Below are 112,191 nucleotides of genomic sequence, written 5' to 3'. Positions count from 1 at the left end.
TATGTATCTGAATTGCCGATATAAATGAGTCAAATTAAATAAATTATTAGAAGAATTTTTTTACTAAGCAACAACATTTTTGTTTATATTAATAGTATTTTGTATTTTGACAACGGCACCCGATTTGGGCGTCGAAACGTTAATAAAAATCATTTTTTAATAATATTGTGGCTTATTTCCCATTCTAAATAGTTAAGACAACTTACTGGAGGCACATTGAAAAACAGACAGAGTAACGTCTACACAAAAAGAAGAAGATAAATCTTATATTGTTGAAAATTTGTAAGTTGTCTGGACCGACTTTATTCCTAATTAAATCATTCTGGAAATTTTGAAGGTTTTATATTCTAAAAATTTGAAAATTCTGAAAATTTGGTATACTACCTTATTACTAGGTAATAATAAATTACTAGGTAATAGTAATAAGGTAATGAATAATTTTGGGGTTTTCAGGGAATTGTTTATGGTTTAATCTGTAAATTTACCTGTTGTATATGGCAAAATTAAATGTACAATAATACAAAATAAAAAATTTAAAACAATGTAGGTACACTAATACGTCCTACAGCTCCCAGAGCGAACCATGGCCGGTGAGAGAAACTCTGTCTGTGTAGAGATTAAGTGGGTGTACGACAGACGACAGCATTTGTCACCGGCCATGGTTCGTTCCTTGAGCTGTACCTACATACATGAAAAACGACCATTTGGAAAATAGACTTTGAGTGAACAAAGCCCGTAGAATTATGATAACGATAACACAGAATAAGCTCCTGTTGAATCTGCCGTTAAAAATTGTCATTTTAGAGGCTGTTCCCATTCAAGGGCAAGAATCAGAAAGACGCCAAAGAACCCATTTGTTATTTAATACAAAAGAAATAGTTTTTTCGCTGTAACCGATAGGCATATGAGCAAAACTGCAGCTATAGAAGAAACAAATTTCAACCGTTTAAAAAATGATTAATAATACCATACAATACTTGAGGAGATGGGGGAAAATCCCTAAAATACCAGTTTTTCAGATTTTTTTAAGATGGCGCACCTTACGAAAAATTAAAAAAAAAATTAGAAATATATTTTTTGATAGAATACAAAAAAAAATTAAACCTGCAGCCATCTCCAAAAAAAGTTATAGGTACGATCTTTTCCAAAAAAATTCATTTTTATGTTGTGTACACTCAACCTACACGGGCCTATAAAAAATAAACAGGTTTTGTAAAAGCTTCAACTAAGGGTGTGGATTTCTTGAAAGTTTTAAATATATTGCATCCTACCTAAAAAAAATAAAAATAAAAAATAACGTTTTTGGTGGTAGGGGGAGAGGGTAGGGTGGAGGAGAGTTAAAATTGCGCATAGTTTTATTTTTAATTACATAGAACGTAAAAAAAATGAACTTGAACTATTTTAACGTCTATAAAATGGGATAAATCCCCGAAATTTCAAGAAAAACAGTTTTCCGATTTTTGAAGGTTTTAGAAAAATCTGAAAAAAATTAGAAATATAGTTTTTGATAAAGTACACACAATAAAAATAATAAACGTTAGCCAGCAGCCATATCAAAAAAAATTCATACTTTTTATCTTAAAAAAAAATAAAAATCCATTGAAGTTATGTACACTCAACATACGGGCCTAAAAAAACAATGTGTGTGTACCTACTTTGTATGTTACGTACGTTAGAAGTTATACTTCTATTATATGATGTCAAGGAAATAAACATATTTCAAACAAAAAGACTAAAAGACTAAGTTTTTCAATCTAATAAAAATATTTGTAAAATAAAATATTTTTAAAAGATTTTTAATTGAAGAACTTATTAGCCCATTTCCCTGGTGACACCTCCAAGGCTTCTACAATATGCAAGCCAAATGGATGCTGCAATGAACATAAAAGGGAAGGAATTCTACACTATGCAATTCACAACCCCCGTCTGCAGCTTGGTAAAGTTCCAACGGAAAATGGACCTAGTTACTCTATAGGAGTAATACTAATATAAAAATAAAAATGTATACCATTTTTATTTAGTTGCAATGCGAAGCCAAAACCGTCTTAATTTTTACTTAGATTAGAGAGTGCAGCCAGCACTCTTATCGACGATTTCACCTCTTTTTAGAGGCTCTTCAGAGAATGCATAGGCTGCTTTCTCTAATCCTGGTAAAAATTTTTCGACATATTAGTCCCCCACTGCAACTGACGTGAAGGTAGTAGGTGCGTAGCGGCATCTGCTAAATGAAAGACTAAGTTTTTCAACCTAATAAAAATATTTGTAAAATAAAATATTTTTAAAAGATATTTAATTGAAAAACTTATTAGCCCATTTCCCTGGTGACACCTCCAAGGCTTGTACAATATGCAAGCCATATTTCAAACAGTTTATTTGTATCTGATTTTAATTTTTACTACTTTCCAAAAAAATTTAATAAAACAATACGAAAAATTAAAAAAAAATCGTTATTTGAATTAAATCTTTATTCATCTTAAACTAAAAAATTTAGCAACTGCCTTGATACTGTCGGTGTGTGCGTACTTCATACTGTCATTTTTATAAAAATTCACTCTCAACATTTTTCCCTATCGCGCCTAAAGAAGTATTTTTTGTAAATGCCTCAAGCATGCGTGTGAATTTTTTGAAAATTTGAAACTGATTGCATCTTACCTAACAAAAAATAAAAAGAAAAAAATTATGTTTTCTGTGGACTGGGGGAGTGGGAAAAGGGGGTGGAGGGTTAAAATTGAGCTGTCTTATTTTTAATCACATAGAACATATAAAATGAAAAAAAATTGAATTCTGTGAGTGAGGGCGGTGGGTTGCTACTCTTTTGGAGGGGTATTTCCAGTATAACTAGGTCACACCGTATTTATGAACGTACGCAAGAAAATCTAGATTAGCACACGATTAGCATGTTAATGGAAACATTTGATACCAAATAATAATCCAAATCCAACTGATACCCACACTACTATTATATTCCACTTTAAAAGAAATTGAAAGATTAATCCAGTAATTAAATCACCATATTCCCTAACGTTTTAACATTTAACTGCAATTGTCAGGAACTATTAGTGAAAAATTAGTTTTTAATCTATTATGGGCTAATAATAATGTCTAAACTTCGTAAGCTACAAGGTCACAAAAATATATTTAGTCAGCAAGTTGTACGTTTATTTTCATAATATAAGAGACTTTTATTTATTTTATTTATTTATTTATAGTACTATACAAATGGCCTGGCCGCTTGTAACAAATCCAGGTCGTTTCCTGATGGGATTACAGTAGTTTACCTTTACATAATTATTACTTTAACAATTTTCTATTTGACTAATTAATAATAGCCCTAATCTATTACTAATTCTGAAAACTACAAATTATAAACAATTCTAATAAACAAAATATAATTATGAAATTTTTTATTTTAAATTTTAATTTTTTTTGCGAAAATATTTTTATCAAAGGACTCCCAGTTCTCATTCTCATATGAGAAATGCCAGCACTATTCATCTAAGAATAGTCAAGAATAATTATTTTAAGTGCAGGTCTAATTGACTTGTATGATATTCCTAATGGTATTTCGGAGAGCCTCAGACCCTTAGCCGAAAATATCCACTGAGTTTTAAAATTTCAGGTTTTTAGTTATATAAATATGTTTCTTTGTTTGATTAATAATATTTGATTTTTGATTTATTTTATTTTTTTTTTATATTTGATATTAATTTTTAATTTTTTATTATATAAATATTTATTTACTTATTCCAATATTTTATTCTATATTTTTTTTAACGCTTTTATTTAGTTCAATCGTTTGCGTTAAATCTTTAGACGTTAATTTGACTGCCTTTTCTTCAATGCAAATGAATGAAATTTTGCAAACATATGCATTCGCGGGAACAATACATGAATAGTCAATCAAAAATTTTTTTTGTGTTTTTGAATTGTTTAAATAAAAAAAAACGATTTTAATGGAAAAAGCTTAAATTCTCTTGTTTTTTACAATGCCGAAACTTAAAACTTTTACAGATTGTAGCTAATTATATGAACTATACAAAATTTCACTTTTTACGTTAATTGTTTATGTTAGGCTTCATACATAAACAATAAAGTTTCAAATTTATCCAGTTTCTGTCCGATATCTATCCAGTTTTCAGCGAAAAACAGTTATGGCACCGCAGAGAGACCAATGCTGCCCTTAGTATTGTCGTAGGCTTCGACTGTCCATAAAACGCAAGGTTCGACTGATGACTACGCTGTCGTGAACTTGGGCCCGAAAGTGTTTGCATAAGGACAGGCTTAAAAGCCTGCATTGAGCCTGCAAAGCTTACGTTGCATTGAGCCGAGTGCGATCATTAAGGTACGTATCCATACAAGGGTGAACATCGCTCGGTGTAGCTGCTCAAATGGATACGGCATGCGCTCCCCTACATATAAACCGAAAACCGGTTGACTCGAAGAGGGTAAGTGCCGAGCGGCGATCACCTACGTATCCACTATGTGGAGCTACTACACCGAGCGAGGTTTAACCTTGTATGGATACGTACCTTTAGACGGCTTGCGCATCGAAGAACTACATTGCGAGAAATTAACAGGGTCTACACCGTGCAATAGTAGATTATTAGAAGAGATGGAAAGACTGCGAAAACTGTAATAGGTGTAAATGATGATTTTAATGTTGTTCTGAAGCTATTTTCTTGCGGCATTTTTATAATCAATTACTTTTAATGGGTAGTATTTTGACAACGAAACCCGATTTGGGCTTCGAAACGTTAATAAAATCATTTTTTTGTAAAATTGTGGCTTATTTCCCCCATTTAAAGTAATTGATGATTTTAATTCAAGAAATGTATGAAGAAATTACAGAAAATGTACAATGTATGTATCAAAAGTTGAAATAAATGCAAAAAGTGTATCATCTGTCATATACTTACATCCTTTTCTAAACATGACGATATATTTTAATGTTTGAAAAGTGTAATACCAAAAAGTAAAAAATAAAAAAATATGAAATTTTTTTTAAGAAACGCTTTTCTTTAGTTATGAGTGACTAAAATTTAAAATACAAAAAAAAATTAACTAAAAAGCAAAAAATAAAAAAATCAATCTCGAAGGATTATTCGAAAAAAACGTTCGATAAAAAAAAATGAAAAAATCTAACACATTCGTTAAAGAAAAGCGTGGGGCGCATCTTGATCGAATAAACGGTTTAAGGATAGCGCCCCACGCTTTTCTTTAACGAATGTGTTAAAATTTTTTCATTTTTTTAACGACAACCCACTCCCGGAAAAAACACACTTTTACGAAACCTGAACATTTGCCTCGGAATACAGGACGGAACTTTCGGAAACGACTCAAGCTACGAAACATGGACTATACATTTGGAAACTGGAATGTGAGGACGCTAAATAAACCAGGAGCTCAAACCGCACTTTAGCAAGAACTAGAAAGATATAAGCTCATGATTACTACTCTTTAGGAGACAAGATGGCTGTGGAAAGGTGTCAGGGACACTAAAATGCACACAATTCTATACAGTAGGAAGGAACAAGGAAGCAAATAATGTGGAGTTGCATTTGTGGTGGATAATGATTTTAAGTCAAAAATCCTAGAGTTCCAGGCAGTCAGTGAAAGGATATGCAAGTTAAGAATTTGCACCCACTTCTTCAACATAACAATAATAAACATTCACAGCCCAACAGAAGAACAAGAACAACATACAAAGGAAATCTTCTACCAACAGCTGGAGATAGTATATGACAATGCGCCAAAAAATGACATCAAGATTATAATGGGTGATATGAATGCTAAAATAGGCAAGGGGCCGCAGTTCTGTGGCACAACAGGAAAACACTCACTGTACAATGAAACAAGCGAGAATGGGGAGTTTTTGATAAATTTTGCCACCGGTTATAAGTTCCACATGCTTCCCACATAAAGACATACACAAAATGACATGGATTTCACCAGATGGAACCACAACCAATCAAATCGACCATGTGCTAATAGACAAAAGGGCAGCCAGTAGTATCTCTGATGTGAGAACATGACGAGGAGCATGCTGTGGCTCAGACCATCTTTTACTACAAACCAAATTTAGATGCAGAGTTAACAGAGAAAGAAACGATAGACAACATAGAACAAACAAACTGGACCTGGAAAAACTGAAGATTCAGGAATGTAAAGAGAAGTTCGAACAAGAAGTCGCAAATGAGTTAAGGCCGCTAGAACTGCACTCCATAGAGGGCAAATGGAGTAATATCAAAACAGCAGTTTTGACAGCAGCAGGTCCATCCAGGGAAACAAGAAAAAGGAGAGAAGAGGAGCATGGTTTGATGATGAGTGCAGACAAGTAATAGAGGAAAGAAATGAAGCACACAAAATGTACATAACAAGAAGGACACTGGAAAGTCGAACATCATTTGAAGTCGCAAGACGGAAAGCAGACAAGATATTTAGAAATAAAAAGAGAGCCTATGAAAATGGACAAATAGAAAAATGAAAGAAAATTTTAAAAACAAAGAAATTAGAGGGGCTTACGAATACCTAAAAAAGATAAAAAGTGGGTATAAACCTCAAACCAGTCTATGCAAAGTTGAAAGTGGGTAAATAATCAGTGACCAACAGAAAGTCACATAAACCTGGAAGCATTATTTTGAGACTCTACTTGAAACACAAGTAGACATGGAAGATGAAATGGGTACAGAGAATGAAGTAGAACCTCCAAAAATAGAGGAAGTTCTCGAAGCTATTGAGGCCCAGAAAAACAATAAAGCCCCGGGAGTTGACGAAATACCAGCAGAACTATATAAGGTAGGTGGCGAGGTAGGTGACCACCCAGCAAGTCACATCCACGCGCTCACCAAAGACTTATGGCAAGAAGAGAAAATACCCGACGACGACGACGACGACCTTATTGGGACACCCGGTACATTTAGTTTAAAAATGAAAATTGTAAAGTTGGTCGCCTATTTTTACTAATTGACGGAAGAAAGTTTCCGCCTTTGATAGCAAACTCCCCGAAGTCCCCTCGTAGCTCCGATCAAATTAGCTATTTGGAAAATACACAATGACGAACAATGACCTTCAGATGATAATATTCTTGAAGTTGCAGAACCGCTTCAATATAATATACTGTTACCACAAATAAACGCAAAAGGAATGAATACCCAGAAATCACGAATTGGCTTGGGTTCTCCGACTTGTTTTAGCCGATAGTGGAAGATACGAGATGAGTGTCAAAACTAAAATCAAGAAAGGTTAGGGTTATCGAGACTTCTAAGTTTTTACAGCGCAGTGATAGTTTGTTGTGGTGATGTGATAGCCAATAATTATGGTAAGTATAAAATATTTTGGTAATATTTTGTTTTGTTATAGTAGGTATAGTAGTATAGTGTATGAAAGAGGTTGAGCCTCGCAAACTGGACACAAGTCCGGTTTTATTTTTGTTTCTGGTATATCAAGGGGTGTTTATTATGAGCCTAACTTTTTCTTAAACAATTTTGCCTCGGTACTCCCATTTTCATTCCTTTAAAGGGGGTAATTTGGGGTTTTGCCTTCCTGTACGTTTTGCAAAAAATTTCCTTAATAGAAATATGAAGAGGACTATATTTTCTATTACAGTAGAACCCCGCAAATCCGAACTAATTGGGGGGACAGCCTGTTCGGATTCCGAAAAGTTCGGATTATCCGAAAGTTAGCCTTAACTAGTAGTTCAAAGCTTTCATTGTGATTTTGAGTAGCCAAACGTTCTCGCAAGAGTGTGGACAATATTTTTGGACTCAAGTTGACTACGAGAGAACCAAAGTAAGTTTGTGTTTAACCTTTATAAACACTTTATAAACCTATATATTAAAGTATAATATTTAGTTTTAAGAAATTTTAAATGTCAAAGTCCTAGTTATCCTACATTGTCCAATTTTCTGGCTTTACTCTGTATAATAAACATGTTTTTTAAGTTTTTGTCTTGAATTTTTAAATTTTTTTCACTTTCCGTTAGTTCGGATTTGCCGAAAGTTCGGATTCGCGGGGTTCGGATTTACGGGGTTCTACTGTATTTGTTTCCCAGTAGCATATGTCTTTCGTCCACCGTTTAGCGGGGATGGCGCCCCAAAGTTGACAAGTTTTTAAAAAAGATGTTTTAAAAAAAAATTATTTTTTCCTAACTGTCATGGGAATCAAGAAAAAACCCTGTGGCAATTAATCACAAATACGTGGCTGATTTTTTGGTATAGGTTTCATTTAAGGGCAATTGGGTATTTTTAAATTACAGGGTGTTACATTAAAAAAAAACTATTTTTATACTATCTGAACCGCTTATGCTAGAGTAAAACAACTTGCAGCCATCACCCATGTACTAGTGTTATTTACAAATTTGTATAATGCACCCCCATTTTTCCCCAGAACCACCCCAAAAAAGAAGATAATAAAGAAAGTGATTTTCTTGGAATCCTTCACACACCATGGCCTTTATTAAAATGCTTCATATATCATTTTGTGCACGTTCTTATTAGCCATGCATGGACACCAAAAGCGATATCTTGGTGCAACCGCTGTAGCAAAAAAAAATAAAACGGGGGGTTGAAAACAATTTTTTTTTTGCTTTTTGACTCAATATATATGGTTATTGCAACAGTTCTGCGGAAACTACCCCTATCCCTGAAAATATAAAGTTTGACGAGCATGTTTTTACGATTTTCTCATTACCTATGCATTTTTTTGAAACAAGACTTATAGAGAATTTAAGACCACTATTTGCTCTACAAATAAGGTTCTATGCGTTTTTTTCGTACAAGCAACCGTTATGGCACAGTAGCGCCGTAAACCTCAGAAATGCTTTGGCGGGCTCCAGTTTTTGTTTTTTTTTTCGTCACCTGTTCATTTTATTAATAAAACTTACGGCAAATAAAATAACACGATATCAGCTACAAATTATGACCTATGCACAGTGCCGGATTAACCATTAGGCAAAGTAGGCAGTTGCCTAGGGGCCTCAGCCCCAAAGGGGGCCTCGCGGGGACCAAAACGAAAAAATCTTGAAAGACTCAAATATCGCGCAATACCATAAAAGTTATGGTGGACGTATAAAGCTATAACACAATGCATACTTTTGTTTACATATAAAGTATAATATGCTGTGGGAATACATCGCTAATGAATGCCCTTTGGTAGAAGGACCAGTACTGCAGATGGAATGATGGAAACAAGAATCGAAAGTGAGCAAAAAAGCACAAGAAAAATCAAGAGAAAGAAAAGACCTTTAATCAAAGTCCAAAACAGAAGCAAAACTTATTTAAACTCAGTTTCACACGGAAATCCATAGCTAGTGAAACAGCAACCAATGAAAATGCACGTGATGGAATAGAAATAACTGAGGGAAACATAGCTTCCCTAACTGAAGAAGATGAAAAAACATGTAACGACAGTTCTATTACAGTTCAACAAGTTAAAGAACCAGAAACCGAAACTAAGTTAAAAATTGAAGTTAAAGATAAATTAGATCCTAAATTCGGAAACGGCATAGGAAAGAAGTAAGGATATTTTGGATTGGGAAAGGTCTTCAGAATGTAAAAATCTTGATGGAAGTGTTTTAGCGTCAAAAAGAAATTTTGAAGGCATACAATCTATGGTTTTTCGAAAACAAATCAGTGGGACAAAAATTAAAAGAGATTGGCTGACGTATTTTCCCTCAAATAGAATATCGTATTTTGGGTTTGTTCAGTCTGTGTACAACTTTTTTTCATCCTCTACCCACCACCGTTGGGAAGTTATGATCAAATGCTTAAATGAAACTCCACTAAGCGATCTCATTCGCCACGATCTAGTCCTTATAAGAACAAGCTGCACATACCATAAGAAATTTGCCTAAAGGTTAAAACGCTTTCAAATCTGCTCTTCATACTCTTGCTGAAGACACTAATCAGCGGGCTGAAACAGTTCATGAGTATTTGTTGAAAGAATTGTCAAAAAAGAAACATTCATAATAAATGAGTTTTGGGTAACAATTTTAGAACGCATCAACGCTGTCAGTAAATAATTGCAGAGAGAAGAGGTTGAACTTCAAACTGCAGTTCAGCTTCTAAATTCACTTTTGGAGTTCTTAAAATTCCAAAAAGATAATTTTGCTTATTACGAGCAGAGGGCCTGCGACCTACAATACTCTAAATATTCTCTACTGTATTCTAATTACTGAGCTGAGTCGTCGGTTGATAGTATACGGGTCAATGAACTCAGTATTTGGTCTTTTGTGTTTTTCCAAAATTGAGTGATACTTAAATAAAGGAGTGTGCTTCAAAACTACATGAAAACTATCCTGATGATATTGAATCTGAACTTGAAAATGAACTAAAACAGTTCAAATATTTTATAGCCCAGCTTCAAACTTGCAGGGAAAACAATTTATTCCTGCTTCACAGTCATTTTGGGTTATACTGCAACAGGCGAACGGACATTTTCAAAAATAAAAATGATTAAAAACGGAGAAACCTAGGTTTTTTAAGGGGCCTCATAGCTTGAGTTGCCTAGGGGCATCAGGATTCTTAATCCGGCACTGCATGCAGATTTTTCCTTTCCTTGCACCCTAAACATACAGTGGTGGCCCAAAATCAATTTTTGCATATTTTCTTTATTAATTCTCCTTTTTTTTGGGGTGGTTCCGGGGAAAATATGGGGGTGCATTATACAAATTTGTAAATAACATCAGTACATAGATAATCGCTGAAAGTTTTTTTACTCTAGCATAGGCAGTTCAGATGGTATAAAAATGGGTTTTTTAAAATGTAACACCCTGTAATTAAAAAATGAGCAATTGCCCTTAAATAAAACCTATACCAAAAAATCAGCCACTTATTCGTGATTAATTGCCGCAGGGTTTGTTCTTGATTCCTATTACAGTTAGGGGAAAATATTTTTTTAAACATCTTTTTTAAAAACTTGTCAACTTTGGGGCGTCACCCCCGCTAAACGGTGGGAGATAGACATATGCTATCGGAAATAAACAGTAGAAAATATAGTCCTCTTCATATTTCTATTAAGGAAGTTTTTTGCAAAACTTACAGGAAGAGCTACGTTTCGCAAAAACCCCAAATTAGCCCCTTTAAAGGGATCAAAATAGGGGTTTCGGGGCGAAATTTTTTAATAAAAGGTTAGTCTCATAATAAGCACCCCTTGATATACCAGGGAAAAAAATAAAACCGGACTTGTGTCCAGTTTGCGAGGTTCAACCTCTGTTTCCAACACTAGTAGAGGATCCGATATAAAGTCGAACTGCACCGATCTGTTTAATGGATAAAAATTAATTGATTATCGATATAAAATTTAGTATGTTAACAATTATAAAAAGGGGTGCCCGATATAATGTTATTCTGACTATAATTAATTAATAATTAAAAAATGACTTTTTTATAACTTAAAAAAAATCGGCCCGGGCAGATATTACTCTAGATTTTTTGGATCATTCTAAACAAAAAAGGTCTTTTGTAATTTTTCTCTAAGTAGATCATTTTCGAGTTTTAAACAATTTAAAACTAAAAAAAAACGAAAAATGACGATTTTAAAGACTTAAAACACATGGATTAAGGCTTCAAAACATTTGGATATCCGATACCAATTTGTAAAAACATTAATTTGTTCCATATTGATATACGGAGTGGAAACATGGACTCTCGGAATTACAAGTATGAGTCGTATAGAAGCCTTTGAGATGTGAGTTTTTCGAAGAATGCTGAAGATCTCTTGGGCAGAGCACGCGACTAACAACGAGGTGCTGAGAAGGATGGGAACTTAGAGAGAATTCCTAAATATTGTAAAAAACTGAAAAACGGATTATCTAGGGCATATTTACAGAGGAGAAAGATAAAACTTTTTACGACTCATAATGGAAGGGAAAGTGGAAGGAAGAAAAGGTCCAGGAAGAAAAAAATGCTCCTGGCTGAAGAACGTAAGAGATTGGACAGGCATGGGCACACGTTCGTTACTAAGAACAGCTCAAAATAGAGAAAAATTTGCTGTAGTTATGGCCAACCTTCAGTAATGGAGAAGGCACATTTTTGTTATCATCAAGTACCTAAATTTAAGTTCAAACCTTCTTCTATCAGATCAGAAGGTTCCTTATGGGAAGGTGATCGATCGGACTGTATTAACAACTAAAAACAATGTTTTAAAATGAAATAAGTCCAAAATACATATCAATAGGTCTGGATCCCGCGTATGAAAAAAAACATGATTAATAGCACTATGAAAATTTGTTAATAGCTTAAGGGTGTCTAGTCGGATAAACTTTGATATATGGGAACACTGGAACAGGGGCAGTTTTATTTGTGGAACAGGTTAAAAATTTGGAACGGTCAGACCACGAAAACGGCACATTTATTTTGTCCGACAGAACAGACTAAGGGCCGGTTGTTCGAATGCTAATCAACAATGATCATTATTAAATATTTAATTACTGTCACCAAAACTGTCAATGTCAACTTTGTTTGGGTTGCTGAAAACATAATTAATTATAATTATAAGATTTATTATTAATTATGTTAATAATTATTGTTATATTAATTGATTATAGTCTCAGAATTGTAATTAATTATGTTTTGACAACCCAAACAAAGTTGACATTGACAGTAATTAATTATTTGATAATGATCATTGTTGATTAGCGTTCGAACAACCGGCCTTAGACTCTCCGAACAGAGATTAAACTCTCATGCAAAAATCAGACTGTTATTTATCACCTGTCATAATTCCTGTCATTTGACATACATGTTCTACTCATTAAAACGCCCATTTGGTAATAAATACCAGTCTGATTTTTGCATGAGGGTTTAATCTCTGTTCGGAGAGTTTAAGTCTGTTCTGTCGGACAAAATAAATGTGCCGTTTTCGTGGTCTGACCGTTCCAAATTTTTAAGCTGTTCCACAATTAAAAGTGCCCTTGTTCAAGTGTTCCCATATATCAAAGTTTGCCCGACTAGACACCCTTAAGCTATTAACAAATTTTCAGCTTGCTATTAATCAACTTTTTTTTCATACGCGGGATCCAGACCTACAAGAACTGATAGAATAAACGTTTGAACTTGAATATAGGTAGGTACTTGTAATTTCAAAAAAGCTGTTTTTTACTAATATTTTTGAGCATTAAAAATCGTAATTTTTCGATTTTTTTAGTTTTATTTGTTTATAACTCGAAAACTATCAAACTTAAGAACGTAGTGTATTTCTCGCTACGCCCAAGCGCTCTGGGCAAAGCGTGTCGAAGGTAGGTGTATTCAACATGCTGTATTACCGGTACTTTTGCTCCGATCAATCTGAAATTTGATCAATCTGAGCATAGTGAGAAACGGTCAACAGCTGTTCCCATTCTCTATTAGTTAGTTCTCTAGAGCAAGTTACTCCGTGATTCAAAAAAATATTCCGGTGTGCATCACCTTTTGATTTGGCAGATAAAAAATAAATTGAAAATAACAGTTGACAAAACTTTAAACGGGTTTTTCTCTAAACTGCTTTTTTCAAAGGCGGTGGACATTGTAACTCAAAAACTACTTGAACGATCTACCTGAAATTTTGTATATATTTTGTTTAGACATTTCGTGAGGTAACGCTGCCTTTTTTGTTTTATGCTTATATTTTGTTCAATAATAATAAATATGTTGATGTTCACCCTTTTTGTGAAACACATTTCATTGTTTTGACTTCTGAGTGATACCAAAAAATCAAAAATCGTTAAAACTAAAAAAACTTGACAGCTTTACCTCGAAAAACTCATAAGCTAACAAAATCTACTTGATTTGTTTTTTGTTTCACATGATCCAATGATGAGTTCTGATGTCCACCGCAAAATCCCTTTTTTTGGGTTGTTTTTAAAAATTTGCCAAGTTGGCCCTTTTTTTCAATATTTTTCCTTGATTTTTTTTTAATATTCTTTGAATTATACTGAATATGCTTATTTAATTTCAAAAATAAAATAATTCTACCATACTTTCAAAAAAAAATCACAAAAATGTGCTTGAAATGTTGATAATATTTTATATTTTCTTTCTCTTTGTGGAGTGCATCTTGGCTGAGACTTTTTATTTGCACGTTTCAAGCTAATGCAGTTAAAGTAATACTCTCAAAAGAGATAAAACATTGAGTGGAATTTGTACCGACTAAATAGGGAAAAACTCGGTTTTTATATGAATACCGTAAGAAAAGTATTTTTTTTTAATCTACAACACGTAAAATCCACAGATAATAAAGTAAAATCCATCGCAGGACCCGTATATTAAAATAATTTTGAATTGTGACGTATAAATATCTTAGAACAACTAATACTTTGTAATCAACATACTAACACCAATCATCTAAATATAATTTGCATATCTTAATTTAAACATGTTTTTAAAATATTATCAACAAAAATTTAAATCAGAAATTTGTTTATTCATATTTATTGACAATAAATACAACTTTATTATACCTACTGTGTTTATAAAACTGTTCATGGATCTTGTTAAAGATTTCATCTAATGTTTCATTTTAATTTAAATATTCTGTACTGTTTTGTTATAATTGATTATTTTATTTTTGATATTACAGAAAATGTCATGTTGGTAAAAAACAGATATAATAGAAAGCTCTTGTCATTTAGAATTTTAAACTACGATCTTCGTCTAATTTACTTACCGTTGCACGTCATCCGCGTACTAGCCTGTGACGTCACATGATACCAACACGAAATATTTAGGCGGTAGGAGTGTTCTTTTTTAGAATCATTTTGCCTAGTACACTGGAATTACAGCCACCAGACATATTTTATTATATACGCGTAGAAATAATATTTGAAGATTTCTGTTAATGTTAAAATAAAGAAAGATACAATCTGTTTTATTAAACCAATATGGACATATGGTGTACAACTATGGGGTACGGCTGCAAACTCAAACATAGAGATATTGGAACGCTTCCAGTCGAAGGTACTACGGACCATAACAAATGCACCTTGGTTTGTGCCAAACAGAGAAATCCTAGACGATCTCCAAGTAGCCAAAGTTAAGGAGATAGTGAGTGAATACAGCAGCCGCTATTTGGTAAAATTAGAAAACCACCCAAATAATCTTGCACTGAGCCTGCTAGATAACAGTGAGCAGACTCGGAGACTGAAGAGGCACAAACCATTCGAGCTACCATATAGGTTCTAAGCAGCAGTGAAGTGAAGTGTAGTGCAGTGCAGTGAAGTACTTACCCGTACAGGGCACAGTTCAATAATTTAAGAGACTAGTGGAGCCTTTGTTATCACTGGATAACAAATCCAAATTTATACATACACCCCTTTGAACAAACAACAAACATGCTTATAATTTTTATGTATTTATTGCATGTAGTAAATATCCTATAATAAAAAATAAAAAATAATGTTTCATTTAATTTGTATAAATGGATTATAAAGCGTTTTTATGAAGCACATTTGCTCGGAACACACTGTAACTGTAATAGAACGAATTTGACAGTTGCCGTGATGACACTTCATATTTATTTATATTCTTTACTGTAAGTATTTGTTTTATTATATTTACTGTTTTTATTATTTACTTTAACGTAAGATTATAAATTCATTCTTGTTTTCTATTTCTAAAGTTTTGATTTATTTACATTGAATATTAATTTGTTTTGTTGTATAATCCATGTTTACAATAATTATGTGATTTAAAATGGATTCAGGATTTTTTATACTTTGGCAACTATGTGAACTTAGATCTCTGACGTAGATAATGACGTGCAACGGTAAGTAAATTAGACGGACTGTATGTTAGTGCCAGCATCCGAACCCACTTCCACGGGAAGCATTTCGCTAATACGAGTCGACCGCCTGTCCCGCTTGGCTGTCTTATCCAGTAGCTCGTAAAAAACAGAATATTAAAAAAGTGCATTCTTCCCATCCTTACATAAGCATTTTTAAAGGATATTCACAATGTAGGCTCACAAATCAACCAAAGTAACTGAAGAAATGAACAGGTGGTTATGTTAACGGCCAAACACGATTTCAGGACAAACTAGTTTGGTCTAGGCCAAACTAGTTTGTCCTAAACACGATAGGATAAACTAGTTTGGCCTAGGTCTAAGCCAAACTAGTTTATCCTGATATTAATGCGGACACTAAGTTAGTAAACCCTTTATAATATATCTACAATATCAAAATAAATAGATAAACTGAATTAAATACTTTGAAATTAGAAAATAATCATTTTTAGTAAAAGATAATGACTAGTCGTTAAAATTAATGGACAATATTATTGATAATACAAACATTCGTATTATAAAAAATAATTAGTGTTTTTTATAAAATCAATAATAATTATACCTCAATTATAAACATTATTTATTTTTCCATTGAAGTGTTTTGGTGACACTTACAGAAATGCGGATTACCATTGCCTTCTTGCTCTTCCATCTGTTTGTGGAACAGTTTTTGTTGCAACTACATTTGACAAAATCTTGTCCTGATCCAACCGAACCTCTCGCAACTGCAACCATTAACCATATTTCAGTGTCTTAGTTTATAGTTACTACTTCTAAAAAAGTTTGATGGCAAATGCCAAATTCTGATCTGAAAACATTTAAAAACCTTTTAGAGACATTAATACCCCAAAGAGTTAGATAACTTATCTCAACAATATCACTAAAGCGCTGGTTTCCTCGAAAGCGGCAGCGACAAACTGCGACCGTAGCACTGCGATGAATTACGTCAGATTACGGTGAAAAATTCAAGGTTCTTCACTGCGGCAATGGAATGTGCAAACTCAGCAAGCGGTGGCTTCCAACGCATCCTTGGAAACCGCCGCTATTATTTTACATGGTACAGTTTTTTATGACGTCATTCATCGCAGTGTTACGGTCGCAGTTTGTCGGCACCGCTTTCGAGGAAACCAGCGCTTAAGGGTTGCAGCTACGAGAGATTCAGATGAATCTGACAAGGTTTTGTCAAATGCAGCTGGAAGAAACCTGTTGCACAAAGAGATGAAAGTGCAAAAAGGCAATTATACTCCGCAATGCTAAGTGTCACCAAAATATTTCATGCAAAGATAAATAATTATTTTTATAATTGAGGTATAATTATTGCTTTTATAAAAAAAACACTTATTATTTTTTATAATATGATTGTTTGTATTACCAATTGTCCATTAGGTTTAGCGACCATTCATTATCGTTTTAATAAAAATGATTATTTTCCAATAATTACAGAGTATTTTATTTAGTTTATCTATTTATTTGGGCTTTGTAGGTAAATACACTAAGCATAAAAATTAACGCACCACCTTAAAAATGGGACATTTTTGATGTCTCATATTTCCTAAACCTGTTGTCTGATTTGAGTACTTTTTTAGTATATTATAGCTTTATTCTTCAAGAATATCGATGTAATAATATTATTGCTAAAGAGGTAAGTATACCGGGTGTAACAATGATAGTGTGTTTTTTCCTCAAAGTTTAGAATACCCTGTGGAATATTTTAGAGTATATAAAATATTAAAATTAAAACTTAACTGTAGCCTTAGGCTTTCTTAACATTTTGCTTTTCGATTCATTCGCTTATGTTGGACAATAAAAAAATTAGGTACTTTAACAACTAGCCATGTTATTCATCAATACAGTGCGTTTCTAAATAAATGCGACAAACTTTAAGGGATAATTCTGCATGAAAAGATAATGACCGTTTGCTTTATAGACATACGTCCGCAAATGCTTTGTTTCCGAGATACGGAATGTTGAATTTTCTCTTACAAACTGACGATTTAAAATTCCATCTTAGACGTGGGATAGAACTAATTAAAGGGATTTGCGTCCCTACTTCTATTATTACTGGTCGATGTTGGCTGTGTGGGAAATTAGTTAGAACTCTTCGTGAAGCCCCTAGAGGTAAGTCTTTGTTGTCGGTCGAAACGAAGCATAGGTCGAGGTTGTATTCCCGCTTCCATGCCGCGGATCTGAAGGTTTTCTGAAGAGTTTTATAATATATTTAGATTTTAAACAAGATCTAGCATTAATTCTTAAATCAATCACTTTCTCTATGTGTAAATCAACAAGCTATGTTTATGGTGACTTAATTACATGAAACATAAAATAATGTTTGTTGTTGTTTATTTCTAGAGGCTGACCTATGTTGTTTTTATCCTATTGGCCGTAGCTCAAAAAATAAAAGGGGCAATAGAATCCCCCTGTCCAAAAGTGTTTGTTTTTGAACCAGACAAATCAATTGACGACAGATGGTATGGACTGATTTCGTTAACCACCCAAAGGAGTATAAAAGGTATTACTTTAGAATTGGAATTTGACAAATCGATTATACAGTTACGGGTAAGTAGATCAAATATACATTTATAATCAACACTTAGTGCCTATGACAAACAGGACGTAAATGATTCACAAACTCTAGACGTTTAGTCTGAAAATAACTGAGTCGTCTGGATTATTTCAATTTGGTTTAGATATAGCAATATAGGCATTCTCTGATGAAAAACTAACGAGTTTTCAAACCGTTCGGTCAGAGAGCTTGTTGCGCTCTCTAAACGAACTTAAATATAAGACGGCTTTGGCTTCGTATTGCAACGAAAAAAAATGGTTATTCATTTTTATTTCTATTAGAATTACTCCTATCTGAGTAACGTACGGTCCCTTTTTCGTTGGAATTTTTCCGCGCTGGACAGATGGGATGTGAATTGCAAATCACAGAATTCACTTCATCTTCTTTTGCTCCTGCATCCGCTTGGCTTGCATTTTTAGAAGCCACGGAGGTGTAACCAGAAAAATGGTCCTGTGTGCGTGGAGAGAAAGAGATGACATTAGACAATGAATCTTTTTGCCACAGAATTTTGTTATAAAGATGTTTAAATGTTTATCTTAGAATCGTTTATAAACTTGATTAAGATATTGTATATAGATTTGTCAGAATAAGATAAATGATGGCTGATGTTAACTGGAAGGCTAACGTTGAGGTCAATTAAACCCAAATATAAGTTTCAAGTCTGATCCCTATGATTAAAACAATCAAAGAATACATGGTTCAGATCCCCGATGTACTCATTATTACACGAACAGAAGGGAGTTTCATAGATTCCAATCCTATGTAAATGCTCTGGAAAAAGGACATGGTTAAGTTTTACCCGGGTTATTAATGATGAATGTACTTTGTCATAATTGTAGTTAAAATGAGGAATATTTTTAGGTAATAATGGATGAATAGAAAAGTAATGATTTCTTAATAAATTACTTTTAAAGGGAAATAAGCCACAATTTTACCAAAAAAATGATTTTATTAACGTTTCGAAGCCCAAATCGGGTTTCGTTGTCAAAATACAAAATAATACTTACTAAAATAAACAAAAATGTTGTTGCTAAGTAAAAAAATTTCTTCTAATAATTTATTTAATCTGACTCATTTATATTGGCAATTCAGACGTATATTATACATTTTAAAGCAGAAGACTTTAAAATGATATCGCCAATATTTATGAGTTGCGTTCCTGGGACGACTTTACTAAAAGATAGTTCATTCGATTACATGAAATTAATCATAACTCAAGAATATCCGTCACAAAAAAATCATAGCATGTGATCTGTCTTTAAAAAGACAACCAAATGCAACGATGACAGTAAAATTCTCGCGTTAGAGATTCCATAGTAAATCACGAGGGAAAACCAGGAAAAAACCTCGCGATGCTATCCCGGCATCGTAAGTAGTTGGTCTTACATTTAATTTACTTTTCATAAAACTAATACCAATAATTCTGACTTTAATATATTTAAATTATAAATAATATTAATAATACATAGATATACAATAAGTAATACTCTTCTTCTTCTTCTTCTTCTTCTTCTTCTTCTTCTTCTTCTTCTTCTTCTTCTTCTTCTTCTTCTTCTTTTTCTTCTTCTTCTTTTTCTTCTTCTTCTTCTTCTTCTCTTCTTCTTCTTCTTCTTCTTCTCTTCTTCTTCTTCTTCTTCTTCTTCTTCTTCTTTTTCTTCTTCTTCCTTTTCTTCTTTTTCTTCTTCTTCTTCTTCTTCCTTTTCTTCTTTTTCTTCTTCTTCTTCTTCTTCTTTTTCTTCTTCTTCTTCTTCTTCTTCTTCTTCCTTTTCTTCTTCTTCTTCTTCTTCTTCGTTTTCTTCTTCTTCTTCTTCTTCTTCTTCTTCTTCTTTTTATATAGACATTACTCTGTTTTTCAATGTGCCTCCAGTAAGTTGTCATTCCATCTTTTTCGTGGTCTTCCCACTGATCGTCTTCCTATTGGGGAACCGTCTCTCGCCGTCCTTACTACTCTATTTGTTGTCATTCGGCTTATGTGGTCGTTCCATTCTACTATTCTGCTTTTCACCCAGGTATTAATGTTGTCCACCTTGCATCTCCTTCGTATATCTACACTTCTAGCTCTATCCCACATCGTCTTACCATCGATTTTTCGCAATGTTTTCATCTCTGCTGTTTCTAGCATTCTTTTTGTCCTTTCTGTATCAGGTCGTGTTTCTGCCGCGTATGTCATTATTGGTCTGATGACTGTTTTGTAAATTCTGCCTTTCACTTCTTTTCCGATGTTTTTATTTCTCCATATTGTTTCATTCAGGCAACCTGCGGCTCTGTTTGCTTTATTCACCTGATCTTCCACTTCTGTTTCAAGCTTTCCGTAGCTGCATAGTGTGATGCCTAGATATTTAAACTCCATGACTTGTTCTATTATTTGACCCTCCAGCTCTAATTTACACCTTATTAGATCTGCTGTTATAACCATGCATTTAGTCTTTTTTGGGGAAATTAACATGTTAAATTTTCTACATTGAACAACAGAGGACTCAGGGAATCTCCCTGTCTTATCCCATTGCCAGCTTCAATTGGGTCAGTTAGTTCATCATCTACTTTTACTTTTATATAATAAGTAATACTAAAATATAAAATTTGTACTAGCTCGATATGTAATTGAGTTACTAATCGTGGTATTTTCTTTCTATTGACTTCCTTTTTCAGTATGGGTAACCACATCTTACTGCATTCTACCGAGGAATTTGCGACACATTTGGTTTCATTTAGCATAATTAGAGCCGCTTCTTTGATTTTTCTCTTTTTACTATCTGATTCTTTCAGGACTATACTTGAATCTCTCCACTGAACTGTGTTCATTATCCCATGCATGTTGACATATTTGAGATCTATCAAATTCTCTATTTTTAATATAAGACTGATGTTCACTTATTCTAACGTTTAATGGTCTTGATGTTTCACCTAAATAAAATTGTTCGCATTCACAAGGTATTTTATAAATACAATTCTTTGTCCTTTTTTGTTCACTGTTAGGTTTAGTTTTAGATAGAATAGATCTCAATGTGTTTGTTGTTTTGAATGTTGTTGAAATGTTGAATTTATTTCCTATTGTTTCAAGTTTCTCGGATAGTCCTTTTATATATGGTATTGATATTTTCCTCGTATTATTTCTTGTTTATGTTATAGGATCCCGTTCTACGTTGTTCTGTTCTATTCGATCCAGTCTTGACAATTACTTATTTATAAACCATAATGGATAATCATTTTTTAACAAAACAGATGTTAACAATTGTTTTTCTTCTAACAATAAATTTTCGTTAGAACAAGTAATTTTGGCTCCATCATATAAGGATTTAATGATTCCCTTCTTAACGTTGATGTTGTAGTTTGATTTGTAATTGAGATATCTCTTGGTGTGCGTTGGTTTTCTATACACTTGAGTCTCATATCCAGTATCCTTCTTTGATATTAAAACATCGAGGAAAGGTAGAGTGTTATTATATTCCTTTTCCATTGTAAATTTTATTGTCTCTTCTTGATCGTTTATAATGTTTAGGAATGTATCCAACAATTCTGATCTATGAGGCCATATTGAAAACACATCATCTACATATTTTTTTCCTGGTTTTCCCTCGCTATTTACTATGGAATCTCTAACGCGAGAATTTTACTGTCATCGTTGCATTTGGTTGTCTTTTTAAAGACAGATCATATGCTATGATTTTTTTGTGACGGATATTCTTGAGTTGGGATTGATTTCATGTAATCGAATGAACTATCTTTTAGTAAAGTCGTCCCAGGAACGCAACTTATAAATATTGGCGATACCATTTTAAAGTCTTCTACTTTAAAATGTATAATATACGTCTGAATTGCCAATATAAATGAGTCAGATTAAATAAATTATTAGAAGAATTTTCTTGCTTAGCAACAACATTTTTGTTTATTTTAGTAGTATTTTGTATTTTGACAACGAAACCCGATTTGGGCTTCGAAACGGTAATAAAATCATTTTTTTAGTAAAATTGTGGCTTATTTCCCATTAAAAGTAATTTATTATAAAAATGCCACAAGAAAATAGCTTCAGAACAACATTAATGATTTCTTGATGTCTGCTGAACATCTTCATATTTGGACCTCCATCTTTCCCTGCCAACACTTCTGATAATAGAAAATAAGTCTTTAAAGTTGAAAATGTTTGTGATTTCTGGTATCGCAGATGTATTTTTTGCCATACCATCCAATATTTCGTTTCCAACTACTCCACTATGTCCTTTAACCCACTTAAGATTATGCAATGTTTTTTTGATATCAAGAGTAATAAAGTTTTGGAAATTATCTAATGGATGACTACAAATAGCTTGTAGTACTGCCTGAGAGTCTGATTAGAAACACACCAAGTTAGTGCTTTCTGTATGGCAGCAGCCTCGGCTGTAAAAATAGAACAACAATCAGGAATTAGATATTTTTCTGCATATATAATTGTTGTTTGAAACAAAAAATGCGAAACCAATACTTTCATCCGTTTTTGATCCATCATCCATCTGTATAAATTACTGTTAAATGTTTCCCTAATTTGCTTAGTAGGTATGGATTTAAATATTTAGTTACAAGATTTGTTAAAGTTGGCAAATATGAATAAGATGGCATTATAATGGTTGGTTTGTCTATCAGAACTTCAAAGTCATGTTCGTAAAAAGGAAATTTTGGTAGCTGTAAAATATAAGGTTGGTAAGGATTCGTATTGATAAAAGATTATGTAAGAGGAGGCGAATTTTTTATTCTCCAGTAAGAATTGGTTAAATTTTCTGTCAAAAGTAGACCTATTTTGTGAACCATAGTTTACAGTTTAAACCATAGTATTAAACGTTCTGTATTTTATTAGACATTTGTTGGCTAATATTTGCCTACGTATGTATAAAGGTGGTTCTTAAGCGTCTGCTAGAACTGCATGGCTTGGTGAGGACATCATAGCTCCTAGATACATTTTTATAGATTTATATTGTATTCTATCTAGTGTTAAATGATTTGTTTTGCAAGTAGAACCATAAAGAATACAGCCATAATCTAGAATGGATCGTATGTAGGATCTATAAAACGTTAAGTAAATACATTGGTCTGCACCCCAACTTTTTTTGGAAACGAAACGCAGAAGGTTATTTCCACTCTCTGACATTTGTTTCTTATATTTTATACGGCTAGACCACAAGACTTTTTTATCTAGGTTCATGCCCAGATACTTATACTCTTCTGCTAAGGGAAAAGCATAATCATCTATATTCTATATGGCATTTGCCTCTGATTTTTTGTCTACGTCTTGTAAAACATACAATCGAAGACGTCTCTTGTGATATGCTAAACCCCATGTTTTTAGCCCACCTATCTATATTCCTAAAGTTACGTTTTAGATTAAACATACAATCATCGTAGGATTTATGGCGGGTATATAAAATATCGTCCGCATACTGTATTATTGCTGTTTACCAAGACTCTCAACTGGGACGCAGACCTAAAGGCAACTTTAGGTAGGGTAAGAAATAGAGCCAGACTCCTTAATCCTCTCGCTGGGGCAATTGGCAAGACACACAGAAAGACTCTCATACACACTTATAAAACCTATATTCGACCCGTCATCGAATACAAATCAGGCCTTTACAGCGTATTCAAACGAAATCAAAATCGCACGTTGTTGCGAGCGGAACGTAAAATCCTGCGTGTAGTGAATACAAGCACTGGAGATATCCCAGCAACGAAATCCATAACATTTCAAACGTCCCCAAAATCACCGAGAGGATACTCTCACTGAACAGGAACTTCACAACAAAAGTCATCAACGGTCCCCAATCCGACACCCAAAACACTCTAAAATGTTCCTGTTCTTCTTCTGGCCACGTACGCAGCCGAACGCCCAAACGGAAAAAACTACATCCACCGTCCATTCTAATGCAAACATGCATTGACGATCTCCCGGCTGAGTACGAAGACATCCTCGAGGCTACCCCGCTAGCCTTCCGCACCCTCCACGTCTAATCCTGATCCTTACCCCGAACAGGGAGAAGCTGGTTTTTTGCGGTTTCCCAACTTCATTGCACAATTATACCTGTTCGTCCCAAGAAAATAGCCGCAACTATTTTCTACACTCGAACTCACACTGTCCACGCCGCGCTCAAAGCCACCTCTTGACCGCCGACGAGGGCCGCTGGTTCTGCCAGTTGGCGTACAATGGTTTCTAGAGGGGTGGTCGAGGGCAAAGCACGGACAGTACACACAAATGTCTATGGAACCAACATCAACTCCATCATGCTTTCTTCTCCGTTTTCTGATAGCCTTCTGGACCACCACCGTCCGGCATAACCCAGGAACACCAGGACCACCACACTTGCCCCGGTGGTTTTTCGGACTGTTTGCTTTTGCGACCATTGTTTATTTGTTGTTCGACACAATCACATTCACCACAAACCCTGAAGAGGACGAAATCCTAAACGGGGACACTCAATGTTAGCATTTCTACAAAGCACACAAAATCTTTACACGCAAATCTATACATTGAAGTAGTACTGTATTATTTTACATTTTTGTCATCTCTCAAGCCATGCAGGTCTGCAGTGTAAACATTAAATAATAAAGGGCTTAGAATTGAGCCTTGTGGAAAACTGTATAATATTCTTGGACCGTGTAATACTTACATTATTATGGTCACGTAAATATATTTTTCTGTTCGCATACAAATTTATTATATTTACAGATAATCTTTTTTCGATACCACATGCCACCATTTTTGAAAAATGGCCCTAATTAGGTTTTTAATTTAATATTATTTTATATTTTATTAAATTAAAAACTTTGACTTGAATTATATTAGATTTACTGTTGTAGAATTGGCTAGGCGGAGTAACATCGGATGACGACAATACTATATTTACTATAAAGAATGACAACAAAGAAGTAAACGCCGGTCAAACCTATAAAGCAGAAATTTATGTAGTTTATGATCCCTACTATGACTTAGAACCTCCACGATTGGTGAGAATTAAGTTTAACGGTAGGGAAATATGTCCTCATTACGAAGAGGAAAAAGTTAGCACTACGATATTGGTTGAATCCAATGATAATAACAAGTAAGATGAAAATTACAGTATTTATATTTTATTTACAAGTGTGATAATAGCCCATTCTTCTTCTTAAGGTGCCTTCTCCATTACTGAAGGTTCTCTATAACTACAGCAGATTGCTCTCTATCTTGAGCGGTTCTTAGTATCGAGTGTGTGTCCATGCCTGTCCAGTCTCTTACGTTCTTAAGCCAGGAGCATTTTCTTCTTCCTGGACCTCTTCTTCCTTTCACTTTCCCTTCCATTATGAGTCGTAAAAAGTTGTATCTTTCTCCTCTGTAAATATGTTAGATAACTCTATCTGTTTTTTACAATATTTAGAAGTTTTCTCTCAATTCCCATTCTTCTCAGCACCTCTCTGTTGGTCAGGTGCTATATCCAAGAGATATTCAGTATCCTTCGAAAAACCCACATCTCAAAAGGCTTCTATACGCCTCATACATGTAATTCCGAGAGTCCATGGTTCCACTCCGTATAGAAATAATAATTATTAATCTAACAATAAAACACTGAAAACGTTTGTTTTCTATACTTCCACAAAATTTATTATAACTATGTGACTACAGCTGTTTCGACAGAGTGCCTTCCTCAAGTGATTTCGTTTACTATGTGTTTGCCTTTTTAAAGTTTTTAACTGAAGAGGTTGAGGAGTGTGGAGCTGTTTGTCTCGAGTTGGTCATTCAGAATTATATCTGTATTTTTTAATTTATTAATTTCCATAGATTCTAATAAAGATAGCTTAAGGCCTTTATTTTGAATATGCAAAATTTGAAACTCTTCATTAAAAGAATGATTATGATCTAGAAGGTGAAGTGCATATGTAGAAGTGTCTGTTTTTCTATTGTTGAAAGCCCTTTTGTGTTCTGCTATCCGTTTGTCAAAGGTTCTGCCAGTTTGACCGATGTAAGTTTTCGGACAGTCACCACAAGTTAGTTTGTAGACACCACTCTGTAGCTGTTTTCTCTTTCGGCTCTTATTGTTCTTAATATATTTGCTTAAGTTGTTGTTAGTTCTAAAAGCTGGTGTTATTCCTTACGATATATTTTAATGTTTGAAAAGTGTAAGACTAAAAAGTAAAAAATAAAAAAATATGAAAAACAATTTTTTAAGAAACGCTTTTCTTTAGTTACGAGTGACTAAAATTAAAAACATAAAAAAATCAACCAAAAAGCAAAAAATAAAAAAAATTGAAAAAATCTAACACATTCGTTAAAAAGCGTGGGGCGAAAACCGTTTATTCGATGAAGACGCGCCACGCTTTTCTTTGACGAATGTGTTAGATTTTTTAAATTTTTTTTATTTTTTGCTTTTTGGTTGATTTTTTTATAATGTTTTTAATTTTAGTCACTCGTAACTAATAGACCAGGGCCCATCTGTAAAAATATTAGTACATTTGGACGTTGAGAGGTGACTCAAATTTTTTTGCAGAAATTGCTTGAAAATAAATCAAATAATAATATTTGAGTTATCCTCCCTCTCAAAAAGGTCCGGAACATTGTTTAAATAATCAAAATGTCAAAAAATTTAGGAAAAATTCGATTTTTTTCTTGGTTTTTTGATTATAACTTTAAAACTATTCATTTCCGAGAAAAGTTGTACCAACATAAAAGTTGCGTAATTAAATTTCCTACAATATAGAATTGGTTAAAAATTTAGAAAATAGTCACCCTTGTTGCAAAATAGCAATAATTGTGAAAAAAACATACAAAAACAAGTATTCGTATTTTACGTTTTTCAACCATTTATGCTACACTTAGGACCTTCAGATCAACCATTTATGCTACACTTAGGACCTTCATATTTCATCCTGAAAAACTTTATGATACAGTAAAACAATACTGTAAATTTCATTAAGATCAGTTCAATAGATTTTGCAAAATAAATTTTGCAATCCGGCTTTCGTAAAAAAAAAATCATTCTTTCAAAATGTTACAGGACTGAAAATAAAGCAGATAGCAAGTTGAAAATTTTTTTGCATATAGAAGTGTACTGTACCTTTCATTTGCAATTTTGAAAAATTAAAATCGATTAATACCACGGCGTCAGGAATTTTTTTAAATAAACATTAATTATTGGTGCTACGCGCAGGACAGCGGATAGCTTACTCTGATTGGGCATTCCAATGACCTTTGATAATGATTGATACATTTTAATTTTTATTACATTTCGATATAAATAAATAAATTTGTTTATTGCAAAATAAAAACACCTACTCTATCCTTTGAAATAACACTTTTATTAGCAAAAACTTTCTTTGTTCATATATTTTAACTTAAATAATAAAAGTTTATTATTTTTAAACATATGCAATTGTTAAAACAATATTTCACAAACAATAATAAAATTAGTTTGATTTTTGTGGAATTAAAATATTAAAATACAAGAAAATATAGAGTAAGAAAATAATATATTAGATAAAGATTAGAAGAAATTTTGGTGGAAATTAACTTGTGCGAATCGAACACCGCTGTCCTGCGCGTAGCACCAAAAATTAATGTTTATTTAAAAAATTTCCTGACGCCGTGGTAATTATTCGATTTTAATTTTGCAAATTGCAAATAAAAGGTACAGTACACTTCTATACGTAAAAAAAATTTACTTGCTATCTACTTTATTTTCAGTCCTGCAACATTTTAAAAAAATGAATTTTTTTGCGAAAGCTGGATTGAAAAATTTATTTTGCAAAATCTGTTAAACCGATCTTAATGAAATTTACATTGTTCTTTTACTTATATCATAATGTTTTTCTGGGTAAAATATGAAGGTCCTAAGTGTAGCATAAATGGTTGAAAAACGTAAAATGCGAATACTTGTTTTTGTATTATTTTTTTCGCAATTATGGCTATTTTGCAACAAGGGTGACCATTTTTTAAATTTTTAACCAATTTTTTATTGTAGGAAATGTAATTATGCAACTTTTATGTCAGTACAACTTTCCTCGGAAATGAATACTTTTAAAGTTATAAACAAAAAACGAAGAAAAATATCGAATTTTTCCTTCCTTTTTTGACATTTTGATTATTTAAACAGTGTTCCGGACCATTTTGAGTGGGAGGATAACTCAAATATTATTATTTGAGTTATTTTCAAGCAATTTCTGCAAAAAAATTTGAGTCACCTCTCAAAGTCCATCTCAAAACAGATGCGCCCTGGACTAGTTTGCTTTGCAAGTTTTAGAAAGCAGGATTTACGTTGCCACCAGAATGTTGGTTACAACGATTTGTTTTAGATTTTCGGATCTAAGATTTCTCATTGTGTTAAATCAGCGTTTCCCAACCCGTGGGTCGCGACCCACTAGTGGGAGCGGGTCGCGGGCAAATTTAAAATGGGTCGCGGTGTGGCTCTTACAGTAGCTGAGTAGCGTACAGTGACTGTGTTCTTTATTTTATTCTATTATCATGGGTGAGGAATGGGTGCCGAATATGAAAAAACATCAGAAGGTGGGTCGCCAGACATAAAAGGTTGGGAACCACTGTGTTAAGCAAATTATTTTATATAATTTTGCTTACTACGACTGTTGGTCAGAGCAGACTACAGGCCTCTCTGAAGATCTTAAGTATTAACTGTCTTTTATTTTTAAGTATTTTAATTAAAAATCATAAAAAACCATAATTTTTTTTATTCCACGACATTTTGGGATTTATGGTAGGGGACCCCAAGCGGAGATTTTTGCAGTTACTCGAGCGCGTCATATTATGACATAGGGAGAAACTTTGTACCCTGTAAATGTACCCCCACCATATATTGGATCTTAATACAGGGGAGCTCTACATGCAGAACAGTGTATATTTCAAAAATCTGACGGTTTGAGCGGGGCGTAAGGAAATGGGTGTCACAAAATTTCACTAGAAAAAAGCCAATGTTTCGAGAAATAAACGCCAGATCGAAAAGCTAAAAAATACATGTTCAATATTTTTTAAAAATCTATCGAAATACTAAACACGACTCCCCACGGAGAGGAGTGGGGGATAAATTTAAAATTTTAAATAGGAACCTCGCGATATTTCGCGAAATAAACATCAGATCGAAAAACTGCAAAATACACATATTCAGTATTTTTGAAAAATCTATCGAATGACACCAAACACGACCCCTAACGGAGGTGGGGTGGGGGGTTACTTTAAAATATTAAATATAACCCCCAATTTTTTCTTGCAGGTTTCGATTCCTTACGTAAAAATAAATAACTTTTATTCGAGACATTTTTTCGAATTATGGATAGATGGCGCTATAATCGGAAAAAACGATTGTTGGAAATGAAAAACTTAATTAACAAAAAATTTTATTTAACTTTTTTTGGTTTTAGGACCTAATCTTCATAACCCAATAGGTCCCCATAACACTCAAGTAACTGCAAATTTAGCATACTTTCCTCCCATACTATTAGTTATTTTACTTGAGATGATTAGATGCTAAGGGGTGCAAGTGACAAAATGCTTTAATTGAGAAAAACGAAATCAAAGTTAAATTTACATAGTAAATTCTACAGCGAATTAATCACTTATGGATTTATTTTGAATTAATTTTATACATTTTATTTATCTAATTGTAAAAGCTTTTGTAAAGTTAGTATTAATTTTCATTAAAAATATTTGAAATTTTGGAAAAACCTTCGCACTTGTACCTCTTTGCTGTCAAATTTTTGCACTTGTTTCTCTTTGCCACTTAATACTTTGTCACTTTTTAATATCCAATACCATATAGGCAAAGGAACACAAGAGTAGGTATGCCTGTTTGCCGAAAGCTCTTTTTAAATATTTCGTAAGTAGTCAAATTAGAACCTGCGATATGTCGCCACCAGTAGTTTAATTCACCCGCATCTCTTTGCCACTAAATTTTTAGTACTACAGTAGAACCCCGAAAATCCGAACTAATTGGGGGGACAGCCTGTTCGGATTCCGAAAAGTTCGGATTATCCGAAAGTTAGCCTAACTAGTAATTCAAAGCTTTCATTGTCTTTGATTTTGAGTCGCAAAACGTTCTCGCAAGAGTGTGGACAATATTTTTGTACTCAAGTTGACTACGAGAAAATCAAAGCAAGTTTATGTTTAACCTTTATAAGCACTACGTATAAAGTACGTATTTATTTTTAAGAAATTTTAAATGTAAAAGTTCTACCAATCCTACATTGTTCAGTTCTCTGGTCATACTCTATATAATAAACATGTTTTTAAATTTTTGTTTTTAATTTTTGAAGTTATACTTCTTTACCGGCGATAGAGGGTAAATTTTTATATGGGAAAACCTAGCGACCGGGCGCATGCGCATTATAACTTTGTTCTGATTGGATGTTCAAATGACATGTCAAAAATTATTCAATATGGCGGCTGTGGCACAGCTGTAGTTAGATTATTTATGGTTGTTGCGTTTTAAAATTTGTGTGAAAAGAAACAACAAACAAAAGTTAGTTAATAGTTATACTGCCTTTTTAAATAGTTTTCATATACCTATATTTTTGGACTTTTGGACTATTTTGGACAAGAAAAACTCATTCTAATTTGGTAAGCAGTTTTTATTATAATCATATTGTAATTATACATTTGGATTAGGTTGAAATACTTACATTTATTTTCTCAAGAATGCGGATTTTAGAGAGAAATCCCAAATTAGGTTCGATTTTTATTTTTAAATTATGATTTTTTGGCGTAGATTTATTTATCTAGTATGTATGTAATGCTTTGATTTACATACTTAATTTGATTACCAACAAAAGTTCTACCAATCTTCATCTAATATATTGTTTTCTTACTGTTTTGTTATATTTTTATATTTTCTTCCACAAAAACTACATAATTTAATTTTCAAAACAACTGTCAAACAGTAAAACGTTCAGTTACCGTATTTTTCCACATGATAAATAATGTGGGATTGGACGAGTGAGTCTACGCTTCGGTTACGAGTCAAAGCGGCACGAAATTCAAGGGTTCAATTCCCGATGCAAGTTTTATTTTTTTATTTTTTTATGCATGTTATGATTGTAAGTATATTTGTTATATAATTTTTTTTTTCAGAAAATGCGTATTTAAAATTTTTGCCAACAATTATTATCGTTCAGAAATCATTTTTTCTTTGTGGCATTTTTCAATGTGTTTGTGTGCGTTTTATTCTTTTATTTTTTTAAATTTTTGGTATTGTCTTAAAAATCACATAATATGTAGTAGAAGTATAACTTCTTACGTGCGTACAAAGTACACACACATTCTTGTTTAATTTTTTTTCACTTTCCGTTGATTCGGATTTGCCGAACGTACGGATTAGCGGGGTTCTACTGTATCTAGTATTATTTTGTGCACTTAACTCAATTTATAATATTTTGTTACTTGTACCCCTTAGCATCTAATCCCCTCACTTAAAATTTCTAAATCTGTAAATCTCGTAGCTATTAGATAGTCGATCTATTAATTGTATATCAATCTCGTCTATAGGTTTATGATAATAGCAATAATTAATAAAATAGAGCGGATTTTATGCTAAATGCATATTGCATGCATATTTCGCATATTTGAGAACTTAACTAAATTTTGCATATTTTTAAAGAAATATGCATATTTTGTGCCCATTTAAAAACATTCAAGTCCAAACAAAAACTTCAATTTTTTTTAATTCGACACAAAATATTTCCTTGGACAGGCTGTTCTATTAATTCGAGAACTACCTGAAGAGAGACGGCTCATTCACTGCCTTTTCATTTTTTCTTAGAAAATACCCGATATTTACAAAAAGTACTTATAGTGCTTATAGTACGCCGTTATAAAATGATTGTAGGATGTTAAAATGATGAAGGATGGTTTACCGGGAAATACGAATTTTATTTACTTTTATTATATTTAGTACAATTTGTATCCCAATTTAGTAGGTACCTACCTACAATTCTGGTGATTCTTTTAAATCCCCTATTGTTAAGAGAATGTACACTGTACACCTTTAACCATAGTTTTACGATTTTCTAACGGAAATTGAAATATTCATGCTTTAGATCAGATCCCGTCTTTAAATGGCTTTAAAACTTTGGAGGACATATGCGAAATTTTTAATGAAAATTTTGAAATTGATTTTGGTGCAGAATTTTCGGCTTTAACAAGTTATTTTAAATACCCCCCAATTACTTCTGTTGATGTTGAAATGAGTTTTTCAAGTTATAAAAATATTTTATCTGATCAAAGAAAATGTTTCCTCGTAAAAAATTTGGAAAAACATATTGTAGTGAATTATAATCGAAGATATAATATATAGTGATATTGTTATTTTATTTTAAATAGGTAACTATTAGGTATCATTTTTTGTAAAAAATGCGAATAAATTGCATATATAAAAAATAATGATTTTATTTGAAAGATAATAAATAAGATTGCCGCCCCCCCCCCTATAAAAAACCCCTAGAATAGAACATAAAATTTGTGGTTTCTCGAAATGCGCATTTTTTGAATTTTTCTGCATATCTTGCGCATATTTCGTAATTCTTTACTGCATATATATGCGCATATTTCATCAAAATTTATCGAATATAAATCCGCTCCCTAGTAATTACCGTATGTAATTATATGAATATTGTTTTTTACAATAACACCTATTTGATTATACCACCGCAATAAATTAAATGTCCTTTTTTTTATTTTTAGACCAACCATTCTGCTAAATATTAACGTACCAAGATGTGGAGTAACTATAGCAACTCAAATTGGATTGATTACTCATGGAGAGTATACAAAACCAGGTAGGAACCTTAAACAAAACAAAAGAAACCTAATATTAGAGCAGGGCATTTAGGAAAAAATAAATCGATTTTTAAATACAGCTCCTATCAACTTGCAACTTTTTGAATTGTGTTCGGGATGGCGTCAGGAAAAAAGTCTTCTTCTTCTTCTTATATTAGGCCTCTTGGCCTAATCTTAACCGATTTTGAGCTTGTATTCGTAGCTGTGATGTTGACAGCCAGTTATCTCACCACCTTTTAAATGGCCTTCCTATTGGTCTCTTGCCTGTTGGGTTCAAATCCCCACGGGCTATTCTCTCGCTGCTCATTCTCGTTACATGCTGATTCTACTCTCGTCTTCTCTGTCTTCCCCACCGTACTATCTTGTATATGTATGTTACAGAGATCTCTTATTCTGTCATTCGGTATTCTGTCTCTCAGTCTTTTCCCAGTTATTGACCTCAACGTTCTCATTTCTGATATTCTCAGTATGCTCTTAGTTTCTGCTGTGTCACATCTTGTTCCTATCGTGTACGTCATGATCGGTCTTACACATGATTTGTATATGCGTACTTTCCCTTCCAGCCTCATATCTTTGTTTCTCCAGATGACATCCCTCCGACATCCTGACGCGTAATTGGCTTTATTTGATTGCTTTCGGACGCTCTCTTTAACTATATCTCCACAACTACATATTTCGACTCCCAGATATTCGAATCTCGAGACTTGTTCAATTAGTTCGTTGTTAATTACTAATTTGCATCTTATGGGTTCCCTTGACACTACCAGGGATTTTGTCTTAGCTGTTGACAGAGGCGGCTCTAGCCCATGTAGCGCCCGTGTGCAGTGGATGCCCTGGCGCCCTTTGGTTGACGCGCAGTCAAAATGGAATAGTCGAATAGGTACCTATCCTATAATACCTAGTACCTGTACTAATAGTACATAGAGCATTAGAGGGTATTAGGTACGCTTATAATATAAACAAAAATCCAGATGTAAATAATAATAATATCGTATGGCATTTTTGCCGGGGAGATCCTTTCGGATAGTTCCAGCGCCAATTACATCTTTAACCCTGTTTCAAGTAACTAGTGTCGATGTACACTAGCCCAGGGGGACCGACGGCTTAACGTACTCTCCGAGGCACGATGAGACGGCTCGTGTCATTATTGGAAATGAAAATGGTTTGTCTTTGGCAGGGATCGAACCCACGTCTACTGGCGTATGAGGCCAGCGTTTATGCCGTTACCCACGGCCGCTCACAGACCAGATGTAAATAATAGTGCAATATTAAATTATGTCGGGAGCTAATAGGTATTCAGGCGTCAGAACAACCTACCCAAATCTGTTAAAAATATTTAATTAAAAATTAACTTTGTTATCAATGAGGTATAAAGGAAAATTGGTTGAGGAAATTTGACAGGTTTGAGTACACGAGTAAATAGTACTTTTAGGAACGAATTCCATCCATCCATCCAATGGCACTACAGCCCAAATCGAGCCTTGGCCTCCTTCAATAAGCTTCTCCAATCATTTCGATTTACCGCTGTTCTTTTCCATGAACGCGTTCCCAGGAAATTCCTGGCATCCTCATCGACTTCGTCTTCCCATCTCTTTTTAGGTCTTCCAACAGGTCTTCTTCCCTGCATTCTTGCATTCAGCAATTTTCTGGGGATTCTATTCTCATGCATGCGGACCACGTGCCCTGCCCACCGTAATCTCTGCAGTTTAGTGTGTTGTGCTAGAGTTGGTTCGCTATATTGCTCGTATATTTCTCTATTATACCTAATTCGCCAGTTGTTATTTTCACTTATTGGGCCCAGTATCCTACGTAATACTTTTCTTTCAAACACATCTAATGCATTGGCAGATTTCTGTGTCGCCACCCATGTTTCGCAGCCATAACTTACTATGGGTCTGATTATTGTTTTATATACCCGGAGTATTGTTTTCCGGTGTACGTCTCGCGATTTTAGGAACGAATTGGTTAGATGAATACAAAAGAACAACTTTGTGATTATAAAAAAAATAATTTATTAAAGAATTATTAAAGGATGCACATAGGCACTTACTACAACATATAATTATAAAAAAGATACTTTTCGTGCTTTTGCATTAATAAAATCTTGAAATAATATCACTTAATTCAATTTTTACTTTATGTTCAATACTTTAGTAATAAATTTGTCAATCGACTTTTCGACAATGTTGACCTTAGATAATTTTTAATTATTTTCAATTTAGAAAATGATCTTTCACTGTGCGCTACTATAACTAGTAAATATGAGGTAAATTCTAAGAGCAGTGAACAAATGTAGGAACACTGAATGTAATTTATGTGTATACAAGTAATTTAAAATTAAGCTGAACCTTGAATGCTTCACCAATGAAAAACTAGAATCATTCGAGCTGTGGGTGTACAGAAGAATTCTGAAAATATCGTGGACAGAACACGTCACAAACAAAGAGGTTCTGAGAAAGATGAATAAAGAAATGGAAATCTTAAATACCATCAAAACAAGAAAATTGTAAAATCTCGGACATACACGTGGAGAGAGATACAATTGCTCCAATTGATTATACAAGGAAAGATTCAAAGAAAAAGAAGCATAGGGAGACGCAGAATATCGTGGCTGCGCAACCTGAGAGAATGGTACCGATGTACATCAAATGAACTTTTCATAGTCGCCGTCTCTAAAATCCGAATAGCTATGATGGTTGCCGACCTCCGTCGCGGAGATGGCACTTAAAGAAGAATAATTTAAAATATCCAAAGGTGTAGTAGAATCATCGATAAAGATTGGTAATAATTCTATTTTATTATTTATTTATTAAGCGGAACAGGAATTTTTAGGCCTAGGGCTAAAATGTTTACATTTCTGATTACATAAATAATATAACAAATAACTTATGCCATATGCCCTTTTTTATCTAACTCTAAATCCTTTTAGTGCTTTAATTTTTGAAGGAACGAAAAAGTGTCACTATTTTGCTTTAAAAGTTCGAAGCGTTCGTCAAACTTAGGAATTGCGGTATCTATTAATAAGTAATAGTAAAAGTTTACTTTAAACTATATTCTCGAGTCAGTTGCTGATTCATCTTCCGCCTCATAATTAAAAAAAATCATATTTTATGTTGAAATAAAGTAAAGGACCCGCTCTTTGGCGCTTGGCGCCCCCAACATCCCGGCGCCCGTGTGCACCGCACACTCTGCACAATAGGTAAAGCCGCCTCTGGCTGTTGATATTTTCATGTTGTAGTTCTTCGCCACTGTATTGAAAGTTTGTGCCATTCGCTGTAGGTTATCCTCGTTATCGGAGATTTTATTTGTTTTTCTGCCATCTTATATCCTTTTCCAGTACCTTTAATGTTTTCTATGATTTTGTTCAAAGCAATTAAAATACCACAATATTAAAAAAGCAATGGGCTCAAGCTATCCCCTTGTGTGACTCCCGAGTTGATTTCTATCGACTTTTATTCTGGTTTTGTTCTTCATATTAATGTCTTTAATTATCCTTATCATCTTGTTGGGCTAATTTTTCTCCTTTAGCAATCTTAGCACATCTTCCAATCTTACACAATTGAAGGCCTTAGTCAGATCTATAAAGCACATAAATGCAGTTTTATTTTATTCCAGTGCTTTCTCAGCAATTTGTCTGGCTATGAATATGGCGTCTAGTGTGGACCTATTTTTCCGAAAACCTTGTTGTTCCTCACTAATTGTGTATTCTTCATTTATTTTATTCGCAAGTATTTTTGTTAAAAGTTTAAGAGTTGTGCTCAGCAAGGTGATTGTACGGTAGTTTCTAGGCTCTGCTGTTTCCTCTCTTGTGTATAGGTATTGTTATACATACTCGTCCTCCACTGGTCTGGTACAAGCTGGCTACATATTATTTCTTGAAAGAGGATCTCTATGTTTTCGATTAAGATTTCTCCTCCGTATTTTAGGAGTTCATTTGGTATCCCATCGGGTCTTGGGGCTTTTCTATTTTTTAATTTACATATGTTATTCCTTATTTCTTCTTTTGTGATTTATAGCTCCGTGCCTATGTTGTAATCGTCTTCATTTCCTGTTTCTTCCTCTTCTTCAGGTATTATAGTATATTCTTTAATATAGTTCTTCTATATAGGCGGTCCATTGTTCTGCTTCTATTTTATTTAAACTTCTATATTCTATAATGGGTTTTTTCCTACTTTTTAGTATTTTCCAAACTTTTCTTTGCGCCCTATACAAATCGTGTTCCATTTCTTTGGTAAAGCGTGTCCAATATTCTCTTTTTATATTTCTTATCTTAGAATTGATGTAATTTCTTGTATCTATGTATTGTTGGTAATTGTTTGGTGTTTTGTTAGTCCAGTATTGTAGGTATGCTTTCCCCTTCTCATACGATATATCTCATATTTCAGTATTGAACCAGGGCTTTGATATTTTTGTTGCATTCAGGTTAATTTTTCTAACTCCTATGCTTTCCTTTGTGGCTTGTAATATATTATATTATATTTTTGCCCATGTCTCATTTACTCCTTCATCTGTTGTTACTGGGTTTATCTCAAATCTTTGTTCTGAACGTCTTTTATACAGCCATTTTGTGTTTTGGTTCTCTAGAGACTCTATGTTTAGTTTTTCTAAGTACTTGGGTGGTTTTTCTTGTTTTGTGTATTTTGAGCAAAAATTTTCCAAGTACCATTTTATGGTCTGATCCGATATTGGGTGATGTTAATGCTCTTACGTCTAGTAGGTATTTGTTTAGGTATGATTTCTCCATTTGTAATTATATAGTCTATTGTTGATTGTTGGCCTTGCGTGTTTTGCCACATGTATTTGTGTTGGGGTTTGTGTGGAAAAAACGTGTTGTTTATTCTCAATAAATTCTAGGTACAGAATTCAGCAAGGTATTATCCATTTCGGTTCAATGTATCTTCGTTGAATCGTTGTTTGATATTATCTATGCTGTCGTTTCCTATTCTTGCATTGAGGTCTCCAAGAATAATTATTTTTTTATTCTTCTGTATCTTGTCGATGACATCCTGTAGTTTATTGTAGAAGTCTTAGGTCTCCCCCTCGGGTTTACTTATATCTGGTGCGTAGACTGACATGACTTTTTAGTGTTTTCCATATTCAAAGTCGTCGTCAGGATTCTATGGTTGATATATTGATATTTTCTATGCTCTTTTCAAATTTCATGTGGATTATAAGGCCCATTCCTGACCTAGCATAGTCCCCCTTGTCTTTTCCGCTGTATATGAGTAGGAAATCTTGGTATTTTGAAGTTCCTTTTCCTTTCCTTCTGGTTTCGAAGAGCGCGCATACATCTATTTTGTGGATTTCATTTCTATAAGTACCTATCTCTTGCATGCTACCTAGTTCCTGCATGCTATTCTTAATTCTTTATCCTTCTTCGTATAGTCCAGAGAAATAAGATTTTTCTCGTGACACATCCCCCTCCAGGCCGAAACCAAATTTTTTGAGTAGTATGGACATCTATATTATTAACCTATATGTTTCCTCCAGCCGATTTTGATGATATACATAGTTATAAATAAATGAAGATCGAAAAACGGTAAATTATCGCTTTGTTCGTCTATTACCAAAAAGTTAAGCACTTTAAACAAATTTGAGAGTAAGAAACTCATAAATCGTATAAAAAACTTCAATATGGCATTCGCTGAATATGTCCATCCTTATTGGTTGCTTAGAAAATTGCAAAATAAATCATAAATTTTGAGTTTTTATAAATATTCATAACTTAGGTAAAAATTAACTTAGAATCTTCTTATTACACGGAATGCCGAGACTTCTTGTACTTAAATTATATTTTAAATTTCAAAGCAATTGGTCAAATAGTTTAAAAGTTATTTAATTTGTTTAACCCAAATTCATTTTTTTTTGCAACACTATAAGTCAGAAAATTACGAGGTTACAATAATACTTCAGACAGTTTATGAAAGAAGAACATTTATACTATTACCTTAATTAAAAATAAATGACAAAAAATAATTTTAAACAGTATAAAATTATTTTGCAAAAACATGTCGATTTTTTGCTTACTTATAAACAATTAGAATAACTTTTTAAGCGTTACCCGTAGAAAAATTATTTTTTCACATTTAGAAAGACTGAATTTTTATACACATTTAGAAAGAAAAACAACTGTTCTAGGACATTTAGGGACAAAGTTAGCCCCCCATTTTTTTAATTCACATGTTTTTGCAAAATTATTTTGCAATATTTATAAGTATTTTTTGTCATTTTTTTTGAAATTAAATAAATACTGTAAATTTTCTTCTTTTATAAACTATCCAAAATATTACTGTAACTTCATCATTTTCTGACTTACAGTGTTGCAAAAAAAATTAATTTTGGATAAACAAATTAAATAACTTTTAAACTATTTGACCAATTGCTTTGAAATTTAGGGTATGATTTAATCACCGTAAGTCTCAGCATTTCGTGTAATAAGAAGGTTCTAAGTTAATTTTTACATAAGTTATGAATATTTATAAAAACTCAAAATTTATGATTTATTTGGCAATTTTCTAAGCAACCAATAAGGATAGACATATTCAGCGAACGCGATATTGAAGTTTTTTATACGGTTTATGAGTTTATTACTCTCAAATTTGTTTAAAATGCCCAATTTTTTAGTAATAGACGAAAAAAGCGAAAATTTACCGTTTTTTGATCTTCATTTGTTTATAACTATGTATATCATCAAAATCGGCTGCAGGAAACATATAGGTTATTATTATAGATGACCATATTACTCGAAAAATTTGGTTTCGGCCTGGAGGGGGGTTGTGTCACCAACACGATATTTTTTTTCCTTATTTCTCTGAACTAGTAGCCCTATTCTTTGCTAGAGTCGTCTCGAAAAAATGTTTCTGTCCGGTATCCGAGGCTTGGTGATCGGTTCTATGAGCATTTTCGTTTTTACCGTGGTAGGTCGTTAGCCTCACCCTCGAATCCTTTATCCGGGATTGGGACCAGCAACCCGCTGCTGAGCTACTCAGTCCACCCAACAGCGGGTAGGCGGAGGAGGAAAAAAGTTTACAACAGAAAAATGGGTGAAAATGCATAAAATGCACCCAAAAGTTCATAAACATATCAAAATTAGTATATTAAGGGTAAATTTTCTTACACGAGGGTTTTTGGGGTCACTGAACAAGAATACACTATCAAAACCAACAACGGAACACCTGATTACTACGAAGGCACGCCATCTATAGTTTCGAGGGTTCTTGGCATTAAATTGATGCAAACAGATTACTCGCGGGTTTTGGTATCGCTAAACACGAATATGACATCAAAACCGACCGTTGGGGCACCTAGTGCCCAGGGGGACAGCTATGCACATCATCTTCTTTAATTTCGGGGCTTTGCGACGCTAAACTGATGCAGACAGAGTGATATAAAAAAAATCAATTCAGTGCCGAAAATCCTCGAAATTTCAGAAGATTACGCGTCTTAACTGCATCCTGAGCACCATTTGCTCCGGGAGACGGTTCTGATAGCGTATCTGTCTTCAACGATCCCAAAACCTCTGACTAGGTAATCTTTTTGCTTCCAAATATTGACATATTATTTTTTAGTTTTATGACTTTTCTGGATTATTTTTAAAACTGATATCTTTTTTAGGGCAGTACCCCTGGCATGCTGCACTCTACCGAAAAGAAGGAAGCAACAGAATATACATATGCGGAGCTTCTCTAATTAGTGAGCAACATGTAATCACAGCTGCTCATTGCACTACTATCGATACTCAAACACGTAATCCTAATGACATGGTTATTGTGTTAGGTAAAAAATATTTATTCATTTATGTGCCTCCACATTGTGCCTGTTTATTTTATTCTTTTTTTTTATTCTTTTTATACTACACTTTCAACCAGTATGAGAGATTTGTAATTACTTTTTAGTTCGAATACGTTGAATAGTAGATAAGACTCCAATTTTTTTCTTGATTGAAACTTCTTTCATTAACGTTACCTAAAAGCACCGGATAGAGATATTTAAATTTGCAGAAGTCATCACCAACCTCCATTAAAGACGGCGCCTAAAGAAGAAGATCTAGGAAAAATCCTCACTGGAAAACAAAAAACATAAACAATACCTTACTTACTTACTCCGTGGCGTTACAACCCTTCGTGGGTTTTAGTCGACTATACAACATGCCTCCATTGCTCTCTGTCTTGAGCAACCTCCATCCAATTCTCCACGCCCATAACTTTCAGGTCTCCTGCTATATTATCTCGCCATCGTAGTCGAGGGCGTCCGCGTGGTCTTCTTCCAGTTGGGACTTCCTCCCATACCAGCCTTACTTTTCTTTGGTCAGAATGTCTTCTGAGGTCCTTGCCCATTGGGGTCTTCTGGACTTTATTTCTTTTATGATGTTGGCGTCTGGGTAAAGTTTTTCGAGCTCTTTTTATTTCTTATCCTATATTGTCCTGATGCTTCAGCCAGCACAGGCCCAAAGATCTTCGTTAGGCTTTTTCTTTCCCAAACACGTAGTATTTCTTCGTTTGCCTTTGTTATCGTCCACGTTTCGCTACCATACATCACGACGGGGCGAATGACTGTTTTATACATTTGTTAGTTGTTTCGATTTTATAAGGTTTTGGAGGGCAAAAAGACATCTGTTGCCGACCTGTATCCTATTGTTTATTTCTTGTGATCCGTCCTTGTCTTCTATTATACAGATGCATATAAGACGTTAGTTGGCACTGGATGTGCCTTTTACATACCTGCTACTAAAACAGAAAAATGTTTAAGTTAGGCCATGATTTTTCTATCTTCAGTGCTGAAGCCATAGCAATTTATGAGGCCCTGCAATATTTTAAAAAATCAGAAGATATATCTGCAACAATTATTTCCGATTCACTCTCTGTTCTTCTTGCTATTCAAACTATAGATTTTCCCAATAACAATTCAAATATTTATATCCGACTAATTAAGAAAATCATTTTTGAAATTCATAAAAATAAAAGAAGAGTGAACTTTTTATGGGTTAATGCTCATATAGGACTAACGTATAATGAATATGTTGATAGTTTGGCTAAAAAAGCTATTGAGCATGGTACTTCAAATAATCGTAAGTTTTGCATATCTGATTTAGTTAACACTATTAAGCATCGAGTTAAAAATCAGTGGAGTCAATCATGGCGAGATCTTTGTAAATAATCCAAATCTCAGTATTCACTGATTCAACCTTATGTTCCAAATATATATTGGTTTAAAAATTATGTAGTACCTCGAATATATATAACAACATTAATCAGAATGAAGTTTGGACACGCATGTTTCCCTCTACATCTAGCAAGAATTAAAGTTTTTGATTCAAATCTTTGTACTGAATGTCAGAAGGTGGGTGATTTGAATCACACTTTCTTTGAGTGCACAAAATACATTCCATACACCTATAATTTAATCGAAGATTTAATAAAATGTAATGTTTTTCCACCTTTCAATGTATCCTATCTATTGTCTCTGAACAGCAAAAATATATATGATTGTTTAATGAAATTTATCTCTGAAACTAAAATTAACCTCTAAAATTAATTCTGATAATTTGATATATTCTGTACATATGAAAAAAGAAGAAGAAGATGTATAATGGAAAAATGTGGTGAGCAACTTGGACAGTCCATAGCGGCCACCTGCAGCTTTTGAATTGAGTAGGGAGCTGTGGAAGAGTTTGCTATGGAACTCTAAGGACCTCATTGCCTTCTTTATGAATAAATAGAAAACCAAATAGTTGTGACTGGCTAATTGACACCCAAGTCTATGCCATAAAACAAAAAAAAGTCATTGTCTTCAGTTATTGTTGATCCAAGATACTTAAATTCTGTAACTCGCTCAAAGTTAATGTCATCGACGGTGATGTTCTGACCAATTCTGTCTCTGCTTTGATTATTGCGGCTCATATTCGTCTTATTTTCGTTGATTAGGAGCTCCACACAATTGATTAGGAGCTCCGAAAAGATTAATGTTTGGACATAATTGTTGGGGATCATATTGTTAGGTTGTTCTTGATGATCGACGAAAGAAACATCTTGAGACTCATAATTCAAGGAAAAATAGAAGCTAAAAGCGTAGGAAGGAGACGCGTTTCCTGGTTGAAGAACCTGAGAGAATGGTTTCGTTGCAGCTCAAGGCAGCTGTGCAGAGCAGCTGCCTCGAAGGTCAAAATAGCCATGATGATTGCCAACCTTCATTGCGGAGCTGGCACTTAAAGAATAATACAAAGCTAAACTCCTCCACTTAACAGACTTAAGAAGACAAATAACACTTGCGATTAGATCAGTCACGACTGGGATGTTGAGTGACTTTTGCACATCTCCTACATTTAAATTAATTTTATTTGTTTTTCTACATTGTCAAAAAAATAGTTTTTCTTCTTCTTCTTGTTCTTCTTTTAATAGGACTATGTCCTGTTTCTTGTTTTGCAGTCTCTGCTGTGATCCAGAGCTCCAGCTTTCGTACCATCATTTTTTGGGTCTTCCTATGGGTCGCTTGGTGTTGGGCTTCTGTGTCTTCGCCCATTTCGCCATACGTTCAGGGTTTATCCGATCTACGTGGTCTCCATATGCGTCGTCGTGCTCTTGTCCATCTTACTACGTCTTGAACGACTAGATCTCTCAATGTTTCTTCGTTTCGTATTCTATCTCTGAGTGTGATACCTCTTATGGATCTTAGGGTTTTCATCTCTGTTGTTCTCATTATTTGTTTGGTCTTTGTTGTCTCGGCCCTTGTCTCAGCTGCGTATGTCAGTATGGGTCTAACACATGTCTTATAAATGCAGACTTTGCTTTCGGTGCTCATATTTATATTTATTCCGAGTATATCCCTCAGGAAACCAGATATTCTCGCTGCTTTCGTTGCCTACTGTTTTATTTCTTGCCACAGATGCCTGTCGCTAGATATTTCCACACCCAAGTATCTACAATCCATTACCTGTTCGATTATATGGTCGTCCACTACTAATTTACATCTAATTGGGTTCTTGGATATTAGCATCGATTGGGTTTTCTCTGTTGATCGTGTCAGGTTATACTTTTCTACGGTTACACATTTTTGTAGTAGGCGTGGTAAGTCATCTTCGTTTTCGGCTATTAAGATTGCATCATATGCGTAGCAAAATATTCTCATGGTTCGGTTACCCATTTTGTATCCCTGATTCATTTTGTTAACACTAGCTATAACTTCGTTGCATATGCGTAGCAACATATGCGTAGCAAAATATTCTCATGGTTCGGTTACCCATTTTGTATCCCTGATTCATTTTGTTAACACTAGCTATAACTTCATCCATTATTAAATTAAATAGGCATGGACTGAGGCTGTCCCCTTGTCTAATGCCGACATTGATTTTTATTTCTTCCGTGAGCCCGTGTGTATTTCTTATTCTTGTTTTGTTGGATCTATTGAGCTCTTTGATTATGTTTCTATATTTCTGACTTACCTATGTTTTTCTTTCCTAGGATAGTGAGCACGTCCTTCAATCGTACTCTGTTGAATGCCTGTTTCAGATCTACAAAGCATGTGAACATGGGCTTGTCGAATTCTATTGATTTCTCAACTAATTGTCGCATGATGAAGGTAGCGTCTATGGCTTGCCAATTTTAGAAGTCTCAGAGGTGTAACCAGAGAAGGTTCCCATTGTTTTCAATCTGGTGGGATGTAGAGTAGGTAGTATTTTTGGTATTATTTTATGTGCCATTAGACTGAAAACTTAGTCTTTTTATTATAGATCTGTTTGGGCGACTCTCTTGAATATTTTTTAGGATAGAATGTTTGTCAATAGTTTTAATGTAGAACTGAATAGTGTAATTCCTGAGTAGTTTGTAGGATCTATTTTTACGCTTTCTTATAGATGTGTATTGATTGGTACACTCTCTCCATTCCTCTGGTACTGTCATGTTGTTTACAATTTTTTGGAATAATGCTGTTATCTCTTCTATTATTTTTGTACCCCCGTATTTATTAATTCATTTGGTATATTGTCCGGACCTGGTGATTTTCTATTTTTTGATTATTTGATTGCTTCGTGTACTTCTTCTTGGGTGATGTCATTCTCTGTTTCTTCTTGGTGAATGGTTTGTAGGTCATTTCTTTGTACTTCATTACTATCGTTAGCGTCTTTGCATGGCCGGATTTAAGGGGGCAGCTGCCCCCACATTCCGGGGGCCCCCACAAAGCTCCGAACGTAAAAAACGTATTTAATTCTCTAATGACATTCTTGCAAAAACATGTTATCGATTTGAAACATTTCAGGGGAGAGTCCTACGACAACGTGTCAGCTCTTATGAGCGGAAAATACAATGGTGTTCAGGCTAAAATTAGAGAACATAATATTTTTGATTGCGTTTGACAATGTATTTAACTTTTTTATCTGTATTCCGATTTTAAGATTCTTACATCAGTTTGTAGGCACCTTTATTGACATCGTTTGTTATTATTCTGGTAATAAACAATTTTTGCTTAGATGGCATTATACGGGGTGAATAGAATCGTTGTATTTTCTCCTAAATTTAAACAATTCTGTGGAAAAACTGAAGAGCTGATTTTGTTTCATAGTCCTTTCGTCTTACGTCCTTACGTCCCAATTACCCGAATATCTATTTTCTTGTAAGAGCTGTACAATTTTTTGTAAATAAAAACACTGATTGACTCATAAACATGAATATCATAAAGTTAGGAGAAAATACAACGCTTCCATTCACCCCCGTAGAATGTCATCTAATCAATTTTTTTTGTTAGCGGAATAATATCAAACGATGTCAATACATGTAGGTACCCACAAACTGCAAGAATCTTGAAAATCGGAGTACAAATAATAATAAAGTTATAAATTGCCAAACTTATCAAAAATTTTTAGTGGCGGTATTTTGTGCCGGGGAGTGTATAATACTATAAATATTAAGTTCTAAGAACATTAGAGCATTAAGTTCATAAAAACCCTAAGTTCTTAATACTGTTTTATTATAGGCAAACACGGGTTATGGGTAGATGGTCAAAATGAACAAACCTTTGCAGCCACCAAAATTATTGTACACGAATCATTCAATAGGTCAAATTTTTTCAACGATATATCTATAATAAAACTAGATAAACCAAGTCAATATACTAAGTGGGTGAGACCTATATGTTTATGGGAAGAGGATACTGATCTTACTAACATCGTCAATCACACAGGTAAATTAGCTAAATAGTCCAGGAACCGAAGCTTTTCACCTCGCAATTTTTACAGAATGGATCGATTTGCTTGAAAATTTGAGAATAAGTAGTGGATAGTCCAAGGATCAAAATATATATGATGCTGAAAGCTGCTTTTACCATGGGGGGTGGTTGCCACCCCATCTCTAGGGTGGAAATTTTTTATTATACATATATTTTGACCTCAAAAATTGATAAAAACCTTCATTCTAAGCAAAAAATGTTCCATACATTTTTTTGATAAAATTAATAGTTTTCGATTTATTCGCTATCGAAAGTGTTAGTTTTATATCGAAAAAATTAAAGTTTTTCGATATACTCATTTACGTTTCACTCAATTTTGGCAGTAGTAAACATTTTTTTCAACCAAGTTCTTGGGAATTAAAGAACTTACAATTTCATATTTAAACATTTTTTCGTATTTCTGATGCTAATCTTTCTATTCTGAAGAAAATGGCATTTTTTACAAAACTACAAAAATTCGTTATTCGCTGTTAACACCATTTATTTAAAAACTAATCATTCTAATTCTAAGCCTGTCAAACTTCTAGAATGTATTAATAATGCATATATAATAATAATAATAATATCGTATGGCATTTATGCCGGGGAGATCCTTTCGGATAGTTCCGGCGCCATTTACATCTTTAACCCTGTTTCAAGTAACTAGTGTCGATGTACACTAGCCCAGGGGGACCGACGGCTTTACGTGCTCTCTGAGGCACGGTGAGACGGCTCGTGTCATTAGGTCTTTTCGCGGTGCAAATCCTGAACGTATTCTGAACTTACCCGGATACAAATATATGCGCAAGCGTGTCTCCGAATATATTCTGAATTTGTTTCTGCACGAACAATTTCCGGATGATTTTTGGGTGGCCTATGCCAATTGCCTAATAACAATATATTTTAATTCTTTATCTGTATCTACCCTACGACATAACATAATTATACATATTTTAAAATGTGCGACGAAGGTAATTATAATTTAATTTAATATACCTGATATATAAAAGTTTAAAGCTAATAAAATTTTTAACTTATAACCAAGTATTATAATTTTGAGTTTTATATTGTAAATTGTAATCTAAAATGCTATATAAATTGTTGGTTATTAAATTGTTGCACAGTTTCCTCAAAAAAATTTGCATTTCTTGAACATTTAAAAGTCCTGCAATCTTTTCCAAATCTTCATCACTTGAACTGAGGTTCATCATCTAAAAAGTTTTTAAAAATAAGAAACTGAAATACATAATACAATTAAAAAAACCTTACCTTTCACAAACATTTTATGATAACACAACAATTTAAAATTTTGTTAGGTTAGAAACATGTTAGAAATAGAATCTCGAATCTCTAAACAAAATAAATAAATTCGTCAAATCATCTTCTGCACATGTGCGGACAATAAATCCTCTCATTAATCCCAGAACTTGTTGAACGCATTCCGAATACGTTCAGGACAAGTTGTTGCGCTCCGCGAACAGAGAACTTTTTATTCAGAGGAGGATTTTTCAACACCGCGAACAGCCAAAATTCTAATGCGCAAGCGTTCTTCCTCTGAACACGTTCAGGATGTGCACCACGAAAACACCTATTATTGGAAATAAAAATGGTTTGTCTTTGGCAGGGCTCGAACCCACGTGCACTGGCGTATGAGGCCATCGAATATGCCGTTACTGAATAAGGCCAACGGTTAAAATCACCGTTACCTTACATTATTATGCTCCCAATTGGATTTCTCCTTTTTTTTCAAAAAAATATATTGATTTTTTAACTGTAACTTTTTTATTTTTTATCTTAGAAAGTTTGGTAAAAAAGAATTTTGTAGGTTTTTACAAGATTTATAAGACTATTAATATTAAATCCTTTAAAAATCCTCAGTCACAAAAAGAGGTGACTTTGAAATAGTTGGTAAAGGTGGTTTTTGCATGTTATTACAAGTTTTAATTGTCAATAATAGCTCACTCAACTTTGCCCTAGAAAAAATTTTTGCAAACCAAGTTCTTGGGAATTAAATAAGCTACAATTTCATATTTAAACATTTTTTCGTATCTCTAATGATAATCTCTCTTTTCTGAAGAAAGGGGCATTTTTTACCAAACTACAAAAATTAGTTATTCGCTTTTAACTCCATTTTTTAAACATTCTAAGCCGGTCAAACTTCGAGAACCTATTAATGATACATAAATAAAGAACACCAAATAAGGTCAATGAATAATTTTAATTAGTGTGGTGATTAGGGGGTTGTTTTCCATCACTTTTTCGCTGACAAAAATAGGGACTGACATTCTTTTCATTATAAGTCACTATTTTTTTAAATTTTCAAGCAAATCGATCCATTCTGTAAAAATTGCGAGGTTTGGTCCTATTTTAAGCTTCATTACTTGGACTAAAATAATTATAAATATACATAAGTATATTATTAATGATTTTAAATATTTTAGGTACAGCCGTTGGATGGGGCAGAGATCACAAAAACAATCCAACAACGGATCTGTTAATGCAAGCACACATGCCAGTTGTAGATACCCTAAGTTGTATTTATGCTTATCCCGAATTTTACTCAATGTTTACCGCCCCAACCAATTTTTGTGCTGGATATAGAAATGGTAAGAGTGTCTTCATAATTTTAATTATTCTTAAAGTGCCCTCTCCTCAATGGAGGTTGGCTACTATAATTTCAAACTCTTCTTTGTCTTCAGCTGTTCAAAATGTAGCCCTGTCCATTGTTGGATGTTTCTGAGCCACGATAGTCTTTTCCTTCCCAGTCCGCTTTTTCTCTCGATCTTTCCTTCCACTGTAAGTTAAGCATATTGGTACTTAGTATTTCTCAGTATGTGGCCTTAGTGTAGGAAACAGAGGTTGACCCTCTCAAAATGGGCACAAGTCAGGTTTTATTTTTTTTCCTGGTATATCAAGGGATTATGATAGGACAATGGAATGTTAGAGGGACTTTTGAAGTAGGGGCACTAAAAAATTTATCAGATACATTGGAGAAATATGAGATAGATATTGCAGCTATACAAGAAACTAAACAAAAAGAAAATTTCTGCATAGATGTGGGAAGCTATGTATTCTTCAACAGTAGAGACAATGAACGTATATTTGGAGTTGGATTCCTTATAAAGAAAAAATTTGCCAGTCTGGTGATAGATTTTGAGGCAGTCACAAGCAGATTATGCAAAATAAGAATGAGGGGAAAATACAGAAAAATATCCCTTATAAATGTACATGCACCAACGGAAAATACAGAAGATGTTAAAGATAGCTTTTATGAACAGTTAGAGCATCTGCTCTACCAAATACCATCATACGACACAAAAATAATTGTAGGAGATTTCAATGCCAAGATTGGCAGAGAGGACGTATACAAACAAATAACAGGGGGGAAAAGTAAACACAGGGAGAGTAACCTGAATGGAAAAAGAGTAATAGAATTTGCTTTCGAACACAATATGCGAATTATGAGCACTTATTTCGACCACAAAGAAATCCATAAAGGTACCTGGGTATCACCAGATGGACAAACAGTAAATCAAATAGATCATTTGCTAATAGAAGCCAAACATGCAAGAGCCATACAAGATAGCCGAAGTTATAGAGGTGCAGATGCAAATTCTGATCACTTTTTGGTCAAAGTCAAAATGGAGCAAATAATTCCCACAATCCCTAAGACTAGTTGCACAAAAATGAAAAGATATAACGGTGCACTACTTCAGAATGAAGAGGTTAAGAAAAAATTCAAGCAGAAAATTGAAGAGAAAATAGAAAGCCAGACAACAGTAGATGATATAGAAAGCAGATGGGTACAGCTAAGGGGAAACATTCAAGAGGCAGCCGACTTAGTATTACTAAGAAAAAGACAAAGTAAACAAACAGACTGGTACGATGAAGATTGTAAGAAAGCAATTAGGGACCGAAATAAAGCCAGAATAAACAGCATAATGAGAAATAATGAAGAAAGTAAACAAGCCTATGCTGAAAAAAGACGGGAAGCAAAGAAGATCTGTAGAAGAAAGAAACGGTTAAATCTAGAGCAGAAATTAGACCGAATTGAAGAAGATTTTTTAAATAAACAAGTCAGGAATTTCTACCAAGAAATAAAACGCGACCGAACCCAGTACAAAACCGCATCAAGATATTATAAAGATGAAGAGGGAAATCTGATAGGTGGAATAGATGAAAAATTAAGAAGATGGGCCAATTATTTCCAGAATATATTATGCACAGACGATCAAGACGAAATAGAGCAAATGCAACTACCACATGAAGAAGAAAGAGACCCAAATGTGAATGAAGAAGTACCTACCAAGGAAGAAATTATAGATATCATAGAAAACTTAAAAAACAACAAAGCACCGGGAGAAAACGGTATTATTATTATTTTTTATTATTAAAGAAGAAAAAGGAGCCGAGGTCTAGGACCTATATAGCTCCATTTGACTAAAAAGAACTATGCAAAAAGAAACCTAAACTTAAGACTACATACGACTTATAAATTAATTTAATTTAAGAAACTAAAAATTATTGTTCCCGTGGTACAGAACTAAAAGAGTCATATTTATTTTTGAAGCAATTTACAGATACAGCCCCGACGACGTCGTGTGGAAGTGAGTTCCAGGTATAAAATATTCTATTGGATATAGAGTTCTCACGACACTTACTGTGAAACTGTTGTCTGGCTAATTTGTATGGATGACCCCGCAATCTAAGATCGTTACTCAAAGGGAAAAGATGTGATAGATCTATCCCAAACTTTCCCTGTAACGCTTTATAAGCAATTATTAAATCCCCACGAAGTCGTCGGTCCATAAATGTAGGATAATTTAAGTAGGTTAACCGTTCTTCGTAGGAAGGACGACGACGGCCATAAGGAATTCTTGTTGCCCATCTTTGCACAGATTCAAGTCGATCAGAATCCCTTTGCCAGTCGACATTCCACACGGGTCCGGCAAACTCTAAAATAGGTCTTACATATACACTAAAGAGAGCAACAAAATTTTTTGGCGATATCTTAGAGAAAGTCTTAGATAATAAGTAAACTGATGTTCTAGCTTTATTGCATACCGACTGGATATGTTCAGACCAAGATAATGTTTCCGTCACAAGTACACCCAAATCTTTTTGCTGCGAAACAGTTTTTAGAGAAACATTTGAAAGTACATACCGATTCCTTGGATTGTTTTTACCTAAATGTAGAACTGCACACTTGGATGTGTTTAATTGCAAGCACCAATCGTCTACCCACTTAGCAACCTCTTGAAGGTCGGTCTGTAATTGATTGTAACCAGAAAAGGGATTTGCATATAACTTTGTGTCATCAGCGAAAAGCGACATGTTACTTTTAAGGTGAATTGGCAGATCAGCAACGTACACTAGGAACAAAATCGGCCCCAACACTGAACCCTGCGGAACGCCACTGTATACACTAAACATTGAGGAATAACAGTCACCAACGCGTACACAAAATTTACGGTTTATTAAAAATCCTTTAATCCACTCAAGTAAGTTTCCTCTAATACCGTTATGTTCAAGCTTAAATAGTAGTCTCTTATGAGGAACTCGATCAAAAGCCTTAGCAAAGTCTAAATATATAATATCAACAGGTTGATTACTGTCCAAACAAAGAGACCAGTCATTAACACATGTTAACATATTAGTAACTACCGATCTTCCAGGTACAAAACCGTGCTGGGAAATAGGAATTCTATTATTGTTTAAGAGAAAGTTCATAACCGATTCGCGAATAACTGATTCCATCAATTTAGCCGCAATGGATGTTAGACTAATTGGTCTATAATTGTCAGGATCTAACTTGTCACCTTTTTTATAAATTGGAGTAACACTAGAGATTTTCCAGCCATCAGGTAAAGTGTGTGACAAAAATGAGGTTTTCATTATAAAACTTAACGGATGGATAATCGAGTTTGCACACTTCTTAAATAAAATTGCGGCGAAACCGTCTAATCCGGGAGCGGAAAAGGATTTTAAACACAAAATTTTTTGTTTAAGAATCTCTGGATCAAAATCTATGTCACTAATATCGTAGTTACTTCTTGTAGAAACAACACGTAAAGTATTCGGAAGAGCCTCCTCGATTGTAAACACTTCTTGAAATTTTTTGGCAAAAATAGTAGCAACTTCCATTTTCACTGAGGTTGGTTCGCCTGTTTCGGTTTTTAAAATAGGTAACGAAACTTTAGATAAAATAGAATTTCTGACATATTTATAAAGAGGTTTTTTGTTCTTATTTGAGGACAGTTGGTTTTCAAAATTTTGTTTAGATTTAAAAATAGTTGATGTTAAGTTATTAGAAAAAGTTCGATGATTGAGGTAGTCAGCATTCGTTTTACTTCGTAAATACTTTTTCCATAATGACTTTTTAAATTTTATCATTTCAAATATTTCTGCACTTATCCATGGCTTATTAGGATTACATCTACGTTGCACATAATGAGAGTTCGTGCGCATGGATTCATTCAGAAAATTTTCAAAAATTTCCCACTGTTTGTTAACATCCTTACCATTCAACATATCTGCCCAATCTGCAGTAGATACATCTAAGTTTACATGATGATAGTTTATTCTTTTATATGTCATTAGCATATTATTTTGTAATATTTCCGACTTGAGGATCTGTATGGAAGTTGAAATAACTGCGTGGTCCGACTTTCCAATTGGAGATGTAACCGAAATATTAGGTAAAAGATTAACATCAGAGGTTAAAGTAAGATCTGGCTGAGAAGGTTGTTGATTCAGACGAAAACGAGTCGGTTCATTGATTATTTGTTCTAATCCAGAATTTTCTAAGAAATTAATAAAAAGCTGAGATTGAGTATCATGAGGGTGATTGATCAGCGGCCAAGAAATGTTGCTTAGATTGAAATCACCAAAAACAATTAAGGTTTTATGTTTGGCTATGAGCGTTTCCAATTGACTGTATAATTCTTGATCACTTTGAACGGAACTGTAACCAGGTCTATATATACAAGCTATAGCAAAATTTATTTTTAACTTTTTAGAAGAAAAATTAAGCGTCAACCCTTCATAATGGTGATCAGAGAAGTTTTCACAAACAATGTTAAATTGGCAGAAGTCAGATTCCTTTGCATATATGCAACATCCGCCTCCTATTCTCCCTATGCGGTCTGCTCTAAAAATTTTATACCCAGGTATATTTACCATAGAGTCCAAAATATTTTTGTGCAACCAAGATTCGGATACTAAGAACAGTGAAGGTTTTTCGCATTGCATAAAAGTAATGGTATCTAAAAATTTCGCTTGCAGAGAACAAAGATTAGTATACATAATACGCCATTGATGAAAGCTCGAACTCAGTTTTTTGGTGAAAGATCAATTATACAGGGAATACCTTTCTGATACTTGATTGTGACGTTTTTTTCTCCATTCTCGATGCGTTGATTTAATTTAAGACGCAGGTCTTTTAAGTATTGTTCTTGCATTGGAGTTTTATCGTCATCAATCTTTATGTTTTTGTATTGCGTGTTCAGTAGTTTCCTTTTGTTTTTTAAAATAATTTTAGCGACGTGTGCATTCGGAAAAATAACTTTTAATGGACGTGGAAATTTACGATTACTGTCTGGTTTACCTAATCTAAAGACAGATGTTGGTGCATTTGCGGAAAGATCTGTATTAATAGAATTCAAAATAGCGTTAACGGCATTAATATCGTTGTCAGAATCTGGAACATTTCTTATAATGATGTTACTAGACCGATGGATCCGATCCATTGTTTCAGAAATAACTGCCTCTGTATTTACCGACTCTGTCTCAAGAATATGTTGACCAGAGAGTTTTGATTCAAGCATGTCGATTTTATTTTGCAGAGACTGAATAACATCTTTCAAAGAACTAAGGTCGGCAAGGCGATCATTGCAGAGTTTTTAAAAGATGGTGGCGAAGGGCTTCAAGAAGAAATCACCGAGTTAATATGCGAAGTGTGGATCAAAGAAAATATAGCCAATCAGTGGAAAGAAGCTATCCTATGTCCTGTACATAAAAAAGGAGACGTTACAGATTGTAGAAATTACAGGGGAATAGCTCTACAAGATACAGTATATAAGATTCTGGCCATATTAATTAGAAATAAAATTAAAACAAAAGTGGAAAATTGTCTAGGTGAATATCAAGCGGGTTTTAGAGCACAAAGATCGGTAATAGACCAAATTTTTGCAATGAAACAAATTTTATCTAGCTCATATGAATTCAACCTAACATTAAATATGTTATTTATTGATTTTAAACAGGCATACGATACCATAAAAAGAAGTAAAGTATATGAAACGCTAGAATATTTTGAATTTCCACCAAAAATAGTAAGATTGACTAAATGCATATTTAGTGACACTAAAAGTAAAGTTATGATAGAAGGACGGGTTTCGGATAGCTTTATCACCAATAGAGGCCTGCGACAAGGTGACCCGTTATCAACAGATTTCTTCAATTTAATTTTAGAGAAGATTATACGAGAATGCAATATCTATACTAAAGGCACAGTTTATCATCACAGGCATCAATGTGTAGCATACGCAGATGATATTACCTTAATAACAAGGAGACCTGCAGAATTAAGAGAAATCTTCAATAGACTAGAAAGAACAGCCAAGGAATATGGTTTAGAAATAAACGAAGAGAAAACGAAATATATGGTGATGAAGGGAAATGAAAATCATCTGGGACAGTCCTTTAAGATACAAAGCCCAAGTAAAGAATATAACTTCGAAATCGTCGGCCAATTCGATTACTTGGGAGTAACACTAACAAATAGGAACGAAGAGAACCAAGAAATAGCAAAAAGAATGGCGAAAGGTAGTAAGAGTGCTGGAAGTCTAAATAAGATACTGAGGTCGAAGATAATATCCAGAAAAGCAAAAAAACGAATATATACAACAGTTATCCGACCTACGGTACTCTATGCTAGCGAGACCTGGACATTAAATAAAGATATGGAAGTAAAATTAGATAGATGGGAACGAAAGATCCTCAGAAGGATATATGGAGGTTTAAAAGAGGGGAATATCTGGCGAAGAAGAACGAATGAAGAAATAATGCAAATATATGGACAACCAAAAATAACAACACTCGCCAAAATTCAAAGATTAAGATGGCTTGGGCATATAGCAAGAATGGAAGAAGGAAGAGTTCCCAATCAACTAATAAACACGGAGGCTGGTACAAAAAGAAAAAGAGGACGCCCCCGAAGAAGATGGTTGGAGTCTGCAAAAGAAGATCTGAAGTCGCTGAGGGTACAAGATTGGAAAAACCTAGCACAAGACAGAAAGAAATGGAAGAAAACAATTGAAGCCTTGGGCCCCTAAGGCCTGTTGAGCTGAACTATATATATATATATATATATATATATATATAATGTTCGGAAAGGTTTCCGCGGTTAATACAATGAAACTTAAAGCTAAAATCAATATCAACAAAAGAATTAATATTAAAATTAAACTCACCAGGCTTCCGGGTTGAACCGCGTCGTTGGTTTCTAGGCCGAGCTTTCGACGTCCTCTCTGACGTCATCTTCAGGGCTTCCGGGGTCTCAGTCTCCTGAGGCTCCAGACACTACACTCACTACTCACTACTTCACTATTGCAGTGAGTAGTGAAGTAGTGAGTAGTGAGTGTAGTGTCTGGAGCCTCAGGAGACTGAGACCCCGGAAGCCCTGAAGATGACGTCAGAGAGGACGTCGAAAGCTCGGCCTAGAAACCAACGACGCGGTTCAACCCGGAAGCCTGGTGAGTTTAATTTTAATATTAATTCTTTTGTTGATATTGATTTTAGCTTTAAGTTTCATATATATATATATATATATATATATATATATATATATATATATATCAAGGGGTGCTTATTATGACACTAAGATTTTCTTAAAAAATTTCGCCCCGGAATCCCCCTTTTCGTCCCTTTAAAGGGGGTAATTTGTGGTTTTTGCAAAACGTAGCCCTCCCTGTACATTTTGCAAAAAATTTACTTGATAGTAAAATGAAGAGGACTATATTTCCTACTATTTATTTAGCGACATCATATGTCTATCACTCACCGTTTAGCAGGGGTGGCGCCCCAAAGTTGACAAATTTTTAAAAAAGATGTTTTTAAAAAAAAATTATTTTTCCCTAACTGTAATGAAAATTAAGAAGAAACCCTACGGCAATTAATTACAAATAAGTGGCTGATTTTTTTGGTATAGGTTTCATTTAAGGGCAATTGCAAAGTTTTTAATTACAGGGTGTTACATTTTAAAAATCCCCATTTTATACCATCTGAACCGCCTATGCTAGAGTAAAAAAACTTTCAGCGATTATCTATGTACTGGTGTTATTTACAAATTTGTATAATACAGTCCCATATTTTCCCCGGAACCACCCCAAAAAAAGAAGAATTAATAAAGAAAATAATCAAAAATTGATTTTGGGCCACCACTGTGGCTTTAGGGTGCAAAGAAAATAAAATATGCATAAGTCATAATGTGTAGCAGACAGTGTGTTCTTTTAGTTTCCATAAGTAAGTTATCAATAAAATGAATAGGTGACGAAAAAAAAACAACAAAAACTGAAGCCCGCCAAAGCATTTCTGAGGTTTACGGCGCCACTGTGCCGTAATGGTTGCTTGTACGAAAAAAATGCATAGCACCTTATTTATAGAGAAAATAGTGGTCTTTAATTCTGTATAAGTTTTGTTTTAAAAAAATGCATAGGTAATGAGAAAATTGTAAAAACATGCTCTCCAAGGGATAGGGGTAGTTTCTGCAGTTTGTTTTCAAGGATAGGGGTAGTTTCCGCAGGAATGTTGCAATAATCATATATATTTATAAAAAAACCCTATTGATGGAGCATATTATGTCCATATGGGCCCAAAAGCAAAAAAAGAATGTGTGTGCACTTTTTACGCAAGTAAGAAGTTATACTTCTATTATTTGGTTTCAACGAAATAAATATACTTTCAACAGGTTATTTGTATTTAAAGATTAAACTAATTTTTACTTACTACTTTCCAAAAATTTTTATTAAAACAATACTAAAAATAAAAAAAAAAGTTAGATAACACACGGATTGGAACCTCTCGATCTCCGGTCGAACGCGCTACCACCGAGATAAACTCCCATTGATTTGACAGCTTACAAGATTTCTCATACATACTTACAGGTGAAGTATACAAAAATACTTTAAAATATACTTACTATTATTATAAAATATCTTATTCCCGAGGAAGACAAATCCAAAGACACAAAAATTATAATAAATAATACATTTACTAAAAACACTAATATATCCTTTTAATGACTTATTTGCGCTGACAGCGCTGATACATACATATTTTGAAAGATTAGCAACGAACTACACACTGTCTGTGTGCGCATGCGCCCGGCCTTATAAAATTTCACTCTCGATCGTAAAGAAGTATAACTTCAAAAAAAATTTTCAACCCCCTCTTTATTTTTTTTGGCTACAGGGGTGGCATCAAAAAATCGCTTTTGGTGTCCATCCATGGGTAATAAGAACCTCTACAAAATGATATATGAAGCATTCTAATAAAGGGCATGATGTGTGAAGGATTCCAATAAAATCACTTTCTTTATTAATTCTCCTTTTTTTGGGTGGTTCCGGAAAAGATGGGGGTGCATTATAGAAATTTGTAAATAACACTAGTACGTGGATAATCACTGAAAGTTTTTTTACTCTAGCACAGGCGGTTCAGATGGTATTATAAAAAGGGTTTTTTTAATATATCACCCTGTAATTAAAAAAATTGCAATTGCCCTTAAATGAAACCTATACCAAAAAATCAGCCACTTATTTGTGATTAATTGCCACAGGGTTTATTCTTAATTTTCAGAAAAGTTAGGGAAAAATAATAGGAAATATAGTCCTCTTCATTTTACTATCAAGTAAATTTTTTGCAAAACGTACAGGAAGGGCTACGTTTCGCAAAAACCACAAATTACCCCCTTTAAAGTGATGAAAAGGGGGGTTCCGGGGCTAATTTGTTTAAGAAAATGTAAGTCTCGTAATAAGCACCCCTTGATATACTAGAAAAAAAAAATAAAACCGGACTTGTGTCCTTTTTACGAAGTTCAACCTTTGTTTCCTACACCACCTAGGTATGATGTGTTTCGAACTTTCACTGCGTTGAAAAGTTCCAATTCCTTGGCCATTTTATGCAGTACTTCTTCAGTTGTTGTTTTAAAGGTCCATGTCTCAACTGCATAGAGAGGAGTCGACCAGACCAGCATTTTGATAAACGCAGTCCAGTTTAGAGTTTCATTCGAGAATCACAAAGCAGTTTTTTAATTTTTTTTTTGAAAGATTTTCTGGCCTGTTCTATTCTCGATCTTATTTCTAGATCAGGATTTAGGTTGCTATCGATCAGGGCCGTGCCGTGCTATGATGCGGCGAGGCAGTCGCATCAGGCGGCATCACAAGGGGGGCGGCATAATCAGTAAAATAAAAAAAAATTGCCAGATTGTGTAAAAATGTTGTCAGAAAAAAATGAAAAGTTACAGACAATATGGCTAATGACTAAATGAAAATATAATGAAATTGCAGAAAATCTTGATATAAGTTCCGAATTTCCAGCTAAAAATGAAATTCGAGCCAGCAGAAAAAAGCGTTTACTTGATTATGAAAAATCTGTGGACGAGCTATTAACAGATGAAGCTAAATTTAAAATAAATTGGCCGTTATTTCTTTGGCTAATCGATTTTCGCGTCTAGAAACTCATAATAAAAATTTTAAATTTTTATATGATATTTTTAAATTGACGGAAATAGTTGATGATAAAACACTATTAGAAACATATTGTATGAATCTTTATTCAATACTTTTAGTAGAAAAAGAAAAAGAATTTGATATAGAGGCAAATGATATTCTAGAAGAATTGCGTGATATATCCCAAATGATACCATACTCCATGAAACCTTTTGAGGTTTTGTGGAGTGGCAACTATTTGTGCCAAAATGACCTAATTTCTTTATACCCAAATGTAGTTGTATCACTAAGAATTTTATTAACACTCCACGTCTCAATAGCTAGTGGGGAAAGAAGTATTTCAAAATTAAAAATTATTAAAAACTATTTACGAAGCTCCATAAGACAAAAAAAAATTTAGCACTTATTTCAATAGAGGTCTCACTAACTGCTACACCTATCTTTCCCCGCTAGACTACACAAATCTGATTGACGAGTTTGCCAAAATTAAAGTCAGAAAAGTAAAATTATAATTTTTATAAATGTTACTTAAGAGCATAGGCGCAAAAATCTGCTTCCAATGCATTCAAAACTAATAAATATTTTTGAAAACTTTTAAAGGGTATTAAATAATTATATTATTATCGAGGGCCAAAAATCCCTTAGAATTAACAAAAGGTTTCTTTTTAAGGTGATACAGTAGCGATCAACAGGTAGCCAAAACGCGTTCCAAGATTGCGGCTGTAACTTTGAATATTTTTTCGAGATATTTGGCACACGTATTCGTAATATAATAAAGAATGGCGGTACAGAGCCCAATTTTAAAAATATATTAATATGTGGAAATTACTCTGTAATTAAATACAATATTAAAAAAACGAGCCTGTACCGCCATTAAGAAGAACAAAAAAATACACTTTCTTCAAATAATTTTTTTATCCGATGCCTAGATTTTGTGTCATTTTGGAACTACTAATGAAATAAAAAATTTTAGTAGTTCCAAAATGACACAAAATCTAGGCATCGGATAAAAAATTTATTTGAAGAAAGTGTATTTTTTTGTTCTTCTTAATGGCGGTACAGGCTCGTTTTTTTAATATTGTATTTAATTACAGAGTAATTTCCACATATTAATATATTTTTCAAATTGGGCTCTGTACCGCCATTCTTTATTATATTACGAATACGTGTGCCAAATATCTCAAAAAAATATTCAAAATTACAGCCGAAATCTTGGAACGCGTTTTGGCTACCTGTTGATCGCTACTGTTTCCTCTTAATAAGATATTTGAAATTAAAAATTACACTCAGTTTTCTCTTTTTTTTTTCATCTCTTTAACTTATTCAAATAAACATAGAGATATAATATAAAATATAGAGAATAATATAGGGAGACATAAAATAAATCAAATAAACATAGAGATTTTCAGGGACTTTCGACCCTCGGTAATACGTAACCTGTTATTCCGCATTTAAATTTTTCAAAAATACTAATTAGTTTTATCAGGATTCGAAAAAAAAATGAATGCATTTAAAAAGCATAGCAAGCAAATTCTACGCCTACCCACTTAATGTAATGTTAATACATATTTCATTTAATTTAAAGTATGGTTTGTAAGTTTTCGTTCATTTTGTGTAGTTTCATTTAATGAAAATAAAAGTTAAGTTTCAATAATGTTTAAGGGGAGGCATTTCGAGGACTTTGCATCATATTGAACAGATGTACCGCACGGCCCTGCTATCGATCCAACATCCCAGGTACTTAAGGTGATACAGCAGCGATCAACAGGTAGCAAAAACGCGTTCCAAGATTGCGGCTGTAATTTTGAATAATTTTTCGAGATATTTGGCACACGTATTCGTAATATAATAAAGAATGGCGGTACGGAGCCCAATTTGAAAAATATATTAATATGTGGAAATTACTCTGTAATTAAATATAATATTAAAAAAACGAGCCTGTAGCGCCATTAAGAAGAACAAAAAAATACACTTTCTTCAAATAAACTTTTTTATCGGATGCCTAGATTTTGTGTCATTTTGGAACTACTAAAATGTTTTATTTCATTAGTAGTTTCAAAATGACACAATATCTAGGCATCGGATAAAAAAGTTTATTTAAAGAAAGTGTATTTTTTTGTTCTTCTTAATGGCGGTACAGGCTCGTTTTTTTAATATTGTATTTAATTACAGAGTAATTTCCACATATTAATATATTTTTCAAATTGGGCTCTGTACCGCCATTCTTTATTATATTACGAATACGTGTGCCAATTATCTCGAAAAATTATTCAAAATTACAGCCGCAATCTTGGAACGCGTTTTCGCTACCTGTTGATCGCTACTGTTTCCTCTTAAATCTATTGACCTGTTCTAAAATGTGCCATTTATTGTGCAAGTTTGAGGTACGTTTTGGTTTTTTCGGATCGACATCACTTTGGTTTTTTTATTTTCATACCAAATTGCTCACAGGTCGAGTTGGTCTTGTCGATGAGTCGTTGTAGACCCAAAGTCGGAATCCGCAATCAACACCGTATCATCGGCGTATCTGGTGCTGTTGATATTTACGCCATTCAACTTGAATCCATCCTTGGAATCCTCCAATGCATATTTAAATAGAAACTCGGAGTAAAGATTTAATAGCAAGGGCACAAAATACATCCTTGTCTAACTCCCCTCCTAATTTTTACTTCTGCGGAGGTGGAACCTTCGATCCTAACTCTGGCTCCAGTACAGGTTTTTTAGTAATTTGGTGTCTTTTCCATCTAAAGCGACTTCTTGCAAACGGTCTAATAGTAGGCCGTGTCTTACTCTACCAAATGCTTTTTCGAAGTCTATAAAGCATATTATAAATACAGAGAGAGTCTGTAAAGTGGAATAAATTCAATATCTCAAATACTAATTGTTTTTTTGGAAAATGCTCAGACCCGTCGATTAGTATTTCAAATTGTCCTTTTTGACATTCAATAAAAATGTATACAGGGTGTCCCAATTTAGAGATATGACGTCATCGTCGATTTTCTTAAATGGCAACACTGTCATTTTGATAGCTAATTTGATAGGGTTTGTAAAGTTATACATAACTGCAAAATATCAAATTTTTATTCTCTACCATTTACAAGATAATAGAAAATAACAAAGTTATATCTGTAATTTGGAATATATTCAATAATTAAAATACTAACTGTTTTTTTGAAAAATGCTCAGACCCGTCGATTAGTATATCAAATTGTCATTTTTGACATATAATAATAATGTATACAGGGTGTCCCAATTTAGAGATATGACGTCATCGTTGATTTTCTTAAATGGCAACACTATCATTTTGATAGCTATTTTGATAGCGTGTGTAAAGTTATACACATCTGAAAAATTTCAAAATTTTATTCCCTACCATTTACAAGATAATAAAAAATAACAAAGTTATGAAGAACAAGAAGTAATCAAATAATAATTGAATTTATTTATTTCAATTAAGCAAATGCTCATAACGTTGCCCATTGACAATTTGACAATAATTGAGGGCAACATTATGAGTTTTTGCTTAATTTATTGAAATAATTAAATTCAATTATTAGTTGATTACTTCTTTTTCATAACTTTGTTATTTTTTATTATCATCTAAATGGTAGAGAATACAAATTTGAAATTTTGCAGTTGTGTATAACTTTACACACCCTATCAAAATAGCTATCAAAATGACAGTGTTGCCATTTAAGAAAATCAACGATGACGTCATATCTCTAAATTGGGACACCCTGTATACATTATTATTATATGTCAAAAAGGACAATTTGATATACTAATCGAAGGGTCTGAGCATTTTTCAAAAAAACAGTTAGTATTTTAATTATTGAATATATTCCAAATTACAGATATAACTTTGTTATTTTCTATTATCTTGTAAATGGTAGAGAATAAAAATTTGATATTTTGCAGTTATGTATAACTTTACAAACCCTATCAAATTAGCTATCAAAATGACAGTGTTGCCATTTAAGAAAATCGACGATGACGTCATATATCTAAATTGGTACACCCTGTATACATTATTATTGAATGTCAAAAAGGACAATTTGAAATACTAATCGACGGGTATGAGCATTTTCCAAAAAAAAATTAGTATTTGAGATATTGAATTTATTCCACTTTACAGACTCTCTCTGTATATATTTCTGTTAGTCGTAGAATTTTTGGACGAGAACTAGTAAGCTGAAGAGGGCTCGTTCCCATGCTGCCTTTTGAATTCAAACTGATCGTCTCCGATGATTGTTTCGCACTTTCGATAGATACGATTATGTACGACTTTTAATATGGCTTTTACTGCATGCGATTACATAAAAGGACAAATATTTCGATTTTAATTAAGTAGTAATAAAAGGTCTAACAAAGTAAGTAAGCTTAGAATTAATTGAACAGTTAGACGTTTTCTTTGACTGCTCTCATGACATGTCCAAAGTATTTTAATTGTTGGAGATGGACTTTATTAGAAAGCTGCTTGCTGACCTTTAGATCATTTAAAATTCAATTATTTGTCCTGTGGTTGGTCCACGGAATTCTAACATTCTTCTCCAACAGAACAACGCAACTCAATATTGGCAATATCATTTTAAAGTAGAAGACTTAATACATGTCTGAATTGCCGATATAAATGAGTCAGATTAAATAAATTATTAGAAGAATTTTTTACTAAGCAACATTTTTGTTTAAGTTAGTATTATTTTGTATTTTGACAACGACATCCGATTTGGGCGTCGAAACGTTAATAAAATCATTTTTTTGGTAAAATTGTGGTTTATGTCCCATTGAAAATAGTTGATCAGAACATTTCAGTAACATATATCTTTCCGCTTGTCTTAGGGTCCGAGATTTGCATCCGTATGTCAGTATTGGGAAGATTAAGCAGTTGATCAACCTAATTTTTAAGGTTCGTGAAATTTCAGAGTCCTTCCATATTTTGGCCATCTTTCCGGCGATTTTTGCTAGATCGCATCTAGTTTTTAGTTCTTCCTGTAGTGATCCTGTGTTTGTGATAAGTATGAGCATGGGTCCCTTCAGCCCTTGCATGCTTACTAATCACAAGAAAAATCCAGGTCTGGATTACCAAAAAAATATAAAGCAATTATTGTGACCTTGGCACAACACCCTGTACATTCAAATTTAAAATATCCGTCTGCACATTTGAAAAAAAAAACAAAAGGCTAAGTTTAATGGTTCGCTTCCATTTTTTGAGCAGACAACTTAATGACTAATTTTGAAATTATGTCGCTTTTTTTAAGAACTCTGAGAACCCGCTTATTGAATACTTTTGCTTCGTGCCAAGCAAAAGTATTCCTATAACCGGGATATTCTAATAACCGATCATTGGTTGCTAGTATAAAGGTTTCGGGACCTCAAATTTATATTCCTTAAACCGGGATATTCCTTTAACAGGTATTCTAATAAGCGGGTTCAACTGAAATTTCAAATTTAATGTCATTAAACTGTTCAAAAAATTTAAGCAAACCAATAAACTTAGTTTTTTGTGACTCTTTTCAATGTGAATTTTTCTTGTGATTAATAGTTAAGCCGTTTGGGTTCTAAATGAGACATATGTGTACAACATATCAAAAAAATATACATGGGCGTTCTAAATTTATGGATTTAGACCAGTGGGGCAATAAATGTAGTACATATATCTAGAACGTTAGAACCGCCTCAGTGACCTCTATTCACCATTTAAGTATTTCCGTTTCCTAGTGAAACCCCCTGTATATGTGATTTTTTTCTTATGTTATAGTCGGTTCGCTAAAATCAGACATAATTGGCTACAGATTTTAGTAAGTAATTTTGCCAATTTCGTAAAATTGGCAAACAAAATTAGTAATCGTAAAATTGGCAAAAAAAATTAGTAAATAGTTAATAATTACTAAATAAAATCAATGGGAAAGTCCCCGTAGCTGGCTGTATACCATAGTTAAAAAACCATACAGAAGTAAAAACTTCTTTTGTATATTGGTATAAAAAGTTTTATTAAAAAACATAAAAGTCCTCCAAAAGGATTTGCAAAACGTTTTCAATCTGAATCAGATCATCCTCAGTACCTAGAACGAAGTATTTCCACGTTAAAATGAATGCAAAAAGGTTAAAATTGTGACTAATTTAAAGAAAAAAGTGGCAATACTTACGTTCTGCTTCGTAAAAGAAACTAGCAACTTTTTGAAAAAGGTTACATCGATATTAATGGTTTACATAATACTTAAATGATATTTGTAGCGACTCCAAGTCGATGTTACAAGATGAAATGTGCTAGGAGTGCTCAAAGGGCAACATGGTTCCCTGCTCGTTAAGAACTTGTGGTTCTTGCCAGTTCAATGGACACAGACCAACAAAAGTGAAGGAGATGACAATCTAATTATCAGACCGAAGTGACATGACAAGATAGGTAGTCAATTTTTGGTTATCAATTTCAAATTATTATTGTTGTTTAAAAAATTTTTGGATTATATATTAGTAACTGTATAAAATTGAAATTTAAATTATAATAAATAGATTTTATTGTAAAAGTATATAAGGCAACTCTCTACTCTCTGTTACAGAAAGAACTGTTGTTAGTGTTAGGTAGATAAAATGCTAGTCAGTGACGTCATCGGTGATTAAATTTGAGAAAGAAGGCAAACAGTTTTATTTAGTTTGAAAGAAAAGGAAAATTAGTTCTATGTACACCACCTATATGATAGGTACCAAGATAAGGTGTATAATAATGTTGTAAAAATAGCTAGGTGATGTTGGTTGCCTATGTATATGTACAAATTGAAAATATTATAATTTAATTGGTTGTCTGAATTAGAGAACTAAGAACTAGAAAAGATAATGGAGCAAACAGACTGAAATGAAAGTAATGTATATTATTGTGAAGCTTCCCACATAGGCGAGAAGATTGTTTAGCAAAATCAAGTTGAGAACGAGTGATGGTGGTTGCCTGATATTATAAGTTGAAATTAAAATTGTTTAATTAAAATTACTGAAAAAATATTGGTTATTTAATGATAATTACCTAAAAGATGTTGTCAAAAAATTTAAATTTTTTTTTTTTTTTAATTTTATAATTATGATTTAAAAGAATCCAGTCAAAGATGGAATAACCTGAATGATAATATCAGAAATGCAAAATGAATTATGTGTCAAAATGAATTATGTTATTATTAAACTGAATGGATGAAGTTAATGAGTTATAACATAAGAGGCAACCATAGGAATTAGTTAGGGTGTGAGTGTATATTGGAATGATATTTATATAATACAGGCTAAAAGTTGGGGTTATTGTCAATATGAGGCAAAGATCTTGATGGAATAATTCATTGGATGGGTTAACTGAAAATTTGAAATTTTATAGTCAGTAATGGAAAGCAGGTTGATATATTGTTGAGAGAAAAGTAGAGAGTAGTGTTGCCAAATGAAAAAAAAAGGGAGAACAACCAGATCAAGAAATGCATGGGGAACCGGAAACATCAGAGACAAGAGGTATGGCCATGTAACTATGTGGATTGGGAAAATGTATGAGAGAGGAATGGTAATGGAAGAAGGTAAACTTTGTTGTGGTTGGTCTTCTTTCATTACCATTCCTCTCTCATACATTTTCCCAATCCACATAGTTACATGGCCATACCTCTTGTCTCTGATGTTTCCCGTTCCCCATGCATTTCTTGATCTGGTTGTTCTCCTTTTTTTTTCCATTTGGCAACACTACTCTCTACTTTTCTCTCAACAATATATCAACCTGCTTTCCATTACTGACTATAAAATTTCAAATTTTCAGTTAACCCATCCAATGAATTATTCCATCAAGATCTTTGCCTCATATTGACAATAACCCCAACTTTTAGCCTGTATTATATAAATATCATTCCAATATACACTCACACCCTAACTAATTCCTATGGTTGCCTCTTATGTTATAACTCATTAACTTCATCCATTCAGTTTAATAATAACATAATTCATTTTGACACATAATTCATTTTGCATTTCTGATATTATCATTCAGGTTATTCCATCTTTGACTGGATTCTTTTAAATCATAATTATAAAATTTAAAAAAAAAAAAATTTGACAACATCTTTTAGGTAATTATCATTAAATAACTAATATTTTTTCAGTAATTTTAATTAAACAATTTTAATTTCAACTTATAATATCAGGCAACCACCATCACTCGTTCTCAACTTGATTTTGCTAAACAATCTTCTCGCCTATGTGGGAAGCTTCACAATAATATACATTACTTTCATTTCAGTCTGTTTGCTCCATTATCTTTTCTAGTTCTTAGTTCTCTAATTCAGACAACCAATTAAATTATAATATTTTCAATTTGTACATATACATAGGCAACCAACATCACCTAGCTATTTTTACAACATTATTATACACCTTATCTTGGTACCTATCATATAGGTGGTGTACATAGAACTAATTTTCCTTTTCTTTCAAACTAAATAAAACTGTTTGCCTTCTTTCTCAAATTTAATCACCGATGACGTCACTGACTAGCATTTTATCTACCTAACACTAACAACAGTTCTTTCTGTAACAGAGAGTAGAGAGTTGCCTTATATACTTTTACAATAAAATCTATTTATTATAATTTAAGTTTCAATTTTATACAGTTACTAATATATAATCCAAAAATTTTTTAAACAACAATAATAATTTGAAATTGATAACCAAAAATTGACTACCTATCTTGTCATGTCACTTCGGTCTGATAATTAGATTGTCATCTCCTTCACTTTTGTTGGTCTGTGTCCATTGAACTGGCAAGAACCACAAGTTCTTAACGAGCAGGGAACCATGTTGCCCTTTGAGCACTCATAGCACATTTCATCTTGTAACATCGACTTGGAGTCGCTACAAATATCATTTAAGTATTATGTAAACCATTAATATCGATGTAACCTTTTTCAAAAAGTTGCTAGTTTCTTTTACGAAGCAGAACGTAAGTATTGCCACTTTTTTCTTTAACCTAGTCACAATTTTAACCTTTTTGCATTCATTTTAACGTGGAAATACTTCGTTCTAGGCACTGAGGATGATCTGATTCAGATTGAAAACGTTTTGCAAATCCTTTTGGAGGACTTTTATGTTTTTTAATAAAACTTTTTATACCAATATACAAAAGAAGTTTTTACTTCTGTATGGTTAATTACTAAATAGTTAGTAATTTTGCCAATTTTGGCAAAATTGGCCGAAAACAAAAAAATTACCTACTAAAATCACTAGCAAGTTGTGTCTGAGTTTAGCAAACCGACTATACTGACAAACTATATTTACATTTAAGGTACTTCCGTATGCACAGGTGACTCAGGAGGCGGTCTTGCCTTCCCGAAAACAGGATCAAATGTCTGGCAACTACGAGGAATTGTTTCCAATACAGTAGCTAAACAAGACACCTGCGATCCAAAGTACTATGTAATATTTACAGACGTAGCTAAATATTTAGAATGGATAAGTCAAAAACTTAAAGCATAGTCTGAATCATAATTATACAAATAAATTTGATATGCCTTTTTATACTTTAATAAAGTAAATTTATTTTGTAACCATTTTCGGGGTCGAATTATTAAAAAGTTGTTAAATACATTTGAAATTAAACTTAAGATATTTTCCATTCCTTAAAAACTGAATAATCTTCTGTTTTCCCAAATAATTCTATTTCCCAATTTAATTAAAAATAAATTAAATATGTATGTCTATACCCAACTAGAAGTTAAAACTGGCTGGCTCTTTTCGTATGGTAATATATAAAAAAAAAACTTTCAGCAAAATAAAACCATAGAGAATAGATTGGAAACCTGGGAAAGAAAGATACTTTGCAGAATATTTGGTGGAAAAGTAGTAAATGGAGAATGGAAAAGATGTCATGTTTTTGCTGAATTTTAAGAGGTTTTTGTGAACCTGAAGAATGCACCAGTCTCAGTGCCAGTGAGTTACGTGTAGTGGTCCTGCAGAAGAGATCTTATACTTTTTCTGTACTGACGGTAGGCTTGCGTTTAAAAATGTGCCAAATCTTGTGAGGCAGATTGAAGCACTTAAGGCAGAAGTTGGCCAAATGAAAGTGGAAATTCAAAATCTAAAAGAAGAGAGGTCAAATCTTAGTGCCGAAGAAGTGATTACAGAAATACAGAAGAGAGGCAAAAACGAGCGAATAATCTCATGATTTTTAATTTTCCAGAAACAAATCATAACTCTGATGTTCAGGAAGTTAAGAGTTTCATAACTAAAATCGTAGATAACCCATCCAGCGTTGAAGTTAAAAAAATAATCCGAGTGGGTAAGAAAAATAACAATGGCAATCGACCAGTAAAAATACTTCACCTTACTATAATGTTTACGCAGAAAAAATTGAAAAAGTTCAAAATAAATTCCTTCGGTTTTTGGGATTTAAAATTAGAGCTATTAATGGGAGTAACCGATTTTACAGTTATGAAGAAATTAGAACATATATAAATATCAATACCCTGGAAGAACGACGTTATCACCATGATTTGAACATTCTGTATAGATTGTTAAACGGTACAGCAAATAGTCATTATTTATTGTCTAAGGTCGATTTTAAAGTTCCTTCATACAGTACTCGAAATGCAGTTGAAACCACTTTTCATGTACCATTTCATCGATGTAATTATGGCCTCAAGGAACCTATAACTAGAATTAGTCCACTAGCCCAATAAATGACCGTTTTGGAGTGTAATTTCCAGGGGCAACTCCGAATTGCATGAAAATTTGGATTTAGGTTCTACTTACCCTCCACTTCAAAGTTGAATTTGTGCCGTTGGTTGCTTTTACTTGGGGGGTGACATTTACCCCTTCTCGGGGGGTGAAAACCGCTTGTTGAAAATGAGGCCGGAAATAAATAAATTGACTTATGTTAATCACCTTTTGTTCTATAAAGTTTTTTACGTAAGCCAATACTTTTCGAGTTATTCGCGATATAAAATGTTGATTTTTCGACAAAAAAATTACGTCTTCAGACCGTTTTCCCAAATAAGTGAAAAAGTTAATATTTTATCGAAAAAAATATTTTTAGCAAAAGTGTAGCCTATAAAAAAACGAAAAAAATGATGTACCAGTAAAGTCTACAAATTGAGTAGAAGCAAAGTTGTAGCTCATGAAAAATACGTCCTTATTCGTCTAATTCCAAATCGAATAATTCAACGCGAAATCACCGAAGAAAGAAGCGTTTTTCGGGAAAAATGTTTATTAACATTTTTAAACTATTGGAAAAAAAGCTTATTATTTGTTTTTTACAAAAGTTTACAGCATCAAAAATAAACGAGTTACACTGAAAAAAAAGTTGGCCCCTGTTTTTGGTAAAAAAAAATTGTGAAAACCTTCCTCTATTTAGCACCCTAAATGAAATTAATCGTTTGGCTTTACCATCTATTTTAACTGTATGTGTATTGTTTATATGATCTCTGTAAGTTTGATTGGTTTGAAGTGCTTATTTTTGAAAACATTTGGTTTTATAGTAAAAAAATTTTCTAAAAATTTTTGAAAAATTTCATTTTTTCAAAATAACTTAAAAAGTATTAGTGATAAGAAAAATCTTAAAGAGTAAAAAAATGTAGGTTTTACTATTATAAATATTCTAGTTTATTTTGTTTTTCCGTAAGACAAAATATGGCTGTTCAAAATTTGCATACACTCATGATTAGTGACCCATTCAAGCTTTCTCAATTATAACCCTTTCAAAAATAAACACTTTAAACCGGTGAGACTGACAGATCATATAAAAAATAGATAGGTAAGTAAATTGTTTGTAAAACGGTAGCGATTAATTTCATTTGGGGAGCTAAACACGGCGAGATTTTCATGATTTTTTACAAAAAAAAAAAGAGGGCCGACTTTATTCTGAGCGTAACTCGCTTATTTTTAATGCTAAAACTTTTGTTAATAATTAAAACAAAGCTTTTTATAAACACTTTAAAAAAGTTTAAATGGGTTTTTCCCGAAAAGTGCTTAATTTTTCGGTGATTTCACCTTGACATATTCGACTTGGAATTAGACGAATAAGAACGTATTTTTCATGAGCTTACAACTTTGTTTTTATTTCATTGATAGACGTTACTGATACACCATTTTTTTTGGTTTTTTATAAGCTACATTTTTGCTAAGGATATTTTTTTCGATAAAATATTTACTTTGTGAGTTATTTGGGAAAAACGTCGGAAAACGTAGTTTTTTTGTCGAAAAATCAACATTTTCAATGGCAAATAACTCGAAAAGTATTGACTTACGTAAAAAACTCTATGGAACAAAAGTTGCTTATAATCAGTCAATTTATGCATTTCCGGTCTTATCTTGAACGTATGTTTTTTAACCACCGAGAAGGGGTGACTGTCACCCCCCAAGTAAGGCAACCAACGGCACAATTTCAACTTTGAAGTGGAGGGTAAGTAGAACCTAAATCCAAATTTTCATGCAATTCGGAGTTGCCCTTGAAAATTACACGGTATCGCGGAATTTCCCGTTCATTTACTGGGCTACACGTGGTGAGACCGCTCCCGCCTGAAAAAAATTTTTGATTCAGTTTCTTTGTGGATTCCTATTCAAAAATGTCCCCTTTAAACAAATCAGAAGGGTGCCGGGCGGAATTTTTGGGCAGAAATTGTTTAAACAAATACAAAAGATCATGTTTTTTGCTCTGGAACATATATTTTTAGATTTTTTGGGTCAATCTAAACAAGAAAGGTATCTTGTAATTTTTCTCAGAAATTGGTAGTTTTGGACTTATAGGCGATTTAAAACCTGAAAAATGCGAAAATACGCATTTTCGAGGCTTAAAAACTCATATTTAAAATAGTATTTTTGAGGTTGCCATAATATACTTAGATTGAAGACTGAACATTCAGCTTCAAGATTCTGAAGAGTGGTCGCGTCTAACTTTAATTTATACCGTTGTTTTTTAATTGTTAAATATGCGTGTTTATCCGATTTCTTTGTCGGTGCGGCGCGCTCCATTTCAAAAATCTCCTATTTTCCTCCGAAAAATATTTTTTCTAGATTTTTTGTGATATTCTAAATAAAATAAGTTTCTTGCCATTTTTCTCAAAAGTTAATAGTTTTTAAGTTATAAGCGATTTAAAATCCGAAAAATTACAAAAAAACGCATTTTCGGATTTTAAATCGCTTATAACTTTAAAACTGTTAACTTTTGAGAAAAATGTCAAGAAACTTATTTTATTTAGAATGTCCCAAGGAATCTAGAAAAAAATTTTTTCGGAGGAAAATAGGAAATTATTGAAAAGGAGCGCGCCGCACCGGCAAAAAAATCGGATAAACAAGCATTTTTAACAATTAAAAAACAACGGTATAAATTAAAGTTAGACGCGATCACTCTTCAGAATCTTGAAGATGAATATCGATGGTATAGTGCACAAATGTGGTAAGTACAACTTTTTTAGAAAATTGATAAGTACACATAGTACATTATTTTGACCCAAAGTTTATTGTGCACAAATGTGGTAAGCAAATAATGAAACGTGTAAGAAATACAAGTTGACATAATGTGGTAACTGCTAAATATAAGAAAAATTAAATAAGCCAAATGTTGTATGTGCCCTTACCACAAATGGTTTCTCTTCACTGTTCTAATATTATGATACTTCTGATGATGAATAAATATTTGTATTCATTCTTTTTGCGAATTAAACATTTTTTTCTTTGATATTTGTTATTTAATTTCATTTAGAAGCTTGTAGTATATACCTGTCAAATGGGGTATGTACAATATAAGAAAAGTACATAGTGGTACAAAGTGGTAAGTACATACCTATAACTTTCAAATGGCTGTACTGTAAAATGTTAGTTTTTGCACTTACCACAATTGTGCCCTATGCCATCGATATTTAGTCTTCAATTTAAGTATCTGGCAACCTCAAAAATACTAATTTGAATATCAGTTTTTAAGCCTCGAAAATGCGTATTTTTGTATTTTTCAGATTTTAAATCGCCTATAACTCGAAAACTATCCATTTTTAAGAAAATTTACAAGATACCTTTCTTGTTCAGAATGACCCACAAAACTCAAAAATATATGTTCCGGAGCAAAAAACTGTGACCTTTTGTATTTGTTTAAAAAAATTGTTTAAACAATTTCTGCCCAAAAATTCCGCCCGGCACCCTTCAGATTTGTTTAAGGGGGACATTTTTGAATAGGAATCCACAAAGAAACCGAATCAGACATTTTTCCAGACGGGAGCGGTCTCACCACATGGACTAAATGTTACGTCTAGCAAATCCAAATACTGAGAGGCTTAAGCGCGTGATACGCACGCAATCTTTAAGTACGCGGGTTTAAAGATCGCGGACTTACTCGGCTCGCCGTCGGTGATACACCGCAGACTTAAAGTACGCGGTTTTAAAGATCGCGGTCGCCGTCGGTAGCAAAAAATTTAGAAACTGTCCTCGTGATTAAATTTTTTATTTTCTGTGTACCTAATTTGGCTGAAATCTTATGTTTTTTAGTAGAGTTTGATTACTTTTGATCAGGTTTTGTTAAATAGAAGAATAATTTGATTTTTTATAAGTGTGGTAAGCTGTCAAAATCATGATGTGAAGTATAGCACTTTTTTTATCTATTTTAATTTAATACAAGGTAGGCATAAACAAACAAAATATCATAGATAAAATGGTAATATTTTCATCAGGAGGATAAAACAGCCTATAAATAATTAGGTTTACTCAAAAACAAATAATCAAAATAATTTAGTATAGCTTAAAATAGTGTTTTACGGTTTTCTCAAAACTTATAAAATGTAACTTGTCTCCTTTCAACAATAAACGGCTGAATTATTTCTAGGCAATTTGCTTAATTAGTGAAAATAAATATAAGTGTAACTTAAACGCAATAACATGATGGCTTGAGGCTCGTGGCAGTGATACACGTACGGGTTACGAGTAAAACAAGAAACCCATTATGAACGGCCGGCACGGCACGGCACAGCCCGGCCCGGCACAGGACAGTCCAAATTCATTTGTATAGTTTTAAATGCAACGTAACCCATTATGAGCGGCCGGCTCGGCCCGGCACAGGCCAGCACGCAAACGGAACGGCCAAAATTCTCCGAGGAGAATAAAATCCGTTGAAGTCGAACGGCCTGAACGGACAGTCGGCGCCAGTGTGTCATAATTGTTGGTAATAAGCAGATATATTGTTGAATTTTTAATTGAAAGCGCGTTGTTTCTTTTGAAATAAAATAATATGGAAGAACTTTTCATTGAGAGTGTCAGAGAATACCCATTTTTGCATGATGCATCGGACTCAAGTTATCATGATAGTAAGAAAAAGGACAATACATGGGTACAAGTATCCGAAAATTTTGATCAATGGACAGGTACGTACATTATCTTTTAACCATGAATTCGTTTTTTTAACATGATGCATATTCATTAAAGTTGTGTAGTTTATGTCTTTTAAAAACTTTTATTTTACGATAGTTTTTAAAATATATGATAATTTTTCCGGTGCCGTGCCGTGCCGGCCGTTACAAATGGGTTTTTGGACGTGCCGGCCTGTGCTGTGCCGTGCCGGGCTGTGCCGTGCCGGATGTTCATAATGGGTTTCTTGCTTTAGATTTCAAACTTGTTAGATCGACGGCGTACTTACTCGGCGGACTTAAAGTACGCGTACTTGCGGTGATACACGCGCGAAAAAGGTCGCGAGCCATAAGTTCACGTACTTACTCGCGTGTGTATCACCCCTTTTAATTTTAGTTCTACAGTTAACCAATTTATACGCGACTTGCAACAAATTAATATTGCCTCTTAATTGTTTTGTTTTGTCCACCCTTACCAGTCCGTTTCTAATTTGTTCTATATATAATTTATTTCTTTTAACTATTATATTTTATGTGTTATATATAATATGACTTATATTTAGTACCTACTAAATTGTTCCAAAATTTGTAAAAAATTGTAACTGTATTGGGCTTGTCCCGTGGAAATAAAAAAATAAAAACAAGATGAACGAATGAAGAAATGTACCAACTGTATGCTAACCCGCTGATATCAAAAATAGTGAGAAAAAGCAGATCTAGAAAAATGCAGGAGGGCAGACAAGTCAAGAATATTGGTCGGAGAGCACCTGAGGGCAGAAAAAAAGAGGAAGACCAAGACGGAAATGGACAGATGCAGTAATGTAAGACATCAGTGAGTTGGGAATCAGATATTGACATCTGACAGCTAAGAACAGAAAACGATAGAAATTATCCATCCATCCATCAACAATGGATATACATACATCAACAAAGTACTAAAATATATTAAATACTACAACTATTCGTTATGTAGTGATGTTAGAAGAGAATATTCTCGGCCAGAAAATTCTCTCGAGAATATTCTCGGCAAAAATATTCTATATTTTCAAAAACCGAAACAAAACTAAAAACTAGTAATCGAGGAAATGAAGCTGAAAAAATGGCAAAACCTCGCCATTTTTTCGTCCAGTATCGATTTGTACAAAAATTTGGGATTAGGCTCATTACACCCTCTAGTTCATTTTCTATATTGAGCCGTTGTACGCTTTTGGTTTTTTAAGGGTGAAAACTACCCCTAATTGTAAAAAACTATAAAATAACATTTTAAACTTTAATATTGTCAACATTTGGTTCTTATTAGTTACATAATGATTGCTTTATGCTTTAAGATATACTATCATAATATTTCAACCCTTAAAACCACCCTTGTTGGAGCTATATATAAAAAATTTACTTATCCTAAAAGAATAATTTCGGCTTGCATCGATTTACATAAAAATTTGGGATTAGGATCATCTCACCCTGTACTTCATATTCTATATCATGCTTAAGGGCGTTGATTATTTTTAGGGGTGTTAACTACCCCTTATTGTCAAAAATTAAATAAAAACATTGTAAACTTTAATATGGGTAAAATTTGGTTTTGATTGGTTAAATAATGATTGTTTGATACTTTAGGATATAATATCATAATATTTTAACCCTTAAAAACCACCCTTAATAACATTACAGTTTTTATAAGTAGTTATTTTAATAGATCTATACAGAAAAAAAGTAGAATTAAAGAATTACAAAACCATGTATTTACACAAAAATACGAATTTACAAATATGTACAAATACAAATACAAATAGTTTTTAGTCATCTTCTAGTATACGAACCGGTTCTGTGGTGTTATACATACATTGAAAATTATCCATAAGCGGACTACCCGAATTTTTCGAAAAAAAAATTCGTTTTATAAACATAGCTCCTTCAATTTTGGCGATAAAAAGTTTTTTTTAATGACTTTGTAGGACTTTTGAAGAGTTATAAGACTGTGTAAACTAAATTCCGTAACATCCCTTAGTTTTTAATTAGGGTGGGTTTAGAGGGCTCGAATAAGGGGGTGTTTGCTCGTAAATAGAGGTTTTAAACAGCTATATCTAGCTAACTTTGCATTTTAATGAAAATCTATGCACAAGAGAATTTTAATTATTAAAAAAGCTACAATTTAGTAGTCAGTTATTTTTTTTCGCATCTCCAGTATTTTCGGAGATATTTTGAAGTAACAGGTGAAAAATTGGAAATTCCAAAAAATTAACTTTTCTTTAAACTCCAATTTTTCTAAAATTAGGCCTTTTAAATAGGTCAAACTTCTTGGGTGTATTGATAATACAAACATAAAAGGAATTACAGAAAGGTGAAGACCAATTTTTAATTAGGAGGGTAGTTAGGGGGTTGTTTTTACTGATTTTTTCATAGAGAAAAGCAGGTACCGACATTTTTTGATCATAAGTCGCTTAATTTTCAGGCTAGGAACTTTTTATTATTTTTTTTTGAAAGTCCTAACTGTATACTTGAAAAAAGATTTTTTAAGTTTTCCTCGAAAAATGCAAAGTTTTCCGTTATTTTACTTTAAATATTTAAAATTATGCATTTGACGAAAAAAGCTTACTTTTAACATACCGTATCTCGGCGTTCATTGGTCTTGAAGATATTACAGAAAAAGAATCTGGTTTGTGTTACTTAAAGATACAATTTTGATATCCACAGTTTTTTTGATTAAATGCATATTTTTCGAGGTATTCTCAAAAAACCCTCTAAAAACGTCGATTTTCTCATCAAAAAACTGTTACTTTCAAGCGCGAATAACTCGAAAAATATTAGTTTTACGAAAAAAATGCAAAAAAACATTTTTTTCTTAGAATTACTTTTTACATCGATTTTCATGGTTAAAATGTAATAAAAAATTCGCGCCCCCGAGATGGGGTGGGAACCACCCCCAAGGTTTTAGCGTACAGCGGCATGATATAGAAAATGATCCTTGGACTATTCCCTACCTTCTGTGAAAATTTCAAGTAAATCCATGCTGGACGAAAAAATGGCGAGCCAAAATGCTTCATTTCCTCGACTATTGGGACCGTGCAAGTTCGGAAAAGCGACACCTATTTCTACGCTCTGCACTTTTATTCGCACTTTTGATTATATTTGCCAATCATATGGTCCTGGTTACTGGATAATTTTCAAGGCCATAGTAAAAAAAAATAATAAGAAGAAAAAATAAGATTTAGGTTATGCTGTTTAAACGTAAACAATTGTATGTAGTAAATAAAATTAGTTATTAAAATGCAGTACTGCAAGCAAAATACAATTAATTAAATTTACCTTTATATAATAATTGCATATCATATCAATATTGTAAACAATATATAATTTTTCTTCTTAAATGACAATAGGTATGAAATGTACGTCAATTTGACAATTTCAATTGACAATATGAATTATTTAAGAAAGTTGCAATATTTCTCCGCTCTTCGCGCACGATCGTTTCGCGTATCCCTTCCAAGTACTTGCACACCGCGAATAGATACGGATCAAATTATTATAACTTAAAAAATATGTAGGTATATTGTTTTTGCCAATCCCATGAACCACTAAGCAAGGGTGTTTACAGTGTCAATATTTATTGTTTTGGTGCACTATTAACGTTCAAATATTTAGAATGGTGTTCATTTAAGGGGAAACAGTAGCGATCAACAGGTAGCAAAAACGCTTTCCAAGATTGCGGCTGTAATTTTGAATATTTTTCCGAGATATTTGGCACACGTATTCGTAATATAATAAAGAATGGCGGTACAGAGCCCAATTTGAAAAATATATTAATATGTGGAAATTACTCTGTAATTAAATACAATATTAAAAAAACGAGCCTGTACCGTCATTAAGAAGAACAAAAAAATACACTTTCTTCAAATAAACTTTTTTATCCGATGCCTAGATTTTGTGTCATTTTGGAACTACTAAATTTTTTTATTTCATTAGTAGTTCCAAAATGACACAAAATCTAGGTATCAGATAAAAAAGTTTATTTGAAGAAAGTGTATTTTTTTGTTTTTCTTAATGGCGGTACAGGCTCGTTTTTTTAATATTGTATTTAATTACAGAGTAATTTCCACATATTAATATATTTTTCAAATTGGGCTCTGTACCGCCATTCTTTATTATATTACGAATACGTGTGCCAAATATCTCGAAAAAATATTCAAAATTACAGCCGCAATCTTGGAACGCATTTTCGCTACCTGTTGATCGCTACTGTTTCACCTTAAGCAGAGAAGAACAAATTGAGGAAACTGAGTTTGTAGATAATTTAGCAACTTTAAAATATGGTGATGAGTCGGCTGAAATAATGGCAGATTTGGCACTTTATCAGTCTAAGGAGGGATTTTTTGGAAAACCATATGTTGTAAAATCAATTGAAAAACTAGACTTAATCATATGGTGAAAAGGTACATGTTTCGGAACAAAATTAACTAAAAGAGTAGTTGATATATTAAGCATGCCTTCATCCAGTGCAGCGGCTGAAAGAAGTTTCAGTACTTATGGTTTTTTTATCCACTCCTCTAAAAGAAACCGGCTCACTGCTGAACGGGCTTGTAAGGTAACTTTTATTGCTCACAATTTAAAATTATTAGACGTAGACCAATCCATGACTGAGCTGGCCACTCGTGAAAAACAAAATCCCACAACTCACCAGTACATTGAAATGCAGATTGTAGATGACTAGAATGAGCTAATGATAGAATAGATTCTGAATCTGAGGTCTCATCTTTTATCATACCACATCGATTATTTGCTGTTAACAAGAAAATTTCCATGGTACGTAGGCATTGTTATTTGTAAGCTTTATTTTTTTTTTATTTTTTATTTTTAAGTGTATACTGGACAATTTTATACTTATGAACGAATAATAATTGTATATGTAGTTACGTGGCTAAAGATTCTGAACCAAGGCCAGAATAAAATAAAAAAAAAATTCATTTTTTTATCAAATAAATTTTGTGTTTTCTGTTGTTTTTGTATTTTTTATATGCAAAGAACACTGTTGTTTCGTCTCATAATTTTGTATATCAGATCATGATTTTTAAAACCCTATTTTTCATCTTCAACAATATTCTTAAGTGCGTCATGGGGTTCATTCTCAGAAAATTCTCCATATCGAGAATATTCTCCCATTTTTCATTCTCGAGAATTTTCCAACACTAGTTATGATATCAACTATAGCATATATAATGATTGGGATTTACTATATGTTGTTATTAAACCAAGAGGAGCAAACTAAAAAGACAGATTCACACCCAAGAAAGTCGCTATAAATATCACCAAATACATCTTCTTTTTTTGTTGATCATATCGGCCTTTGACGGTAATCCATAAATATTATATTATACTAATATGTCACTAAGGAGTTCTTAAAACAACTGTTTTTTATATAAAAGTAACCTAGAAATCTAAAAATTAAAGAAATAACACAGAAAACACAAAAAATTGCCGATATAACTTAATTAACCTATATAATGACAGAAGTGTCAAAATTTAATAAATGTCATTAGTGTCAAAATTTGATAACCGTGGAGTAAACTTGCCTGATGATGGACCAATTACAAACAAGCTTTACGGTGCGGGAAATTTGAATTACTCCTGTTGGTTTAAAAACAAACTATAGTCCCCAAGGCATTCCATTCATTCATCCACAGTGGACCAATTTGAGAGGGAAACACTTGAGTAGAAATATATCATAAAAACTAATTTTCTCCTATTTAGATTGCTAATAACTCAAAACATAATACCCTTCTAATAGTAAAACGGGAAAACTAATTAACACAGAGAGTCTAAAAGGGTTGAAGGGTTGTTATGTGAATTAGAACGTTTTTTATACAAAGAATCATGGTTAATCTCAACATAATATGATGTATCTCAATCAAACTCAAGATTTTCAATAGTTATTAAAATTAGAAAACATACCAGTAATCCCTCATTATGTTATAAATAGGATGCATTCTGAGGATGCAGTTACTTTTATGAGGTCTTACTTGTCAAATAGAATGCAGTTTGTTTCTTACAATGGTTACAAATCGGCAAAGTACCTAGCTTCTTCAGGGGTTCCACAAGGTTCTAATCTAGGTCCATTATTGTTCTTGTTATTTATTAACGATCTGTGTGAATCTATTTCTGCACCATGTTTATGTTAAGCCGATGATTTAAATATTTATTTATTGATAAGCGACCTTAACGATTGTCATTTTCTGCAGAGTGAACTGTACTGCGTACATGAATGGTGTAAGGAAAATCATCTGAATCTTAATGCCAATAAGTGGAAAGTAGTTAGTTATTCCAGGAAACAGTCTACTATATACCATCCTTATATTATTGATGACAATGGAACGTTTCAATGAGATTAAAGACTTTGAAGTTATATTTGATCACAAACTCACTTTTGTTGAACATGTTAATATAAAGGTTAGAGAAGCACTTAAATCTTATGGATTTATAATTAGAAATAGTCGAAATGTCACTAATACTAAGGCCATTAAATTATTGTTTTACACTTTTGTACGCTGTAAACTGGAATATGCTTCGATCATTTGGTCACCATTTTATGATGTACATATCCAAATTATAGAATGGGTACAGCGTAAATTTTTAAAATTTTTGTCTTACAAAATTAATGGTATATATCCTAGGAGGGGTGTCAGCGATAATGAGTTATGTAGCGGTTTGGACGTAGTATCATTAGAATCTAGACAAATTAATGCCTCCCTGGTATTCCTGTACAAGCTACTACATAATCTCATTGACAGCCCTGATATCCTTCGACAAAAAAATTTTAACGTTCCGTCTTATCCAGTAAGAAATTCGATTACATTCAGAAATACACAAGCTAGAACTAACCTTATGTTGAATTCTCCTCTATTCGTCATGTGCAGCTATTATAATGCCTTAAGTATTTACTGTGATATATTTAACTGCAGTTTAAAGCAACTTATTTCTATGGCCATGATCTACCTAGGTGATTAATAATTTATTTCTTTACGTTCAAATTTAGTGTTGTATAATTTTTGATGTGTTATTGGTACCTATGACTTACTAATATTTCATTTATATTTATATTTTTTTTTTATTATTAGACGGGAAACCCCCATTACAAAAAAAAAATAATAGTACATTTTTGATTAAAGGCTATATCAAAACTAATCTAAATAGCATCCTATTAAAAAAAGCTTAAAAGATACATATAGGTACAAATATATCACATACAGAATGAACAAAAAGTTATTTAAATAATAAATCCATTAGGTACATAAGTTATCACTAATAAACTGGCACATATGTAATAGCAATATAACATTAACATATTTCCAAAAGAGTTCTCTTAAATGACTGAAAAGAGTTATTAAACACATCCAATCTATCTTCTCTATTCATAAACTCTAGGGATCGATTCATGAATGAGTGTCTACCATAATTTGTTGCATGAAAGCCAATAAAAAATAAGTTATTTTGTCGAAGCATTCTCTGTGGAACAGCAAATTTGATTTGTGAAAGAATTTCTGAACATGATATATTTCCATTCAATAGTTTGAAAACAAAGCAAATATCAAACATGGTTCTTCTCTTCTCTAATGTATCCAGTTTAAGATACCTTAAAATATGAGAATAGTTGTGGTCAGGAATCATATTCAGATTGAACATATAATTATAATATCGTAGGAATTTATGTTGCACACTCTCCAGTAACGACTTATAGACATTATACTGAGGAGACCAGATAATTGACCCATATTCAAGCTGTGATCTGACCAACCCAACATATACTGTCTTCACTGCCTCCAAAGATAACCCTTTACAATTTCTTAGTGTAAAACCTAACATCCTGTTCGCTTTTACTGCTAGTTTATCTATATGATCACTAAAATTCAGTTTGGAGTCAAATAGTATACCCAAGTCTTTAGCTACCTCATTTAATTTTTTTTGTGTAATTTTTTGTCCTGTAAATAGATTCTGTTCGATAATAAATGCTATTATTATAAATATATCGCATTAGACTAAAATCATTTCGCTACAAATGTTTAAAAATACATCTTCTTATTTGTCTCCCTGTAAAATTCGCTAAAATAGGGAACTTGCATAAAATTTTAAATTCGAAAAAAATGGTATAAATCACAACAGAACATAATTTAGAACCTGTATCAAAGATAAAAAAGTTTTGTTTGTCTTTCGTTTGGCCCCTAAAGACGACTAAAAATTCAACTTATACCAGCTACCCCAAAACGCGTCGTGATGTCACAGGGTTGTATGTTTACATTCTACACCAATTGTATATATAATTTTAAATTAGACATTATAAACGTCAGTAAAAAATACAATTATGTGACGTTAACACATTCGCGGACACGCTGTCATTTTATACACGTATTCTTATGGAGTAAATGACTTCATATGCAGTCATGACCACGAATGTGTTAAAAGTGTTTTTGATCGTTTGAACTATTCATAGAAAATTTGTACTTTTACAAAATGGTTTTATTTTCAATAGTAAACCTTCTTTCCTTTCCTTCAAAAACTGTATCAAACTCCAATCTCAACAAACTGGTACAGTCGGAAAAATGAAAGAATACCCATGAACGAACATATAAAACTGTATTTTCCTGTCACCGTGTCACAAAGAAAATTGTCCAGTGCAAGTACATGTAACAATAATTATTACATGTACTTGTGCTGGCCAATTTTTTGTCTGACACGGTGACAGGAAAATACAGCGTGTTTTATATGTTCGTTCATGGGTATTCTTTCATTTTTCCTACTGTATATATTATTACGACGACATACGATAAATGTCATTAGAATATAAATATTTTTCCTTTATTCCCTGACAACGAGCTGGCCAAATACCCAAGTAGGTGGAGGCCAATAAACTACAGAAGAAGAAGAAGAATATACGGAAATATAACCATAAACAGAACCACATAGTCAAAGTCTGTGACTGGGTCCTTTGAACTAATTTAAGATAAGGAAGACTTTAAATTTGTACTTCTAAGTTATTATGAGTTTTTGAAGCGTGAAATTTTGTAAATCTCATTTTATACAAGACTGAACATTATTATGTAATAAAAAAAATGTGCAAGTTCCCTATTCTACAACCTTTTCCATGGGGGTGTCCATAGACATATAATACCTAGACTGCTTGCTGCCACCTAAAACTAACTGACGATTGTGACAGAGAAAACTGAGGCTATTAGGTGGGAAGCCTCTTTCGACAGGGTTTATCCAATGACGTTGAGTTTATCGATCACTTCACTTCTTTCTCTATCACAATTGTCACTTAGTTTTAGATGGCAGCGCACAGTCTAGGTATTATATGTCTATGGGGGTGTCGATATTTCCTCTAACCATGTTTACTATAAATATCTAATTTATTATATCACTAAAAACTCTACATTATAGGTATACATACATATTACATTTAATGTGAATATACAAATCTTCCTTTTAATATCCTATTCATTAGAACTCTTCTACCGGACGCTGTTTTCATTCTAGCATTCCATCCATGTCTTTTTATTCTCTTTCTCTCAGAGGGTCTTGGAAAGTGTACGCGAATAATGGAACGGGTTATAATACTAAATAGGCCTCCTGGTCTAAGATCCGCCGCGTTTTCGGTCACAGTAGCTTGAACAGGCGAAACCGACTTCAAAAATGGGCTGCTACATCGACTAAAAGAATAACTTTTGTTATGTTTCAAACCAGAAAATAAAAGGACATGGCTTACTTCAGGAAGTTGGGAATTATTCTAGTTAAACCTGCAATACTCATGGTGTGGACTAAATTTTTATAATAAATGCTGTTACTTCATACAAAGACTCACTAAATATTTTTAATTTTTAAAATCTCTACTTTAAAATTATGTGCATTTGTAACTGATAACCATAACCTATAATTTTACTTCTTTTTATATTTTACGCCACAAACTGGCCTGGTACCATTGTTCAGGCAACCAGTTAGGCATGTAAAGTTGTTTGGTGGCCTACTAGACCAGGGCGGAACCGTGAAAAATAATATATTGTACAAGTGAGAAAAAAGACATATTTCTCACGAACGCAGAAGTTTGTTGGCACGAGCAAAGGCACGAGGCGAGGGCCGCGAATCAAGCGAGGGAGAAATATGTCATTTTCTCATGTGTTAGTGTTATACACTGTACGTACTTTTTCTATGGATGCGGTTTTGTCAAGAGTTCAAACTTCAAAATTAAATAATTTAGGTGATTTCAGGTATATTGCATGCATAAATTAAAATAAAATACATATACATGTAGGTATTTAATATTCTTAAAATTTACGTATGTACCTTCCTTATATTGTTTAACATTCTAATTAATAGTTATTTTTGAAAGGTAATTCTGCTAAGTTTTGCTTAACACATTTATTTCACAACATTAATTGTGTTTGTATTGTGCATGTTACCATGGAAACGGCGATCATAGTATGGAAGACCGTAAGAGAACCCGTGAGAAAAAATATTTCTCACTTCAATGGCCGACTTTTCTCACTGCGTGAAGAATTGTTCGTTTTGAATGTATGTACGTAGTGAGAGAAGTTGCATATTGTATAGCATCTATAGAAAATAGTTTATTGTACAACAAGTGAGAAAAAGTATATTTTTTCATGTGTTGTACACTATACTTTTTCTATCAATGCGGTTTTGTCAAGGTCAAGGGTTCAAACTTCAAAATTAAATAATTAGGTGCTTTTAGGTCAAGGTTCATAAATAGACAGGTTGCATGGTAACTTTCCACCAATCAGCGTCGAGAATCTAATGGCGGGAGTGACGTCACCCAGAATGCTGCATTCAAATTCATTCACTTCACGCATTGAAATGAACTCGGAAAGTAGGAATGTATTGAAAATGTGTATATTTAAAAAAAATACGTTTGGATTTTTAATGACTATTTATTTCATATATTCTTTAAAAATGTGGTAGATACCTGTAGAGTTACAAAAATCATAGAATATAATTGCAATTAAATATATGCAGTAGAATAGCATTACTAATACTTAATTAAAGCAGAAGGAGATTCTTTCTTGTGTATATATGGGACTAAGGGCCGGTACTTTATGTCCCGGTTAAACCTCGGTTAGCTAACCGGGGTTTAATCGGGACAGAAAAGTACCCCATAGGGCCTCTTGCGTTGTAATAAAAGCAATTATAATTATTATTATAATTATTTATGAATATAATAATAAGTATAATTGCGTTTATGTCTATGTTTTGCATATATTTCTGTCCCGATTAAACCTCGGGTTAACTAACCGGCTGTTAACGGAGACATAAAGTACCGGCCCTAAATCATTCAAATATTCTAGGTATGTTAATAATGGGTTGAATACAATTTACTTTTTTAAATGATTTTGAGTAGGTATATAATAATTTTGAATTGGGGATAATGCATGTAGTACATTATTATAAATTCCTCCTAACATGTAAACCATGGTGAAAAAGAGATTCAACTAAAGATTTATGTATCAAAATTAGTAGTTTTTCCCTTAAGTTTAACATAAGAGCATCTGATTACGTTAGGTACTGGATTATAATATCTAAAACTATTAAACATTATGATTCCATTCAATAGATACCTGTGAAGTTTTACATTAACAGTAAATTATAAAAAAATACAATTTCAGTGCAATAAAGGAAATTTTTCCCATTTTATATATTCATATTTAGTTTATAATTGTTTATTCAAACGATCTTCAGATGGCTGCAATATTGGTTATAATTTTATATGAAACAATTACATATAATAGATCTATTATCTATAGACTTATAGATATATTGTTCAATAAGTCTAAGCAGAATGTAACCTACACAGATGATGTAAACTTGATGTGAAGAACATCAAGAGACATTACAGAATTGTAATGTCTCTATACAAGAATGTCCTTTACTATACAATACAGCAGAAAGAAAATCCAGTAAGTAAGTAGGTACTTAATACAACCACATTAAAATGAATATTAACACTTGTAAAAGAGTTTTGGGTTTAAGTTATTATACTAAAAACACTTAATGCTATCTATAGATACATTATATCTCAAGATATAAACACAAATTAAAACACTAACGATATTTAATAACAAAATATAGCCTCCAAACCACGTATCCTATTATGTTTACAAACAATTCGTAAAATTGATCGTCTGTGTGACGTCACGATGACAATATTTCATTTGTCAATGTCAAAGTTACCATACAACCTATGGTATAGGGACCTTGCTTTTAGGTATAGTATATGTACAAATTGAAATAAAATAGATATACATGTAGGTATTTAATATTCTTAAAATTTATATATGTAGGTATACTACATTCGCTCTCGCGAGATTTTTTTTGAGACATTCGGAATAGGAAACGTACAACACAAAAATTCCTACCTCACACTATTAACTGCTAAAATCAACTTAATCTTTCATTAAAAAAAGAAGAATTATTAGAAATAGTTAGAGTGTCTACTAATCTCATAAAATTTTGTGAAGTTTATTTCTACAAAATATTTTTATTTTATACAATAAATAATTTTCTCATTTGCTATCAATACATTATAATGGTTTAAATAAATAAATATTGATTGGCGTAAGGTTTATGTTATTTTTATGTCTGTTTACTATTAATAATATTGGATATGAGCAGGTGCGTTAGTTTTGTAGTAATTTCCAGTCACTTCTGACAACTGAATTTTTCAAAAAAGAAATTACTAACGTCAGTGTCAAAAAAAATCTCGCGAGAGCGAATGTAGTATACCTTATTTTTTAAAATTCTAATTAACAGTTATAGGTATTTTTGAACAGTTTTGAAAGGCAATTCTGGTAGGTTTTGCTTTAACACATTTGACAACATTAATTATTGTGTTTGTATTGTGCATATGTTACCATGGAAACGGCGATCACAGTATGGAAGACCGTAGGAGAACCCGTGAGAAAAAATATTTCTCACTGCAATGGCCGACTTTTCTCACTGCGTGAGGAATTATTGTTCGTTTTGAATGTATGTTAAGTAGTGAGAGAAGTTGCATATTGTATAGCATCCATAGAAAAACGTTTATTTTTGGATATGAGAGCGTGAGAGGGAGAGGTGGCATGAGGATTTTTGTAATTGTAAATAAATTTGGTGATAACTTTAGTAATAATAATTGACTTATATGCTACCTTTCAAATATGCCTGGAACATTAATAAAATAATTATAGTAAAGGAGGAAACTATGCTAAATTTGCAGTTACTCGAGCGTTATGGGGACCTATTGGGTTGTGGAGAGTAGGTCCTAAAACTCCATAAAGTGGGGGACTTTCCATTTTTTAATTGAGTTTTCCATTTCCAACAATCGTTTTTTCCGATTATAGGTTTGTTCCCAGGGCCGGATTGAAGGGGGAAGGCTGAGCAGCTACCCGGAGCCCCCACATTTCGGAGGCCCCCACAAAGACTCAAACGTAAAAAATAAATATCAGCAAAAATTATTCACATATAGAATTATTTTTGTTATTTTTTTATGATAACAATTGTGCCCCCCGCACTCTCTAAATTTAGTTGCAAAAGCTGCATCTGAGTGTTGTCCTGCTGCCACAGCATTCTTTGATTTGTTATTAGAATTATATGTAATTCACTTCCTTTACATATAGATACAACTTGTTAATGTTAAAGGTTATAATCAGATTAAAGTAGCATTATCCAAAATTTCAGAAGACGAGCAAGAATTTAAAACTCCTAACGATGCAGATGGTTTGTAGGTATAGTCGAATGTGTTTACTGGAAACAGGAATATTTGCGATATTTTGTAATGAAATCTTAGAGAAAACAAACAGCTCAAATCATATTCTCCAAGATCTAAATATTGCCCTTAATTCAGTAGTGGCGGCACTTAGGTAACTTAAAGAATTTAGGCAGTCAAGACGTGACAATATTTCTAAATACATATTATGTGAGACGTGGACGTGAGGCTCTATGGTAAGCGGTAGTCAGACTATTCAACGCATAGAAAACAACTACTGAATATTCGACTGACTCCATTGGATTATGGAACATCTCATGAGACTGAAATGACAACATCAGAGAAATTTAGGACTCATAATTTTATAAAATAAAAATGTATACCATTTTTATTCAGTTGCAATGCGAAGGCAAAACAATCTTACTTTTCAATTAGAATACGGAGTGCAGTCCCAGATGGCGCTAGCCACCTACTATCATCACTTCAGTTGCAATGGGTGGGAAAACCTCTCGATACGAATCAGTTAAAATATGGAGAACAGTGCCTACGTTCCTTCCGATGAAGGCTCCAATAAGAGCCGAAAATCGCGATTCAAGGGACTGGACTGCACTCCGTATTCTAATTGAAAAGTAAGATTGTTTTGCCTTCGCATTGCAACTGAATAAAAATGGTATACATTTTTATTGTATAGTCGTATTACTCCGTAGAGTAACTAGGTGCATTTTTCCGTTGGAACTTTACCAGCTGCAGACGGGGATGTGAATTGCATAGTGTAGAATTCCTTCCCTCTCGTCTTCACTGCAGCATCCATTTGACTTTCAAATTGTAGAAGTCTTGGAGGTGTCACCAGGAAAGTGTACCAATAAGTTTTCAATTTAAAAATCTTTTAGTAATATTTTTAATATTTTCAATATTAATAATTTCCTATTAGGATTGAAAACTACTTCGTCATAATTTTATCTCTATTATAGATCACTTCATTACCTCTTTAAGCCAGAGGCTTTCTGCATATGAATCCATTCATTCCAATATTGGATTTTTACATCATTTGAAAATTTAACTCCCAATGAGATTGAAGCTCACTCACTAAAGCTTAGCAACATTTATAACAATGATTTAGATGAAAACCTAGGTGTCGAACTAGTACAATTTGTAGAAGTTTTCAATCCATTTAAAGAGGAAATCGGCTCATCAAAAATAAGCAAAGAACTTTAATGTACCGACTGCTAGAAGAAATGAATGTGAATGATGCGTTTCCAAACGTTGAGCCGACATTTCGCTTATAATATATTTAGTTCTGATGCTAACTAACTGGAGTGTGGAGAAGTCATTCTCAAAACTTAAATTGACTTCGGTTTATGATGAGCCAAGAGCGTTTGAATCATCTCTCTATAATAAGTATTAAACCAACTAGACATGTCCGAAACAATCAAGGAATTTTCAATTAAAAAATCTCGAAAAGTACCCGGACCTTAACCATACATCTTATCTTATACTATGTTTACTTTAAATTTTTTATTGTAACAAGTTACATCTCTTGTATTTTTGTTATTTAAAAATATAGATATGTTTGTTTGTCTAAAAGAAAATAAAGTATTTATTTGTTTATTTCCTAATTAAAAGAAATTAAGCGTTGGGCTCGGCTAATTAGCAAAATACAAGGAATAGCTATTTGTATAACAAGGGAGGAAAGTGCTACTTTTCCTCTCGAGAATAGCGGAGGGCAGTAATCATTCAAGGGAGGAAAAGGCACTTTACTCCCATGTTATACATATGGTTTTTTCACCTTCCTCAAATTAATAACAAGTCATTTTTCATTTTTACTTAATTTATTTATGTAACTAACCAACAAAATTTATTAAAACTAAAACTAACAAATAGGTACAATATAACTGTCAACTGTCAAATATAAGTCAAATTATTAATGTAAACATTGTTAAATCAAATTAACAACTTACTGTTTTTTACCATTCTGCAAAATACAGGGTGTTTTATAAATAGACGTTAAAATGTATAGATATACTACATTCGCTCTCGCGAGATTTTTTTTGACACTGACGTTAGTAATTTCTTTTTTGAAAATTTCAGTTGTCAGAAGTGACTGGAAATTACTACAAAACCAACGCACCTGCTCATATCCAATATTATTAATAGTAAACAGACATAAAAATAACATAAACCTTACGCCAATCAATATTTAATTATTTAAACCATTATAATGTATTGATAGCAAATGAGAAAATTATTTATTGTACAAAATAAAAATATTTTGTAGAAATAAACTTCACAAAATTTTATGAGATTAGTAGACACTCCCACTATTTCTAATAATTCTTCTTTTTTTAATGAAAGATTAAGTTGATTTGAGTTGATTTTAGCAGTTAATAGTGTGAGGTAGGAATTTTTGTGTTGTACGTTTCCTATTCCGAATGTCTCAAAAAAAATCTCGCGAGAGCGAATGTAGTATACTTACGTAATAGAAAATAGATATTGTACAGGGCGTCAATAAGTTATATTTCATGAATGAAATACCATGACGTCACTTTTACTTTTCCTCCCTACAATCAGGTCCGGAAAAGTATACTTTCGGTAAAGGTAGGTGGAAATAGCTATTTGTATAACAAGGGAGGAAAGTGCTTCTTTTCCTCCCGAGAATGAAGTTTACTGCCCGACGCGTAGCGGAGGGCAGTAATCATTCAAGGGAGGAAAAGGCACTTTACTCCCATGTTATACATATGGTTTTTCCACCTTCCTCAAATAACAAGTAATTTTTTCATTTTTACTTAATTTATTTATGTAACTAACCAACAAAATTTATTAGAACTAAAACTAATTAGTAGGTACAATATAACTGTCAACTGTCAAATAAAAGTCAAATTATTAATGTAAACATTGTTAAATCAGAATAACAATTTACTGTTTTTTACCATTCTGCAAAATATAGAGTGTTTTTAAATAAACGTTAAAATGTATAGGTACTTACGTAATAGAAAATAGATATTGTACAGGGCGTCAATAAGTTATATTTCATGAGTGAAATACCGTGACGTCACTTTTACTTTTCCTCCCTAGGGAGGAAAAATATTTTCCTCCCTAGGGAGGAAAAGTACAACTTTGCTCCCTACAATCAGGTCCGGAAAAGTATACTTTCGGTAGAGGTAGGTGGAAAAAGTTATTTACCAGCAATTTTATTGCGGGAATCGAATCTTATGATTGTATTAATAATATAGGTGTGCAAAGTCCGCAGATAGTGTGCCACTTTTTTATAAACAAAATGGCGCCCGAAAATCGTGCTTTTTTCAATTTTGCTCTATAATTCCAAAGATTTTAACTTTACACCAATAACACTGAAATAAAAATTCACCGTAATTAAATTCTGCATAGAGATGTGTTTTTTTTTATTTACTTCGACGAAAATTTCCCCGAAAAATGCGAGTTTTTGTAACAAAATCTTTAATTTTCAACTAAAATTTTAGATAGGTAATTGTTTATTAATAATTAAATAACTTGATAATAGTAATATAAAAGCTCTTTCCGTATAGATTATAATTCCAGAAGGTGATGGAAATCGAATGAACAGTTTAGCAACAATTGAATTGTTAATTAAAAATTTACGTTCGCTATAATAACCACAATAATTACGATACATAAGAATAACTATGATTTTTGTATAAAAAGATACTGTACCTATCTAATCCTAGTTTACAGAATTAAAATTGGACTATTTAAGCGGTCTCAGGAATATTTTAAAATTATGAACAATTTTTTGGCTAATAAACAAATAATATCTCGGGAAATATTAAATTAAATTAAATAATGAAAACGGTATTGGAAAAAAAAGTGTCAGTACGCTGCTTTTAAAAGGAAAAACGTTTAATTATGATAAGGGGTTCCTGAGACGCAGCCGGTCAAATTCGACCGGCATTTACGGCAAAGATATAAACAATAGGATCATAATTTTCTAACCATCACCTTTTTATTTTTGTTCTCTTTCTCAACACCAATTTTCATATCTTTAAAATACTCATAACATATATTACTATAATAAAAACTATCGATATTGATATTACGAGTGAAAATTGCCAAAAATAGCAAAATTCCAATTAAAAATTAGGTTGGAGAAAATGTAATCTCAGAGTTCAAAATCGGTATACGTTAAAAAAATGCATTTTCTCGGCTTCCCATGGAGCAATTTTCTTCATTCTTTTTGTTCCCAAGTAACTCGAGTAGGGCCATATATAAGTAACTATTTAATTTTTTTAAATAAAGATTGTTTAATAATTACACAGCTTTGAAATGAGAATACATATTTGTATTTTTAAAGTTAAAAGGTACACTTATAGTAAGTTTACCTAAAAAAAGTCTATAATTGGAAAAAATATGTAGTTTTCTTTTCTTATAAATAAATTAATCTATTATAACAAAACAAAACCAACTTTGACATTTAGTAATGCGTTAGTTAGATGACTCTACTCAAGTTACTTGGGAACAAAAAAATAATGACGAAAATTGCTCCATGGGAAGCCGACAAAATGTATTTTTTTAACGTATACCGATTTTGAACTTTGAGATTACATTTTCTCCAACCTAATTTTTGATTGAAATTTTGCTATTTTTGGCAATTTTCACTCGTAATATCGATAGTTTTTATTATAATAATACATATATGTTATGAATATTCTAAAGATATGAAAATTGGTATGGAGAAAAAGGACAAAAATAAAAAGGTGATGATTTGAAAATTATGCTACTATTGTTTATATCTTTGCCGTAAATGCCGGTCAATTTTGACCGGCTGTATCTCAGGAACCACTCATCACAATTAAACGTTTTTTTCTTCTAAAAGAAGCATCCTGCCCCTTTTCTTCCAATGCCGTTTTCATGATTTAATTTAATTTAATATTTCCCGAGATATTCTATTTGTTTATAAGTCAAAAAATTGTTTATAATTTTAAAATATTCCTGAGGCTGCTTAAATAGTCCAATTTCAATTATGTAAACTACATTAGATAGGTACAGTGTCATTTTATACAAAAATCATAGTTATTCTTATGTATCATAATTATTGTGGTTATTATAGCGACCGTAAATTTTTAATTAACAATTCAATTGTTGCTAACCTGTTCATTCAATTTCCATCGGCTTTTGGTATTATAATCCATACGAAAAGAACTTTTATATTACCAAGTTATTTAAATTTTAATAAACAATTACTTATCTAAAATTTTAGTTGAAAATTAAAGATTTTGTTGGAAAAACCCGCATTTTCCGGGGAAAATTTTTGTCAAAGTAAATAGGGAAAACACGTCTCTATGCAGAATTTAATTACGGTGAATTTTTATTTGGGTGTTTTTGGTGTAAAGTTAAAATATTTGGAGTTATAGAGCAAAAATTGAAAAAAACACGATTTTCGGGCGCCATTTTGTTTATAAAGAAAGTAGCACACTATCTGCAGACATTGCATACCTATATTATTAATATATACAATCATAAGATTCGATTGCAGCAATAAAATTGCTGGTAAATAACTTTTCCCAAAAATAGCCTATTCTCCGATAATCTGCCCAGACTATACAGGGTGTAACAAAAATACAGGTCATAAATTAAACCACATATTCTGGGACCACAAATAGTTCGAATGAACCTAACTTACCTTAGTACAAATATGCACACAAAAGAAGTTACAGCCCTTTAAAGTTACAAAATGAAAATCAATTTTTTTGAATATATCGAAAACCATTAGAGATTTTTTGTTGAAAATCGACATGTGGCATTCTTATGGAAAGAACATGTTAAAGAAAAATTATAGTGAAATTTGTGCATTCATAAAAATTTTATGGGGGTTTTGTTCCCTTAAACCTCCCCAAACTTTTGTGTCCGTTCCAAATAAATTATTATTGTGGTGCCATTAGTTAAATTCAATATTTTTAAAACTTTTTTGCCTCTTAATATTTTTTCGATAAGGCAGTTTTTATCGAGTTGCGGCTTCTTTTTTAATATGTTTACATAAAAATTTTATGAGGGTTTTGTTCCTTTAAACCCCCCAAATGTTTGTGTACGTTCCAATTAAACTATTACCTACTGCGGTACCATTATTTAAACACAGTGTTTTTAAAACTTTTTTGCCCCTTTGTATTTTTTTGATAAAGCATCTTTTATCGAGATGTGGCTTCTTTTTAATATGGTTCAAAATATACTTAAAAATGTAAATCATAAATAAATTTTCAGATTATTACCAAGTCTCCATAATCATACTTTACCATAATACAAATATGTGATGGATTTGACAAATATTCAAATATCTCGATAAAAACTGACTTTTGGAAAAAGTACTAAGAGACAATTTTTTTTACAAGTTTTTAAAAACTTGTTTTTAACTAATGGCGCTACAATAATAATTAAATTGAAACGTACAAAAAAGTTTGGGGGGGTTTAAAGGAACCAAACCCCCATAAAATTTTTATGGGGTGTCCAAATTTCATAATCATTTTTTCTTAAAATACTACTGCCATAAGAATACCACATGTCCATTTTCAATAAAAAATCTTTAATAATTTTCGATATATTGGAAAAAATCGATTTTCATTTTGTAACTTCAAAGGGCTGTAACTTTTTTTCCGTGCACATTTGTACTAAGGTAAGTTAGGTTCAATCGAACTATTTTTGGTCCCAGAATATGCGATTAAATTTATGACCTGTATTTTTGTTACACCCTGTAGGTATATCTCTCATTTTGGAAAGAACATCAAAACATAAAAAGAACAGTAGTAAATACAGTGTATTTTTAGTGCATAGTTGTAAATACAGTGCATGTATGAAAAAAAAAATACAAAATAATGTCTGTCAATGTCATGAAATATATCTACTTATGTAGAATTTTGTAAAATTTAATTTTTAGTTAAATAGACCTTAGATTATTAAAATGGCTCGTCCAGGTATTAAAGAGCAACTGGACGAACAGAGACCAATACACATTGAACAGGATATACCTATGTCAACATTAATAGCAGGTGAGGGAGAAAGACAATTAAATTATCATCATCATGGCATCTACACTCCTAGCGGAGTGATTGTCGCCCTCTTTGGGCCCTTTCGATTCATTTGTCACGTGGAATTAGTCCGCAAGCATTTTAATTTTACAATTTATTGTGTAACTTGGCATCTTCTACAATTTTTCTCCATTCGTTCCTGTTTTTGATTATGGTTACCCATTCTCTGACTCCCATCTTCTTAAGGTCCTCGCCTATCTGGTTCTCCCATCTGGTTTTAGGTCTTCCTCGTGGGCTGCCTGATATAGGTCTCTATTTGGTATTTTTCTTGATATCTGCTTCTGGATTTCTCCTTTCATTATGTCCCATGATATATCTGACCTTGCTGTTAATAGTCGCTGTCCCTTGATAAATCTGACGATGTCCTCTTCTTTCAAAAGTTGTCTTCGTAATTCTTGGTTCATCAGTTTTCTAAATTTATTATTACCTAAGATTAATGGACCTGTTATCCTCGGAATTATTTTTCTCTCTAGGATCATCAATCGTTCGTCATCTTTATGTGTCAGACACATTACTTCAGCGCCATATGTGATTACTGACCTAATTGCTTCTTCTTCTTCATGTACCATGTCCTTTCAGAATGTTGGTTACCATCATAACTATCTTAATTTTATTCACTGCCACCCTCAATAGCATGCTTGTATTAACACCATACCAATCTCGCAAGTTCTTCAACCATAAGGCTCTTCTTCGTCCTGGACTGCGTTTGCCTGCTATTTTTCCTTGCATAATATTTTGTAGCAACCTATATTTGGGACCTCTCGTTACATGTTTGAAGTACTCCAGCTTTCTCTGCTTGATGCTTTTTATGATCTCAGTAGTCTTGCTGAGACGTTCTAGTATTGTGGAGTTTCGAATCTTCTCCACCCAGGAAACTTTTAAAATTCTTCTATAGCACCACATTTCGAAAGCATCAAGGCGATTTAGATCGATTTTATTCACAGTCCAGGACTCGACATCATAAAGTAAGACCGAGAACACGTAGCAGCGAAATAGGCGGATCCTCAATGCCAATTTTAGATCTCTGTGACATAACACCTTGGACATCCTTCTAAAAGCGGCTCTAGCCTGCTCTATCCTAGATCTAATTTCGCCGTGACTTTCTGCGTTACAATTTAGTTGCTGTCCAAGGTACACGATTTTATCAACTTGCTCAAGTTTGGTATTATTTACATATATAGACGGTTTTATATGCTGCTGTTTACTTATTACGAGTATTTTGGTTTTCCGTATGTTCAGATCCAGACCTGCCTCCCTACAACTCTCAACGACACTATCAAGTAGTGTTTGCAGATCTTCTTGACTAGAATCTAGGAGTACTGTATCGTCCGCATATCGCAAATTATTGATGACTTCACCGTTCACAAGTATTCCTTCTTGTTTTTCAGAAAGAGCTTTTCTGAAAATTCTTTCGGAGTAAACGTTGAAAAGCAGTGGTGACAAGAGGCATCCCTGCCGTACTCCTCTTTTAATATTAAGAGCCTGTGATTCCACACCATCTACTAAAACTGATGTTGTTTGATTTCAATATAAATTTGCAATTATTCGAACATCTCTGCCGTCCAAGCCTATGTCTTTTAGAGCTTCGATCAATATAGAGTGCTTAACACGATCAAATGCCTTTTGGAAGTCAATAAAACAACAGTATATGTCTACAGATATATCTCGACATCTTTGAGCAGGTACGTTCATTCCAAACAATGCCTCTCTCGTTCCAAACCCGTTACGGAAACCAAACTGTGTGTCATCCAGGTATTCCTCGCATTTATTGTAGATACGACCATGTATTACCTTCAGAAAAATTTTCAATAAATGGTTTAACAAACTGATGGTTCTATAATCAGCACAGGTTTTTTGCTGTTGTCTACTTAGGTAGAGCTGTAAACAGTGAATTAGACCAGCCATTAGGAAGTTGTCCGCTGGTATAAATGGTATTGAAAAACGAAGTTATAGCCTCTAAAACATCGCTATCATTTATAAGCTTGTATATTTCAGTTGGAATTTCATCAGGACCAGTCGCTCTGCCATCTTTTGATGATTGTATGGCTTTTATTACCTCAGAGCGTGTTATTAGGGGTCCGTCGCAGTTAGTAATATCGGGTGGTGAACTACTTTTATCGTCTTCGAATAGGTTCGTAACGTAATTTTCCCATTCTTTAAGTTTTTCCTCTACTTCAAATATTACTTTACCATGTTCATCTTGTAGCAATGCAGTTTGTTTCTTATTGAATATACCAGTGAATAACTTGACAATTCAATGTCTAATTGCTGCTCTGTAAATTTTTGGTTTAGTAATCTGAGTAAGCTGAGTTACCTTTGAGGAAGTTGTATTTCCAGTAGGTTCTGTACCCTGCCTGGATTCTTTCATTGGTTACTATGCTCCTATCATTAGTTCCATTAACTGAGACCCCAGGATATTTAAAGTATTCTACCTTTACAAACTCATATTCACTAATACATACAACCAAACTTATATGGAATCATCTGATATTTCTTATTGTTTCGTGCGAATTTAAAAAAATGATTAATATTTATTTTAAAGCAATGATTGAATAACAACTACATAAAAATTAAATAAAACAATAAAGTATTTAACAAACAAATTGAAACTAGTTGTTTTAAAATCAATAGCATAAACAATTTCAATGTAAAACGAATGTTTAACTTGTTTTTATTTTTTTTTTGTATTTTGTGGTAGTCCGTGTTATCACCTCTAGTCCTTATACAAGCTTCAGTTTGCGTGGGCACGCTCCTAATCAAATTATCAACAATTTGTTGTGGTAGTTTGCTCCATTCTTCAAGAACAGCTTGTAAATACTAGCCGTGCGGTGTTTTGTAGATTATCCCGGTCAGCTGTAATTTTTCTTTTAAGCATATCCCACAAATACTCTATAGTAGTGGTTCTCAATATTTTGCAGTCATGTACCACAAAATACTTTTTATTATATTTTTGGTACCACCTAATTGAAATACCTATCTAGCAGTACTCTAATTAACTATAATAGTGGTGCTGATGTTGGCAGTTTTTGCGTTTCGTGTACCACCGCGAATAATGATATGTACCACCAGTGGTACATGTACCACATATTGAGAACCGCTGCTCTATAGGGTTAAGCTCGGGTGAGCAAGCTTCTTCTTCTTCAAGTGCCGTCTCCTAATCGGAGGTTGGATATCATCATCACTATCTTTACTCTATCCACCGCTGCTCTAAAGAGTTCTATAGAACTGCATCTAAACCAGTCTCTTAAATTCTTTAACCATGACACTCTCCTTCTTCCTATACTCCTTCCGCCTCTTATCTTTCCCTGTATTATCAGTCTTAGCATTTCATATCGCGGTCCCCTCATTACGTGTCCCAGATATTGTAACTTTCTTATTTTTATTGTGTTTATTATTTTCGCATTCTTTACCCATTTCTCGCAGTACTTCCGTGTTCGTTTTCCTCTGTGTCCATGCTATTCTAAGCATTCTTCTGTAACACCACATTTCAAATGACTGTAGCTTATTTATGTGTTCTTGCTTTAATGTCCAGCTTTCAAGTCCATATTGTAGTATCGAGAACACATAGCATCTCAAAGCTCTTGCTCTCAGTTCTAAGCTAAGGTCTTTGTTGCAGAGAACTGTTTTCATTTTTACAAACGCATTTCTTGCTATTTCTATCCTGGTCCTTATTTCTGTTGTTTGATCATTTTTCTCTGAAATCCAGGTTCCTAGGTATTTGTATTTATCAACCCGTTCTATCGGTACATTTCCCAAATGTATGCTTGTTTGTATGTTTGTTTTCTTAGTTATTATCATGTATTTGGTCTTTTTTATATTCATTTTTAGTCCATATTCTTTACAGAAATTGTTTGTTTTGTTCAGTAGTAGTTGGAGTTGTTCAGCAGAGCTTGCTATAATCACGGTGTCATCTGCATATCTTATGTTGTTAATAGATCTTCCGTTAATTATTATTCCTTCACTTTGAGATAGCAATGCTTCTTCAAAAATGGCTTCACTATATGCATTAAAGAGTAATGGAGACATAATACATCCCTGCCGAACTCCTCTCCTGATTTCAATTTCTGGACTGGGTTCGTTATCTATTACAATTTGTGCTCTTTGATTCCAGTAAAGGTTTGTTAATATTCGTAAGTCCCTTTTGTCTGTGTTTTTTGTCTTTAGAATTTGGACTAATTTTTCATGTCTTACTTTGTCAAAAGCCTTCTCAAAATCAACGTAACAAACATGCACATCCACATTCATGTCCATGCATCTTTGAGCTAACACATTAAAAGCAAATAACGCCTCTCTGGTTCCTAGTCCGTTTCTGAACCCAAACTGACTATCATCTATTCCTTCTTCTAGTTTTTTGTTTATACGACCATGTATTATTTTTAAGAATAATTTGAGAATGTGACTTATTAATGATATTGTTCTGTATTCACTGCAATCTTTAGCGTTTGTATTTTTAGGGATAGCACAAAAGGTTGAGAGTAACCATTGTTTTGGTATGTTTCCTGTTTTGTACACTGTGTTAAACAAGTCTACGATAATGTCTAAGGTTTCATCATTTATACATTTTAAGCTTTCTACTGGGATTTGGTCTGGACCTACTGCTTTACCATTTTTGCTGTTTTTTAATGCCGATTTAATTTCTTCTTTTAATATCTTCAAAACCGTATCATCTTCTACTTCGACTTCCATCTGCTCTGTTCTATTGTCTTTGAACAATTCATTTATGTATTCTGTCCATCTCTTTAATTTTTCGTTAGTACTCAACACAAGTTTCCCATCTGTATCTTTTAGTAGGTATTCCCGGTTTTCTTTTTCTGTTGATCTGCGTTAATTCCTTAATTTTTTTATGTGTGTTAAAATTATCATGTCTTTTCTGGTGTTCTTCTATTTCTGCGCATTGTTCTTTTAACCACTGTTCTTTAGCCTGTTTAATTTTGGATTTTATTTGTTTATCCACATTTTTGTACATCTGATTATTTTTGTTTTTATGCTGACGTCTTTCTTCCAATAAATCTAAGATTTCCTCCGTCATCCATTGTTTCTTTTTGTATCTGGTTGGTGTAAGAATTTCTTTTTGACATTTATCTATTTCTGTCTTTATTAATAACCATTTTGTCTCTGTTTCAGTATTTTGCTGGATTTGTTCTTTAACATTCATTAAACGGTTATTTATTTCATCTGTCAGGCGTTGTTTTATGAGTGGGTTTCTTAGTTTACTTGTATCGATTTTTACATCTGTTGTTCTGCGTTTTATTATTTTCATTTTGAGCCTAATTTTGGTCACTACTGGATTGTGATCTGATCCTATGTCGGCACCTGGATAGGTTTTTGAAGATATAATTGCGTTCTTGTATCTTTGTCTAATCAATACATAATCTATTTGGTTTCTTACAATTCTCCCTTCTTGATCTGCTGGTGACTTCCAGGTATATAGTCTTCTCTTTGGCATTTTAAACAATGTATTAGTTATGACAAAATTATTGTTTTGGCAAAATTCGATAAGCCTGTCACCTCTTTCGTTTCTGTTGCCCAGACCATATCCTCCTGTACATTCTTCTACTTTTTCGTCTCCAACCTTTGCGTTAAAATCTCCCATTATAATTGTAACATCCTGCGTTTTAATGGATTTTAAAATATTGTCTAGGTCTTCGTAGAAAGTTTCAATATCGCTCTCTGGTTTGTCCGCAGTCGGAGCATAAACTTGTATTATGTTTAATTTGGGTTTATTCTGATTTAATTGTAAGAGGATAATTCTGTTGGAGTATGGAATGAAATTTACTACAGCTTTATCCATGTGTTTGTTTAGTATTATCCCGACACCATATCTGTGTGAACCGTCTTGACTTCCTGAATAGTATATTGTTTTATTGTTGATTTTCATCTTTCCTAAGTCGGGCCATTGGACATCGCTGATTCCTAAAATGTCTACACTCAGCCTTTCCATTTCATTAACGGCATTATGTACTTTTCCAGCTTGATGTAGACTTCTAACATTCCACATCGCTACTTTGCAAGGTTTTCGCATGTTGACGACCGGGGAGGCCTTGCAGTCTTGTGAGTTTCCTCCTGTGCCGGATCTTGTTTTCCGAGTTTCATGATCAGTAGAGTATTTGGTTATGTTGTTAGTCATGATGATTAACTAGGGATGCTCTATGAGCCTTTAATGCATTGGTTTCCCGTTGCCTTATGCATCTCCACGCCGTTGACCATGCCTGGTTCATCCGCCTTTAGAAATGATTTCTCATTTCTAGGACAAGAAGGTGCCCTTCCACTTACCGACTCTTCCACCCGAAGCTGTTGGTCAGTAAGTGGGGGATTGCTTATACCGGCAATCACTCGGACGTCAGCGCCTCGTTTGTTATCTAGCAGGATGTACCGGATGATCATGATCGAGATCATCTCACGGGCAGGTGAGGTTGACATTTGAATAGGAGTGGCTATGTATTGCGCATCACTATCCATTACATCCCTAGGTGAGCAAGCAGGCCACTCCAAACAAGGGATACCTTCTGCTTCAATGATGTCTCTAGTCATTCTAATGGTATGGGTCATTATCATGCATGAAAATTAAATTTTCTCTTGTTGCACCTCTCCAGAGCCTAACTACAGGTTATCAACATACCTTTGAGCAGTTAAAGTTGATTGGATGAAAAATAAAGGGGTTTTTGCAGATCACAATTCCTCTTCAGAACATTAGACTTCCCCTTTTATATTTGTGAACAGATCTGCCAGTTTTCATTCTTGCTTGTCTTTCTCGACCTCTATATACACGATTTCGTGGGTCATGTGATTTTACACAAATCCTGACTTTTTCTGAAAATAGCACATTTTGTCAATTCCCAATGTTCCAGTTTTGGTGGTGAAGACACGAATTTAGGCGATCACTCTTGTGCTGCCTGGATAACTCGGGAACCCATAACTGTCTCCTGCTGTATACTTCTTGGCACGAACTCTGCTTCTTATCGTTTCAACTAGAACAGATACACCTGTAGCTTCCAAAAGCTGCCTTTGAAGCTGCAGGTGAGAAATGGTTGGGTATCTTCCAGCTGATTGGACAATTAAACGATCGTGGTGAGCCGTTATTACTTTTTTACGACTTTCCCTTGCTTTATTCTTGAGCTTTCCTAGTTCTTGTTACCTAGCATAGGTTTTGGACAGAACGCCCTGTGTTACGCCTAGCTCTACAGCTAATGTATGAACATTACTTGCTCCACAAGACCAATAATCTTTCCCCGTTGTAAATTCTATAACCTCACATGAGGCACATTTTCGATTTTGAACGCAAAAGTTAGTTTATTTATTTTCGTTCAATTTGCAACGGAAGCAAATAACCTATACCGTACCGAGCTGTACTATCTGATTGTCTTATGGATTTGTTTATTTTCAATAAAACCTTTATTCTGCGCAAACAATAACAAGTTTTTTCAAAAGAAATAAATAATTCTTTGAAATACATGGTGATTCCATATAAGTTAGGTTGTGTGTATTTAAACTTGTCACATTAAGTGAATGTTTTCTGGAGCATATTAGGTATTTTGTTTTGTTTTGATTAATTGCTAAACCCCTTTTGGATGCTTCTTGCATAACTTCGCAAATTCTTTCTTTAAACTGTTTAGGTTTCTGCTTTAAAACTTCGTTTTTGGGCTTAGGTCACTGTTGCTCTGATAGCCTTAATTGTAAGTACCTTTTATTTCTGTAGCTCTTATTGTTCATTCTATAGCGAATTAAATAATGACGTTGATAGAGAGTCGCCCTGTCGTACTCCAGTTGGTACCTATTTCTATATTTTTGGTGATTCCGTCATCTGTTATTATTGCTGCCATCGATTCTTCCATTGTCATTCTCGTAAGCTTTATAAGTTTTGTTGGGATATCTAGGTTTTTCATGTCTTCTATTAGGCCGTGTCTTTTAGGCTGCCAAAGGCTTGCTTGAAATCTATGAAAAGGATGTGTAAGTCGATATCATGTTTGTGTGATTGAACATTTCTTAATTGACTGTGTGATTATGTGTATTGCGTCTATTGTTGACCTTCCCTCACTCAAAAAAACAGTCACTCAAAAATCAGTGCAACAGTACTAATTATTCTTGTTCTAACTGTAATTATGCGAAGGATGTAATGAAAATAGATGGTGTTGATCCAGGTCATCATGTATTTGATACAAACTGTCCTAGCTATCTCCGACAAATTAATAAGAGCAAAGAAAAGATTAATTATCAAAAATAGCAATCAAAAAGTAGTGTAAGTGGTCTGAATGGTGGTAGAACTATACTAAATGTGTATTTTCAAAATGTGGGTGGTTTAAGAACAAAGCTTAAGGATTTAAGCCAGGCTGTATCATGCTCCGATTACACTGTGATTATTTTAGTCGAAACTTGGTTAAATTTTGAATTCCATGATGCTAAATTGGGGTTAGATGACTTCAATATTTTTAGAAGTGATAGAAATGACAATACTAGTGTTAAACAACGTGGTGGGGGAGTATTACTAGCAATTGCTAAACATTTGGAAGTGTGTGAAGTTTTTGTTCCTCAAAATAGTGTTGAGCAAAAGTTTGTTTCACTTAAGTGCCAAGGCCAAATTGTCGTATTTGGTGGTGTTTATTTACCTCCTGCATCTGGCAGGAATGTATATATGGATCACTGTGACAGCATTGAATATATATATAATAAAATTCCGGGTTGTAAATTAATAATTTGTGGGGATTATAATTTTCCTGATGTAATTTGGGGTAACAGTCTTTATGGTACCACGGTACAGGCTAATCAAAACTCCCCAGCTAACGACTTATGTAATACCATTAATCTTTGTGACTTATACCAGGTTAATACGATACCTAACCGGCGAAATGTTTTTCTTGATTTAATTTTTTCTAGCATTCCTGATATATTTGTTTCTGTACCTCTGGATCCGTTGTTTGAGGAGGGATTTCATCATACACCTGTCAATTTTGACGTAATTGTTGATTTAAATGAATCTGTTCTTAATTATGAAGAATACTTTCTTGACTTTAAAAATGGGGATTATGTTGCTTTAAATTATTATTTAGCAGACGTTGACTGGAATTTATTATTTCTTAACAGAAGCATTAATGACATGGTTAAAGATTTTTATGATATTTTATTTTATTTAATCGAGTTGTTTATACCACAAAAAAAATTTAAAACATCCACTTATCCCAAATGGTTTACATCACAGTTAAAACATTTAATATATGAGAAGAAAAAAGCACATAAAAAATTTAAGCTGACTGGCGATGATGAGAGCTATCTTCTTTTTTCCGGTCTCAGGGAACAGTGTAAAGAGCTTAGCAAGTGTATTTACAAAGGCGTTATGTAATAGAAATTGAGGCTAACATTTTTCAAAATTCTTGTTCTTTCTGGAAATACATCAATAAGAAACGCAACTCTCATGTTCTACGATCGAGTATGTGCTATGGTGATGAAACTAGTGGAAATGGTTTAGATATTGTTAATTTATTTGCTGGGTTCTTTTCGACTGTCTATAACAAAGAAAAAATAAATCAGGTTCCTGATTTTAAGTACGAAAATAATGTTGATGTTAATACTTATTTAATTAGTGTTAAGGATATTATTGATAAGATACAGAATAATCCGTGGAAACAGACAGCGGGTCCGGATGGCATACCAATGTATTTTATTAAAAAATGTTTATTCACTCTTGCAAAACCTATTCAGTTATTATTCAATATGTCATTAACTTCTACATTTCCTGATTTTTGGAAAGTAAGTTTTTTAAGGCCCATTTTTAAATCTGGTAAAAATAATAATGTTGAAAATTACAGGGCGGTTTGTTTGCAGTCTGAACTACCAAAGTTGCTTGATTTTTTTGTTAATCAGATGTTAACCTACGACTGTAAAAATTTGATTGTCGGTCAACAACATGGTTTCAGTCAGAAAAAGTCTACTTGTACAAATCTTATTTTGTATTCAAACTTTATCGTTGATTCTTTGGAATCGGGTAACCAAGTTGACTCCATATATGCTGATTTTGCCAAAGCATCTGACAGGGTGAATCATGAAATATTAATTGCTAAACTTCGTGGATATGGAATTGGAGATGATTTATTGGGTTTGATCAGGAGTTATTTAACAGATCGTTCACAAATAGTGAAATATGGTGATTTTGTTTCTGAAGCCATTAGTGTTACCTCGGGTGTTCCTCAAGGTTCTCACTTAGGCCCACTTCTATTTAATCTTTTTATGAATGATATATCATCAGTAATTAATAATAGTGAATTTCTGTTGTTTGCTGATGATATAAAAATCTTTAAAGCGATTAAAAATACCTCGGATATGGATGCTCTTCAGTCTGACATAAATAATTTTTCTCGTTGGTGTGACATCAATGCCTTGTATTTGAATCTTAAAAAGTGCTACAAAATTACATTTTCTAGAAATACTAAACATCAGTTAGATAGAACATACATACTTAAGGGCGTATCAGTTACGGAAGTTAATCAAATTAGAGACCTCGGAATTACATTTGATCAGAGACTAATGTTTGATAGGCATATTAATGATATTACGTCGCGGGCTTATAGGATGCTCGGCTTTGTTCAGAGGAACTCGCAGGAATTTTCAATATTTACTTTTAAAATTTTGTATTGTTCTCTAGTTCGGTTCATTTTGGAATATTGTAATATTATTTGGTATCCTCATTATAATATGTACATTGATCAGTTAGAACGAGTTCAGAATAAATTCCTAAGAATTTGCAGGTATAAAATGGGTTTTAATAGAACTAACTGTGATTATAATTATATTCTTTGTCAACTTAATATGAAAACTTTGGAAAATAGAGAATCTGAGTGTGAATTGCGTTTTTTGCATAAAATTCTTAATGGTTTTGTTGATTGTCCGGAACTGCTAGAATTAATTGTTTTTAATGTAAATTCTAGAAGAACACGTTCTTCTGACCTATTTAGAATAAAGTTTCATCACACTAATTATGGTCAAAATGAGACAATTACAAGGATGATGAAAACTGCCAATCATTTGCAAGATAGTGTTGATTTGTTTAATCCATCTGTATCCGCATTCAATAATACTTTAAAGAAATTGAGACATTGATGTTAATAATACCTACTTTTGAAATATAATGTATGACTACAGTTTATTTGTTAATTATATGTATATATTGTAATTTTTTGTAAGGAAAAAGGGTTCGCCCCGTTAAATAAATAAATAAAAAAAAATAAATCCCTGCTCGTAGTCTCCTATTTTAGTTTCAATGTATTTAGAGGGTTTTTGTCTGATTAATGATGTTACTATTGTCACCTATTGTGTAGTGGGCCCGGATAGCTCAGGCGGTAACATGTCTGACTTCTACGCAGGTAGGCCGGGGTACGAAAGCCAGCGCAGGCGAGAAAATCTAGACATTTTTAAATGTCTATAGGCCCCAGCTCGACTCAGCCTGAATAAAAATGAGTACCTACCTTGGGTAAAACGAGGGGTAATTAATAGGCGGTTGAAGCGTAGCACTGGTCCTGTTACCTTCTTTGTATACCGTAGGCCCTAGATATAGCAGACTACCCTGCTATAATCCCAAAGCCGCGTTAGCGGTATAAAACGGACGACTATTAGGTATTATATTTTGTAGCAGCTGTTTAACAATGTTACTCCTCTATAGTTGTTGCATTGTGTGGGGTCACCTTTCTTTATGGTAGGGGAGCCCAAGCGGGGATTTTTGCAGTTACTCGAGCGCGTCAGATTATCATACGGGGAGAAACCTGGTACCCTGCAGATGTACCTCTACCATATATTGGCTCTTAAAACAGGGGGGTTCGTTAAAGGGGGCCCGAAAAAAAATCTATCCTTAAAGAAACTCGAAATTGTCAGATTAAGATAAGGTAAGTACGTGGTAGCGGGTAGATACTTCTCTGCGATCCCGGCAGGGAATAGATCTACTTCAGGAATAGCACACCTGCCCACGCGAGCTCATGGATTTCCCCAGCATCCCTTCACCGGGGAAACCATGTCCTAACCCAAAGCAATCCCATCTCCACCCTTTTCTCCCTCCACATCCAGTCCAACTCGCCAACACGCACTAGCCAAGCGTGGCGTTTTAATGGCTTAAAACCCCAAAGGCAAATTTTCATGAAAGACGATAGTACTGAACGGCCCTCAGTCTCCGGCGGCTCCAATACCCCCAACCAAGGTAGCGGATGGAAAAGGGTTGGAGCAGAGGGTGCTAAGAATCCCCGGAAAAGATCAGGCTACCACAAAGAACGACAAATGCATATCACCTCATACAATGTTAGAACTCTTATATCGGACCAGAAGATGATGGAACTGGAGGAAGAGCTGAAAACAATAAAATGGGACATCATCGGCCTCAGCGAAATCAGACGAAGAGGAGAAGCCCAAATTACTCTTAAATCGGGACATTTATTTCATTTTAGAGGAGAAGAAGACACTTCACACGGTGGAGTAGGATTCATTATACATAGAAAACACACTCAAAATATAACTAAAATTAACAGCATAAGTCCCAGGATTGTATCCTCATCTTCAAACTAAATGAAAGATATAACCTTAAGATAATCCAGGCATATGCTCCAACGACTAGCCACTGCGATGAAGAAATTGAAAAATTTTATGATGACCTAGAAACAGCATTACATACTACACCAGCATATTATACAATAATTATGGGCGACTTTAATGCGAAAATTGGCTTCAAACAAGATGATGCAGAAGTAGCAATGGGCAAGTATGGATATGGCGACAGAAATGAACGAGGACAAAGACTGCTTAATTTATTACACCAGGAAAATTTATCCATGATGAACTCTTTTTTCGATAAAAAGCCTCAGCGTAAATGGACATGGATAAGCCCAGATGGCAGTGTCAAAAATGAGATAGATTTTATCATAACAAACAGAAAAGAAATAATTAAAGACATTGAAATACTTAACAAATTTTCGGTAGGAAGCGACCACAGATTAATCCGAGCAAAGATACGATTAAATGTCAATTTCGAAAGAACCAAGATGATCTTCAAAACACGAAAGACGAAATGGATTCCTCCAGGAAACAACAACCTCTATGAAGATGTACTAACCAGACGTATACAAGACCTTGAAAACGACATAGAAGACATTGAACAAGCAAATAATGTCATAACGAAAGCACTAAAAGAAACAGAAAGGGAGTGCTGCCCGACTGTCGTGACCCATAAAGAAAAATTAAGTCAAAATACCAAAGAGTTAATAAGTAAAAGAAGACAGTTGACGGAAAAATACGACTCCAACTACACAACACTGAAGAAATTAAATAAAGATATCCACCGATCAATCCGAAAAGACATAAGAGAAAACAACACAAGAGAAATAACTCACATAATTCAAGAAAACAAAGGTTTAAAAGTTTTGAGGCGTAATACGAATAACATCGGTAACAAAAATATGTACAAAATCAGAAACAAAGATGGCAACATTGCCACGGATAAAGCCGAAATCCTCAAGGTTGTCGAATCGTTTTATCGCGAAATGTATGAGAGCACCAACGAAAGGCAAGATCAGCCCCTGCCCAAAATCACAAACCAGGGATCAGAATTAATGCCAGAAGTAACACCACATGAAGTTAAAAAGGCACTTTCAGAAATGAAAAATAATAAATCCCCTGGCGATGATGGAATAGTAATCGAGGCAATCAAACAAGGTGAAAATAAAATTATCCAGGCTTTGGCCAAACTTTTCACCCAATGCATTTACCAAGGAAAAACTCCTTCTCAATGGAACAATGCAGTCATTGTTTTATTACACAAAAAGGGTGACATAACAGATCTGAAAAACTACCGTCCTATCAGTTTGCTATCACACATATATAAACTTTTCACAAAAATTATCAAAAAAAGACTGGAGGCTAAGTTAGACTTCTATCAACCTAGAGAACAAGCTGGATTTAGATCTGGATATAGCACTAACGACCACTTACTGGTAATAAAAAACCTAATAGAGAAGTCTGCGGAATACAACTAACCATTGGCACTGATATTCGTGGACTACGAGAAAGCATTCGATACCATAAGCCAGCAGAAAATGTTAAAAGCATTGACAGAATGCCGAATAGACCATCGCTACATTAAGCGTAAAACTATCTGAACAACAAACAAATACATTCTGTATACAGCGAGGAGTACGGCAGGGAGACACCATCTCACCAAAGCTGTTCACAACCCTTTTAGAACACACATTTAAGAAGGCAGATCTAAACGAATATGGTATCAATATAAATGGAGAGAAGCTCAGTCATTTGAGATTCGCAGATGACATCGTCCATATAGCCGATCGTATGGATGATGCAATAATAATGTTGAACAAATTATATTACGCTTCCTTAGAGGTCGGACTAAAGATTAACATCAACAAGACGCAAATACTGACTAATCTGGTGCTAAATCGTAATATTGTTGTTGATGGAATGGATATTGAGCAGACTGCATCTTATAAGTACTTGGGACATGAAATTCGGTTGGGACGAGATAACCAGACGTGCGAACTCCCACGTCGCATAGGATTAGCCTGGGCAGCGTTTGGTAAACTTAACTATGTATTTAAATCGGACTTGCCCATATGCCTCAAAAGAAAAATCTTTGACCAATGTGTGTTGCCTGTACTCACTTATGGAGCCGAAACATTAACACTAACAAAAAAGGTAGTGAACAAGATTCGCGTAACTCACAGGGCTATGGAGCGCCAGATGTTGGGTGTCTCCCTGAGAGACCGAATCCCAAACGAAGAAATACGCCGTAGAACAAAAACAATAGACGCTGTCCAAAAAATCGCGTCGCTTAAGTGGAATTGGGCAGGACACGTCGCCAGATTGCCAGACAACCGATGGACAAAACGTATTGTCGAGTGGAGGCCGCGAAAAGAAGCACTACGGAGCAGAGGACGCCCACTAACCAGATGGGCCGATGATTTGAAACATGTTATCAGTAACTGGATGCAAGCCGCACAAAATAGAGATGAATGGAAAGAGCTGAGGGAGACCTATGTCCAGCAGTGGACGCGTACGGGTTGATGATGATGATGAAGTTAAGTACATGCAAAAGAGTGTATATTTCAGAAATCTGACGATTTGAGCCGGGCGTAAGGAAATGGGTGAGTCCCAAAGTTTCACAAGAAAAAAGCGAATATTTCGGGAAATGAATGACAGATCGAAAAACTAAAAAATTTGTGCTCAATATTTTTCAAAAATCTATCGAATGATACCAAACACGACTTCTCACGGAGAGGGGTGGGGGTAAATTTAATATTTTAAATACGAATCCCGCGATATTTCACGAAATGAACAACAGATCGAAAAACTGTAAAATACACTTATTCAATATTTTTCAAAAATCTATCGAATGGCACCAAACACGACCCCTTACGAAGGTGGGGTGGGGGTTACTTTAAAATCTTAAATAGGAGCCCCTATTTTTTATTGCAGATTTGGATTCCTTATGTAAAAATAAGTAACTTTTATTTGAAACATTTTTCCGAATTATGGATAGATGGCGTTATAATCGGAAAAAACGATTGTTGGAAATGGAAAATTAAATTAAAAAATGGCAAGCGCCCACTAAAATGGAAAACTTTACTCAACTTATTTTGGTTTTAGGACCTACTCATCACAACCCAATAGGCCCCCATAACGCTCGAGTGACTGCACATTTAGCATACTTTGCTCCCCTACCATTAGAATAGGAAATATCCATCCTGTTTTCCGTCATTCTTCGGGCATTCTTGCTTTTTCCCATATCCTTATTATTAATTAGGTCGTATATTTTTCGTTGTAGTTCTTCACCGCCTCGTTTTATTAGCTCGTTTGGGATTTCGTCTCGGTCTGCTGCTTTCTTTTATTTTAAATTTTTTATCACACGTAAAAAATCCTAAATCCTCATATGTCGGTTTTTCGATTTCGTTTGTATCATCGATTTATGTTTCCGCTGTGCATTCGAAGGTCTTTCCTCTAGTCTTAAATAACTCTTCGTAATATTTCTCCCATATTTTGGCATCAATCTTAACTGTTGGTTTCTTCTTGTTTTGTGATTTTATATATTTATATAGCTTTACATTATTCTTGCTATTTACTTCTAAACTCTTCTATAAATTCATCAGTCCATATCTTTCTTTTTGTTTGTACAGCATTTGCTTGAGTCTTTCTTTCTTCTCTTATTCTCTTCCAAATCTTCTTCTCTGACTGTCTTCAGCCATTGTTTTCGTGCTAGATTTTTCCCTCGTTGCTGTTTTGCAGCCTTCGTCGTACCATTCTTTTTGCCTTTTTATTTCTTTATATCCTACTACCTTTTCTGGTGGTATCGAAATGTGACCTTATATTTCTTTCCACGTTTCTTCTATGTTGTTAGGGTTCGAGACTTTTAAATTTGCTTCAAAATCTTTAGAATAATCTTTCTGAACAATTAAATTATATTAACCATTATATCCCGCTGGACCCATTTGGGGATAGCAAACAAAATTTCACTGTAGCGCTTAGATTGAGAAATATCAAGAGTTCTAAGAGTATTCAAGAATGTTAAGCTTTTTTAGGCTCTTGGTATTACATACATCCTTATATTGTTAAACTTTGTATACGTCTTTTTACTCATGATTTTATTATTTATGGGTATCTAATTAAATTAAAATGACAGATTTTTTTGTATTTTAGTTACAGTTGGATTGACCTGCCTGCTAGTTCTCTGCGTTTGTGGTAGAAGATAAATTAACATGTCTGAGTTTCTGGTGTAAATTATTAAATTATTGTTAAATAAAAAACTCCTTCGATGAATTATGTATTACTATTTATATGTCTACAGATGCAGTTTACAGTCCATGATACATTGCGGATGTTAATAAATACAATTTTATTTACGATAATCATATTGTACGATTGCAACTCGGCAGACTGACTACATGGAGTCTAGACTAGAGTCTAGAATTCTAGAAAATCCTCACATTCTCGAGAAGCGACCAGAAGCCAGGCCACGCGACGTCTAGAGATGGGCGAACCACTTCCGATTATTCTAGTAAATATTGTATTTTAATATAAACAAGGATG

General features: G+C 33.3%; 2 protein-coding genes across 2 annotated transcripts; one reads left to right on the top strand and one right to left on the bottom strand.

The window, feature by feature from the left end:
- The first annotated feature begins 7,034 nt into the window (after nt 1-7,034).
- LOC126881891 (chymotrypsin-C-like) lies at nt 7,035-68,619 on the top strand. The gene is made up of 8 exons (XM_050646541.1): nt 7,035-7,318; nt 18,103-18,309; nt 25,136-25,377; nt 32,988-33,082; nt 40,698-40,859; nt 46,047-46,253; nt 48,719-48,883; nt 68,301-68,619. The coding sequence occupies exons 1-8, from the start codon at nt 7,316-7,318 to the stop codon at nt 68,489-68,491; spliced, it is 1,272 nt and encodes a 423-aa protein (XP_050502498.1). The 5' UTR covers nt 7,035-7,315; the 3' UTR covers nt 68,492-68,619.
- A 15,097-nt stretch (nt 68,620-83,716) lies between these two features.
- LOC126881888 (uncharacterized) lies at nt 83,717-84,498 on the bottom strand. The gene is made up of 2 exons (XM_050646540.1): nt 84,092-84,498; nt 83,717-84,035 (listed from the first exon to the last, which is right to left on the bottom strand). The coding sequence occupies exons 1-2, from the start codon at nt 84,133-84,135 to the stop codon at nt 83,786-83,788; spliced, it is 294 nt and encodes a 97-aa protein (XP_050502497.1). The 5' UTR covers nt 84,136-84,498; the 3' UTR covers nt 83,717-83,785.
- Between the last annotated feature and the right edge of the window lie 27,693 nt (nt 84,499-112,191).

Source organism: Diabrotica virgifera, chromosome 3 (genome assembly GCF_917563875.1).
Source record: "Diabrotica virgifera virgifera chromosome 3, PGI_DIABVI_V3a".
In the NCBI taxonomy this organism is placed as follows: Eukaryota; Metazoa; Arthropoda; class Insecta; order Coleoptera; family Chrysomelidae; genus Diabrotica; species Diabrotica virgifera.
This window is presented reverse-complemented; position numbering and strand designations above follow the sequence as displayed.

What these genes read in the sequence shown, in the direction of transcription:
- LOC126881891 (XM_050646541.1), top strand. An exon ending in TGACATGGTTATTGTGTTAG is followed by an intron (nt 40,860 to 46,046) that starts GTAAAAAATATT and finishes GTTTTATTATAG; the next exon opens with GCAAACACGGGTTATGGGTA. An exon ending in TAACATCGTCAATCACACAG is followed by an intron (nt 46,254 to 48,718) that starts GTAAATTAGCTA and finishes TAAATATTTTAG; the next exon opens with GTACAGCCGTTGGATGGGGC.
- LOC126881888 (XM_050646540.1), bottom strand. Translation starts at nt 84,135, where the DNA reads ATGAGTATTGCAGGTTTAACTAGAATAATTCCCAACTTCCTGAA. An exon ending in ATAATTCCCAACTTCCTGAA is followed by an intron (nt 84,036 to 84,091) that starts GTAAGCCATGTC and finishes TTATTCTTTTAG; the next exon opens with TCGATGTAGCAGCCCATTTT.